This window comes from Strongylocentrotus purpuratus, unplaced genomic scaffold, assembly GCF_000002235.5.
Source record: "Strongylocentrotus purpuratus isolate Spur 01 unplaced genomic scaffold, Spur_5.0 spur5_scaffold_5, whole genome shotgun sequence".
NCBI lineage: Eukaryota > Metazoa > Echinodermata > Echinoidea > Camarodonta > Strongylocentrotidae > Strongylocentrotus > Strongylocentrotus purpuratus.
This window is the reverse complement of record NW_022145611.1, coordinates 33,425,355-33,536,231: the sequence shown is the minus strand read 5'-3', so window position 1 is coordinate 33,536,231 and position 110,877 is coordinate 33,425,355. Positions and strand designations below refer to the sequence as shown.

At 34.2% G+C, this 110,877-nt stretch overlaps 3 protein-coding genes across 7 annotated transcripts; 1 reads left to right on the top strand and 2 right to left on the bottom strand.

Moving 5' to 3' along the window:
- The first annotated feature begins 966 nt into the window (after positions 1 to 966).
- LOC576985 (AP-4 complex subunit mu-1) lies at positions 967 to 10,667 on the top strand. Its single transcript, XM_777245.5, has 13 exons — positions 967 to 1,092; positions 2,624 to 2,712; positions 3,238 to 3,344; positions 4,167 to 4,263; positions 4,831 to 4,950; positions 5,441 to 5,512; positions 6,052 to 6,123; positions 6,494 to 6,560; positions 6,929 to 7,089; positions 7,906 to 7,997; positions 8,413 to 8,511; positions 9,051 to 9,168; positions 9,549 to 10,667. Exons 1-13 carry the CDS (start codon positions 1,035 to 1,037, stop codon positions 9,744 to 9,746), a joined length of 1,350 nt encoding a protein of 449 aa, XP_782338.2. The 5' UTR covers positions 967 to 1,034; the 3' UTR covers positions 9,747 to 10,667.
- A 1,211-nt stretch (positions 10,668 to 11,878) lies between these two features.
- Positions 11,879 to 75,534, bottom strand: LOC576914 (regulator of G-protein signaling 7). Of its 4 annotated transcripts, XM_011674058.2 has the most exons (17): positions 74,509 to 75,534; positions 64,674 to 64,770; positions 63,044 to 63,091; positions 62,337 to 62,495; positions 52,786 to 52,850; positions 52,058 to 52,134; positions 47,562 to 47,718; positions 45,871 to 45,948; positions 43,268 to 43,333; positions 40,739 to 40,800; positions 34,110 to 34,223; positions 30,704 to 30,835; positions 29,626 to 29,700; positions 29,099 to 29,300; positions 24,996 to 25,016; positions 21,686 to 21,786; positions 11,879 to 18,166 (listed from the first exon to the last, which is right to left on the bottom strand). In XM_011674058.2, exons 1-16 carry the CDS (start codon positions 74,590 to 74,592, stop codon positions 21,724 to 21,726), a joined length of 1,500 nt encoding a protein of 499 aa, XP_011672360.1. In that variant the 5' UTR covers positions 74,593 to 75,534; the 3' UTR covers positions 11,879 to 18,166; positions 21,686 to 21,723. The 4 variants fall into 4 exon arrangements, with proteins under 4 accessions (XP_011672360.1, XP_011672361.1, XP_011672363.1 ...); XM_011674059.2 differs by lacking the exon at positions 24,996 to 25,016 and having other exon boundaries at positions 74,509 to 75,533; XM_011674061.2 differs by lacking the exon at positions 43,268 to 43,333 and having other exon boundaries at positions 74,509 to 75,533.
- Positions 75,535 to 80,783: 5,249 nt separating this feature from the next.
- Positions 80,784 to 109,467, bottom strand: LOC576855 (UTP--glucose-1-phosphate uridylyltransferase). Of its 2 annotated transcripts, none has more exons than XM_030998828.1 (15): positions 100,108 to 100,659; positions 99,303 to 99,428; positions 97,938 to 98,051; positions 96,431 to 96,613; positions 94,991 to 95,124; positions 93,492 to 93,566; positions 93,070 to 93,203; positions 92,185 to 92,264; positions 90,730 to 90,798; positions 89,561 to 89,592; positions 89,002 to 89,098; positions 88,024 to 88,102; positions 87,324 to 87,487; positions 86,421 to 86,525; positions 80,784 to 84,329 (listed from the first exon to the last, which is right to left on the bottom strand). In XM_030998828.1, the coding sequence occupies exons 1-15, from the start codon at positions 100,156 to 100,158 to the stop codon at positions 84,222 to 84,224; spliced, it is 1,551 nt and encodes a 516-aa protein (XP_030854688.1). In that variant the 5' UTR covers positions 100,159 to 100,659; the 3' UTR covers positions 80,784 to 84,221. The 2 variants fall into 2 exon arrangements, with proteins under 2 accessions (XP_030854688.1, XP_030854689.1); XM_030998829.1 differs by lacking the exon at positions 100,108 to 100,659 and adding an exon at positions 109,337 to 109,467 and having other exon boundaries at positions 84,216 to 84,329.
- Between the last annotated feature and the right edge of the window lie 1,410 nt (positions 109,468 to 110,877).

Here is a 110,877-nt window from a genome sequence, read left to right as displayed (position 1 = left end):
GGGGACCCGTCTTCAAATAAAGGTAAAATTAACGTGTTTTAGCTGGGGTTATTTCCAAGGGGAGGGGTCCCGGTCCCCCTGGATCCGCCACTGATACAAGTAACGCCAAGTGGAAGCTTGAATCCACTAGATTTAAATTTGTCTTTGTCGCGATCGATGACCCCTTCCCATAAAAAGATTATGCGCATTACTTTTGGCAAAATATTTAGAAAATAAACTCTCTAGATGCAGACCTGTCCGATTCAGGCTCATCATGGAGGAGGGGGGGGGGGGTGAATACTGGCAATATGCCTTTTGTTGCATAAAAGAGGATTTTGAATTGTATTGTATTGTATTGATCAAGTTTCCTGAGAAATATATTCTACATCGAAGCTACAAGTTGATGCACCTTGAATTTACAGATGAAAAAATTAATATACATGCTGAGAGGAATATCAAAATTCTGTTAGAAAAAACATATTAACTAGGTGATATTTCGATGCAAGAACGTTAGCATATCGAAATCAATCACTTAGATACACAACAATACATACTATTAACAATAATGATACAAAATGATAATAATGTCTGTCAAAGTTCCATCACAGGGTTTTAAAAAAAATGCACAATTCAGCAAATGGCTGCAAAGTCATCTTGTATCTACAGATCATTATTGAGTTTAATCAAACAGAACTGAAGAAACTAGAAATGTTATTTGAATTGTAAAGTGTAAACTACCTAAAGCCCATCTAAATTGATAGAAATAAGTAAGACCTAGATCTATACTTATATCCCAGATATGTATATGACATCTTTAATCTTAAATATCTTTATTTTGTGCCATAGAGTTTGTTAAATTTCTGTGTTATTTAATTATTTGTTCATATCTTTTATATTTCTTGTTTTAAATGTATGAATCTAAACTATCCATTGAAAGATAATAGACAGAAATATTAGCTCAAAGTCCACCACCGTCTAATTATTTTTTTCCTTTTCTATTTGTCTTATAGAATTCATATGTGTGAAAGAGAAACTGTGAATGGCCAAAATAAAGGATGTTTTATCAGATTCTGGTGCAATCATCAAGAGGCAGCGATCTTCTAATGAAAGAATGTATCCTTAGAAATAAATTGCTTTGTATGATTTTTTTACTTATGAACTCGTAGTCCTGTATCGCAGAGAAGGTTTTGATACGGATGTAATACAACACTGTCCCATCCGTTGAAATGTGTGTAGGTGAACTCCATAGAGGTCTAATAATAAACTTCAATGTGCACTGAGTTGAATTGATTTCGGGTAAACTTCGATTTCTGAAGTGTTTGAGTAATTGAGTCCTCTTTTTTTTGTAACAAACTTTGATGAAAATATCAGAAGGCTATGTAGTTTCTTACGAAAAATGAATTGAAGATTTAAATTGGTTTATGAATTAGAGTAGATGATATGTGTGGATGTTTTGATTGATAATTTATGTCAACATCATGTGTAAATGTAATGTTTACAAACTCAAATGACGTTCATTTAAAACAAAACAAGATGCATGTTGTGTGTGAATATGTGAGAAGGAATTATATAAACATAACCTTGTACACATAACACATGTATCTAAAACCTTGCAACTGCAAACATACCAAATGTGCAACTTCCAGACACACAAACATGTTCTTTTCCTTCTTCAGGGTTGAGATTCCTGATCCGCCAATTTCGAGATTTCAAGACGGGGGGGGGGGGGGGGGGGGGAGATTTTTTTATATGCTCTCATCTGAACAATTACTTATAGAGTCCCTTCAAAGAAAACGTGTCCTTTTACATAAATATATTCTTAAGTTTTCTGCGGAATGGCCCCCTTTTACCCCCTAAGGGGCATTGCCCTCAAATCCCCATTTAATCTTCCTCCTTTAGGGAATTTCCTCTGGTTCATTCCTGCTTCTTCCATTTAGCTATTTCATATCTTTATGCAGAGTACCGAGTTCAGTTACAATGAAGAATATAAGGTTAATACAATCTAAAATGAAAAATATGAATTGGAATATCGGAAATACATTAAAAAAGATTCATGCATTTTTTTATATGGTCTTTCAAAAGATTCTGCATTAATAAACAAATAAACAATATTCACAAACTTTCAACCCAGTGACTGAAAGTGGGGAAATAAAACCCCCGGCCCCCCCACTCAGTGTTATTTAGGGTACGCATATGCGTGTTCTAACGGACCCCCCCCCCCCCCTTTTCAGCAAAAGTCCGGTGTGTAAAGTCAATACGGGTCGACCTTTTTCTTTTGTTACGAAAAGGACATTTTGGCAACACGCATGGGGTCCGTCCGTTCTCGGAGTGGGGGGGGGGGGCGGGATAAAACCAATGTCAAGTCACAGAATCAGGAATTTATCAGCAATGAAACCAATTTTTCATATGATTTTTAATTTTATGTAAAAGGTTTATTGGTAAGAAATCATTCGTGGCCAGGTGCCAGATGGCAGAATTGTAGATTCTTTTACTTTCAAGTTACGAATGTGCATGTATGTATCTATTGAAAAATGTAATTATTGAGAAAAAAATACCTCATTTTAATTTCAACATATGAGATGATATCCAATATAGTCATTACTCTAATCCTACTGTTATTTTCTTGATGGTGTTAATTGCTCAGATCGTGAAGATGGGATTCCAAAAGTTGGAGAAGTTTTCAGGTCCTTGCTGAAAAAGAACCATGAAGAGAATGACTTGCTTCCAGTTATGGTAAAAATGAATAACTTTTTTTTTTTTTCACCAGCAATTCAAAATATTCTAGGTATAGAATCAATGAAAATGTAATTCGTTGATGTAAACCATAATCATCACTGTGTTAGTAAGTTTTGTATTTACCTATGTAGACATGTGTCTCAAAAACTTGTATTCAGGAAAAGTATCCTGGATGCTATATTCACAATTAACCTTAAATTCAATATAATCTATCTTTCCAATAAAATAAGTTCTAAATACTAAATTCTAGCCAGTATATCTTGATATTCTCAAATGATTAATTATTTTAGATTTATTTCATTATCATACTAGCTGTTCAATGATTATTTTAGAGCATTATATTTTTCCCTGTGAAAGACTATTTTTTAATTATTTAGTCAATTTGAATGAAACTAGATTAGAACACAATTTAGTTATTTCAGAATACAGCTTCTAAAATCGGTCTGCATATTGTCATGCTATATAATTTATTTTGATTACTAATTTCAATTTCAATCTATCTGTTTTTGTCCCATTTTATAGGAAGTGGGAGGCAAATACATCATTCACATAAAATGCAATGGCTTGTATTTTATATGTTCTGCATCACAAGATGAACCCCCCTTTGCAGCTTTGGAGTTATTAGAAAGGTAAAGTAATGTGGACTTTGAATTCTTTGTGGTTTGAGTAAACATGAATTAATTTGATCACCTAAGCTTGATGAATCATATTTTAGGAAAAACATCTTACCAGAAATATTATCTTGTAGTCTAGTATTCACAGAAATAATAACAAACAAAGATCCATCACAATTTTTACTATATTTCAAACAACTATTTTCTATTTTTTTGTATTGATATCTTGGGAGGTTCTGTAAAAATCATCAAAGTAAAAAAGCATTGATTCTCTGATGTTCCATAAAAATTCTACATGCATTTTCATTGATTTTTTGCAATGACATTATTTCTTTGCTAAAAATGTATCCTTGGTTTATGAGAACGTTTCACGACTTAGATATTTACTGGCTGGAACATTCAAGATTTTGTCTGAATTATCCATGAATGTAAATTTACTGGTATTCGTCACTGAAAATCATTTCCTTCTAAATAAGTTTAACTTCCTGATTCATGAATAAATTTTGCATTATTTTCAACCATGTGCTTGGAATTCATGCGATATGTTGTGTCGGCTAATCAGAATATATCCTTCATAATGCTTGGCATTGTCCACACTATGCAGTCTCCAATCTATGTTATTTATTTATAATTTTATTACATATACATTATTTTTTTACATATACATTTCTCTTTATTTTTGAGGGATGCTGAATCGCTCCCCAGCAATCGGCTGGTCGTCAATTTTTGATTTGCATACGGATATAATGGATTTCTAAATGAAACCTGCTGGAAATTTATCAAATTGAACTTTATCATCATTGTTTTTTCTTTCTTTTTTGTTGTTGTCTTCAATAGATTGAGTGGTCTTGTGAAAGACTTTTGTGGTATAATATCTGAAGAAGCCATTGTTCAGAACACTGCATTGGTCTATGAACTATTAGATGAAATCATGGTAAGCGGCTCATCTCAGTAGACTCAGTTCCATGCTTATTAGATGTAAATATTGAAAATCATTTAGATCTACAAAGTCCATATCTTGTGTAATATTCACTTGTTTTAAATGTGAAATACATATATATATATATATATATATATATCTAAAATGTGAAGCTATTATTCTCTAAATTAAAGAAGTAAAATCATGTCAAGAAATCGTGAGCATAGTAGGCAACAATTTTATTTTTATTTTTTATAATGTTTTGCTTTTGATATAGATCTGTGTAGCCAAATACCGATGGTTGACTATTTTTAATGGAATAGTTCTTTAAAAAATGTATTAAAGCATTAAATCTGTCTCTAATGTTAGTTTGTTTTAGATTATTAAATCACTTGAATTGTTACAAACGATGCTTTGTTAGTGTGAGGAACTTAATTATTAGCTTAGCATTCACAACTATATTGATATATATAACTTTGAAGTGAAATAGGAATTGCCAATGCCCTTGTGCCAATCACATCACAATAATTTCTGTGATACTACAATTGCGTTTAATATATTATGAATGTTATTTTTTGGCAGGATTATGGGATAGTGCTCACAACTTCAACACGTAGTTTGAAGCCTTATATCCAGACTGAACCTGTACCAGTGAAAGCAGATAGACAGATTGAGGGCATCTTAGGCATTGCACCGGGATTGGTATGACATTGCTTTCTATAAATTATTAACAACTGGTACTCATACTGCACTACTTTCTCACTATTCTACAGTATTACTAAACCATGACAACTCGAACCAGCACAGTTGCTTTCATTTGTGTTCATTGATAAATACACAAATAAAAAAATTGTTTGAATAGTTGATACCTGAATATAAGCATTCAATATTTGATGACCATGATGATTATACTATGAAATCCATTTTTTTTTTACCATGACCGTTCCCTCATCTGAATGAAAGTTTTCTAGTATACATATTACTGTCTGAATATAAAATGGGATAACTAAACCCATCTTTTGCATGGGTTCAAACATGAACGAATATGTGTCATCATAGAGATCGCTAATATCATGTGCATGCTGAGAACACTTTTAGATGACACTGCCATAATAAATTGCTCAAGCCATTATTTAATTTATTGTTGTTTTACTTTGATGAACTTTTCAGTACTTTTTTTTTCTTCCATTAGTTTGGTTCCGATTTCCAGATTGCTCCAAGTAATTCTCCTGATAAACCACTGGCTCTCAGTCAACATTCACAGGTAGTTATTGTTATTTAGTGTGTGTGTGCTTGTTTGCTTGTGTGTGTGGGGGGATGTTAACAGTAGGAGTATGAAAGAATATCCTTTTCACTGTCACTTTTATCCCAGCAAACCTCATAAGTCATTAAAAATATATTTCCTGAGACATTTACACATTTAATTGTTCTGAGTCCAAACAACCACAACATAAGATTTGCTTCAGATTTAAATCAAATTATAGGAAATACTTTGAGGAATAAGGGAGCAAGGCCTCCATGATTTATGTTACTTACAAATTATTGTGTTTTTTATAGAAATTACCCAAAGAGAAAGAACACTACCTCTTGAGTTATTGACAGTAGTATATTGCTCCTATGATTACAATGACGAGTAACAGCATTGGAATATATTCACAAGTGTCTCACAAAGAATTGCAATCAAACACACCTTAGGCCTGAAGTCGTGACAGTTGATTGAATATTTGTTACTGATGTTCTGTTGTATACGATATAAGTTTTATCAGTCGTATTTCTTTCGTTTTGTTTTCATTTAATTTTCAGGCACTTGGCAGTCAGAAAAATGAAGTTTATTTGGACATCATTGAAAGAATAACAGTACTAGTATCATCCAATGTGAGTTTCTTATAATGTGATGTGATGTGACAAGATTATATTTATCTTTACCCTACAAAGTTTTGTTAAAAAGTTGATGTACCTAAATTATTAACAGTAAAATACATACCATGGAAGTGAGTGTAAAATTATACAAACCGATTTGCCTCTCTGCAAACAATTCATCGACTTATTCATGGTGATATTCTTAGATAGTGTTCCTTGTAGCAAATAGATCCTAAGAGAGGAAATAATATGTTTGTTTGTTGCCAATGCATGAATTGGTAAGAATGGAGGTGATTTACTGTATAAAAAGCAAGGTTGCTGTCTTTCATGCAAGATCGTTACGTTGGATGTGCGCTAAAGTGGACTCTTTTTTAAATTTTTGCAGGGTTCTGTTATCCAGAGTGAACTGAATGGTACAGTGCATTTGAGAAGCTTCCTTATAGGAAATCCTGGTAAGTGAGATTTTGACCGCTTTAATCAAGACCGATATTAGCTCACAAATACTGTACATCATGTTAGTAATAGACAGAAGTGTATGCAAATACTTCTCCTCCAAGTAATAATAGGAGGAGTTTGTCAATTCCATTTCTTCCAAAAGGCCAATTTCTTCTTTCAAAAACCCATGTTATGCCTCATGAATATCATATCAACATCGTTTTGAATGTAGTTTTTCATATGTCATAAGTGAACAGAACAAAACACATTATAATAAATAAAGAAGGAGGTTACAATTTAGGAAAAAAAGGTATTGATATCATGATAAATACAGATTTTGTTTTGATGGTTTTTCACTTGTATACATATGATTATACAATTACAGAACTTGTGATTGGTTTAAGTGAAGACCTTATGATTGGGAGAGGAAGCCCAGTCAGCTCTGGACCAGGAGTAAGACTAGACCATGTTCAGTTCCATCCTGCCATTAGTCTAGCCGAGTTTGAGCAGCAGAGGGTCCTTAGAACTCAGAGTCAAGAAGGAGAGGTACTGTCAATCATCTTATCTTTCATCTGAAAACAGTTCTGATTCTCTATGCCTTGGCCAAGAAATGGCCTAGTGGTATAGTCACCGCCAGGATAGCATTAGATCCTGCAGGTTCAAATCCCTCCAGGATCAAAGATTTTTCCACTTGTTTTTCAATAATATGCCGATGGTGCTGCTGATGCAAAACAGTGTGAAGTTCAGCAAAACAGTCTCTTTATACCAATTCTGTGTGATTGATCAATGTCATTGGAATATGAACAAAAAAACAAAACAAGTTATTTAAGCTAACAGGGGACCATTATTCTGAATTTCTATCAGAGGATCAGGGTTATTGAGGAGTCATGCCTTACCTAAGGGAATGTACAGCGTAAGGAGCATGCTGTCTTGGTTTCAAACCTGGCTTCTTCTGGTGCAAAGACCAAAACTTAACGCTTGAATATCATACCAGAAAATTTGACTTATATAAATCCAGCATTCTATCAATGATTTGAAATGGAAATAAACAAAAATTTGTACAATATCGATAGTGATTCTTGGATATTAGATTTGGGCACTACCCGTTGAATAGAGTATGCTTGTGGAAGATTATGTTGTGTTCAAAAGGCAATTTAGTGAGGCAACAGTCTTAGTTATTGTGATATTTATTGGAAGAGCAAAACCACGTAGGCTAATGCTTACCAACATTTCAATATAACTTTCCAAGCCACTTGTTAACTCACTTTGTACAATTCATGTGGGGATTTGTAAGAACTGAACATCCAAAGGACATGGTGTGATTTCTGCTAAGTAATTTTCAGTTGTTCTTTGGTTTTACAGACTACCCTAATGAAGTATGGCATATCAAATCATCTATCCAACAATCTTCCATTCCAAGTAGAAGCATCTATGACAGAGATCACAGAAAAACAGTAAGATTTGATGTTATCCTCTCACTTGCATGAAATCTTTATTTGTTTTTACCTTCTCATTTATCTAATATTGATTTAATGATCCGGTCACTGAGTGATGTATTCATCTGATTATTGTGTCATCATTAAATCATATTTCCATCAGTTATCCATTCATAGAGCAACTGAGTCATAAACATTCATCTAATCATTCCTTTTTTCTTCTAGTGATTAAGTTACAAATGAATTGTATTATTTATACCAATGTTCTTTTATTATGACAGTAATAGATCGTAATGCATTTTAAGATACAATGTCAATTATGAATTATTTCAATAAAGCATCAATGTCTTTAGAAAAATGGATTGTTCAGTCTACATCTTTTCTACTTAACTATCCTTTATGTAATCTATTTGACCTTATTTTGTTTGTTTAGGATTGTAGAAGTAGAGCTTCATATAACATGTCATATTGATCAAAGGCACCATGCAGTCAACGTCAAGCTCAACTTGCCACTACCTAAAGCTACCACAGAGTAAGTCATCAACACCTTTACATTTCATCCGGAAAGCATGTCAAACATGCAATTAACTCAGACAATGTAATGTGTGAAGAAAGAAGATGTGAATTCGATTTTGTGCAAAAAGTTTGCCTTTGAATGGGTATTGATGTCAGGTATAAATTTCTAGCTTAAACATGATTGAAGAATCAGTCAGAGGATTAAATATCATAGATTCTGAATGTTTGAAAATCATAAAACTTGTGTATCTCCTGCACCAAGCACTACTTTTACTGCATATTTATTCATGTTGCTTGATGACATGTTTTTTTAAAAGACAAGTCTGTTAAGTTTTGTTGTGTGAATAGTTGACGAGATTGTTGAAATGGAGCTAGGTACATGAAATGGGTGTAATACACTATCATTACTTTTCTTATCCTTTATTTGCATGGGTCCATTTTTGCCTTAAAATAACAGTATGTCTTGTTTCCATTTTCTTTTTCTCATAATCCAGCACATTTTTGTTTTTTTTAAATGGAAATAAAAACCCTCGTCTATTTTGTTTTGTTTGACAGTGTCTCCCCCAGCCTACCATCACAGACGCACACCATGGAGTATAAACGAGGAGATAGATCAGCAGTATGGTGTATCAAGAAGATGATGGGTGGTTCTAAACATACAGCTAAACTGAGGGTGAGTCTTCACTGACCTTGTACCTCATCTCAATAGTTGGATCTACAACACATGCTCTGATGATGAGAGTTCTATGGTCAATTTCCTACACTAACCAAATCCCTAACTTCAACTTTGGACCAAATGTAACCTCAACCCTAATAAGTCTTATTCATAGCCCTAAAATCAAACCGAGTAATTATTTGTATTATTACTGAAGAAATGGGGCTGAGTCATTAAGAAAAAAATACATGCCTCGTCCAATGGAACTCAAAAGCATATAGCATAATAGGTAAAAAATAATTGTTTGTCTTTTTTTCACTTTTTTCTCATGTGCAGTATTGGTTTCACATGCGTTAAAAGTGATATTAACTCTGCTTGATTGTTATCTTAAATTTCAGATTCATTTGGACCATCTAAGCAGCAGTACCTTGATAGAGATCGGCCCAGCTAGTTTAGAGTTTGAACTCAAAGACTTCACTTCTTCTAAGCTTCAGATCCGTTTCCTCAAAGTCTTTGACAGGCACAACTCGTACGTACCATTCCGTTGGGTTCGTTATGCAACCCTCAGCGATTCCTACGTCATCAGACTCAGATAACACCCGGACACTCTACATTCAAAGTGAGGACTCCTGTGAATCATTCCTGTGGAGAATTGGAATGCCATGCTGAGCCATTTATTTGATGATCCTGCAATATAACATTGAAGCACCCTGCATGCTGAAGATTCCCAGAAACCATGAGCGAGTTGTGGTGAGAAGTTTTTTTGCAATATGCCTCCATACATCAAGGAAGAAATATTTCATTCCCCTATGCATGATCACTAATCTCTAACAAACTGTTTCCAATCCCTCTTCAGTTGTATTATATAACACCTACATATACTACTACCATATGTTGTGATTTGCATGCAAGAGTTGATGAACTAATATTGACATTTCCTGATCACAATGACTTATTGAAGAGCAAATATCTACTTCTCTATTATTTAGAGAGAATAAACAAATTTTGATAGGATTATGCCCTGTTCAAACTATATCACTAACAGGAGTGAATATAGTTTCAGATCAATATCAATTGATTATGTTGCAATGCTTTGGTAAAGGCTTATACAGTGGAATCTTTCTGTTATAGCATTGCAATATTGCTGGTCTCATTTCTACGTATTCCATGTTTTTTTATAGCCCTGACGAACGAGGTTTCAATGTAGCAATTGTATATTGGTCCCAAGGAGTTAAAAAAAAAATATAGGGTTCCACTGATGATCGAACTATCATGCAAAACTTTTGCAGTCACTGCTTAGTGCTACCTTTTCTGGATTATTACCTTTGGGATAGGTGATGGTCATACAAGATATTTACAGGAGTGGTGAATATATGTTTTGCTAATTGACTTGTTACATTAAAATGGTCTTTTAAAACAATCTCTTTAAGCCCCACTGCACTACTTATAGCTACTTGTGCCCCCTATAAAGCTAACAATGCCTAATCGGTGACCATTAATTTGTCCCCCATGATCCTCTTTTTCTTATGTTAATTGAGAGCCGAGTTGACGAGTTAACCACCTGTCAGTGACCATGCAGGGAGGTCTAATCCCTCCTGGCCAAACTAGTGTTGTGGGACTTTAAATCTTTTTTTTTTCTATTGGTGTAGGTATTCTTTTTATATCATTTTTTAAATTGTCATGGAAGTATTGGAAATGCTGTTTAATCATCAGTAAAATCTTTGTGCTCAGAAAAACATATTATTTAGCATATTAGCCTTACCACAGTAAAGCATTTAATGAGTTTTGAAAAGTCAACACTTCTAATATTTATCTTCATCTTCAAGAATGCTGACTTTCCAAAGTACGCTTATGAAGTTATGATTTCTTCATATTTTTGTATCCCAAATCAAGAAATTGATATTGGAATTCTACCTTTTTAGACACTGTGCATACCCTTAAAAGTGGAATTAGATGATGAAAGGCGATAGAAAAACACACAAGAGGATAACTACTTGGCTTCTTTCCTTTAGATATCTAGCAAACAATGCATTTTATGCATGACTGCCATCAGCAGTTTTCATCCTAAGATCTTAATACTACCCTCATATTTTACACCTCACCTACCTGCAACATTGTCTTCTTTCTTATCTTACAGAACACATACTTACTTTTAAGGGCTGTAGGCTAAATTTAAGCAAGCTGAAGGGCAAATAGGCTCAAAATACTTATATTACTTCCACACATGTTTAGGTAATGATAACCTATTACCTTGCAGAGTATGGTAATTTGTAGACAAGCACTGAACCCTCTCTAATCAACTCACATGCTTTCCTTTAGTATGAATGAGAATCTCAAACTATATTTAATTATGTGCTACCCCTTTAGTTAAAAGTAAGATCCTATGCAAGAAAACCATGTTATTTTGTCTGTGAATGATTTGCTTACAAGTACATGATGATTTGTATGAGCATATTTGTTTTGTCGAGGAGTCTTTCCATTTTGTGCAATTCATTATTTTTGTTATGCTAATAAAAGAACATGTATGTTTACATGCCATCTACAAGTTCATAGATGTTTTGTTTAATCTTGGAAGTGAATTTGAAATTCTGCGACTTATGAATGCTTCATTCGTATATAATAATCTTAATACTCAGCCACACACTCACACCCACACACACACCTCAGACTGCATAACTCCAATAGACCAAGATAGTGTAATAAATGGGCAAATCAGTAGTTCCAGAGGTAGGAAATAAAGCCGTTTTATTGCACAAGTGCAAACTAAATCTCCTAGGGCAGATAATAGAAAATTAGTCTGAGATGATTATGTACATTATGTCAAGAAACCTGTAAATGTGCGGATACCATACGGGTGCATCACATCCATTTCTTATAGTCCGTACTTTGTATTTTCCTGTAAATCTACAAAAGACACACGGATGTACACTCCATCCTTTGCATGTCTTTATAAAAGAAAAGATAAAATAAAAAGAAAGAATAAAATGACCTGATTTTTTGAAAACCAGAGCATTTCAGCATCTTGTATTCTGATCTTTAAAACAACCTTAGAAGTACGATTACATAGATTTCCAACAATGCACAGCATTTTTGTTTCATATTATACTAAAAAGCATCTTGCTGTGTGCAAATTTTGGTTGGAACACATAACCTAATATATACAGTGTAAATAACAATGCTTTTTGAATATTTATTTCATACAAACCATTCAATATTTTTCTCATTAAATCCTCTCAATTTTATGTAGATATATAAACAAATGTCTAACCAATCCATGTGTCCCTATATTAAAATCCCCAACCTATCTCAATAGTATTTCTTTGCAATATAAATCACAAGTATTTTCTTGTATGCATTATAATCATGTATAGCTATAAATGTAAATGATGAACAAGATCTCCATAGCTTTGGTTAGAATGCAATTGTAAAATTCAAATATGAAAGAAATCTACACCTTGCTATCAATATGCTCACAATTTTTTTTTAAATGAAGAAATCAATCAGGCGCTACACAGTACAAGATACCTTAATTTCCCCGTTACTATCGTCGTCAACAAAATGAAGCCACACTAGATGACACTCGTACTACAAGGCGTATAAAGACAATGACGGAATGGAGATAACATATTTCTAGAAAGGAATTCAAAGTTTAGAGGTATACCAGATATTTGACTTATAAATATTAATGGCGGTTTTAAGAGTGTCATGATATACTTCATATGGATATTTGTATCTTTTATTGAGCAAAGTATCTTTGTATGAGCCAGATGTATTTAAGTAATCTTTTATATTCAATATCACAATGTTGTTGGGGTTTCAAGTATTTTTTATCTCACAACATCTCTTGGGTGAGCTTTTGGCAGAAATAACTATTCAATTCAAGATGAGATTATCATGCAATAAATAAAAGCAGTATAAATAATATCTTTTGAGTTAGTCATTCTTTTCTAGACCAAGGTTTTGAAGTTCATTGCTTGATTTTCATGACAATATTAAACCCAAAATAGACTTTTTAAAAGGTGATGCAAATATGGTTTCAAAATCAAGGCTTAGGAATGGATTTTAAGACATTAATTGAATGAGAGTGTTGCAAGAACCAGTCAAATGTATCTAGTAGCACTGGTGATTTCATTAATATTCAAGATGTAAAATGAATTTAAAACTTCTATATATCACTGCACAGAATATCATTGCTAAGGGGTCAAACACTCATCAATTAAAGTAATCTTCCCATAAGAGCTCTCACAACACATACATTCTGAAGAAAAATAAATAAACAAGACATATCTAAACTCTCAGTTATGCCATTATGAGAGAAGGAACATACCAACACCCTGTTAGGTCCTAATGCTTCTTCTTTATGTGTGTGTTAATATCAACCTTAGTATAAACTTTTCCACTGTGTAGCACACATTTTTAATAAATAAGCAAGTTTTTATGATACATTTCCTTTTCATGATATTTATATTTAGGCACCACTAACTTTGTCAAATCAATGAAAAAAATGAAAAGAAATTTCTGCATTTTGAATCTTATCTTGAGTCCTGGTAATGTCAGAAATTAAAATTTCAAATATGCAATACAAATTTAAACTATATATCTGTGATTGCTCATAAATGTTAACTGCTAAATGATTATGGGAGCTGATTCGTAAGCTCAGAAAGATAAGATAGTTAAGCTCGATGTCCCAACTGCATGTAGAGTACTAGGCCCTGTAGTTTTAGTCAATTTGATTTCCAGGAAACTTTTGTTAATTTGGTTTGTTTTGCTGATCTAAACAACTGATCTACCGCAAGATGAACAGTTCCAGAATTACCTCAACCATTACCAGAATACAAGATAAGCTTCCAATACAAAAACTTTTTTTGAGATAAATAAAACAAGAATGATCTTACATAAAATGTGCAATATAATGCAACTTTGTGGTGCAATTCATTTCTGTTTTATACCCTGTTTGTGTACAGAGTGCCTAACAACATTTGGGAATTTAGTTCTCTAAAGCTGTGTAGGACAGCCATGGATTTTTTCTTCTTCAAATTTGATACCTTTAAAAATTCTATTACTACAGCTGAAGAACTCACTATGGACTGCTTTAATACATACAGCAACAAAAAATGTTAAAGCAGTGACTGTTCAAAAATATATATGAAAAAGGAAAGTGAATTTTTCTCTTATAACGTTGTGGAAATAACCCCATTAGCAGCTCATTTAAGCCCTCTTCACACATGGCATCTAAACTACCTAAACATGGCCAAAGTAAAATGGACTGATATTTAAACATTGCACTTTACAGTAATGTATCTTGTAACAGCACACTGATAAGTGAGTACACCAAGGGGCTTTTGTGTCATCCAGCTACTTTGTTTTCATTTTGAATTTTTATTCATTTACACATAAAATGATTAATATTTAAAAATTTTGTTGAAACAATTTTTTTTTCTGAAGGCATTTTACAGAGTCGTGTGTGAACAAGGCTTGAGAAAGCTGTATCAGAACAATGTCATCTTTTGTACAATAAATCCCTGTATAAAGAGAGCAATCCCCCATTATAGAAAAATTATCCAATCATCATTTCCATGGGAATTGTATTTGATCCTAAAAGGTATTGTGATATGGGTGTTGATTGACAAGTTGGTATTATTATTTAAAGGATTAAAAAATATAATTTCATGGCAACATAGTTTCCACTGATCCCTAAAAGAGAAAATATTTCTTTCAATAAGTTAATGTTAATAAAAATGATTATGAAATTATAGCTTAACATAATCACAATAGAGTTATGAATAAAAATATGATATAACTTTCAAATGCACACAATTGTTATTGTTTTCTTCAATCATTTTTCACCCATATGAACAACAACAACAAATTAGCTTTCAAAATTCACCTTGAACAGCTTTGCAGTACCATTTAGCTTTTTATGTTCTGCCATTGTTGATATTTTGGAAAAAGTACAGATTGGATATTTCAAGAAAGTGATTATCATTTATGGATTAAAAGAGAATTTTGGTTCATCTGTATTCTTCATTCATTTTTAAAATTTATATCATCAACGAAACTAAGAATAACATTCTTTGGGATGTATTTCGATTTCTTGTTTGAAACGTTTTGGACTGAACTTTCATTTTGTATTTTTTCAATAGTTAAATAGTACCTTGAAGAACCATATGCAAAGAGCTGTATTCATGTTTGTAAAGCCAATACCATAGAATGATAGATTGTACCTATTATCACACCAAATTAAATGAGGTATTCAATCCCATAGGATATATTTCTGCAGCCTTCATATTTATACACTTGTAAGTACAAACCTTAACCTTTGGTAGTCTAGTAGACTAATTGCACATCTGTTTACTGTTTCAATGTAATGGCAAGAAACTTAAAGAGGAAAGGAGTAGATTTCAAAAGACTTTTTGGACCTCAATGAAACCAACGAAATCATAATCTTGTTTGATTTCACATTCAAAACATGGAAGGTGTTTTTGTAAAAGTCAGTTATGACTTTTATTCAATATTTAATCAGACAAATTTAAATCTGATCAGTGGGATATTGGTTACTTTACATATCTGGTCAATAATAACAGTTAGATGGAAAACTGCTGCTTAATACGTCCAATAGTAATAACACCAATAATAAAATCATTGTTTACTTGAACTAACCAGCAGTTCTTAAAACTTGTATACCCAATATTGCAATAAACATGATTTTTTTTAATAATATATAAAAATGGGGTATACTCTTCTCGTAACACTTAAAAATCATAATAAAATGTTTTATTACAGCAGTTTTATTACTAAAAACCCACTGGAATGAAATAAAAGGAATACAAAGAACTACATGAACAACAATCTTAAACTTCACTAGGCTGAATTCATTGGGTAATAACCCAAATAACAATATACGTAACATTTTTTGACTAGATTGTCATTCAGCATGTTTCTACAGGATTTCAAAATATCATTAATTTCCTGACTTTTCCATGTACCTGCTTCAGCAGACGCTTACCAAATAGCTTACCCATCTGGGTTCGTTTGCCTTCTCAGTTCTGTTGAAACTTTAGAGTTAAGGTATTTGTGGTAATGCCACTAACGTGACACAATGCATTACTGTGCGCAATATCCACCTTCTTGACACCCTCTTAAGTCTGCTAAAGTCTACTCAATTCCTTTAAATATGCTTCTGCAGAGACCGATTGTTTACATTCCCATGGGGGTAACTTTACTGGTCTATCCTGGGTATACAATGCCATAACTTTCTGGATATCCTGTAGCAACATGCTGATTGATATGTACGCATCCATTTGCGATTAAAAAGCTGACCCTTGACAGTTATCTTGTTTGAAGCACAAAATGATAGATATCTTGTTTTAAATGAAGATTCCTTGATTATAATTGTAATTTCACCTATGAATCTTATTTGAACCATATTCATCTCGAGTTTGGTCATTTAGGGTATGACTAATGAGCTAACAAACATGTTATAATCCATGACCATCCATTCAAGAAAACAGAGACAAATAAACTGTGATGCTGGCTGGCAGGTTAACTATGTACTCTAATAATTTGTGCAAAATACTACTTTGTAAATCATGTACATGTGTATCTTTACTTTACTGGAGGATCAAGCATACAGTTGAAGACCACTCAAAATGTGATATACTATTCTGTGGGCACAATGCATTTCATTGATAACTCAATATTGGAGTAGTTATTGGAACACAATTTAGTTCAAACTTTTATCTCAAACCTACAATTTAAGCGTAAAAGTGTTTTTTTCAGTTCCAGACTTGTAATTGCATGCTATTTCTGTTGAAGACATCAGACGTGCCTGGGAGTTGAGAAGGGATCCTTGGTATTGATACATACATAGCATGTGCAGGTCGATCGAGCTATGATTCCATCACAGAGAAATATTCCTGCCTTCATAGACTAGTCTTACATTTCTTCACACACAAAGACTTCTCTGTTGACGCATACTACAGCTATCACGTCTTGCTATAAAAACGTACCACTCACGATGGCTGCCCGCATCAAACCTTTGGTGTTCCAAGTTAAAAAACAACACTTTAGGGTATGGCTTCCTGGCTAACGCTTGGTGACGCGTTGTGTGCCTACATGACACAATGATCACAAGGTTTGAACTTTGCGTGCAGGGCTCATTGTTTCCTCGTTTGAAGCCATCGGTGCCCTCGTATTAAGGTGGGAGCGAACAAGCAGCGCTGCTCGTTGCCATCGCGAGTTAACACCCATCTATTCAAATGAGCGTATCCAAAGAGGAGAGAAGCAAGAAGAAAGATTAAATAGGCAAGGGTTATGAGAGAATAATCTCAGCTTCTGATTGGCAAAAGGGAAAGAAACAATTCATACTCTACTTCAATCTCATATAAAAGTCTTTAAAAAAAATTGAAGGACCAGAGAATATGCAAAAATCTGTGCAAGAGTATCTTTGTCTCTTCTCCTTTGTAGAAGATGGTCCGTTGAAGAACACACACATTAATGAAACAGAGAGACACAATTACACGTCTCTGAAGTCTCTTGCGAGCTGTTAATTTGTCATTATTAATGCCTAGCATGTCATTGCACGCCTTTACATGTCAGGTTTAGAAGTAGTTTTGTTTCTCAAGAAGCAGTGCTAGTAAAAAGCCACTCGGCCGGGTAGGTCCTGGAGTAGGTCAGGCTGGTGTAGGTCGGGTAGTCGATGCTTAGTTGCAAGGTGTTTTCATGTTAGGTGACTTAGCATGTCAGACCACCATTCTAAGGGTGGGTGTATGTGATTGTTGGATGGGAGCTAGGGTCCTCTCATTAAGATTTTGATGGTATTTTGATTGTCATCATCATCATCCACAATGCCACATGCAGTAGTCACAATGCTCTATAAGAGCCAGGATCCATAGAAAATAGCCTTATCCAGCCGGCATAGGCTTGGTTAGACTACGTGTAGGTTCATTAGATGCTCAGACAGGCTTGGTTAGACTATGTGTAGATTCGTAAGATGCTGCATTAACTTGTTAGGGTGCTGAAAACAAGAGCAGATAAAAAAAAAACACAATCAAGAACAAACAAGCATGGATGAAATGAAAGGTGATATTCATAGAAGCATGGTAAAGGATGTAAGGTAAGGTGCAATTTGATCTTTTCAACTTTTTCATCATGTTCACGATTTATGACCAAAATGCACAGCAATGAAATGGCAGAAGTATAGTTTCAAAGAAAAACAAATTTCTTTAAGATTCAAATTTTCCAAAAAACAATTTCATCCAATCTTTGGAAGATTTTATTATTCCTTTGAGGTACCCTGATTATTAATAGGTGCAGAAAAACTTATCAAATATTGTTCATGTTAGCTTTTGGGAAAAGCATCTTTATATTAGGCATTTTTTGCATATCTGAAGAATTTGAAATGTCAAAGCAAAGTTATTTGTAAGCTTTATTGGTCGCCAAAACTGTTTATTTTACTGAACCATTTTGCAAGAGTATGCCTGATATGGCAGGATGAAATCTAATAAAAATAAAGTTGTCACTTTTACTTTTTAAAGTGATGTACGTAACTAGTTTAAATAATTTTACAAAAAGTTGCCTGCATCTAACCCTTTCAGGCAATTGACTATTTATTCTATATTACGAGGGGCTATTAAAATACATTTTACCAGCTAATCAATTCTTATATATTGTAACATTCAAATGGCACAAAATATCATGAATTACTCATAACATGATTTTTTTTTCATGGGATGAATAGTCATGCCAGTCACAAAGAAACAACAAAAATATGAAATATTCATGTCACTTTCGCACTATAACTAACAACTTTTTACAAGGCATATGTATTTGGATCACACCACTGAGATGCATAATACTATACAAGTACATACAGCATATCAAAGGAAAGGGAAGGGGTTGAATGTGGATGTGGAGGGATATAACAAATGATATAGTCCTGTCTGTTGTCCATGAGACAAGTCTTTCTCAGGCCTTACTAAGATTGACTGACAGTAGTAGCTAAAAAAGCTTTGTTATATCAGATACCTACTCATTCAGTACTACATGGTATAGTATATACCACAGTAAATGGACTCTTGATACATCTAAATGATCAGCACAGGGACTTCTTGGGTGTGGGCAGGTATTGGAGTATGCCCATTTTGGACACTGCTATAGAGCAAAATATTACCCTCAAATCTTATTAATTTCAATTAAGTGGGCCTCTACTCCAAACAGAAAGCAAGCAAATCAGTCATATCATATGCTTCTCTCATGAGTCCTTCAAAGGACAATACAAAATTTACAATTGATTACAAAGTTTTAATTTTGCTTTTCCTGTATTTGGTATAAGTTTGTAAAATGGATTTAGTACTGAATTGTGAGCATATTTTGGAATTATCCTTTCCACTTTCTGGAAATGGTATAAAATAGAAATTTAAAAAAATCCTTAAGCCAGACTGCCATTTTAAGATTTTTTAATAGGAATAAAGAAAATCATGCTGGTGATACTTAGTAGAATTGATGCATCTGACACATTGTAAGTACTTTGGACAACTGCACTTTCAAATCATTTTTCTGGGTTTCTGAGTTTATCTCAATCAGAAGCAAGCTTACAAAGTTGTATACCAACATGAAGAAAGCCAACTCAACATTTTGTCTATAAATATTTCTTTGAAGAGCTGGGGAAACAACGGATGACCCAGGAATTCACATTTCTAACAGTCATACAAAATCTCTTCAGAGAATAACTATGGTACTAAATAGTTCATTTTGTTTTCTGGTATGCATACAATCCTGTACTTTTTGAATAAATCATTGATTTATTGGAAGACAAAACATGAACATTTTATTTTTACTGTCATTTTCTCCTCCATTAAGGAGAAAATGTTTATAAAAATAGAGATAACTTCATTTTATCATGATTTGAGTACCGGTATATATTCAATGCTCTGATACTGAACAAGTAGGATCTCAGACTATACTATTCTTGTCTTAATTTTACAATATAATAATATATCCACATAACATGATACCATTAAAACAAGACATAAAATAAACGATAAAATAAAAAATAAAAACAAAGGGGATCAGGGGGTGGTACAGGGATGACAAGATCTTAAGGAACACATATCATACTTATAGTTTGTGCACCTTCAATAAAAGTTAGAAATGGGTTTGCCTCCGTGTAGTGAGCACTTTCCATTAAACTTCTAGTTTAAATTTGGTGAGATGGATTTGAATATAACATAATTTAACAATTCTGTAGAATACATAGTGTAGTGCTGGTCTTACCCATTACATCATACAAACAGGTTTATACTAGTCTAAACCGGTTGAAGCCAGTATTTGGCAGTATAAACTAACATAGGAGCAGTGGAAGAGGGATGCGCAATCGGGTCAGGTCAGCAACACATGCAGCTCACATACAGATATATTAGTGCACATGCATGCATGTATAGGATTTAGGGTAAGATAGTGGTGACATAGAGTTACATAGTGTTACGCAAACAAGGGCTACTTTACTATTCACAATACTTCACATACAAAACATATACACAAGATACAACAAATAACAATCATAGATGAGAAAGTTAGAAAGTGCAGACCGTTTTCTGTAAATGTCAAGTATAGATAAGACAGGAAATACTAATATGTCTCGTCTCATGCTCTATGTGAAAGTCACAGAAATGTTGGGAATTTCACTAAGCAATTTTTTTTCCAGTAGCTCAAAGGAGAGTCCTGATTAACATTGAATGTATTTGGCTCTTATTTTAACAGTTTGCAAAAATCTAACCAGGTTGGACCACTGGCAGATTTGTACAACTGCTGATATCCTTTCAGAGACAACAAAATATTTTAATGTGAAAATGATCTGCACTTAAAACATTGACAAACAAAGTAATAAAATACTCCATTACATAAATATCTGAAGATCATGAGATGATTATTCCTAATCCATTTTGTTTGTCCATCTTTTTTACTGAATCAATATAAAACTACACTTTTAGGCCTTTGCACATGAAAATGGTGAATTTGGGTTTACCTATTGTTAATAATATGAACTGTCTACCGGTAATTTGTAAACTTTTGGACATTCCAACACTAAAAATGACAGTTAAATATTCAAATTGGTGTTTACAATAACAGAATCAGCAAAAATAATTGAAATATATTTCATATTATTTTTGTACATAATGTGCAAATCTTTGTATACATTTCTAAAAGAATATTCATCATGCAAATGTTTGCTAGGATAATTTGTCTAGGCAGAATATGCAGAAGATTATCAGGTTTTAAGGTGAAAGGTAAAAAATATCATGGTTAGTAGACTGATCTGCCATGAGACATTAGCACGTAAAGCAAAAACATTGGCTTAGATTAAAAAGATAATTCACGCCTGACAAAGTGAAACTTTTCCCCATGCACATTTCAGTAGTTGATTTGTTCATTTTTTTAAATTTGATGTGTAAAGGCCTTGTAGTAGAGGAATGGATGCTACATGAATGAGGATCTTTCTTTCATTTTTCCTTTTAGAAAAAGAAAGTTTTAGTACCATGATTAGTGTTGAGGTGAAGCGTCTGCAAAGCGGCATCATTTATCCAAGACTTCGGCCTTGGTTGCCAGACTGGGCAATTTAGGGATCAGAGACTTGGTCTGAGATGAGTAAAAACAAATGCATAAAAAAATGAAGGAAAAAAAAGAACATATAAATGAAACAGATGAAGATTACATAGTACTCAACAACGTATAAAATGAAAGATTTACACAAAAAGTGAAAGAAATTGAAAATTCTAGAGATGCTATGTATGATAGGATGTTCGATGACCCAGTATATCTTTTGATGCCACACTCGCTGACTAAACTATCACACTGTTAATAGTGAATGGTGTCTATTTATTGATAGAAAGATGGTATGATAGTTTGAGAACACATTGCCTCTATATGGCATCCCAATTTATAGTCAAGAACTGGAGGGCTATTTGTGCATTGTTTTATATAATATCTCTTAATAATAAATGAGTGCAAACATAAGAAAATTAAGACAAAGAGAGGATAAGGAAAATAGAGCTTTACTATGAAATATGAAAAATTAAATTTTGATTAGATATACCCAAGATTATAGGAAATAAATATAAATGTCAACAAAAAGTCAGAGAGCAAAAAAATTCTAGCTTTAACAGAAATCATAAATGAACTAATTGCTAAAAAGAACTGATTGATAATGAAACATTAAGATAAAAATGAAAATGTGAAAATAAACATAACCTCATATTCTAAGAACAGTTTAAAGATCTACATTTTCAATCTCTGTTATAATTTATTTTCAACCTTAATTCTCTCCTAATTTCAATATCATATCTTAATATTCATGGTAAATGAATGGCTTGCATTTCTTCATGGATTTCCAAACCAAGTGATGAATCATAAGGTTTGATACCACTCTTTGTTTTAAGATGTTCAATGAAAAGTTGGACCATGATTATTAAAAAATTATCTCACGATATATCATTTATGATTTGTAAACTTGGTTGTAAAATCAAATGTCTTGTTCATTTTCAATTTTCTCTTCACTTGATAAATATAGAGGAATACAATAGTACCACTTGTTATTCAACCCATCCCCCTGGAAAAATTGTGACTCAAAGAAAACGTTGATGTTAACCACTAAGATGATTGAAACAAATTTACTAACATGAATATCAGGTTATCAACTATCTGAACCAAGAAAATCTTTCTCCCCCCCCCCCCCCCTAAAAAAAAAAGAATTCCCAAACTTTTTGTAGTATATCTTCTGAATTTTTGGTCCCCATAGTTTTATTCCTTATCTATTTAAATGAACTGGTTACAAATGCTATGATTATAATAAGGTGAGTCTGTGCTTTTTAGCTCTGAGAGTTAATTCCTCTCTGCTTATAGGGGTTCTCACTGAACAGACAACACTTCTAAACCATGAATTGGGGGGGGGGGGGAATTACCCAAATCTATAATAAATTAATTTTTGTTAAAAGGAAAAAAAGACCTGTAGACATTTATTGTCTTTTAAAAGTAACATGTTATTGTTAGTGCATTAGTTTACTAAGAGGGAAAATGAGTTAAGTGTTATACCTACAACATGAACACATTGTGTTAATCAACAATACACTTAGGTTAACAAAATCTGATTAAAGATCTAATGTATGTAATATTCTAAGATCTGTGACAGATGACTACTACCCAATAGACTTGGCTACTGTCTGTGTAAGTAAGTGACTGCTCCCAAACAACGACACAAGAACACATGGAACAAGAACACAAGCTAAATAGATGATGAGATGGTTAGTAGATGCATAGATGATATACACATAATGAATGGAAAAAAAGAATACAAAAGAAAGAAGTTTTCTGAGTGGTACAGCATGCCATGGCTCTTGTTTATTGCTTCTTTATGTTTTCATGGCTGAGGATAAAGAGGAAGCAAGGAATTGCATCGGATTGTCTTGTCCTTATAGAAACACAGGGAAAGCAAATTGAATTACAGGAATATTCAGGCTATACAATACAATCAAGTTTTGAAATAAACCTATCTTTGAGATATTTATACTAACATTTCATATGGTTTCATTACCATGGATATTTTACGAGACCAAACGGAGAGTGTATTTTTATGTTTTTTTTTAACAAAGTGTAAAGTCAACTATTCCAAAATATCAATAAATGCTCAACACTTACAACAATGTAATTCTATAATGAATTAGTAAACATTATAGTGTGGCCTGTCTTTAAAAGAAATAATCCTGAAGCACTGTTTCATTTAAGCTCTACATCTGTAAGTTTGATCTAAACTACATGTAAACACCAAATATTAAATCGGCTCTGTTGTAGAATAGAAAATGAGCACCTAGTAGGATGGGACATGCTTCAAGGTAACATCTAATGCCACAATATTTCAAGGATATAGAATGCTAAAATGAAACATGTTAGGCATGAGAAGATGGTGTTATACTACAACTTGAGATGTTCGACATCATTGAACAAATGACTGTGATTGCAAAGCTGTATAGATGCTACAATACTGCTAAAAAGAGAATGGTGTTAGCTATTGATAGTGATGTGCAAGATATATAGAATGCAGGCAAGCATCTCTCCATTTATAACACTGGCAGGCATAATTTTCATTTTCCATATTCTTCACTGACCCCTTTTTTGGTATAAAGTCAATTGCATACATTTGTCAATCTATGCATATTTGGATGAATTTGCATCAATAAATCATGTCATTGAATAGTCACATCAATTTTCCAAGGGCGTCTGGTTCTTCTTTGTAAGAATTTCTTAAAAAGCAATTATTATCCAAGATGTGATGTTCTGAGATGACATTTGCTTTGTAATACCATATCTTAATCATATTCAAAGCTATTAAACAATCAATGCAAGGGGATATATATATGGGTGGCTGCACTAATATTTTCTGAAGTGATATTGTGTCTGAACAGGTACCAAAATAGCCAAGATAGCTGATAATTTAGAATAGAATTTCCGGGAAGTCACTAGAAAGTAAGATAAGATGAATCCTGAACACAAATAAGATTGTGATAACTCAGCCGAAACCCAGCTGATGAAGATTGGAATAAATGTGTGATAAATGAGAGATGAATACCACTCTGTATTGCAGCATACCAGTACTAGATGAATATAGCACAGAACAAGATGAAGCCAAGTAAGGTAGATGTGAGAAACATTGAATTATAGTGAAATATGAATGAAATGAAGACAAAGTGAACAGCTAGGTGAAAAGATTAAAAAAATTATCATCAAAATAAGAAAAAAAAAGCAACTGTCTCTTGAAAGTGTTAAAAGGGGGACTCCGAAAATAGATGAATTACCTTCTCCCAGTTGCTGAGGCACTGTGCCGGAAACACACACCGCAAAAGATGGTAAAAAGTGGGTGGGTGTTTGAGGCAGAAGTGGTTGTGGTTGTGGTAGTGGCAGTGGCAGTGGTAGTGGTGGTGGTTTTAGTGGTAATAGAGGTGATTGAAGTGATGTGTTTTTAGACAACGTTGATAAAGCAATGTGATTGCAGAGAGTGGTATTACATGTTGCATATTTAGAAGGGGAATTACAGTGATTTATTAACAACAGTAGAATTGTAAATAGTATGTAAAGAAACAGAGCCAGGGCAAATTTTGAGTGGATTTTATGTGTATCAGAAGTGGGTAGGAGATTAAAAGTGGGATGGTCACAACGTAATTGCAGTCATGAAAGAGAGAAAGGAAGTGAGAGATAGGGGAGGGGTTGGAGGGGGGAGGGGGGGGGGTCATAGCAGGTAAAACATGCAAAAGAGGTCGAATGATAGGACAAGAAGCATTATCCATATGATGGCATACAAGCATATAGGCAAGAATAAACCATGAGACAGAAGTGTTTTGAGAAGAACAAAGAAGATTGGGATTAAGAGAGTGGAAGAGGATGGTAATAAGATTAAAGTTATTCATTTTCGTGTCACAAGATGCAAGATGAGATGGTATGCACAGTTGAGTGATTGCGTGTTGAGTATACAGTTAGAGAGAGAAAGCGAAGTATGGTATCAGCCATGTGAAAGAAATGATGTCAAGATTCATCATAAAATGATGATAGCATATGATCAAGCATTGTGAGATGAATGGTATCAAGGATAACAAGAAAGACAAGTTTAGAGAAGAGCATAAAGGAAGAATATCATGAAAAAAATACAAGTTGAACAATACAGATTTGCAAGAAAGACAGAGAAAGCAAAGAATCACACAACGTAAACAGAATTGAGAAAGACACAAACAAAAGAATGAAGAGATGTCAAGTAGAGAATTGACAATATGCCAATTGGTTTTAAAAACATATAAGAAACACAAAAGATTATCAATAAAGATGGGAAATGAGTGAGTATTCCAATAGTAGTTCAAGAAATATTCAAGAAGAAGAAAAAACATCAAGAAAAGAATAAGATACATGCAATGGATATATGCAAGTGGAAGGGAGATTGATGTTTTATGTTAGTAATGCATTGATGGACATTCCATATAAATGACGCCCACATTCATCATAATGGATGTATGATTAATTGCAGCATGTTCATTCCCAGATTAACATTCACGATACATTCCAAAGATGGTACATGCAGAAGCAGAATTTTGTTTAAATGTTGTAGTCAGTAATCATGAATCAGATTGTAGGTATGTATGTGTGTAGAAGGAAGGAGTCATTAAAGGGTGGGTAAATTAGAAAGGAAAGAGAACAAGTAAAAAGTGACATGAGTGAGAACAACATGAAGAATGAAAAGAAGATGGACATTGCCTGTTTTTAAAAATAACTTTCCACTCTCCTTTCCAAAGTAAAGCTGTTACAGGCAGTATTTCAGAATGGTGAAAATTACATATCATTATTGATAATTCAGATGATTGACATATTTCCCCTTTTTTATGAATGTTCCCTATAAATTCTTATCTGAACAATTTGTCTAAACAGAACCCAACTAGCAGAAAAGTTCTTGAAGAATTTTTTAATATATAATATTTACTTTATACTCCTTCAATCCAATTTTATGACTCCTTACAAAAAGAGAACCATGTATCTACATAAATCTATGATATACATTTCTTTATGCAAAATTTCTTTATGATGAATCTGCAGGAAAGTACCTCATAAAAACTTTTCTATGTAAATCCATTCTGTGTTTATTAAAGTCACATTCATTTTGGAACAGTAATATCACTCAGTTATGCAGGACACTCTAAAGCATCTTTGAAACTATCAGAATTCATTTATTCAGAATCCTTAAATTGATTAGTCAAACTGCTAAACTAAATCTGTATTTAGTCCTTTGATAGTTTATATTACCTATATATTTAAAAATGCCCACTATAATACCAATTTACCATTTTCTATACTGCCCATATCAACTCTATGGATGGGAAAAGTTTTCCAAAAATATAATAAATGTGTCATAATCTTTCATATTCTTTTCCTACAGTACAAAATGAATATAGACAATTAATCATTAGAATATATATAAGGGTAAAAGAAAGAAACAATTTTAATCAAGTGTAATATTCTAGTTTACAAGAAACAAGAATATTATAGATATATACATACATACATGTACATAAGAGATATGTAACCTTACAGGATAGTGTACAACATGATAGTGAAAAGAGATTCTGAAAACAAAATGATTATAAGATGGAAATAAAGCAAACACTTGGAAATGGTGTGTTTGAAAAACTTCAAAGACAGCTGAAAGTGAAATGATAATTGCATTCGTGAGTGAGAAACACACGCGTGAATAATCATCATAAGTCTATGAATGAAATCAGTGCAGAGAAAGAAACACAGCAAACCAGTGGCAATCTTTTCTTTTCATTCAAATTATAGAGATGGCCAAACAATGTAGAGTGCAAACAACATAAAAACTTTGAGAAAACTAGTCCTTGCTTTCACTCTAAATAAACCACAAAAAACTGTATTGCTTCTTTATCTATTTCCAGTTTAGTCTTAAGTCATGTTATATTGTTCATCTCTATCTCATTCCTATTAATGTGGAGGGTTTGCTTGCTTTTGAAAGTAGTTTTTTCTCAAAATATGTAAATTTTCATGAAATGAGCCAAATATAAGACAATAGGTAGTATTTCAGAGTACAGGGAGAAAGAGGGTTGTAGTTATGAATGTTTGAAGCTAAACTGCTTATATTTTCAGAGGGTATGTGATTTATAACTAACTCTTTAACTCCAACACCCATATTTCTTATTCCTTTGAGCCTTAAGTGAAAGCAAGGATAGTTGTTAGTATCAATACACACAAAACAATACACTTTTAAAAGGTGTGCTCCCACATGTAAACTGTCCCAAATGTAATGTTTCTATAGAAAATTGCACTACAAAACCATATTCAACTTTATCCATTTAGTAATCAAATTTTCTTAAAGATTATATTATTGCTCCCCCTAAGAATGATGGAAGACAAAATCCTGAATATTTTAAACTTCTTGTGTTCTAATGTATTATCATAGAAGATATAGTGGGAATTTTTGTATATGAACTATTCTTCATATTACAACCTGTTGAAGTTCATTACAGAAATCATAATTTTTGTATCCTCCTCTTTCTACCTGAAAAAATTACAGACTAAAAATTGGTGACTGTTGTTGTACTCTCAGCTAGATTTGAAACTAAAATTGAAATTGAAATTAATTAGTATTGAAAGTGAAACTGATTTGTATTTATTATCCATTTGGAAGTTGGTTAAGTTTGCTTCTTTGAAAACAAATTATTATCCAAACTATCATTTCCATGCATTACTGTACAACTCACCATTTTCAGATTATGATTGAGTGTACTTTCCTCCCTTAACATTTTGAACAGTCATAGCAAAAGGAACTTAACTTCTTCACTCAGAGAAATACATTTGGAAATACGTATATATATATGTATACATTATCTAAATTAGAGTATGGAATGAAAATGGAGATTCTTCTGTTAAAACTATCTTTTGCATGAAAAGTGTGACAAGATTTAAGACATTTTCAAATTTAAAAAAGTGCTTTTTGCAAATATATACTATAACAATAGATCTATAAGTGCTTAATTTTTGTCCTTCTATTTGACAGAAATAATAAATCATCTAACAGTGAAAAACTAAAATTAAAAACATATTTGCAAAGCCAGCGCAAAAATTGTTAAAATTTTAAGTGAGATATTTTGCCTAGCACTTCCTAAAATAATCTAATGCAAATCAATTAAGGCGTAAATTTGGAGTATGTGTATTACATGAAAAGAAAAGCTGAGCAAACTAATTTGAGTCAATATCATGATTGAGAACTTGCTAATAACTGTGGAATGGCAGCCAGTCTACACTTTAAAGAGACATAATAAATCTTCTGATGAATTCTAGAAGCATAATGATGTCCAATCTGTATAATGCTATCTTCAAGTCATGTTTTGGTTGCCATGGTACCCACCTTTTTCTTTGGGTTAAGCAGCTCCTTGTACTGTTCCGACCTGAGAAAACGGGGGTAACTATCGCTGCGCATTAGCGTGTATATATGTTCCTGGGCGGCATCAAAGGTGTAGCGGTTGGGGTTCTTCATGTTTTTGCGTGTAGTGTCCAGGATCTTTGAATCCACGTTGATGGGACTGTGTGAACTGTCTGACAAGAATTCACTGTGCACAAAAAGAGAAGATAATGTTACCAACCATAATAAAGAAATGGGTTTCAAATGTGGGTGGGAGGCAGCTATTCTAATCAAGCTATTAATTACCCTGTATAAATAATGATATTCATTTATCTCTAGGGCCAAATAGAAACCACAGTTCAATATCGTGATTGAAACTGGTGAATGAATTTATTTATCGCTAGTTAATGTAATTAAACTATGAAAAACAGCTAACAATTATTGTGAAGATCCATAAGTTATGTTACTGTCGATGTTTCTCAGAAAACTCTCAAACTTAACTCTGAAGTGTTATTGTACTATGGTGTACATACCTGTATATTTGCTGCACTTTTGCTGGTACTTGACTGAAAGTCATCTTTTTGAGGTCTTGACATGCAATCCAAAACCTGTAAAAGTCAGAGATATAAACATTTTCTGCATTACTTTTACCAGGGAGCAAAGAGTTAAAGAGAACAATTAGATAGCATTTGACAGTATTTGTGGGGAAAAATGCATTGAAATTTCCTTTCAAAAGGTCATACCCAATTCAAGAAATAACAGATTAAGATGGTGAAGTTGTATATGAAAGGAAAACAAATAATTAGATAGGACATAATGATGTTATTTCTGGAAGAATTTTTTTTGAACAACTGAAATATTGTAGGGGTTCACAAAATCCAAAAGAAAAGTTACTCCATGTAAAATGCATCAAACGAAACACTGATGAGGGAAACTTCTTTAACTTCTTAAAGAAGTTAGTAATTCATGCAGCCTTTTCACACACAGGTAAAATTCATTGTATCGAAAGCTGTTAAGTTGAAGCTCTTTAACTAAACAGCTTTAAAGTCAATTTTCCTTGTGTGAACGTCGTTTATACGAGGTTCGGACAGATATGAAGTCGCAGTCTATAAGCCGGTCAGAGCAGGCTGCAGATACGAAGTCCGTATCTAGAGAGCAGGACATTTTGTGTGTGAACGAATATATGTCCTTAACTGGGCGGAGCTAAGACCGGGCACTGCTCTTTAAACACTCAGTAGGGCCATTGCACATTTACGAGCAGTGAGTCACTGCTCGTATGGCCCTACTGAGCGTTTAAAGAGCAGTGAACCAAAATTTTCTGTGTGTGAATGGTGTTTCATCTAAAGCTGATAAGTCTAAAGCTCTTTAAACTAATCAGCTTAAAGAATTTTACCCCTGTGTGAAAAGGCTGTAAGATTATTTAAGTCAAATAGGTAACAAATCAAATCGAGGTTTTCTTTGTTAGAAACCACTGAGTAAGTGGGACATTATAGCATCTTGAGATATATCTGTCTGGAGACAGAATGATGATAACATATCAATTTCAACTCTGGGCTTTATTTGGAATATTATTATTGGTATTCCATTATTCCTTGTTAGTTGCTGGGTTACCTCAGGTTTTCATCACTGAACTCCTTAGCCAGGAACTTTGAGAGCTGATCTCTCCCTAGGGAGTCCTTCAGGAGATCATCGAAGGAGAAACCCCATTTTTTGACCCTGTACACTGGTACCTCCTTCAAACTCCTGAGGAAATGAAATGAAAGGTAGTGATGTCACTTTATATCTCTGTTCCTAATAAAGTTGATACCGGTACATGATAGTGGTTATATTGTAGAAAAATTGAAAGAAATATGTAACAGAAAATATATTTTAATAATAATAATAATGAACATTTGTATAGCGCTTTTCTACAAGTAGATACAAAGCGCCAACATTAACTAAAAATAACTATACATCATTATAATTTTAATTAACAAATATCAATATATCACAAATTCTTTTAAAGAATTATGTCATTAAATCAACAAAGTGTGGTTTACCACATTATTTTAGAACAAGTATTCTCTTTAAATGTTCTCTCTTTTTGTACACAATAGTCTACAGGACAGTATGATACTCCATAAGAATTTTGAGTATATTTAATAATCATAATATAAGCTAATAATAATAATAATAATAATAATAATAATAATCTTTAATGGACCACTCCAAGTCTTATTAAACCGAAACGGAAATTTATTTTGCCCAATTGATCGTGAGCCCGGCAGCCACTGAGCAGCGCCAGATCGACGTTGCTCTATCCCTTATTGTTGGAACGCCAAACAAGGTAGCAACAACTCCCATCTTTTAACGTCTTTTGGTATGACGGGGCCGGGGTTCGAACCCACGGCCTCCTGGCTGTGAGGCGGACGCTCTACTGACTGAGCCAACACTCCGGTATATTTCATCAAGTATAAAGTAAATAAAGTGAAAACATCTTCCTATGAAGCCAGGAATAATATTATGTTGTGAATCACTGAAATGCTTGGATTAGTCATAAAAGAATGGCCCCAAGGAACACTGTTTAATTTGTTCATGAATACATCTCAACTTTAACTTGAAAAACAACAGAATCAACTAAAAGAGATAAAAATAATAAAAAATTACAAACCTTTCCATTTCATCTGGTCTATACACCATCACAAATATACTCTTTGCCTCTGTCAATTCACTTTACTAATAATGTTCACCTGTTATGCATTAAATGGTCTATGTCCGGTTTTGCATCGATTACATCGAATTATCTTTGATATTAATATACATGATGTCATAGAGTTGGTATCATACGTTAAGTCTTTCACAATGATTCCTGAACTAAACCTGCTTTTAGAACTCTATTGCAGGTGCTGCATCCTGGTAATGTTTACTACAAAGAGTTGATATCAAGTATATATCCGTCTCATTCTGTTTCAAAACAGTAGGAATTATGTGGCTGCTGTAGAGAAACTCAAGCTCATACTAAACACTACAGGATATATCGCATGTTCAGAAGGAAGAAAAACAAGCCTCTACACAAATCCATTTGAGACTAACACATATGTCCTTGGACAAAACACCTTGCAGATCATGAGTAATCGTTATAAAGTAGTATTCACAACTTTGAACCATGAAAAATGAGTCTTTTCACAAATAGCAGGAATTTGTCAAACAGACTGACATGTTATAATCTCAGGTTTGATGGTCCATGCATAAAACATCAAAGCAGATCAGCTGTAGATTATAACCTTATCTTCTATGAAAAGTAATCAGAGTAGCAGCTGATCACTGTCCTACTTCTGTTAATTGGGCTAATGCCAACATAGCTTCAAAAACTGATAGATATCCAACTAAATTCCAAGTAGATCCAGTGAATGACATGAAGCATGTGTGAAGGGGTAGATTGTAAGGACAATGATGACCCCTACAGAGAGGCCAGTCTGAATACAGCCCTGCTTAACCAATCATCACCACTAATTTTAGGTGACACATCATTTCCCTTTTACTCATCATGTAATCAGCCAATTGTCTGGCCCAAAGGGGCAATGAAGTATGGCTTTATTCTTGGTCTTGGCACCTTAACGAGGTAATACACCAGACATGTATTTAACCAAATTATGCAAACGAGCAACTTTGGAGGGTTTATTTTTTATAGCTCGATTTTAACTCAATTTTTCAGTAATTCTGTTCTCATAGTTGTAAATAAAGGTGCAAACATTTTGATTTCTGTCATCATACCGGTAAACTCAAAAGTTTGTGAATTTGATAATAGCTCCAGTTGGCAGTCCTTTTTGTCTTATATTATATGTTCAGCAAAGTGCCCCATTCAACCCTACTGGCCCCAAAGGAACATAAAACAGATTCAAATAATATTAAAGTCAACCTTCTAGAGGCTTTATAGATGTTTGTTTGAACCTATTGAAGTCAGTCCAAAGCTCAGCTGACCATAACAGAGGGAGTTACAAACTAAACAGGACATGGTGATGAGAGACAGAGTGATGATAGCTACTAGCTAGAATGAAATTTGTACCTGTCGTCATAGAATCTATTCCTATAATTTATTCTCTAGTCTGGACTAAATAGACATCAATGCACAGGTAAAATACATTTCAATATGAGATGTAATATTTGCTTGTTATTACACAAGTATTTATCAAGATGCTGATAAATTTGTGATTTTGCACATATATCCCCCTGTCCGCACACAACATTTTCCGTGATTAGGCGTGATTAGCTATACCGTTTCGCAATAGTGATACCGTTTCGCGATAGTTTTATGATGAAATTGTCTGTGGGGACGCTCACTAACGATACGTCGTATAACGAAACTAGTCTAACGAAACGCAGGTTTGGGCATCATTTCGATCACGGAAAATGTTGTGTGTGGACAGGGGGAGTGTAACTAGTGTAACTAACTGGGCGGGGCTTAACGTGACCTCGAGCGAAAGGAGACCATACCTCTCATTTTCGCTTCCATTTCATGACTGCAGTAGCAAACTGCGCACCTATACGACATTTCGCTGTAGAGTTTCAGGATTACTTTCTTCTGTGTGTGGACATCCTGGAATTCATACAATGATTATTTATACGACGTTTCTTTTGTGTGGACACTCTGAAATTTATACGATGATTCTTTATACAACGTTTCGTTATAGAGTTTCGGGATAAATTGTTTTGTGTGTGGACACGCTGTATTATTCCTAGTGATATTATTCTAACTTTATCTCTTCCTGAAAAAAAGAAAAAAAAATTATTCTTGTATTATTCATTTTAATCACATCGCATCCTGTTTAGTTGCAACAAATTTTATACATCCTTGAAAGTATGAAATGAAAGTAAAAAGGGCATCGACCAATTCACCTTTACATATCGTCTCTTGAGAGCCAGAAGGGGGTAACTCTGTGTAAAAGTTTATAAGTTACCGCCCTTCTGGCTCCAAACAGACAGTATAATTAATGCCTTTCTTTTCAGATAAAATAATGTATTAATATCGAACACTCACATAGTTGAGGCAGCTTCCCACAATGCTGTGTCGTCCGTTATCCAAGGATTTGGACCCAGCTCCGTCGAGAGAAACGAGTCGTAGTCTCGATACTGCTGACAGTATGCTATTAATCTGTGAACATATGCAAATTTGTGAGAGGAAATATGAAAAAGAGAATGTTGATTTAACAAACAGAATCACAAAATATGTTGACTTTAACTTCCAAACACTGCAAATAAATGAAAATTTAATGGAAGACATTTTTTTTTAGCTCCGCCAGACAACAACTTATTCCTGAAATTTACAACAAAAAACACTTCACAGACATGTTAATGAATAGCACAAGAAGAAAACATACCATCTCATTTCATGATAAATCCTCATACAATACTGTAGAACAAAGAAGTTTCAAACGTCAATTGTCCAAAAGATGATAACTTCAGCCTACAATGATGCTGTACCATTGAAACTATATTCTTACCACTGGTTAATCACATATCTAGTTCAAATACCATTACAAGTATATTCACAGATGCATATGATGAAGATCGACTATAATCTTATCCCGTCTACTTCAACGTGTTCTGTGTGTTCGTATGTCCCACAAACAACAAATTGATGACATGCTGGTCACAGTAACGGGAAAGTTGAACAAAAGTTGCTGGTATGTGTTCTGTACTTCTGCTGAACTTGATCACACATACAGAATGCCCTAGCTCATTAGCGCTATAGATAATATGCACCAAAATGGCTACTGAAGAAGTTAATACACTGAGAAGTCATAGAAATCAGACGAAACTGAAACCTTTTTCCTCATACAAACAGGATTTTTATTATGATAATAGGAAGTATTATCCATTAGTATTAGGTTGTTGGCAATTAAGAGAAGACCAAGGATTTGTGAAGTAACAATGGTATCATTACCTCTTCCTCTTTTCCCAAATATCCATTTTGTATGTTACCAAATGAAAGAATAAAAGATATAGTCCTCCTATTTGATTATGTAGATGAAAAATATTTAGATAATAATATTCAGATACTCAACCATTCAAGCATTTTATATCTATTTGAGTATTATTGGAAGGAAATCAAACTAGTTTCGAAATGGAGACAAAAAATGATGAACTGAAACTGGCTGAATAACCTTTTGATGAGTTCTGTTTAGCATGTTCTTTTCCTTTGCAAAGAGAGGTACATTATCTCAAACTTCAGTGACATTCTAGTTTTGTAATTCCTATGAAGCCATGAATAATATTATTTTGTGAATCACTGATATGCTTGGATTAGTCATGAAAGAATGGCCCCAAGGGACATTGTTTAATTTTTCATGAGTACATGCCAATCTATATGTTTCTAGTTGAGGACATTATGATTCATTTTTGAGGAAATGTTTTCCTTTCTCTCTAGCTGTCTGCACACTATCATTTAGATACCAGATGTACAAACATATTGTAAGTTTAGTTTTGGGATGCATGTTTTCATAGTTAAGCTGATCATGCATCTCTCTCTCTTTTCCCCTCTTCCTCTTTTCTTTTCTTTATCCCTTCTATTCTCTTTGTCTTTCTTTCTTTCTCTCTCTCCCTCCCACTTTCTTTTTCTTTTTCTCTCTTTTCCTCTTGATCTTTCTCTCATGATTCTTTTTATGTGTATTTTCCTCTATATATTTCATATCACTTCTCCATATCATTATTTTTCTTAAGTACTCTTAAGTACATCCTCTCAACCTGTGAACATATCCATGCATTAAAGTCACTGGTATATTTGGGTACCGTTAAGTAGGACAGACCATAGATACTATAAACTACAATGTGTTCAAAACACATTTCAATATTTATAGTAACCCCTTTTTGCATCAATGCTCTTTCTTTCTAATTTCTATTAAAGTAGTATAAATAAAAAGCATGTTATACTTCAGTGGATATATAGCTTCAGAAATCACCCTGCAATCTCTGTAGATATTATTATATCAATTGAATTCAGACTCTATACAGTGATGAGAATAGGAAAAGGTACATTCATGAACTACAGCCATACAGCTTGTTTGATACTACAAAAGATTGAATAACAACTTTTCTTTACTCCAGATAAAAGGTGTCCTTTATAATATAGAATAAAAAGACAACTTTTACATTTAACATAAATCTCAGCCTGGTCATTGATTAATTACAAATCTTACCATAATTCAGTCAGCATTGGTTATGATATTATCAATCCCGGGCACCAACTGCATCATCATTTGTACGTGACAAGTAATATCTGGTCCACAGACACATGTATGTAGATTTCCTCGTGAGACTTCCAGACTCTCAGCACACTCCTTTCATTTTACAATCCACAGAAAATATCTAAATAAGCACTATTTGGATATACACAGCTAGGCCATGGATCCCACGTACATGCAAGCTCTTGTCTCGCTTCAGATCTGTTTTATCGATTGGATTGAGACGAGTTCACCAACTATAGTCTCCAAGTCAAGGTTGATCTTTAATCCATTAGGAACCACCCCTCGATCATCGCAACACTCGGCAATAGTAATATCTTGCTTCATCTGAACATGATCTTTAATTTATTTGATTTCCTTCCATGCATGCTGTCCAAATAACATTTTCCAACAGTAGTTTCTGTTCCTCAACGAATCAAAACATCACATGGGCTTGGCAAAAATGCATCTCTTACAACACGAATCAAAGCAAGCTAGGTCTTCCAACCATTACCAGAGACGCTACCAGTACCATGCAGTCATATCTTCCTAGAATACTTGTGAAACCAAGATATATATGTACTGTATGTGAACCAAGCTGACATGAAAGTGAGAACTAGCTCTGTAAAGTGAGGACAGCTGCTTGTACAGAAACCAAATCCAACCAGTGATCAAACAAAGAGTTAACCGCAGGAAGTTTGATGGAATCAGGACTGGTTCAATTGCCATGTGTGCGTGGCTTAGATTATTGGGGTTAAATCAGACAGAGAGAGGGAGGGAGGGAGGGAGGGAGTGAGAGAGGGAGGGAATCATTGTGAACTATTTCCTGCTTCCTCTTTCCACTTATAACACCATTCTACCTTCAGTATGTGAACGAATGTGATCATGGGGATACACAGGTACACGTGTTTGTGTGTACTACGTGTGTGCAGAATTGCTGGATAAATAAATGCAATCATCAGGACAGTAGCGTGACTAATAGTTTTGGTCACCGCAAAACATATAGTAGCTACTCCGTCAAGGATATTTCCTCACCCTTTCCCTCTCTGTTATTCAAGTTACGTATGCACCTCTTTTTATCAGAAGGGGGATTTTCATCTTTCTGTGAATGAAATCCGTAGAATGAATAGATATTGTATATGAGTCATTACCCATTAACAATTGTTTTTAGTATTATGGCTGCTTTATAGACCCTCGAGTGGGTTTCTTCTGAGTGTTGTGAAAGGCTGTATGCAAGTCAAATCAAGCTATCATTTACCTTTGTTCATTTTTTCCAGATTTTGTATGGTATTCCCACAGCATGATATACAAATAGGGGAATTTTCTCAAACATTTTGACTGAATATACTTCATCAATAATGCTGGCTTGTGTTTTTTTTTCTTCCCATTTCATTATTAGTTCAGATTTTGTTATTCTTCAGATTACCTAATTTCTGTGATTTCATACAGATATATAAAATGAGTTGCACCTTTGATGAAATGTGTATTTTTGTATCATATGGCATGTTCATTCTATATGTCTCTATTAAAGGTAATACAAAGTTTTGGGAAATTTTGAAAATTGGGTGGATAGCGATTCTTTACAATTTTGAGATATTTGGATGCCCCTGTGGATGTTTTATAAGCACTAGAAAATTTAGCCCCTAAAATACTTCTGCTTTCGAGAAAAATTGAATATAAAAATTTACCGGTGCTCCTGGTAAATTTTGATAAATTTCAAATAGTGCCTATGGCCAAACAATAGTAGCTGTGGCCATGAAAATTTCAGAATATGTAGTTGTGATATATAATTTACAAACGGGAATAGCTAATCGGTCAATTTTAGTCAAGAACCATTGTTTTATAGCTTAATTAATATCTTGACCCTGAGAGGGAGCTATACAACAAAGAGTTTATCAATTACAATTTCATAATTTTAGACTCCATTTCAACCGCGACAACGATCACTGAATATTGTAGGATCGCATATGCTTCCAATATTTTCATTTGAACCAAATTCATGACCCCATACCCAAACTTTGTATTACCTTTAAAATAAGATATCTTTCACAGAATTGCTTCTAAAAAGTATACCTCAACTGAACAAAAATATATGTCTGGTGCTAGGCCTAATATAACAGCTGTCTGCTGATTTACCAGACACCAAAAATACCACAAAGCAGGAAATGTAAGTACAGGCCAATAAAGCAAATATTAGACAAGTTTAACAGATGAATCCTTTACTGTAATTAAATCAATGGGTAACGATTACAAGAGTGATATTAATCTAGTTTAGTTGCATAAAACCATACCGGTATTTACCATTTCCTTGTTTTGGCAATGCACTCTTCTATTTCTGCTATTTATTATGATATGGTACATTTCTTTCCACATGCTGTCAATATCTCCCCGTGTCGAGTTTCTACTTATCACATACTTCCTGGGTAATTAGTGAAAGTTAATTACCACTCCCTTCTCAACTTCAACAAAAGTCATGAAAACCATAGGTTGTTATTCTCTGTACTTAAGACATCAATCAACTGCATTAATTATATCTAGGTAGGGTTGCATGTATCAAGGAGTTCCTGCCATTCCCATTCAGAACCAGCTGATAATTATCCTTGCCCAGACACAATTTTCTCTCGGTCCCAAGTACCATTTCCACAATTCAATATGAATGCCCTTCAACTTCCGACATATGGTGTATCATTTAATAGCTGTTTATAAGATTCTTCTCAGGAATCGTGTTCTGACCTTCTCTTGAAATTTGACAATGTACTATTTATTTAAAATCCTGCAAATGGATTTTAGTGAATGAACTTTAAGCAAGACAGCATAAATATAAGTTATGAAAATTGTTTCTATTTTTTTTGTATTACCATATGTCTGGGCAGAGGGTCTGTACAAGTTTGAAAAACTTAATAACCTAATTTATTTGAACTTGCAGCCCCTTTATGGTATTGTTATATAGAGGTTCTTTTCTGCAGCTGTGTTCCTTTGGCAGGAGTCAATTTATACTTTATTTCATTTACCTTAAATGACCAATTATTGCAAAACACAAAGCTATCCAATTATTTTATTGTGTACTATAGCTATGCAATGTTTTCATACCTTCATATTTATTGTCTCAGTGCTTTAAGATAACATTCATAAAGGGGAAAACAAGACACAGAAGACACCCCTTGCTATAGTGGTATTCAATAATGAATCTTAGGAAATACAAGTAGTTTCTGATAGAAGTATGAAGTGGGTTACCAGCACAGTGGGTTGGATAAACATGAAAGCAATCAATCACAGAGTTAGGAATTGACATGCAAAATGGCAGACATCGTATATCATTAAAGTCATTCATGAAAGATCAGTGCCTACTTTCATGTGTAAATAAATAGTCCAGTTAAAGCAAGTAAATCATTTCAAGATAAAAGAGAGAAGATAAAACATAGATGATAAGAGAGAATACCGATATCAAGCCAGATATACATATGTATGTATCCAAAAATGTAAAGCTATCATGAATTCTTTCTTCATCAGAGAACAGGTAAAATATTATGTCAAGTCATACATCCATGCTGCCCTCTGGAGGGAGATTTGTTACATGTTCATCAAGTAAAGGGTATATAGATACAAGCTAGGTGATATAATACCTGTATATCTCTAACATGCTGGTATATGAAGGACCATATGATTCCCCATTGAACCTTTCATTATATTACAAAGGAAGGGTTTCATTACAAAGTTTTACTGCCTTGATAAACTTAATCTAATTCATAATGTCAAACCACAGAGAGAGAGAGAGAGCTTTTATATGAAATGAGCGTGAAGTACATGGTTTTACAATCATTTCAGGGAAACAACTCAAACAAGTGTATATGTCTAGAAGGAGAAAGTACTATTATTAATGACATATCCAATTTGCGCTATAATCATTCTAAGATATGATTGTATTTTATTTGTAACTTTCTTTTAATTTCCAGGAAAATGACATCAAATAAAAAACATTTGAAATGAGTATATATACATTAATGGTGATAATAATAAAAGATAACTTACAACCTGCTTGAATGTTTCATGCAGTTGAATACACATTTCTAGAATGATTTATGCAGGGAAAACTTCACTATCTGACATTTCTCTCATTCTGGCTTCAATCATTTTAACCTATTTATACAAACACATATCAACAGGAGCTTTAATGAGCAGAACTTTAGTAAGTCCATGACTTGTTTTACACAGTATTCAGATCATTTCATTCATGAAGATAAGACAGAAGAGAGGTACACTGCAAAACAGATATGCAATAGTGTCTGTTGAGGGTATTAACTTTGTGTAAAAGTATATCAGTTTGTACCCTCCTAGCTCAGAGCAGAAATTGTTCAGTTTTGAACATATCTTTCATATGATAAGCAACCATTATCTCTTGCCTATATTAACAATACCATTATAATGATGCAAAGTAATATATACTTACAGTTCTGCCACCTTAGACGTCTTGTACTGCCTCTTTTCTAATCTTGCTTTCAGCATCTCCACCTAAAGTAGGCAATCGGTCATAATTTATATTAGTACAAAATTTAATAAGCAAAATTCTTAAAAATATAGAAATGGTTTTCGTTTTAATGTCTTCATAGTAATACTGGATATTAGAATTGAATCATTACCATGTTTATTGATATAATTTTTTTTGGGGTATAAGATGTTTATTTCATGTTATGTAAATTGCTTAGAAATGATAATTATTATTATTTCTATTCATCTTCTTCTTATTATTATTAATAAAGGTGTTATGAAAGTTAAATTCACCAGCAAACTATTTAACTCCTTCTATCCTTGGGACAATTTTGATAAGAAATATAGGTTGAAAAAGCTTCTATTTTCCATTTACTTATAACACTTACAAAGAGGTTTGTTTTGATTTAATTTTTCAAAGAATAAAATTCTAATACATATAATTAAGCCTAATATTATTAACAATATTTGATTTGTTTTTGAATAAAAGTAGACAAATATGCAATAATAGTATCGTTTGCGTTATTTTGAACCTACAAATCTGTCGTATATTTTACTGAACGGATTGATCGGTTAAAAATAGTGCCAACGATATGTATAATGGACACAAATCAAAAGCAGAAATCAAATATTTATGATGAATTACAAGTCCTGATCTCTATGCTGAAAAGAAAGAAATAATGTCTAAGTCTAAATCACTGCAAGAATTTGGTGAAAGTATTCAATTGAATGCATTAAATGGTCAGAGAAAACTAATGCTATGATCATCTACAAAGCCATTTCATTAGTATTATGCTTTCTACATGGAAGCTTGTTTCATATGACAGCACATACAAAATTAGATGAAAATGGGGAGGAATGATTTTGTAAAAACAGCTTGTGTGTTTGGAAGGGGTAAGGTCCATTGAATGGAGCAGACATTGAAACTCCCTAAAAAATATTGATTCAGGTTACTCTCAAAGGTTGAAGCATTTGGATGAAGCAACGTATTTAAGATGTTGATTATGTAGTACACTGTGAGGGTTATGAAATTATCAAAACAATAAGAAATTGATTCAGTCTAGCTAATAGTGATAGCTACTGCACACAGAAACATGTACCTAGGACTAAACATTTGTTGCAGGAAATATGGTCTAAGCTTTTCATTTTTTCTCTTTTTATTATTTTGTTCTCGAAAATGAGGTAGTTGAAGAGAAATCTTTTTTAGGGGACATTATCCTTCTGAGCTGACATAAAAAGGTATGACAAAATTCATAATTATTTGTCATTTTTCAGAGAACTCAAACTTCTCTTCATGTTGAAATGTAAGAGCAAGTAAAATGATAATACTATTGTGTTATTAATTGAAATGAAAAGCATATGATACTGTTGAGTAGGTTAAAGGGCAAACTGTTCATGGCACAAATACTGAATGAATATACCACTATTACTATATTACTATTTAGCATATATATTAAGTAGTGACTTCAAATCAAGAAATACGGGTTGTTGACTTCTTGAACTGAAAGAGAAAATAAGGTTTGTGATTTACATAAGCATACATAATGATTCCTACTTATATATTTTTCTCACATCTATACTGGCAAATTTTAAAGCAAAAGAAGCAATAAGCTACTATTCAATTAAAACTAATTAATTTAGTACTCTATCAGATATTTGAAACTACAATTCACTACAATACACACCACAGCAATATCACTGCAAATTGACAATTATTGTTACCTCATGCTTTCCTTAATTCATAAAATTGAATGTAATTTGTGAGTGATACATGCAAACAGTCATGAACATATTCAGAAAATATCCAATCATCTGATATACATGGCCTGGTGAAATATGCAAATGTTATGATAGACTTTTAAAGGTAAAGACCAGTTCTGGTCATGCGATTGCATTGCGAAGGAACGTTGTGGAATCGATCAGAAAAGGTTGATCATCTAGCATATAAGTATTGTTGTGTACTGCAAGGTTTTGGAATCATCAAAATGATAAGAAATTTGGCCCAGTCTTGGTAAAGTTACAAGCACCATACACAGGAAGATGTATTTGGGACTACGTGACACATGCACGTTATCTATCTGCTCCGAATAGATATTATAATTTACCAAATATATCAATTAGTAGGCGGTTTCCCTTCAAAATTTGTATCATCACGTATTAGTCAAAACATATTCTTTCACAGGATTGGTAATAAGAGCTTCCATTTCATTTTTTGAGAGGGGGCGTTTCCAAAACTGGTCTATTGAATATGGTAGGCAACTAAATAACCATAACTGATGATTTTTGTATTGCAATTGCACATAAATGGATTTTTTTTTCTTCAATGTTTGTGACTGTGTTTGAAGTAACATGAAATTGTTGAAATGAGTGTAGAATCCCAATGAATGAGGATGATATGAACCCACCATCATCCAGTCTAGTGGTACCATGCACTGCCCTGAGCTAGGTGCAGCAGCATGCATGCCACTGATGATGACTCAGTTATACATACCTTACGAGTGAGGAAGAGAATTGGTGAACAACATGCAAAGTGCAGATGATGATGATGAGAAGACTCCTGTTGGAGACCAATGGCAGGATGGAATAGATGATGAAAGGGATGGACAGAACAAGAGAGAGAGGGAAAAATGACAAAGAGAGACAGAGACAGTGGTAGACAGTCAGAGAGAAAGCGAGGGAGAGTCAATGAGATTGGGGATGACGAAAATGACAGAGTTAAAACAAAGGAATGGCGGGAGAGAGAGAGATATATAAAATCACAGAGGACGAAAGAAGGATATCAGGGATTGACAGAATGAGATAGAGAGAGAGAGAGAGAGAGAACCAGAGACAGTCAGAGAGAGAGAGAGAGATAGGGGGAGAGGGAGAGATAAAGAGAGAGAGAGAGAGATAGAGAGAGGAGATTGAAAGAATAAGAAAGGAAAACAAATTATAACGGAGAGTAATGGGTTAGAATGATAGAATGATAAGGAAATAGATGAGGTGCAGATTAAAAAAAGGAGAAGAATAACAAGGAAAAGGGAAATTCAAGAAAGGAGAGAGGAACAGAGATAGAGAGAAGGTGTAAAAATGTGTTACAATATGGAAGAGTGATTTACACAACATATAACACAGAACCATAAAGAAACATGTCCATAAACAGAGAGACATAGACAAAAACATGGATCATTTCCAGAAATTGAAGGATGTTCGAACAAAAAGATGTGAATAATTCATGAAGTATTTCCAAGAAACCAAAGTGAGAGAAACAGGAACAGATTATGGATGAAGGTTGTATCACATTGAGAAAGAGTAGAGTAGATAAAGTAGGGTAAAGGTACGATGAAGAATAGAGAAGGATAAGAGTAGCAACAAAGGACAAGGATTACCCAATGGTGAACAAAGCAGAATTAGAGAAAAGGGAAGAAAAGGTGAAATAGAGAGAAAAAACAGAGATCAATGCACCGGAAATAAAGTAACCATTCATTCAAACCACATAGTTTATGAAGAATTATGTTTATTCCATGATTATCTTATGAAGATGTAAACCTTTAAAAATATAGATTATCATAAACAATGTAATAAAAATTGTGAGAACAAAACTTGACAGAAGTAGCATAAATTAAGTATTTAAGATTATTAGGTCTTACCCATCCAAATTTTGATTGACTTTTAAAATTTCTTTTTTAAACATCCCATTGATACGAAAATAAAGGATATGGTTTTTCTGATTTCATGAAAGAAGCATTTCATTTGCATTTTAAACTCAGTCATTCACAAATGGAATGATTTAAAGGAAAGAAGCTCAAAGTCTCTAGAACAATTTAAACAATTTTGGAATTTAATCCTGTAGTATAGAATTACTTCATGGAAAATCAGAGGGATGACATTTCTTTTTTGTTGTTGCCAATAATGATATTCCAACTTTTATTTTATGTGACATATTGAACAAAAACAAATGTTGCAACCATCACCAATATCACAATGAACACTGCCCAAGCATGCTTATCAAGCATATCCAGCCCTTTAATTGCTTTTTTCCTGCTTTTACCCCCTCACATGTAATCCATATCTTTTGAGGTATGGCTATCAAGCACAAGTGCATTTATCATTTTATTTGCTGGGCATTTAAAAAAATAGCAATTTTAAAAACATATAGTAGCGCAGTTGCATATTTTAAAGCTGTAGCCATACATAATCTGGATGCAAAGATTTGATTTTCTTCTCTTTTAATATTCACCACCTTATGTATTGAAAGTCATGTCAAGATTGATAATGCATCATGTAGGATAGAATCTTAGTAAAATCCTTCAATCACTAGTCAGGTGTAAGTAACCATAGTAACCGAACATATCAAGCTTTAATGGATTTCATTACTCCTCTGAGCCATGGACAAAGTCACATGAAATCACAAAGATGAAGATATTTATCATAATCTGAAACCTCTCATAACCTGAAACCTCTCAGAAGAGTTTTCTTTTAAACAAAGCACAACGTGTGATGCCAATTTGAGCTCTATATCATCACTTCCTGTTCTGTGGTATTTCATATTAATTTTCTACCATAGTTATGTAGGAAAATATGGTCAAAAGTAAGAATAACTTTACTGCAAACGTATCATTGTAAATAAGTGTAAAGATCCCTGTGTGCAAATAACGAACATCATCTTCAAAGCAGATTATTGGAATGTATGCAAATTTTGATCGATGTACAATTGAAATTTATTTGCAATCAATGTTATGTTATGAATGGTTGAGTCAATACAGAATAGTGAAAGGTTCAGTAATATAATAATGAAAGAAAGAAGTTCCTGATGACAAGATGGCAACCAATGATTGATGATGATTGATCTTGTCCTTATTTTGATAGTTCTTTAGTTCAGGAGTTAGTATTTATACGTGTGATTTTGTCATTTTATTATTGTAAAGCGCATTTGCATTTTTATTTTCTCTGAAGATGAAATGCGCTATGGAAGCCTAGTTTATTATTATTATTAACCAAATAAAGAAAATAAAGAGTTGTAACAGAAATTTGAAATGGTTATAAAATGAGTAAAGAAAATATTGATCTGTTTTGATGAATGATAGGAAAAATAGAAAATGTAGAAGATTTTACCTGTCTCTTGCTTTCTTCTGAAGCTGATTGTATGTCTGAATCTGACGGACATCTATCACCATCTTCAGGTGAGTTGATCTGAAAAGTTGATTTCAATGAATAGACAAAAGAAGAAGGATGAATGAATCATTAACCTGGGTTTTGGTTAAGCCTTTAATTCATATAGCTGAGAAAACAAATGCAGCCTCCAGCCATTTCTTGACATGGTAGTCAACAAGAATTTAAGTAGAGTATTTTTAGGGCTGTCACAATTTGTTTGTACTAATAATTCAAGGTTTCTCTATACCATTATTGAATGCACAGATTACATGTATTGTATTTATGACAAACACCATTATAAAGCTAAATACAACAATATGTTATTGACATACAAATTCATTGTCATTTTCATCATGTGAGAAATGACCACTGATACATATTATTACAAATCAGAAAATAACGCAAGCATGCTTGAGATTTATGTTAATATGTAAATTACTGATTGCAGGCAAATATCTATAAAAAGAGATGAAATATTACCGACATACCTATGGTATGCAAAGAAAGCAGACATGGTAATATCAATATCAGCAGCAGTAGCAGTAGCATATGTAGTGGAAGTAGAAGTGGTAGTAGTAGTAGTAGTAGTAGTAATAGTTGTAGTAGTAATAGTTGTAGTAGTAACAGTAGTAGAAGTAGAAGTAGTAGCAGTAGTAGTAGTAGTAGTAGTTGTAGTAGTAGTAGAAGTAGTTGTTGTAGAAGTAGTAACAGTAGTAGTAGAAGCAGTAGAAGTAGTAGTAGCAGCAGCAGCATCAGCATACTAGTAATAATAATGATAATGGCTTCTTATATAAAAGTGCTTATTATCACCACACTGTGACACCCTTGTCACTTTAACACTAACAGCAGCTATAGCCAAGCCATCTTACTAACTAGCTTAAGCATATCAGATCCTGTACCCATACACACCTGGGTAAAATGTTTATCAATGAATTGTGATTGAAAGTCAGATCAATGATCCATGGGCAATTGCAGTCATAGTTTTAGTTATTTTGCTAAATTGAATGTGATATTACTGTTTCATCGTTCATGTTTCACTGCAGAGGTACCCTTCAATTGAATCAGTAGTATAATACATTGAAGTATGTAAGGCTTTGTAGCCATAGGAAATGTATGACTTGATTTGACATAATTTTGATCAGTATGTTCACAATTAACCAGAGGTATCTCACATAATCATAACCTCAATATTTCTTTTCAGATTAATCTCCTCTGTAAAAAAACATTAAACCTCTGAAAAACATTAAACCTCTGAAACTCAAGACAAAGCTCATTTGTTAGCCCAGAAGAGAATGAGCAATGCGTTGAAAGATGTGATTAAATGTCACTTTGGCCATAGAATAGTCAGAATATTCTTTCAAAATATTTAAGGAAACTTAGTAGATTATAAATTTCCAGGGGTACAATTCATAATTGTGTGGTTTCAAGAACCCATCTTTCAAAGTCTATTCATCAAATTATCAAGGTAATTCACTCATCACTTAATCATACATTCTGTTTTCTTTGACTGATTTTTTTTTATAAAGTAGGCAATAGATAGCATGTTAAAGTTTCACAATGAATAACTGTATCTGCCATTCTGGCTCTCAGCAGACAAAAGTTTTCAAACAGGTAAACAAATGAACGGAGCATTTTCTTTTCTTTGCACTCACCTTTTTCTTCTTGAATGTTCTGTTGATTCTGCTGAGTTTCTTGATGTCCATTTCAGTAGTGTTGACGCAGCCTGGTACAGGCCGATGGACGTCCCAGAACGCTCTTTCTTGACTATCCAACACTTTCCTCTCCATCTTATCTCTCTTCTTATCCACCCTGGAAAGGAGTACCACAACACGGTCATGTGATAAGTCATGTGATAAGTCATGTGATAAGTGTACAAAACAAAAATTAGAAATATAAATATGAATCTAATGTTTAACACCAGGCTTGCTGGAAAACGGAATTGACTTTCTGGAAAGAACAGCGTCCATAATAACAGTGAGTCATACTTTTTTAAACTGTGTGAATTGTCTCATTGTAATACAAATCATCTCATCAGCCACACTTTCTTGTACACACACTGTGTTATATCTAAGACCATATCTTTTCACAATTGTTTACACAGGGTGAATACAGTTTCATTGTGTTCCAACTAATCTTTCTGATCACACTGAGATGTGGAAGCATTGTTCTCCTTGCCACAGTGTGGTCATAGTGTGCCACACACTGTGATCACAGTCTTGTGTTTCAACATTGTACTTATGGTCACACTGAAAATATGCAATACTCTCCCTTTGGCCAGAGTGTGTCACTCCATCTTAACAAAATATTGGTGTGTCAAAAATATAATTCATCTCTATTGTCACACTGTGATGCCTGTGTATACCCTGGTTCTTTTTACTGGTCCCATGCCACAGTGTGTAACATTAAGTCACAGTGTAAAGAAAGTCTCATTGTGGTCAAAAAATTCTATCAATGGTCACACATTGTTGCATACATAATGTGTCAAACTTTTTCATGCCGTGTAGACTCAGTTTCATTTGCTAAAAGAAAATTATCTGTGATCACACAATGATGTATAATTTCTGGTTGTATGTCACAGTGTGTACACTTTTGTGGCAGCATGAATGTAGTCTCATTGTGTTCCAAATAGTCTTTTTGGTCACACGTTTTTCTGTACACACTCTCATGTTTAAAAAAAAAACCCTCACTGGTCACCCTGTGTTATGTGTTCTACATGTACAACTAAACTGTGTCACACAGAATGAATACAGAATCATTGTGTTCCAAACAGTCACACTGTCGTATTGAAACTCTGTGCTCTTTCTATGACATTACTTTGTCTTGTCACAAAAGTAAAGAAAATTGTTTCTTTGGTGATACTGTAATTTCCCAATAGGGTTTGGTCACTGCAGTTATGATATGATGTGGCAGTGTTGTCTTAGAAAATAAACATTTTTTTTCTGAATGATATTCACATCTTCTTTAGATCCCCAAAATCACGTAATTGAAATAATTGTAATGATATTTCTTTATTCATAATAATAATAATAATGATGATAATACACAAAATGTAATCATAATAAAAGAAATAATACTAATGATGATATTAATAATAATTATGATGGTGTGCCATACTTATAATTGCTTTATCTGTCTTGCGTAAATTTTTACTTTCACTAATATTCCTTATCACTGTCAAGATTAACCTACCATTCTAAATCTAAATTTGTGTGAACTCATCTCTATATAAATAGTGACAATGTCTGAATTAGAAAACAAGAGTTCTAATTTTAATCCTCATGTTTTTATGCAATTGCTATAAATAAATCTATTTCCATTTCTCCATATCAATCATTCTTATTCATATTCTTTCTTCATTCTATCCTTTATATTTCCTTGTTTGTTTTCCTTTTTTCTTTTCATGTTGATGTTATTATACAACATATTTCTATTTATATATTATTGTGTTTTATTGAATCAAGTTTCAATGTATTCTACTTGCATGGATTTTTTTCTGTTTACAATTGTAAATTCAGCTTGTTTCAGCCTTATGGCTGATATTTTGAATGTTTTTGATAACAAACCATATCAAATTAAATCAAATCATTGAACAAGATATTGCTATTGTTTCTAAAATTATTGATATGAAATGTAAATACATGAACATGAACATTTTTTACAAAACTTTCATCAATATCTACATGATTCCTGAAAAAATAGAAGTTATTATTGCCTTGCAAGGCATCCAATGATTCCTGTATTTTAAATGTGATGTTACTGGTAATGGAAATATGGTTCCTTGCAGAATAATAAATATATTTGTGGGATTGACTATAACCGTAATGGCCTACTCATGAAAAAGGATAATACACATATCACACAAATATTAATTTATCCTATCTTCTGGTCATACATGTAGTACAAAGCACCATATGATATCACTCTATGCAACTATCATACTAATGAGGTCATTTCGTAACATATTTATTACAACCATAACATATTACTACTGCTTGGTCTGGAAGGGCAAATTTTGTTATCTTCCTTTTTGATTTGGTTGTACAGTTGACAATTTAGTTAACCCCAGGCACCTGGGTACATGTTTCAGAGAATTGGAATAAATAGATTGCATGGTTTTATACTTATAATAGTCCGAATGCGATTGTAGAAAATACATATCGTAGTGTGAGATCACAAAGTGAAATGCAATTTACCATTACCTTTTTACTGCAGGATGCAGCGATGAACTCATGATATTTTCTTATAAAAACAATATTTTGGAGAACTTGCACATATATCTCAAAGACTACATTTTCAGGATCTTTATTATCTCTTACTATTTGGAGGTTATACTTCATCCATATCACAGCATGAAAGTATTACAAAAGAAATGTCATGAAATTCATGGGAAAATCTTATGACATTTGAGTCAAATGATTGGGCTGAACAAAAGTTGTTTCTTTTCTTGTATTTGAGCTCATTTTTCTTTTTAATTCCTGCATACATTATCTTCTTTCATATTGAACAAATTAAAAAGAAAATGATGTGTCTGTAAAGGAAAACAGCTTGCATGAGTCAGGTCTGTGTCTGACTTTACGTGGAAGTTTTTTATATCATTACTACATTGTTTTCATGAGAAAAACAGCTTCAAGCTGACAGTTGATGATGATTGGCAAGTCTTTACTAAGACATATTTTCATGAATTTAATGAGACCTTACCTAATCAGTGATGTTCACAATCAAGGTCAAGAAAGAATGAGCTACAATAGATTCCAGTTAGTATTATATCTCCATGCATAGATGCAAATTTCTTATGTCTTGAAGAGATCTCCATTTAGCCGTAACTCTTCTTTTTGTTCTGTAATTTGTAGTTATATACATTTGCATATATGTTATCAGACATATACCATTAGACATGTAAGGTTCGATCTTAAATTGCGCAAGGGTGTATGGAAAAGGAGGGAAGGTTGTGTTGGTTAGTGAGTACAGCTTGCCATGGCATTCAGTAGCATGTGTCTCACGCATTTAAAATTACATTCAGGGTCTCCTTGCGGCCGGCAAAGCAAGCTACGGTAGACTGTATGTATGTCTGTGTATTGAACTACAGTATGCCTACATCATCAGCCAGGTCTGGTCGGCTTAGAGTGTGTGTGTGTGTGTGGGAGAGAGAGAGAGTGTGAGTGTGTGTTAGCATTAGCATGCAAGTGGGAATGAGTAAGTGTATAAATGCGAGTGTCTCATACATTGCGTGTGTGTGTGTGTGTGCTGTAGTCTACATGTATGCGTGTGATGCCCTCAAGCTCTTGCCTAGCATTTCCATTATGAAGACGAGAAGCCGCAGCAATGGCGTAGGGTCATGTGACGTAGTTGTCTTGTATGAAGATAAGAGATGGTCTTGCTACTGATGTTGAATCTCATAGTTCATTACCATGGCATCTATTTAGCGACATTCTCCAAACATCCTCATTCATATATTAACCAATTGTTTGTTCCAATTTGTAAAGCAGATTTGGATTGTTTGTAAAAAAAACTGTAGATGCTTCAGGAGCCATTATGACGACAGTACTCTTTACTAACTAAGATTTTACCTCACTCTTCAAGGCTTCTTGAAGAATGGATAGCTAACCTAAATATAGTACCCAACTCCTCTAAAACAGGAAAATTGAACAAACAGAAACCTGGTAATGAACCCAAAAAAGAATTCTCTTCAATACAGGAGACTACGTTGATTGCTCGGAAATGTCCTTGAGTGTACTTTCTTGTTTATCTTTAGGGGCTTGTTTACCCTCAAACAGTAACTATCCCTAATGTCTGCAAGTCTAAAAGTAGATTCATGGCAAGATTTGCAAATAAACAGTTCTGTCATTCAAAATAACTGTTCAATCTATTAATGTAATGTTGTCAGTGCTCAAGTGGAAAAAACTCCTAGAAAATTGGTTAGTCTAATTTGATGGTTATCTATCACCTGTTTGCAGAACAAGTTTAGAGAAGACAACCGAAATATACAAGAAACTTAAGGGTTTGATACACCATGTTTTTTCAATATCACTTTTGTGTAAAAGAAGAAAAATACATATGTCTATGTGACTTGTTATAAAAATAACGTACAGGAAATGAAGTATTAAAAATAAGCTTGAAATCAATAATATTTGTAACGTGTAACACTTACTTTGCTTGTGCCTCTGCTTGCATGAAGATGAACTCCCATTTTCGAGAAAACATCCGCTGCAGTTTGGCCAGATTTTCCTTGAGGAAGAGAGAAAAGAAAAGCTTTTTAAAAATTAATTCCAAAATAAGACAGGATTCAAAATCCAAGAAAAAAAATACAAATCAAGGGAAAGAGTAAGTACTGTGCATTTTCGTTTACATGTTCATTCATCAAAATGTGGAACACTATGAATATCAAAATTAAATAACCAATGAGAATCATGGAAACAACATATTTTAAGTAAAATTCATCATTATCCAATCATTTGATATCTTAATACAAAGGGTCGATTTCATTAAAATTTCCTCATGGTCCGTTACTTGGATGTGCTTGTGATAACACATCTAAATAGTTCATGTAAATATGACTATGCAATGATTTTTTTTTACAATGCTAGTTTCATACTTTTTGACAGATGTTAAAATCCTATAATATGTTTATTTTATCTCTGCAACTTAATCTCACATAAAATGTTTGTGATCTTGAGTAGCATATACACAAACTGCAACAGTATTTTGGACAGCTTTTCATTTGGTAATACATGGATGTACAGTATGTTAGAACCTTTTATTTAAGTTATCATCTTCAATCCAAAACTATTTGATATTATCACTGCGTGCTCACTCGTATCATTTAAAAAGCACATAGGTTAAACAGAAAACTTGATAATGAACTACGTGCATACTTACTGCTTCATAATCTGCCAGTTCTAGCCTTGATTTGTTTTGCATAGTTCGTTTGCACAAGTATACCGCTGTAATGTAATTAAATATATCAAAAGGAGAAGATAAAAAATAGCTTTTAAACAATGCTCTTGAAATGACCTTACATCAACAAAGCTTTGAGTAATGAACAAAATATTTTTTTAGTCAGAAAATGTACTCACAAAAACAACTACACCATTAAAAATATCATTTTATTTAATCCACAGAGAGACATATACCTAATGGATTCTTATGTCAAAATAATGGTTAGCATTGAGACCTAAGTATTAGAGGCCAACAAGATTACATGTCTTTATATAAAGACAACTTTAGAGATACAAACAAAAGAACTCTATATGAGTGAACATTAGTGACTTACAACATCTAGGCCAAAGGATACAACTTTACTTACAAAATAATAAATTTATTGAATACATAGATGCACACAATAAAAAATACTTCACTATTTCATGACGAAAATGTATTTTTGGAATTAAAAGCCAAGGATGATATGTCCATAATATATGTATCATTGTGTAAAAAGTACTGATTTTTTTCATCACTTCTAAATCAGTTTTCTTTTTTATATCAACATTCTCAATAATTACCAACCCTCCACTATTACCCTACTTGAAACAATGATTCTATTTTGTTAATATAAACCTAATATATCATTATACACATGATGACACCAACAATTTTTCTAGGCACTTTTAGTGAAAAATATGAATGGAATTGTCAGAATACTTCAATTATGCTTAGAAATGCAGGATATATGATCAAGATATTAAAATGATCTTCTGGAAATGGTGATAGCTTTACAGCACTATTTGCTTCTTTTTTAAGAATGATTTTGAAATGAACAAGCAAATGATGAATATTCACAGTTATTATGTTGTTGTTTTTATCATTCTTAAACATCATGGAATGTTCTTGCTGGAATACTGCTTGAAGTAGTAATATTAAAGGTTTAAAGGTTGACCTCTATTTCTTTTTAAAAGACTGAGATGTTTTGATAATGTTATGAAGTAAATTATTCTTTTCAATTTTGGAACTGCTATTAATTAACACTATTTACTGCTACTTCTACTACTGCAACTACTACTGCTACTTCTACCAACACTTCTACTACTACTACTATTAATACTACTACTTCTACTACAACTACTTCTTTTACTACTACTGCTGCTGCTATTATTACTACTGCTACTCCTCCTCCTCCTCCTACTACTCATACTACTTCTGTCTGTTCGAATACAATCCATACATGCACAGCATTTCCGTATATCAAGAACCCTTGTTACTCTGGTCTTGACGCCCACCATGCTGGTAAAACCTTACTTATTCAAACACAATATACACTAGCTTATTCTGAGAGAACCATTAGGTGGGTGTCTTTTTTAAAGGTGAACGTGGATATACCCTGGTTAGAATGAACCTACAGACTGACATACATGAGGATCAAACTGAGTAAAGATGCTATATAGGCTAAGGATTTATTAATCTAGCCTAAGATGATGTGCTCGGCTTGAAATTAATTAAGATACAGCACTGTGGTACCTTTTGGGGAGGGGGGAAGGTGGCAGAAAATTAATTTGCCGGTTTACTTTGCCCAGAGGGGGCCATTGACACCGGCACAGGTTTTTTGTGCTCTCCTTTCAATGTTGTAATCACAAGCTATGACTAGGATAACATTGCCACAGGTTATTTGAAAATTAATGATCTGTATCTATTGAAGCCTTCACAGACCAGTGAGAATGGGAACCACAGTGATTACATTTTAGCAAACGTTGATAATTCACTTCTACACTTATACATTTTCTTTAATTTGTGTGTGTGTATTGTAGAATTTCTAAATTTGGTAATGACACTTTGTATTCAATGGTTATCCATCTGTTAAAGGAGCATTACACAAAATTATGTTATGGAAAATATAGGAAATAGTCTTATGTTCCTGGATAATTAATCTTAGATCTTCATACCCCGCTTTATTATTGTAAAGACTAGAGTCCATAGAGTAATGGGACATTGAGAGTAATATCATATTTTCACTATTCCGCTGCACATTTTCATAACATCAGATTTTTGGGGATTCATTCATGTTTTGAGCATTCAATAATTCACATGCCCAAAAAGACACGTAAGAAATCAACTGAAGGGTTGAAATCATGTTTGTACCATAGTAATGTTTGCACATTTCAGAAGGTGACATACAAGGTCAAAGGAATCGGCTAAGTTTGTCTTGTCTAAAATAGTTGCAATCATGTTAACTTTTCTTCCTTGATTTTCCAGCACATCTAAATGTCCGTATTTTTAACATCTCTGTACTACTTTGATTCAAACTGCAATACCTAGCTTCCTTGCAATATCTCTTTTTCCTGTTCAATGCTTTTTAATCTATTATTTGAAATAATTCTGTAAATATTTACTCCTCTCTCTCTCTCTCTCTCTCTCTCCTTTTCTCCCTCTCCTCAATCCACACAAATATACTCACATATCTACACGCATACACCTCCCCCTCTCTCTTTTTGTCTACCTCCTTCACACTCTCATCTATTACTCTTTCTAATTATATATCACTTTCTCCTCCATTACTGCTATAAAAAGAGAGAATGAGACCGACGCATGGTGTAAAATACAACTTCATAATGAGAAATAATCAATTTCTCAGCTTTTTAGAGCACAGCAGCTTTGAAGGATGTTTTTCAGCAGTTGTTTTGTTCATCTTCAAAATTTTAACAACATGTTTTGTTTTCTTCAACGTCATTGACACCATAACATCTTCTGATTTTCTCCTCACCTATTGTTTGTTATAGTTTCTGTTTGCCTCGTACTAACCTGACTCAAGCTCTTTATTTCTCTATTGCTCCCTCTCTGTTGACCTTCCTTCCTCTGCCTCTTTCACATAATAATATACTCTCAACATCTCTCTCTCTCTCTCTCTCTCTCTACTTGTGTAACTTTCATTAACCCAAATACTCTTTCTCAACTCTCAGTCTCTACCTTTACAACACACACACACACATGCACCCACCCACACTCCTCCCTCATTTTCCCTTCATTCCTTGTCTCGTTTAAAAACTTCCTCATCCTCTAATTCTCTGTCCTCCTTTCTCTTTATAGTTCTGACTCTCTCAGATACATATCTAAATGAATAATGAGACTTCATTGTTCACTGTTTTTTTTATGATACAAATATTGGGCTTGGACAGCAAAATAAATTGATGTGGGTAGCAAAATCAGCACCACAAACATGAGTGAAGTAAACGTTTCTCCCCCTCAAAACCTGACATTTCTGACCATTTTTTCTCTCTGTTTAATGTTATTACTTTTATTAATCAAACAAATATCATATTGTCAAATGTCAAATACAACTTGACACACAATGCTTTGGCAGAAGCTCAATTGCATTGTAACAACCAGTTTACCTATGAATTTGATATGATGATTATGACTTAGGCCTATCCATACTTGTAAACAGGGGGTGGAAAATGATGAGCTATTTGCCCACCCCCACACTTGTTGCTTCATTTCTGCTCTATTCTGTTCACTAGCTTCATCGCTTGATTCAAATTGCTGCATATTTCGAGCAGTCTGCCTGTTTATAGAGCATATTTTATACAGATTGGTCACAGCTTTTACCAGGCAGTAAACAGAGAGATACATTGTAGGTCAGTTTGGGTGCTGGTTTTGTTGGGATGGTTGGTCACGTAGAGACCCACATGTACACAGGGTTACTAATAGCTTTCATAGGGTGAGGGGCTCAGTATCCCATCGCCTAGCTAGTATGGAAGGTGTATATCATAGGAGGAGATGAAGGAGTGGGTGAGATAGATGCTTCTTAAGTAGGAACTGTGTGCTAGCCTCATCTTAACTCTGTATAGCCTAATCAGCATGCATGCATTACTCGTCATCCTAAAATTGCCTGCAGGTTTCTTGGCTTGGCTAGCTGGCTGGCTGGCTGCATGCATGCATGGATTCAGCCATGTTAAGCAGATGTCTCAGGTTTTGACTGATGCTAAGCTAAGCTTCAGGTCGGACATAGAGATTCTTGGTATCATTATCTCAAGATATAAGGGAGAGATTCCCACTCCAATTAATTCAATATGAAATACTCTCCTATATACAGAGAGATCTTTAGAGTATAATGTAATGAAGCTAAATCCAAAATGAAATATTTTTTCCAATTAATACAATGCTATCAAACAAACTCTTTAGACTAAAGCAATACAATATATAATGTATTTTTTTGAATGAATTCCCACTAATATTCTGAAGACTTTGCTGGATTACTATGAAGCACTTGGAACCAAGCGAACAGACATTCTTTAATGAATTCCAAAAGGGAATGTATTACAATGAATATCATTTTTAATGCTATAGTTATAGCATAAATCTTTCAAAGGGGGTTTAGAAGCAAACATTCATTAATTAGCAATAGATGATAATGAAGATGATTTTGACGATAGTTGACTTCATAAGATTCTTATTTCTTAGGAAAAAAGTGGTGGAAACAAATATTACCCTTACATTAGCCAAGGATTTAATTAAATTCTTTCCAGGGTTGCATTTACCTCACCTTGGTCAAGAGTGGCAAATATAGATCACATTTAATGAGCAAATAATATAAGATCATATCTAATGAACCAAGGACAACTTTGTCACATTCCTTCAAAATCTAAACATCATTTTGCTGTTCAAATTGTGAAGTGACTTAGTGCGATTTCTTGCAAATTAATATCGGATTGCATGTTTTGGTTTTCGTGGTACACAGAAATTTATGTGAAAAATATTATTCATAATTTTGACCTGTATACTCAATTATGAAAGTATATGGAATGCTAAATTTTGTAATGTGTTGAGAAATTATAATTAATGGCAGTTGATGTAACTTCATACTATAAATGTTTTTCAAAGGAATTAGAATAAAGCACACCTATAATAACTGAATGATACAAAAAAAATCAATAAGTTAAAATATAAAGAAGAGGTATATAATGGCTGCGTCTCGGAGGGGAGGCATTTGGGGTACATACTCCAACAAAGTAAATCTGACATAACAGAAGTGAAAAGTAAATAACAAATGTGCTTAACATTGTATTTTGGACCAAAACAGCACCTGAATGATGCGATAACCAATCTTCTGGAGGGAGAATTCGCTTGCCAGAGATATTTGGACTAAATATGCACTTAAAGGTGTAATATGTGATAGCTAGCTGCTGTTAATGAAGCAAAATAAGAAAGCAAGGGAATCCAGGAACTAGCTTTGAATACGAGAAGTTTTCCATTTTAATTAGTAATTCATGGAATGGCTTGATAGCAATATTATGACTGGTATATTCAGAGAGCAGGTGGAAGCTGAAATAAACAGTAGATTTAATTGCTCTGTTCCACGAGGCATTACACCTGAAAACTCTATCCTACATGTGCAATTAAATTCATAAATTGTGATAAACATGTCAATGTTATGAGAGCAATATACCATCTCATGTCGTTATCCTAGTTTTAGTAGTGTTTCACAACACTTAAACCTGTACTCAACGAACATTTTAAGCAAGTTAGTCTGAGTTCTGATTGGGGGGGGGGGGGGGGGAGGGGGGATTAAAACTTGACTTTAGAGTCTAGACCCTTTGTTGGGTTACAGTATTAAGAGTACATTGTAAAGAGGTTAATGCCTGTACTAAGCACAAAAATTAAGCAAACTGATGTTGTTTCACCTCAATTATAGCAGCTTCATATTAAGTCAATACTATGATATCATTTTGGATGTACATGTATGTGTGGGTTTTTGGATGTGGGTGTGTATTATCTGTATTTCCTTAGACATACAGAAATACCTAACAAACAAAATGTCTTATTTCTGGTTGCAATCTGCCTCCCCACTTATGAATATTTGAATACACAATCAGGAAACCTGTTACAAATATTCATTTTGTATATTAGAATAGATGTAGAATTTTGTACTATCATACATATTCTTATTCACTTCTGAATTCAATCTTGATATTTTTTAAATTAAATGAACTCTGGTTATGAGAATCATATGACCTCATGTAATAAATTACCCTAGTATTTCTTCATTCCATGCTATATATAATTAGCGAATTTGAGATTTCTTGTGTAATTGATTTTTTTTTGTATGAGGCTGCAAAATATCAGGTTTTTGCTCAGTGAGTGTAAACCCGGAGGATTTTTTACTGCAAAAAAGGTAGTCATTACCACTTCATGAGAGACTTAGCTAGCAAAATGGTGTGGTTTTATATGAATCATCAATTACCTAGTCCTAAAGATAGGACTTACAATAGTAAAGTCCTTGATCTAACCTTGTTTTTCAGCAGCCTGGTTTCATATTCTTGGTTTTAAAAAGTTTATCAGTAATCAAGATTATTTTGATTTATGAAGCTCTTAAGCCAGAACCCTTTGTTTTTCTTTGATATGACTTCAGCTAACTTCTTTTATTTAATGGTTTTCACTGTAGTTGTAACTTATCTGACCAATCCCCAGAAACAGCAATGAAATAAATTCAAAGAGAATTCAAACCATACCTGATACTGTAGGCTAAATCTGCTCGCATTCAATAAGATGCCCTTTGATCTATGAAACCTTTTGAATTTAGATATAAAAGGGAGGAAGTTTGGAGTTGCCATAGCAACATGAATCGTACCTAGATCAATGATGATCCTAATCAATAATGACTTCTATTCATTTTACTCTCTGCTAATCTTGAAGGAGTAAGGCTCACTGCTGAAATGGAACAAAAGCTTTTCCTGTTTTTTAGATATAAAAATGGATGTTTTTCTTCAATATTCACGCTGAATGACCTGGTCAAAGATAGCGCCTACTAAAATTAATTATCTTTCATTTCAGGTACAAGAGCGGCTCAATCCTTCCTGAGCAACCTCTACCAGCTTGGTGTCTCCATTGTATTGACTACCAGTAGCACGCTATCGACCCGCAATTACCAGTCCAGACACAGCAACTTTAGCTTTGTTCACACTTGCCAGAAAAACATCTAAAAAGAATTGCCAGGTCAAAACAAATTAAAATATGTGTATGTGTGCCAAAAATGTTTATTATAACACACAGATCATAAGTTATGCATTGGGGCTTTGGATTAGTTGCTTTTATTCATATATTCCATGCAAAATTAAAAAATCATTATACATTTGACAAAACATTAACATTTTCTTTAAGTAATATAGTGGTAAATGATCCTGAATCATATAGTCATTAATGACATGAAAGAATGTTCTTTAAATCATTAAACACGGAAATGCGAGCAGCTATTCTTTATTTGCAATTCATTTATACGTAACAAGATTATTTATTTCAGTGGCAGGATTTCTAACAGCTTTCAATGGACTGTGTTAACGTGGCATATATACACCTGTTATGATGAAATATACTTCACACAATAAAGAAACCACAGGGATGTTGGTAGCCTGGCTGAAATACATTGCATTCCGAGCATGCTTCCATACATTATTTCATTAACCCCACCTCCTGAGATGCTTTATGATTTAATGGCCATGTAATGACGTAGAAAGACCTTGTAGTATATGTCGGTTAATGGCATTGAGATACATGTGCAACTTCCACAAGGCAAATATCAGGGACAATGTGAATCGTTCATGAAATAGTGTGGTGGATTTGCTTTGACATATATGTCATTCAAATTGTACTAAAACACTAATGTATAAAGTAGTGTTATATTTGTGAATTACTCATTACTCACTATCTGCATGGTATATTTAAAGATAGATGCCTTGTTTATTAAGGTCATAAGAGCTGATTATTTGATGCAAAAGTAATGTTTCTTGTTATTCTGAATACTCAATAGTATACTAACAATATCATCTTTTTAAATTATACTGCAGACTAGACAATTGAAGCAGATTATTTTTAATCTAATCAATATATTTTGACAGAAATAAGCTAGAAAGGTCCTTAAGTGTCTGCAAAATTAGGTCTAAACTACCTTTAAGACTCCTTGAAAACTTTATTGTACATAGAAGTCAGCATTAGCTACAAAAAAGGGAACTATAAAACCAGCTATTATTAGCTAGCTGTTAGCATATTATACAGTATCATGAAGAATGGATGAAGCCTATTGATGCATTATTAATGATGTGCAATCATCCTGATAACGATCATAAGATAATTACAAATATCCATTCCCAATGCAGCAACCTACCTATTGATACTGATAACCCATCTATAATAGGTCTTTCATCTGATAATAGATCACTCATCATCACAGGCAGGCATATCAGGCTAATCAGCATTTAGAGGTTCAGGGTATCAACAAACACATCATGAAGATGAGCAGATAGAGGCACGATTGTGAGTCAGGGACCAGAGAGAGGTTCCTACCCCCCCCCCCCCCATCCCCACCCTCAATTCTGTCAGTGACTGGGCAAAAGGCTGCATACCATTTAATCTTTCTAATCAAACAAAGTAATCAGCTTGACTGACAGTATTAGCTACACATGGTATCTGTAAGGTTGTATTATGATATAGGCAAGGTTATCTTTAATTTATTAAAGCATGGAGAGCAGGTAGTTTGGCAGTGCTATTTGGATGTATATGTAGCATACCAGCACAAAGAACATGTGGAGATGAAATAATTGGAAGTTTGACATTACAATATGAAAAACATTATGACCTTGTTATTAAAGAAAAGAATGCATCCTGACTTCCCCAAATAAAGTTGATCCGTTCACTCAATCATAATTTACAAAGCATATATATATATATATATATATATGTATTATAATATGTTGTATGTAATGATTGTTATTAAATTATATTTAATCTCAGCAACCACAATGACAATTGTGACTTATTTGCTTTATTAAATTGTGTGAAGAACTATTCTAATGCTATGTATGTTATTTTGAAATATTGAATGATTTTAATGGTTGACTGCTGATTCAATGGCTTATTTTATATATCAGTAATTGAAGTAGTTATAAACATACGCTGTTATAAAGGGGGTAATACTGATTCACTTGTATTAATTTAGAACATGCATACATGTTTATTGTTCAACTATTTGAATATTACATTTTTTGGGGATGCAGCAGTGTAATTGACTTATTAGGCCAAATCACACCATCATGAATGCATCCTTCTAAATTAAATGAGCTCCAAAATTTGCAAATATAATGAGGATTGAGGAATCCCTCTTGAATGTCTCTGAAATGATTATTGATGATTTATGTTAAGGTACCATAAAAATGTTAAGTGTGTCATGATTTTCCACCTCCCAACAATTTCAAGGTAAGAATTTAGGTGTTTTCAAATAGATAATCAAAATTAATATAATCATATTTTGGTCACACAGTAATATTGGAGTATATTTCTTTCATTTGGAGCTATAACAGAAGAGCTATTTTATATTCTGTTTCTTGTAGCTCCCAATAAAAAGATGGCAAGGAGTTAGTTTTCATGATGTTAATCAATAGATGCTCAAACAGTGATGAGCATAATCTCATTTCATTACAATTTGTATACAAAAATGAACTGTGACTTACCATAATCTGTGTTTTCCGGTTCCCAACAATTTGAGGGCCAGAAGTAAGGTGTTTGAAACCTATAGAATGTGTTGTCATCCTTCAGTGTTAGTACGTGATCCGTTATGGGGAAGAAATAGCCATGTGCTGCTAGCAATGACCCTAAATGTATTGAATTCGCTGAAGAGAATAAATACAAAAACAAGATATTAGACCATATGATTCATCTTTCTTTTACAACAAACAATTCAAAAGAAAAATGTAAACATATCTTTACATGCAAAGCAGCATGTAGCATTATGTTACATATTAATTTGATTTAAAATGACAGAGTTGGTGCAAATGATCAACTTAAAAAAAATTGAGGTCAGAAACTTACACTCATTAACATGACAAATTTTGTATCTGAAAGCTGGATTAAAAACAAAAATAGTTCCAATGACATTGCAATTTGGTAAATGGAAAGTACGGCCAGCTTTGAAACCTTAAAAAAATTAAGTGGTGCTCCAATTCCCTATCAATCTCCTTACCACATTAGTTTTTTTCATTAACAACCACACTCTATTTAGGTATATAAATTCCTTACAGTTAAATCTTCTAATATGCTTATGTAATAAGTGCATTTTGCCTTATTGGTTTACAACATTTCGCCATGAGGAAACATGTAGCTTGTATCACCCAGTCCATGTAAAACAAAAAGAGATTACCTGACGATCTAGTGTCATTACCTTGATCAATATCTAATGTCTTCATCAACCATTGAACCAGATCAGCTCCTGTACAAGAGAGAGAGAGAGAGAGAGAGAGAGAGAGAGGGGGAAAGGAAGAGAGCGGGTGTGTTGGATGAGAGAGAGGGAAAGACGAAGACAGAGAGGAGAAAGAGAGGGAATAAGAGATAAAAAAGAGTTGGTGAGTAATAGTGGGAGAGAGTGAGGGTGTGTGTGCGTAAGACAAAAGAGAGAGAGAGAAAGTGGGGAGAAGGGAGAGGAAGAGGTAGGGGTGGTGGAGGAAAGAGGGGTAGAGGAGAGGTGGAAATATGTAGGAAATGGTAAGGATGGGGAAGCGATAGAAGAAGAGGTTGGATAGTAAAAAGTAGTCGGAAGGAAATGAATAAAACAGCAATTAATTACATATCAAATATATACAAATTAAGGGGGAAAATCCTTTGGAGCTTATTTCTTTTTGTATGTTCAAAATATTAAACATTCTCAAATAAATCAACTGGAAATGGTACCCACATCTTTTAATGGATGTGGATATATTATATTCAAGCCTACTGTATAATATTCTTATCATTATTAATGATTAAACAAACTTGAGCAATACACTACTTCTGCTGTGAAAGTCTTGATGTCAGATTGTGAGATTATGAAAACAGTAGTATAATACACCTTAGACTTATACTTACCATTGTCAGCTTGACATTTTTATAACAGAATGATTTCATTGATTACTGTGAAGGTCATTTTCTATCAGCTTAAGTAACAAGTTTCAGACTACTGAAATATACAAGAAACCACTAAATAAACAACTTGACCCAGAAATATATGTGTAGTTAACAACTAAATTACTCATACCCTTACCAAGTTCTGTAATTTTGTATGTATGTGAGAAATTGACTTTGTCCCATTTTTTTGTTTCTTGAGAATGTGACATTTTAAAGCTTGCATCAAAAAGTATTCAACAAATGCCCTAATTCAACCATTCCACCTTTTATTCTGGAGTTACCCCCAAAACAAAAAAACATCACATTTTCAGGAGGTATGAATGATTTAGTTGTTAACTACATATATAAGTGTGAATTAATAGCTGTCAGCATTAGAGTTTCCACTTGCAGCCTATTACGTCATTGTTTGGAAATAAATGCAACACTTATTACTTCAGATGACCAACTTAATTGAAAATTGAAAGTCTGTAGGCCTATCCCAGATCAATACCAAATATTTTGTTTTCAGCATTGTCAGCTTGATATTCTACGATAGAATAATTTCATTGATTACTATGAGGATTATCTTCTGTCTTTAGAAATCAATGAATTATTAAAAAGCTTTAAGACTACTTATATGTATGAGAAACCATCCAATAGAATTAATAGCTGTCCGAATTAGAGTTTACACTTGCAGCTTATTATGTCATTGATGGGGAGGGGTAATCTAACGCTAATTACATTAGATTACCAAATTTGAAATTACACAATTCAACTCTGTGGGCCTTTGTCAGATAATAATAATAATAATAATAATAATAATAGTTGGTTCTTGTATAGCGCTCATGTCAGTCAGATTTGACCCTCCAGTCAACAGTACTACAGGCACTCATGACATGATATTAAATGTTGTAAATTAGAGGGTATCTTACCTGTAAAAACACTAGGAACTTTTGACATGAAACTTTTGACAGTCCGGACAGGTACACCGTTCCTTTCATCTTGCATTCGCTGAATCAATCTTTCGATCTGCAAGAGTGAAAATAAGAAAGTATTAAATCATTTTACCATACTGAATGTATCTTGTATCAGAATAATCCACATTGGAAGGAAATGTGTCATAAAATATGGAAAACTGTGAATGTATTGTTTACATTTTGCAATACTATAAATCAAAACTTTGGAATCATACAGCAATGTACGCACTGTGGTCATCTATAACTATGTTTCAAATACAAGTATGGGATATCTTCTATGTGCAGAGTATTTACTCTGTATCATTGTTTAAAAACAACATTGTTTAAAAACGATGGAACACTTTTCTGATAAATTCGTTCCAAATCAGCTATGTGATCACATAAACAATGCTTATTCACCTTGTAGTCACATTGGTCACAAAGTGTGAAAGCTGTGAAAAAAATAATAGTTCTAATTGTCAATATCTTTCAAATACACTTTATGTACTTTTGATCTTTTATACTTTTACAGTGTAAAAAAGTGTGAATATGCATTGTTTTACAGAGATAGCACTAAGAATTTGTCTGCAATTATTTCTGATAAACCATTCTTAATGCTTCATTTTCTCAAGCACAAATATTCTGTATATAGGTATACAACCTTGTACCACAACTAAATTATCATATTTTCAAGGTTTATAGATATTGTGAACTAGAATAAACATTTTATATACATAAAAATGCACATATACACAAGTAAGGCAACCCACACAATTGCATCAAATGCTATTTTTGAAATTCCCCTCACAGGGCTAAATTGCACATAAAATGACATTTCAACAGTACCCACACAATTGCATCAATTGCTATTTTTGAAATTCTTCACAAGGCTGGATTACACATAAAATAAAATTGTATCTTGTATGGTATTGATGTCAAAAAATATATATAGGACAAGTTTGGCAGGTTATTTTAGACAATGACAAAATATATGTGACAACATACTTAAAAAGCTTGCTGAACCAGCATGAAAATAATCAAATATAATACATCAAACACAACTGAGTAAACAATATTTAGTCTCATCTGTTGTATATTTACTCTCTCTTCACTTGATGAAGTAATATACCAGAAAGCATTAATTTTCTTTGCTATTTGCAAAATTCTGATGAGCATAATGAAATTGTTTTAAATCTTTTACATACTCTTACATATACACTATAAATAACGATATAATTCCTTTATATGTGATAAATATACCATCATACTGAAAGTATTCATATAAGGCAGTTTTAGTCAAAGCACTGGAGCATTAAACTACAACACCAATTACAGATAACATTCCTCTATTAATGAGTCTATATCTTCATGAGATAGTAAAAACCATGATACTTGGTCAAAACTGAACCCAATGTTTAAGATATCTACAAAATGAAATAAGAATATACAAACAAATCTGAATAAAAGTGATTACTAAGCGTAAGGATGTTCAATAATATCATGTCTGGGAGCCAAGATATCAAGTTAAAAAGATAACAGTCTTTACACTTTACATGAAAGGGAAGACAGGAAATATTTCATAATATACCATTTTATTGAGACTAGAATTACACTGCGGCAATTAGGTGTTGTTCAAAACTGGTAAAATAAGGAGATTAATTATTTTGAGACACACATGGAATATTATATGGTTTCTGCATGCCTGAAAATGGTAACACTACTGCTTCTTCAATAACACACAGAGTGATACTTCCACTAACATGCATACATACAATTACAGTAACAAACGCACACCCCATACGCTATAATGACAATACACATATGCACAAGACGCTACCCTTAGCTCCATAGCACCAAACGACACACACAAACACACACCCTCTTCCACCACCACTACCACCGGCCGCAGTAGCAGCAGCAAAACCACCCACTCCCACACACACTTACACACACACACACACACACCTTGTACAGCACTGTGTCTGAGCTGCTGAAATACGAGTACAGTCTGTACGCACATACCCAGCATTCAGACTAAATACATCATTTGCTTGTCACTGCATACAGTGTACCAGGCTTCTTCTCTTGGCAGCGCTGTGGCTTTGTGATACAAATTTGCCTATGTGCGTCACTGCATTGATTACACTGCCATTTTCGGCTCTTACATTGCATTTTTTCCTTTTGCCCCTTCTTTTCTTTCTCTTTTATCACTCACTCTCTCTCCCTCTCCCTCTCCCTCTCTCTCTCTCTCAAAGTCTCCACCTTTTCATGTCTATGTCCTCCCTGGTTGTAAACATGTTTCTTTTCATGCATTCAAGTGCTCCTGTCTAGGAACAAAGCTATTCTCCAGTATCTTGATATATCTCACATTAATCTTCATCTATTTTCACTATCATTTTAAATCTGGCAGTTTTGGAACTTTCTACATTATTTCTATCACTTTTATTCCACTAAATAAATTAATATACCAATAAGGAAGTGTAAACATCATATTTAATTAAATGTTTTTGTTCAATGCTTACAAATTGACTTTGAAATGTCTTCTTACAGTTTCATCTTTTATCTATGCATGTGCCTATACTACATCTGCATTTGTCTGTAAAAAATACACAAGGAGGTGTAATTATGGGCATAAAGGTTTTAAAATTTGAAAAGGGGTAAACATAAATTTCATGATTTCCTCAATTTTTGTATACCAATAAATTAAGGTGATTTAGTTGATTTGTTAATCCACTGATTCATAAAATATAAAGATAATAAAAGTGGGGGGAAAATTAAAAGAACTTCTAGTTTAGGTGAAAGGGGGTTTATCATTGGTCCCAGTCTAGCACAGTTATTACAGGTACAATAAAATTACTAGCTCAGACACTACACTTACACAAACTTGTGGATTCTGGACAGAAAACATTGAACCTTCTATCAGTTTCAACTTCCAGGAAATATATAAACACAACAAATATCATGTAGATGTAGAATTCTTGGTATATTCCAATTCCGACTCCTTCATACACTGTTCATGTGAACAGGGAGATTTCAAGTGAGGCATTTTGGTATTAATTGATTTGACATATTCAGGCAAAGTCAATTTTGATAATAATGTGATAATAATTGCAATATCATCTACTCAGATTCATGTACATTGGATGATCAACATATAAATTCAAAGCAAAGAATATTTCAAGCCTTACACTACAATAGGCAAACCCTTCGAAATAAAAACGGAGAACTCAGCACTGCTTATAAACTTAAAATTATATGAAAAAAGATAAAGTTTATGAAGAGAGATGATACTCATTGCCGTATCAACATTATAGTTTCAAGTAGTAAATTACTTCAATATTACTGCAATAACAAAGCAACGTCTAGTTGACTATAGAGACAGAATGTGATATAATGCATCACTATAATGATACGTTCACATCTAAATAAGATGAATGAAGAAGGTAGAACCGACATGGTTATCATTAAGAGTCCCTAAAATAATTGCCACAATGTGTAATAAACGTAGGGACTTTACAATAAAATAAAATGTTTAGGCCACTGGAAGTGCAAGTCTGGTATCTAATTATCACATTCTACCTGATACAAACGGTGCCAACTGGACAAGGGATAGAGGTGGCACCATGTGTACACCAGATAGACTATGTACGTCATGATGTAGGAAAACAACAACCATTCTACAAAGCTCTATCAGCACAAAGCACCACAGGATAGATATGTCATGCTTGCAATATAGTCTTTAGAACTTGTGTCTGGTTTCAGCTCTACAACTGCTCCATAACCCATGTAACTTACATGAATTTCCATATACTTGTTTTAGGTTTCTCTGTTTTATCTAAATTCTAAGAGGAATCATGAATACTGGATGCATTTTATATTTCATCTGATATTTTTTTTCAGGAGGGCAGCTGTCTGAATCTGTGACACAACTGTAGCACCCCAATCAAAGCAATCTTCATTGGGAATTAGATGAGTACATTTGATTTGATAAATATATCACCATTCAAATCAAGTATTCAACGATAGATCATTTAAGTTAGTGAACCTTAATTAAATCATGATGATCAAAATATGTTCTTTTCATGTGATTCACTGATATCATTTGTTATGTATTGAAGCTTTGAGCCTCTTGACTGTAGTGTGCAGTTGTTAACATATAAATCTAATTACATTAAAACTAAGTTAAAATCCTCCCCCAAAATTAGCATTAAGATACATGGAATATGGCAAATTCTCCCCCTGAAATAATCATTTTGACCTTTAAAAATAATTATCTACCCCCTGGATAGCAAATTTAGTGTACAGATAGTCAATGTTATCACTTCAATATAGCAAAAAGATGATCAAAGTATAATTTATTTTTGACTCAACCACGATTATGAAAACAATTTCAGACATATTCATGTGAATAAATGTGCAAGCTTGGCTTTGATTTCATTGGATTTGATATGTCTCATCGATTCAAAATATCTTCGCAGTCACAAAAACTAAATTGTGATTGTTTTTTTAATGATTGTGTACCAAATCATATAAAGCAACATCTACTCAAATCATAAAACATTATCCTTAAACTGTTTCATCTACTAACACATCTCAAATAATTGTCCCTTTAATTTCCTTTACTAAGCATATTCATCTCTGGATATCCCAAGTGATTTTACACTTTCAAAATGCATTTTCAAAATGCATTTTAACCAGAGTTCTGTTTCTATATGTTACTGTTCAATTTACCGTCAATCATGGAGTTTACACAAGATACAAACATTGGCATCCAAATAATGTAGAACTCCTAAATCACACGAGTGTTTTAGTTCCCTTTGTCTATAATGAAGCGTACAAGTGCCACTAACATTTGTTCAACCTTCTACTCTCTTTGTCGAATTCTCAGCTTGTCTAATCGTTATGTCATGAAAACCAATTACTCCATCATTTTTACAGGTTGTTTATACAAAATCAAATCAATAGATTATACTTGAACAGCTGTGCTTCACACATTGGTCAGTTTGTACAAATACACATTATGATTTACACCTTTCACGCATCAGCTGAAGTAATTGAAAAACCCATTCCGCCCTAAACCTCAGTTTGTAAAAAAAGAAAAAAAAAAAAAATTGCTTCTAAAAGTATTGAGCATAAAATTGTCTAACCATTTATATACATGTTTATAGTATTGTCAATGAGGACGTGAAATGGCAACTCGGCAATATAAAAACATCAACCCTGATATAATTCAATGCTACCTTGCCTGCTAATTTAATTGTCCTTAACATTTGGATTATTAAACTGCTTGATTGGATGTGCTGATATCATTTTTGAACAATATTCAAATGTGATAACTCTGATGTCACCTTTTTAAAATATTGATTTTGATTATTAGAGGGCCTTGAAAAACTACACAAAATAGAATATAATGCTACTTTATCCTTCATTATCATGTTAAATATATATTGATATGTGTACCATATGTTAACTCTTTGAATTCAGTGCCTGAAATAATTTTTGCTGGAATCAATAGAGAATACGAAATTAAACTATAGTTCATGGCTAAATTTTTTGTTGTAAGGTAAATTGTAGGAATAATTCCAAACCCAAAGTGACATTTGAATCAATTAATATTCACATTCTCTAATTTTGAGTTATTAGTCAGTATCATTCTGCACATGAAATCCTATTGCATGTCCTTCCTATCAATCACTTCACCACACTGATTTAACCTTCAATGATCAGCGCTACTTTGTTTGAAGTCAACATTGAAGGTGATTTTGAAAAACAATGACCTTTCCATTCAGTCAGTGCTCTTTACTTGATGAGTTGTCCCATTACTTCAGCAATTAACTTTGTGTCTAGCTCAGATTCAATACAAATTTCTAATCGACTTCATCATATCAACAATCCTGAATGTGTGTTTTATGTCTAGCCTTGAATATGGCCCATGTTTGGAACTGTTCAGGATCACATTGAATTCTTTAATCATAATATTGTGAAGGTTGGCTCAGACCACGCGGCCCAGTAGCCCTTTATTGTTAGCTTTTGTAGGGTTAGGCAAAGATTAACACTAACAGGCACCCATGACACAGGGGCACCCAACATTTAAGTCCAGACCCCCCCCCCCTCCCCCCTCCCCCCCCCCCCACACACACACACATTTTTCAAAATACAATTTTTACATATGGCTCCTGCATGCAGACTGTACAAAAATTTAATCTGGACCTTGGAGCCCTGGGTTAGGATTGCACTTTCAGTTAATACGTTAGGGTTGGGAATAATTTTTGGTCCAGGGTTAAGATTAGTAATTCAGTTAGTGTAGAAAATTAGGCACTGAGCTATTGTCACAAGAGCATGGGCTGCACAATCAACTAAATTCAACTTTTGTTTGCAGGGCAGGAAAGGGTGGAGACAACGAAAGCTTTTGCAGAATTCCCAGGCTGGTAATGCTGAAGTCAATCATCGGTTATGGAGGTTTGCCAGGTTAGCAATACTGAAAACAATCAACTGTTATGAAGATTTGCAAGGATGGAAATACTGAAGACATCCAATGGTTATGGAGGTTTGCCAGGTTAGTAATTTGGAAGACAACCAATAGTTATGATGGTTTGTCATGTTGTAATGTTACAATGCTACAAGAAATCAATCATTAAGAATATTTCACAATGGTATCACAAGTGAGTAATGCTTTGAGACACCCAAGTTTATACAGACTAGTAATGCTAAAGACAATTGATGGTAAATATTGACATGACTCAGAGCCCTCATGACAACAATTACCGCAGTGTAAACAAGATCTTCAAATAGCAAACAGGTGACAGATTCCATGCATCCTAGTTAGAGTGATGATCTACAGATATACACTGGAGAATAAACACATTTGATAGGCTGCCTTTCAACACTAATAACTCCTCTCTTCTCAGTTTACACTCATTACTAAATTCCAGGTATTATGTTTATTGTGTTTCTGTAGTATAGCTTGCTCAAATTATTTGCTTAGCTCTGACCTGTAACTACTTTCAGTGATGTAAAGAACATTGAAAAATAAAATTATATTCATTCTGAATTACTTTTTATATAATCTCTTACCAAGTACAGGAGCAAGTCTGATTTTTCTTTTAAGTTTCATACAAATTGAAGAACATATTATCATGAGGAAAAGTATGTACCTGCAGAATATCTAGGACACTATCAGTCAGGCCGTTACAGATACAGATTCTGCCATTGTTTATATTCTACTACTCATATACATGCCAAATACAAGGCAGTAATTTGTATAGGTTTATATTGGAATCAAAGCTACATGTTATTTGATATCCATATGAAAATGAAATCCAAAATATGATATGTGATTGAAAGTGCATGACATAGAGAATCCTTTGTGAGTGAGTCAAATACAGTGTATCAAATGCATGCATGTAAAAATACAATAAATCTCCAATACTGGTATTACAATACATGTAGTTTGACTTGTTGAACTGCATGTCATATACATTACATTTGAAGTGGATATAGGAAAACATGTCAAAACCGTCTGTAAATTAATTGCAATCATTGATTTTACTAGGAATATGCTCCAAGGTTGAAGTGCAAACAGCTGTGGATATTTGCACACATGGTTCTACAACATTTCAATAGAAAGAAAAAGCTCCTTTTTTGCATGTAGCTACTGCAGAGGTCACATTTAACTAAATAATAAATTGCAGTAAGTGCATTAAGTCAAATTTGTAACCTGAAATTGGTCCCTACCTGACTAATGAAATTCTCACAGATTTTCACAGAACAATTGATAATAGAAATGTATGAACGTTGAGTATAATCAATCTGAATGTATCAGGATTACAATACTATGTCCCAGGGACTTTATGGTAGATTAGCCCTCTGCTAAACAAGTTTTATCTGATAAAGTGTACAACATGAACACCAACAACTACTACTACTGACAATACTGCTACTACTACTACTTCTGTTACTACTACTACTACTACTACTACTACTACTACTATACTACTACTACTACTACTAGTACTACTACCTCCTACTTATACAGTTGTGTTCTCCATAATGTTTGAGGATTACAAGATCAAACTTTGACAGGGAGGGTTCTCTCTGTATTTTAAAATCAGAAATAAAGATTACCAGCCTGTAAAATTCTTATATCAAGCCTAAAAGTCTAAAGTAAATTATAAGGGCATTTTTGTTCTTATCACCAGCATGTTATCACCCGGTCACCATGCACAGCCCATCAGTAATAAATGTGCTGGTATTGAGATTAAAAGGGTGTAACAGGGCATGGATATTGCTCACAAGAAGGCTGTATTCTTCAGTCCGTAATGCACTATCATCATTATTCTGTTATTTTATTATTATTATTATTTTTTTAAATTATATACTGTTCATTTCTATTCTGCCCTATCTCTATTTCCTTCTTCCCTATTAAAGCACATAGGGACTTCCTTTGTGTGAGTGATATGCGCTATACAAGTAATGTTCATTATTATTATCATACTTTTCATTACAATGATATTAAACTTCCTTGTACAACATGATTGTACATGCAGAGCTACAAAATAAATATTTCCTTGTAATCAACTCAGGATATTCTTTTGTCTTTATGCATTAAAATGTGCATGTTACTATGTTCATGCTGATTGATAATATATTTGAATTTGCAGAATGAATAAAAATATTTATAATGGAGAAAGTTCTGACAGTAAATATATTTATAGTGCAGTAAAGTCGCTGAGAAAGCCATTATGAAAGTGTTTACTAAAACACATATTGCATAACCATTTAGGCAGAACAAAACTTCCCAGCAATACATTGATGCCTGCTAATCTTTTATGAATAAAACATTAGAATATAAAAATGGAGAGCATAACAGTTTATGATGAAACTCCTACATCATGATTTCTCAAAACTGTCTGGGTAGATGGGCCAATATATACCATAATATAATATGTCAGGACAATCTGGATCTTCCACCTTAGCGATTGCTTTTCTTTAATTTGACAAAAACCGAAGATAAAAAGAAATAAGGTTTAGGAAAGAAAAATATCATATTCATTGACAGATTCATGATTCTCTTGCAGATTTTGAGAAACACAAGACCCAAAATTCTTTACAAGCAAAATTAAAATAATCTTGATCAGGGTAATTATTTAAAACAGCAAGGTGTGTCAGTTAGTTAATCAAGGTGGAAGACATTTTAATTCTATAATTAACGGCAAAGTATTATTAAAGATATGAATAAGATTTCATTTTTTCAGGAACTTGATATGTAATTTCTGATATGTTACCAATATTATGCCACAGTAAACAATACCTTTATTATACTAAGGGAGAAAAGAACACTTACATCCTGTTATCGAGAATTGTGTCATGATGAGCCGGATAACAGCATTTCCTACGGGCCATTCTGTTTTGCAATGCTGCAGCCTACTTCCTATGCATTTTAATCACATTTCATTTTTACACTGGTCCCTATGAATTTAAATAAGATCACATGTTTTAATCATAATCTACACTAGAACACATGCACTATATCATGCTACGACCTCAATCATCAATTTAGTCAAACTACTTTCAAGCAGAGTGATCGGCCAATTTTTACCATAAATGGTACATCTAATTCTAGGGACATATATAATTAGGGATATATACATTTTGTATTAAAACAGTAATCAATCCAAAAAAAATTGCAATTACTAATAATTATTACTCTATGCGTTTGAAGTAAAATGTTGATATTAACTAAATGATAAACCAACCACCACCACCACTGTACCCTATTCCATTCCCTAGTTTTAGATCCCACATCAATTACCTTTCGATAGACGATAAGATTCGGGTGTGAGCATTCCTCATCACCAGCACCGTTGACCCGCCGCCAGTGTGCCATTTTCTGCATAATTTACACCTGTCCCTCTCTTTGCTACCGAGTCCACACGGCCGTAGCTGCTGCAACCCCCGGATTGTCACTACGTCAACAAACTCTTTCCACTCTTGCATACACCTTAACTCCAAGAGTACAATCACAGGGATAATGTATCCAATGTTTCCAATTAAACTGCGCTAACACAAATTACGTCAAGTTCGACATATTTCTCATCTTGAAACCACTTCACAATCGATAGAATCATTTCCATGAGAAAGAGGCTCTCTGGATATACCAGGTTCATTCCGTGGAAGCGCGAAGAATGAGCCGTGTCTCCTTATAAAAACATGTCTTCCTCTAACTTCAAGAGAATTACATTATAGTGTCCTTATATATAGATATATATTCATAAATATATATGCATAATATATTCCATGTATGAAGTCTCGAACTACGCTTCGCAACAATTTATGTTTTAATACTTTTACCTCTAAGGCAAAAACAATATAATCGCGAAACCAGCGATCGCTGGCGCTACGTTACTATCGTACGTAGAAAGCGTAAGCGTTTATGCACCGTTTGCACGGGCGGTCTCTCCGTTTCTCCATGCACTATGTGTAGAAATACTGTGAACGTGAATCCAAGCCGATAAACTGGTACGACAATACGCGAACTTCAATATGACAGCTGGTCGACAAGCCGGGATTGAACCACAAATCAACTCGTTAACAGGCACTAAAATACATCTAAAAACATAATCCCGGTCCGTTCAGGGTCCACTTGTGCTTCCAATGCATCATGACAAGTCATTGTACCTTGTACATGGAATTAATTCCACTCCCTTTCCAACCGTGCACAGTGAATTCCGTACTTTTCACGGCCATACCTATAAACACGTATCGTCTATGATAGAGAACGGAGCGAGAGGCAGCAAAGCCGAGGGTTCGGTACACCGAGTGTACCAAGATATTGCAGCCTGTCAATATATACGCCCGTTTCGCGCGGCATTATCTCGTGCAAAAGATGGAGGGCTTTACCCTCTTCCTCTTTACATGTTGAATATAATCATAATGATATGCTCTGTCTTTACCATTGCGCTGTCTGCGATCTTGAGTTCATCAACCCACAGTCCATCAGAACTCGATCCATTTAATATTTATTTTTATTATTCTACTTTCCAAATTTAAAAAAATCGCCTGATTTTCTTTCAGTGTCATAGAGGGAAGATACAAAGCAGTGATTAGTCTAGCCTATATGCCCTATACGTAATAAAAGAGGTGTCCGAACTTCACCTTGGCCGGTAGATAAGGGGGCTGTTTATCACCAACGGATTATGGAGATATAGGCCTAACCTTCCCCTGTCCTTTATGTTTCTACCAATGCTGTGTCCCTCAAGCACACACACAAATAGAAACTTGTGCTCCCCATTTCAAATTTCGGGTTGAATAAAAGTAACCTAGATATCTGATGCGATGACAGTGGTCATCATATTTCATTCGGAATTGTGCCCCAGCTCTTTTTTTAAATACAAAAACCTGGGGTCGCCCTTGGCGCTCTGGGTGTTTGAGGGCAAGTAATTACATGCCCCTTTTAAATGTTATTTGAATGTTAGCAGGAGTGTATTTAAATATTGCCAGAAAGGATGCAAAACAACACAGAATCGATGTAATATAGGCTTTGGTCGTCGCGTTTTATCATGACTGAATATCAGGGTTGAATATTTTGAGGCATACATGCATATTAATTATATACACCGACAACACATTACTCCAGTAACCAATGTAATGGGCCCTCAGAGAGAACATGTTTAATAGGGCCTACTGATGAGGCTATCCTGGGTGAAGAAGACATACTTTTATGATATTTATTATTATTATATTCTAATCAGATCCTATCCGACTCATTCCTTCCCTTTAGATCTTTCTCTCTCTCTCTCTCTCTCTCGTTCTCTCTCTCTCTCTCTCTCTTTCTCTCTTTCTCTCTCTCTCTCTCTCTATCTCTCTATCTCTCTCTCTCTCTTAATAATGATAACAATAATAAAAAATAATAATAACAATAATTTTAAAAATGATATATATAAATATTCAAATAATGATAATAATAAGTTGTTTTTAATAATCATAAGAACCATGACAATCATAATAATATTTATAATGAAAATGATAATGATAATATAATGATAATAGTATTAAAGGGAAAGTCCACCCCCAAAATAAGTTTGTTTCGATAGAGGCAGAATAATAAGAAAATCAGGTGAGTGAAAGTTTGAGCAAATTCTGAATGAAAATAAGAAAGTTATGAATTATTGAAGTTGTGATCAATCAAATACAAATTGGCAACTCTGTGACTTATTATACGAGCTCTCCTTCATTTGCTTTGTGCATAATATTCCATAAAATCATGTTTTCTTCGTTATTGATGACGGAATATATAATTGTTCCTTGCAGGGGGAGTATAGAAACATATTTGCAATTATTATATTTAGGGTGCATGTATGGTTGAAATTTTTCTTGAGGGAAAATGAAAATTTTAGATTTTTTTAGTACTGAGCAAAATGGAAGTTGAGCTCGCATGATACGTCATAGAGTTGCCAATTTGTGTTTGATTGATCACAACTTCAATAATTCATAACTTTCTTATTTTCATTCAGAATTTGCTCAAACTTTCACTCACCTGATTTTCTTATTATTCTGCCTCTATCGAAACAAACTTATTTTGGGGGTGGACTTTCCCTTTAATGAATATTATGCGCCATAAGCCTTACGTTAAAAGCTAAAAGCACTGATTTCTCCCCCTCCCATTTCCTCCCCCCCCCCCTTTTCTCTCTCTCTCTCTCTCTCTATCCCTCTTCCTCTCCCTCTCCCTCTCTCGAATGCTTTTCGTCCAAACACGGGCACGATCACACCTTGCTTCCCCAAAAAAACTATACACTTTTGAAATGGCTGCCATTTCAAAAGTGTATATTTTTTTTTGGGAGATGCACGGTATACATATTCATGGCCTAATCGACGTCCATTGTTTTCCACACTTAGGCTTATAACAAACTTTGTATTTCACCCTTCTCCCACATAATAGTCCATCAGTCATTATATTTGTGAATTTTAACCGAACAGATTATTAATAGACCTATATATATCCACATATTTTTTTAAGCTGACCCTTTGAAACGTATAGTTCTGATCTACTCTCATGTGGAATACCGTCATACTTTTCAGAACTATTATTATACACTATTCAAAGCTGTTTTCTCATGATCTACAAACTTTCCAAAGCTCGGTCAGTCTTTCTTGCTTCTTCCTGGTTGCTTTTGTTCATATTGTTACCACATAGTGTCTTTCTATATATCAAACCCTTTTACAACTAATCTTGCTGGTAGTGTACTAGAAATCGATATGATCTGCGTGTAAAGCTTCTTCTAGGCTACCAGCCTGTTATAAAATTCAATTAGCAAGAAATACACAGTAGATTAACATTGCTACGTGATTTAGAAGGTAAACCTGCCCTAATGCAAGGACGTGTAATTAGTGTTCCTAAAATCGAACTCCTCACTTGTATGCATGTGTCGGAACTTTATTTAGAATATATATATATATATATATATATATATATAAGATCAAAGAAAAGAAACACAGCAAGGGATTATTTCTAAGAAAATGAAATTTATAGACAATTATTTTCGATCACATGTCATAGGTGATAGTTCATATTTAAATTTAGCAGTATTAGATTGGCAAACAGAAGAGGGAGGTTTGTTTTAATATAAGCTTTTTTTGCGGCTTTACACTGTCTTTTCCATTTAAAAAAAATGTCTTTTATCATTAATTTACAAACAAAGCAAACTCTTCGATTTCGTTTAAGATATAAAGAATGTTAGGTCAATTTTATTTTTGTAACAGTATTTAGTGTGCAAATATACTTTGAATGCGTATCCAGACATTGTCTTGGCTGGATGGTATGCCCTATCGAGTTATTGGTGATACATGTATTGCAGCAGGCCCCGATGATGTAGAACGTGGAAGGTGTCGCTAAAGGGGATTATAGGAGACATTCGGCCCCTTTCAAATTTTCTGTCAGCACAATTTATAATTTATGTAGAAATTGTTGGTACAACTGTACATATATTCGAAAATGTAATGATGTAGTCTCCCTTTAATGTTCATTTTAGTGTGTGCAGCAGGGCTCCATTGTAAAGCACACCCTCCGTGGCCCTTGAATAAGACTACCCTGCTTTAGAAAAAAAAATGATTAAATAGATAATAAATAATAATCATTCATATTGTCCGAAAATTATTTGGAGATTCATTTATACTTAAAATCAATGTACTGGTTATATTGTTATATTGCCTTTACAAACATTTGTTACTTCGAAGGTTGAATAATCTGAACATTTTTTTTCCTTCTTTTTCCGAATAACAGTTTTCATTCCGAAAAGTAGATGAGAACACTATTCCACTTATGGAATTAAGAACCTTCAGAACACAAGTGCCCCGATTTTATACATCTAGTTGACAATCGAAGGAAAGACGCCGGCTAGATTAAATTTGTAAGATGAGTTTTACGCTTATTTTGTGCCATATTAACTTATATGATTTTGAATCGACTGGATTTAATTTGATATAGGTGGGTTTCGTGTCATGTCTTATTAAAAACATTTAAAATCATTAATTATTTGTACGTGATACAATGCATATTTCAGATGAAGAATCCGCAAAATATGATATCTTACCTGAGTGTGTCCACAAAAAATGGCATTTAATATGACAATGTTAACTGCCCCCCCCCCCCCCCCAACTCAGTGTTATTTAGGGTACGCATATACATGTTCCCTCCTTTTGAAAACACCCCATAAGTCCGGTGTGTAAAACGGGCTTTTTAGTACTACGAGCCGGACTATGGTGCGTGAAAAGTACCCCTTTACCGGACATTTTGCTAGCACGCATGGTATCCCTCCGATCACAGAGTGTGGGGGGGGGGGGGGGGGGGGGGGGGGGGGGTTAACCGTCACTTTTAAGATAAAGAAATAGATTAATACTGGAGGTGAGGAATATTGGCCAATTATTTTACTTCATGTATTTATATGGAATTTATCTCATTATTTCTTTTCATCCATAAGTGAAAATTGGTTTTAAAAAAAAGGATATTGTATTCTAATTATAAATTTCGTGGTTTCTGCTCGCATCAAGCCGTGTATCATTAGAATTATTTACGAATCAAATGTTATTTGACATCTTGGAAGTTGCTAACTCTTTTGACTGAAAATGAATACAAAGTAACTATAACATGATCGGTTTGACCTTGCTTTATTCATCTTAAAAGTCAGTATAACTTTCTAGGCAAATTATTATGTCAATTGGGCCGACCCTCTCCAATTTAAGAAACTACATACAAAAAGACACCTATATGAGCAAATCATGCCTGTTAGTGCTTTTCCAATGTACATAATTTCCTGCAAGTGATACCCCCCCCCCCTTTGTTTTCTCTTTTTCCTTCACTATTTTGCAAATCAAAACGATATAACAACAAAAAATGAGAATGACGACTTGTATTATTTAATTAAAATTGACATTGTGCTCTAATAGAACATAATGCTATATAACATTTACTCACAGGGTTTTACCTTGGTAATCAAAGGGAAAAGGCAATAAACAATGTTAACAAAAAATACACACACATTAAATTAACATCGCTTTTTATCATAAATGCTATTTTATTAGTCAATTGATGAAGTAAAATGATTAAATGAAACTCTGTATATTGTTTCACTCCACTAATGATGAATTTATGTGGTTTGAACCTTATTTATTCTATTGAGGGACAGTAAAATAGATGGAGCAATGTTATTCATGTAACTAAATTATGTTAATGTTAGATTCTCTCATCCTGAAAAACTTGTTAGAAACTTCTCTCGGAGTAAAAATGCTGATATCAAGAAGCATCACTTCTTTAAAAAAGCGATGTTTCATAGCAAATGAGCGTAATTTCTACTTTCATGGTCCATCTGTCAAAATTACATTCTCTACCTTGTCATATAAATTTATCATGCAGGAAACTTGTTTCATTTTTAATTCATCTAAAAGCATAATAGAGACTGTGTTCAACTGGATTTTATCAAGTAAGAGTTGTAATATGATTGGACATTGGTAAAAGAATGTATGGATGGGTGTTGGGATGATATTTTGGTAGTTTCAGATACATCTAGAAAATAGACAACTTCACTTGGTATATGTAGAGCTTTAGTATAATTTGTTTATTAATTCAAAGAGTAACTTTATCAATGGCCATTTCAAATCAACAGCCATCTAAAGCATTAATAACAAATCAAAATATCTTAATTCCAACTTTAGGAATATAAGATGATTTTTTATAATGATTATGAATAAAGTTAATATATCTTTTTAAAACATGAAGTTTCATAACAGGTGGTAAAGATGGGATTATAACAATAACATGACATTTTTATTTAAATACCTTTCATAACTTCTAAAAAGGTGAACTTAACTTGTGTTTGTATACCACACTTTCAGGAACATTTAATGACTCACATAGTTAATTCAAAGGTTAATATATCTTGTCTAAGTCAAAGGGCAGTTCTGAAACGGTTATTTGTTAATATTACTCTTATAGTTGTGTTATATCCAAGTCCTTCAAAAGGGAAACACGATCTTCTAGCATACAAAAATACTCTTTGATATAGGGATATAATAAAATAAGTAATATAAAAACTCCTGTAAATCAAAACAGGAAAATCCTTAAATATCATAGTCCCCAAGATAACTCATTACATTTTCATGTAAGCGAATGTTGTCAGGAGTAGATAGAACAACAATGATATATCTTTGGACAGGAAAGTGAAAATGTTCTCATAATTAAGCAATGTCTCACTTAAAGCTTATCTGAACATTAGCATAGGAACAGTGATAACAGGCTTACATTTACTGACAGGTATCGAACATGATAACGATAACATAACATGACATGTACAACAAATCTCTATTTATAGAGGATCTTCCCACTGCACTATTACTTTAAATTTAACCCCATCAGCATTGACAAATCATAAATCCCTTTTACAGGTCAATTAAAAAAATTGATTCTTATTGCTTAAAGCCCGTCTGCACTAGTTTTGCCAAGAGGGATTAGACCTCCCTGCACGGTCACCGACAGGTGGTTATCTCATCAAATCGGCTCTCAACTAAAATAAGAAAAGGGGATCATGGGGGACCCATGGTCACCAATTAGGCATTGTTTGCTATATGAGGGTGCTAGTACTGCAGTGGGGCTTTAATTGGTTGTATGCCATCTTTTAAATGCTACCCTAATTAAAGGTATATATTACATGCAAATATATGTCATGTAAGTAAAATTGTTCTAAAATGCCCTCAATAATGATGCTTTCTTTTTCTTTTAAAATATAGTCCATCTGAATAGCCTATGCCTAGTACACTCTATGCTGCAGCATTGTTTATACAGATATTTGCACCTAGGACACGTGAATACATTTGATATACAATGGGTCTATATACACAAACTTCTTATGACATACAAGATGGTACAATGGTATTAATGAATGAACGAAAATGAGAATAGGGAGTAAACTACTATTAATTAATGCGCACCCATATACTAATTCAGAATTATTTTGTGTACAAGTCTTATATTGATATAATATTCTCTTTATGCTCTTTAGTCATTAACCATTTGAATATTCTATCTTTTCTAAGAATAAACAGATTATATAATATTTGGTCATTTGTCCTATAAAATAGAATACTGAATTAAATCTCTCTGTACATTTTTGTCATAAGCTAGATGTATACCGAGTCTACATGTATACACAAATATTGTCACACATACAAGAAAATAGATGAGAATTTTATATTAGTATTCAGTAATTAATTTCTGACACTTTAGTACAGTTATTTTTAAAACAAAACAAATATAATCACACATGTAAGGAAGACTAATGTATACAGACCATATCACGTTTAGACAACTCTGCTCCTTGATTTATCTTCTTCAGCCCACTACGTATAAGCATTGACAACAAAATGTGATAATAGCTCCCACAAAGTGATCTTTCAGAAAGTTTGACACATGCACTTAATTACTTGATGAGGTAGCCACATCCATGCAAGTAGCCCTATGAATGTATTGTTCATGATCAAGCATAGCAGTAACAGCAACAGTGTTTGAAAATCACTTGTCAATCATTTCATGCAGAGGTTGTATTTCTATTTCACACAGAACTCAAACATAAAGTAGCACTAATTCTATTTGCAAAAATATGCTTTAGACAGGAGCTTTTGTGAGGCTTATTATGGCACAGGAGCAGCTCTGCTCTAATATTTCATGTCACTTTAATTCAACACCTCCTACACCCTAGCATATCAAGTTTATCAACGGCACATTTTTACAATCATAAATCACTGCACTTTGTAAATGTACTTTTCAAGCAAATAACCACCTACCTCTTCAATTGTTTTTCTGCAAAAATACCAGAAAATATCAATTAAAAAATCTCCAATATTATACATTATCAATATATATTTTGACAAAGTAAATTGTCAAGCTATTAAATCTGTTCTCCTCAAACTTTCTTTCAGGAAAATTTCACAACTTAAGAGGCAATCCAACCTATGCATCTAGTTAATTTGTGAGAAAGTAGAAAAATAAGAGATACAGAATGTCAAGAATTTGAAATAAACCAGGCAAGTATTATGAGAAAAATATGAGATCAATCTTTGCTTATTTCTATTTGCAAAATGATCAGTGGACTGTGACAAATTCACAGACAACTCTCTCATTTGTTAACTACTAAAATATCATCAATTCCCATTTTCTACCAATCACCTTCTCCCTTCAGGTACTAACCCACATAGATAGCACATTATTACACGTCCTCCAAAAAGAAAAGAGCCTCCTGAATGATACATTTGAAAAAATTGATGTTTTAGTCAGTTTGTGTTGAAATATTGAAGAGAGTTGTCCGGCACATTCTCACAGTGACATTAACAATTCAGCCAATTTGAAATTCCTGTATGTATAGTGATTACAACATTAAAAAATTAATTACTTTCTTGTTGACTGTTGATAAAACTTTCAGCAATCTGCTTCTCTGATTGTTCTGCTTTCTTCAACAGCAATTTGCTTTAAAAGTTGGATCTCCCTTTGCAAATTTATAACGGATTAAGATCTTTAACTGATCAACGGTATTATACTGCATGATGCATGCATGACCTGTGACACAGTTTAGGCATTTGAGATGTTTACTGAAACAGCATTTGTTCATGTTTACATTCCAAGAAATGGGGCACAAACAGCTGTACGTTTAAACTGTGTAATGTGATCTGCAAACTGCAGGCTTGTCTGGGTTTGTGGTGACATGTCTTAAATTACCTGTCTATAAGAATATTTAATGCTGTATTCCAGGATATTTCTCTGACAGGCTATTTAGAATGATTAGACAATCACATGTTTAAGCAGACAAGCAGATAATCCAAATACCTACAAGACAATCTTTTGTTTATGAAACATAATATATATTTCTCTATATCTATCTGTTAAATTGACTTTGCAATTCTCTCTTATGCTATGATATCAATGGAGTACAATGAAGAGTATGATTTCAGAATACACATAATCTCCAATGGAGTTCCTTTCCATCAATGATCTAAGATTCTTAGATTTCCAGAGACTATCTTGTTTTCCAGTATGGCTCCTGGTGGGATATCAATTCTCTCTCCATGATTGGCGATGATTATCACTGTCCCCTGTTTGAAGACAACAACAGAAAATGAGCAATGTTTTACACATAATTATGTAACCACAAAAACACTAAGGAGAGGTTTGGCCCATTGGTTGGAGCGGTGGTCTTGGATAGAAATGGGGTAAATTAATTCAGAGATCACTGTGTTGAAATGTTTTGTCCTCAATTCTGTCCATTCAGATGATATTACAGGAAGATCTTTCCTAGCACAAAACATCATTATGCTTTTTGATTTACAAAAATCTATTAATTCATGAATGTTCTATATTCTAGACATTGGCAGAATAAATAGGTTACAATGAAACTTAGTTATTAGAAAAGTTTAAGCTTCCTGTATGGTTTCATTACATTAATTGAGCAAGAATTTAGAGCTTCAGCTCATTTTTTGATACTTCACTTCATGACATGCTGATTAAGTAATAATTAGTGTTCAGAATGACTATACGTAGGGCAAGATCGGTCATATGAATCCTTGGTATTTCAAACAACGACCATCACTGAATTGGTGACATTTCGCATAACCATGACAACACAATTTTCTCCAGGTTTGCAAGGATTGAAATCAAACAATCTCTAAACAGAAATAAGACATGATTAATTCCATTTATAGTAATACTTCAAAGGTCAAGATCTACATCACATGGTAGAAAAGAAGTAAACATGTTTGTCCACATTATTGCAAGAGTAACATTTTTTTCTTCTTCATGGAACCTAGGAATTGAAATCGACAGATAAAGGTAAATGGGCTGAGGTATTAAAGACAGAATGAACGAAAAAGGGGCCTTGTAATAGAGACTTGGGATACTGAAGGTTGAAATGTAATGAGGTTAAAGAGAAGGTTGAGTACTGGTAAAAAAAAGAAAATTATTTCTCACAGAATCAAACGAAACTTACACTGAATGTTCAAGATTACAAATAAATGACATGTGCCAAACAATTTTGGAAGAAAATGTATACTGGCTGAGTAATGAGCATAGAAAGACAAGGAATCAAGGTAGTACCAACCCCGACACCATTCGTGTTGTCCCATACATAGCTTTCTGTGTATGTGCTTGTTACGTTACCAAGACTCGGTCAAATTTATTATGATTTTGATGACTCCAGAACCTTGCAGTGCACACCAATACTTACATGCTACATGATCAACTGTTTCTGATCCTTTCCACACCTTTTCTTTCACAATGCAATCGCATTACCAGTACTAAAGTTTATCTTTAATAGTGTAACTTCTGTTACTCCCACATAAAGTCTGCTCAATGCAAGAAAGGTATTGACTTCTATCATTCAACACACAGATAAAGCCAGTGTGGCTCGGAGTCTGAGTCCTTCACATGAAACTGGATAGACAGAACTCAAGAGCTGGGGTGCAGGCAATGCTTAGCTTAACTTAATTTAATACTTTAAAAGGTTTGTTTCTCCTGCTTGGGGATTGATGTGTAAGTGTACTTCATTTCCAAATGTCATCTACTATCTTTTAGTGTGATTTTAAATTCACATTAAAGATAAAGTTGAGTTCCGGTGATGCGATTGCATTGTGAAAGAAAAGGTGTGGAATGGATCAGGAAAAGTTGATCATGTGGCATGTAAGTATTGGTGTGTAATACAAGGTTCTGGAGTCATCAAAATCATAATAAATTTGGCCCAGTCTTGGTAAAGTAACAAGCACTGTACACAGAAACATGTATATGGGATTACACAAATGGTGTCAGGCCTACTTAACTTGATTTCCTTATCTTTCTATGCTCATTACTCAGTCAGTATACATTTTCTACCAAAATTGTTTGGCAAATGACATTTATTTGTAATCTTAAACATTCAGTGTAAGTTTCGTTTGATTCTGTGGAAATTCATTTTCTTTTTTACCAGAACTCAAGTTTATCTTTGATTTGTGGGAAGTACACAATACCTTTATAATTAGAATAATACAAATAATAAAAGTGAAGAAAGTGATGAAGATGATGATCACGAGAACCAAAATCACAACAACATAAAAACTAATTATAATAACAAAAGAAGAAGAAGAAGAAGAAGAAGAAGAAGAAGAAGAAGAAGAAGAAAGCAAGAAAGAATTAAAAGAAAGAAAATCTGTACTTACTTTGAGCACAACACCTTTACCAAAGGTGACATCTCCTGATACAGTCAGGTGATCCAACTCTAAGAGGTTGGGAATACTTGCAAATCTCTTCAAGAAATCTCGTACCTGTATCCAGTGAGCATAAAAATTGATTCTTATCTCCTCCACAGTTTGAATTTCATAAAATAAGCTTTATTTACAGGTTATCCATTACAAAGAAGTAAGAGTATAACACAGGAATTCAGCATACATGTAGGACATTTAACATGAAATACTTCAAATGATAGCATGGGCAAAACTGATCACAAGGATATCTGTAGATGCTGAAGGGAATATTTGTACTATTCATGTTTCAAATATTACAAGTTTTTCATTATTTCATGTTTCGCATTATTCAGGGGTGATTGTGATAGTTTAAAAAAAAAGGTTTTAGAGAAAGTTTAAAAAAGAAATAGGTTTTAGAAATCCAAGCATTGGCGTGAGGCGTTTAAGCCATGAAGTCATGAAAAAACGGCACCTCACCCCCTAATTTAAAACTGGATTTACATCGATATCTGGGAATATCCATTTTTGGAGAGAAAAAATCATGATAAAATATATACATAAAAACTTGGGGGAAAAATCAGGAGAAAAAAAATCGGGAAAAAATAATAATCGGGAAGCCAATTTAAATCGGGAGATTTTCAGACCTGATTACTTTAAAAGTTTAATGGTCATGTATCAAATAGTCATAACAACACAAAATAAACACAAGCCAAAATTTGATTCTGCATGCTAGGTGCTGATAGGGTTTTTGCAAGAAATATTGTACTGTAGGAAGCAGCTTATAGAATGATTATCTGGACCCTTACTTTTGCGGTTAAACACCAATGGCATTAAGAAGGAGGAGCTTTGAGGGCATGGGTACACACTACCGGTACAAACCTTGTCAAAATGGGTGCCTAGTTTGATGATGGGTGTGCTAGGGAACTGTCTCAAGGGACTCATCCCCAGGGTACCAGACTTGAGAAGGTAGAGGTTAGACATGATCAGCAAAAGATCCTGAGTCTTCTTGACTGGCAGGAAACGACTCCTGGGAACATTGACACCTGTCAAAGAAAGACATACCATCTCTTAATTAATTCTCAAATTCATCCAAGCAGAGGATCTCTGTATATAGTGGGCCAGTTCATAAATGTATTTGTGTGTTTCTAGACCACTGAAAATGGAATTGTGCAAGAAAATGGTTCATCCCAGTTTATTTGGATAACATCATACACGAATGTTATATAAAAAATAGAGCTCCAAACAACTCTAGGATGATTAACTTTATTCTGGAGGTCTCATTTGTAATTTGGGGAGACGATGCATGGATAACGGGGCCTAGGGCCTGTTTCATTCAAATTATCATCAATAATAAGTGTAATGTTTCTATACAAAATATGCTCACAGCCAATCAAATGCATTGATTTATTAGCTTATATTAAACAGGTCTGTAATTTATTACTGAAAACATGCATTATGAAACAGGGCCCTGGTCTGTGTAAATGAGACACCTACATAACGCACCATCTTCATGGGTGAATCTTATTAAAGGTAGATCAACACTGCCAATATGTAATATTGGAGAGAAAAAAGAACTTACCAAGTGGATTATCAAAGTTTTGCATGGCAGCTCCGACAGCTCTCTCTAGCTGGATTACATTCAAGCCATTATCGAGGGTCTGTAAAAAAGAAAAAAAGAGGAAAGGCTGGATGTGGTGAACTGACCTAGGAGATTGCCCACTATTAATTTAAAGTCAATAGGTGTTCAAAATCAAACATAATGATGTTGATCTTGCTAAAACCATACAATGTTAATCCTTCAAGTCTAGTTGATTAACCTTTGATCTCAAATAAATGAGATCGCTGACCATGCAGAACAACATTAATCATTCTCAATTAATGGAATATCTCTTTATCATCAACTAAAATGAGACATAAACCCCTCTAATATCAGTTCTTTTAAACTTAGAAACGTTTTAATATCAAAAACAACAATGATACTGAGCCTGATAAAGCCATATAAGTTCAGTTGTTTTAGCAGTTGTTACAATGACTTTATGCCAAGCACACGATGTTGCTGACCTTGCAAGGACATCGAACATCAATAATTTTACCTTAACCCTTTGACAACTTTGCTGAGGATGCCAAAGCCCTCTAATGTTAATTCCTTTTCTTTCCATTGATGCCAACAGTCAAAGGAAATGATTATTATGGCACATATAAAAGCCCTCTAACATAAATCTGTTTATCTTTACACGTTTTCTCCTATTTTTTTTCTTTTCTTCTTTTTTAAATGTCTTTTATGTTCATGCATTCTTCATGCATGCATGTTTCATGCTTTATTTGATGTAAATAGTAAAACTTAATTTGTATCATTTAGATGTGAATGTAAAATCATATTCTATATAATAATATTAACATGCAGACTATTTTATGTATTGATTTTGTTATTTTTGTTATTGTTTGTGAAAAGCAATGGAGAAAATAAAATATCATTGAAAAAAAAAATTACCAAACAAACCCTGTTGCTGTTGATATAAAGCCCTTTAAAAAAAAATACTATTGTGGGGACACAAACCTTATTATTGACGATGATCTCCATTGAAAGGGATTTATTTTCAACAACACGTTTAATGGCATCCAGCTTGATCCATAGATTGTTGGTATTGAAGATCCTACAAATCAAAGAGGAATGAAGAAATCAAACATGTTCAAACTTGAAGACCATAGTAAATAATTTTTAGAATAAAGGTAAAATAGTAAAATTGCATTCCCTACAATATGTTGAACTAAATTCACCAAAGCACCTAATTTACCCTATATTTCAGCTTATGCCCAGTAATAATCTAACAGGCTTTCAATTATTGTATTTTCCTTCTCCACCACATCACTATACAATCAATTTTTCTTTGAATTCAACTTAAAAGGTCAAGTATAAGGTAATACAATGGAAAAAAAGAAAAGCTAAAAAGGGGTTGAAAACCCTCTAAATTTTACCTCCTCAACTGCGTAAAATTGAATCATGGATACAAAAGAAGGGAAAGGAAGGTATAATCTAGATGGAGACTAGGTAACTAAATAAATGAATCAAAATTAAATATTCAAAATAATTAACAGATTCAAGAACTTGCACTCACTTGAATTTGGAGACGGATTTAAAATCGTCAACCTGTGGATAAGAATAAATATTGTGTTATTATAAACATACGTCTTGACATAATTGCTCTAAAATACATTTAAAACAATAATTTGTATTTAAAAAAGCGGTATGGAAATTCTTCATAATATGGAAACCACAAAGGGTGTATACTTACATGTACTACGGTATGTGGTTTAGTATTTTACCATCCTATAACAGTGTGTATCTTAATAAAGAAAATCAAATTTTTCCTAATATAGACTATAACAAAAAACAATATAGTCCTGATAAACTTATGTTATGTGAAATATCGATTATAAAGCATCGTCCACAAACTACCACTCATGTAATGACAAGTACTGTGAAATTTGGTGCTCAGAAGAACAGAATGATATACAAAGGACCCCTCATGCCTAATCGAGATGCATTCAGTGAATTGTTCATAATGACTCAAGAAGCCTCTCCCTTCATCAAAGTTATCTTAGCTTAATAGCCACACAAGTTCATGTCAGCAGCTCTTTTTGCATGGATATCTTTTGAGATCTTCTCCAGACTATAGAAAACTTGATGATATCCCAATATGATTCTCCTTACTGATGAAAGCCAAAAGATTCAATGAATGACAGGCCATCCATTGTGTTGACCAACACATCTTCCTCTTATGTCCAAATAAATTATTTATTTACAAAAATATCTACTGGAAATAAAATAGTTTAATGATCCAAAGTCATATCTTTAGGAATATGGTGTCATGTGAAAGAGGAAGAAGTTTTCCTTTTAGTAACATGTTAAAAAAGATCTAGGTATGGCTATACAAATATATTTTGCACGGTAAATCGGGTTTCCCTTTTTCTTTTCTTTTAAAAAAATACTCTACATTTTTTTAGGAAAGATTGAATTTGCTAATGAAAAAAACTTATTAGAACACTTTAAAGATTTACAATATAATGTGCTATTCTAAAATCTAAAATCATCTCAGAATGTCTTAAATTCTAATTATTAATCATAGTATATTTGTAAAGCGGTTAGAGACATTTGTATTAAGCGCTATATAAAAATTAAATATTATTATTATTATTAAGCACAACTATTGTTTTATAACAAATGCAGATATACTATCTTTAATATGTAACATTAATTTGATTGGGAGAAATCATTGATACTTACATGCCATTTTGGTACTTGGGCTATCTCAAGCAATCTCAATTTGTCGTGATACTGGATCAAGGTACCTCCCTGTCATAAGGTGATGAATAAGAATTATATTACATTAAACTGTAAATAATTATGGGAAAGACATATATGGGAAGAGGGACGGAGAGGGAGAGAGAGGAAGGGATGGGGAGGGAGAGAGAGAGAGAGGGAAATAGATACATAAAATGAAAACTTTCTGTTTAAAAGGTTACCTGTTTGCAGACATTTATGTTACTAGTACTTGGTTAAAAATGATTCACATATCAAACTACAACTGATTTCTAATCAGTCTTACTAATATTCAGAACATCAAATGCAGATTAACTCATTTCCCTACCTGTGTATATCATATATAGATACATAATTATATAATATCTCATAAAACAAAATTCCTCAAGAATGTCAAAGGGGTTTAGCTCAATGACTACTCTCATAAAAAAATGAAACTACATTATGCGATGGGGAGAGAAAGCAGATACACCTGTATCAGGGAGGTAGTTGTCCTAGAATGACCATGATCCATTATCAAAATTAAGCTCATATTTGACATCAAATCAGTAGACTTGGCTGACAGTTTTATGTTCTAAAGCCCTTCGGGGCAGTAGGAGTCTTCGGGGTGATAGTGAGCACTAAAAAAAAAAGGAAGAGGATTGTGGGGGGGGGGGGAATGGCATCTAACAAAATTCCCCCCTCCCCTCCCTTTTGAGTAAGAAAATTGGGGACAAATTGGGGAAAAGTCAGGAAGAATAGAGAAAATAAGGGACAAATTGGGAAAATTGGGATTAAATCGTAAGAAAGAAGAAAAAAATTCGGAAAAAATACAAAAATCAGGAACCGATTTAAATCAGGTAAATATCAGGCATGAGTCTTGTAGTAGTTAATACTTCAATAATATTGATTTGACATTGAAGCCTAACTACACTAGTTTATAGGAGGGATTAGACCTCCCTGCATGGTCACTGACAGGTGGTTATCTCATCAAATCAGCTCTCAATTAACATAAGAAAAGGGGACCAGGGGGAACCAATGGGTACCGCTTAGGCATTGTTGGCTATATAGAGGGGGCAAATTGCTACAAGTAGTGCAGTCCCGCTTTAAAGGTTACTAATCCCCTTTAAAAAACTAGCAGCAAGAAATATAATAATGATAAATACTCTAGTCACACGTGGGTTCCGTACGGGCCCTTTCCCACATAAGCATGAATGGATGCGTCAACTTGACTACTGTTGATTTTACATAATTTCTTCAATCTTGCAAAATCTCATTATAGAAGTATTATTATTTGAATATGTTAAATTGACACAGCAGAGCAAAATATTTGTGGTGGTTGGTGCACTTTAATCTATTTTAGATGCAGTATGTTATGCTATTACATTTCACTGAGATGATTAAGAATGTTTAAAAGAAGAATAGGATAGGATGATTTACCTTGACATCAGCCCTCGTCTTGTCAGTTACTTCCATCACCATTTCTCTGTTCTTCTCATTCATCAATAATGTTAGGATGCCTTTGAGAGAGGGAGGGTTAAGGATCACATGGTGGGACACATTGGCACATGATATGTCGTTATATTAGTTAAAGCCTTAATTACATAACATTTTAAGTTCGCTTTTATTTAACCAATTAAAGCCAACATTGGGTTCTTGTCACCTAATTCAATATTGAGATAAACTGACTTTAATTAATTCTGAATTGTTTATCATGCAGCAGATGGACTGTTTGGACCAGCTTATTATAAACCAATTAAAGGTAATACAAAGTTTTGGGAAATCATGAAAATTGGGTGGATAGTGATTCTTTACATTCTTTTGGATGCCCCTGTGGATGTTTTATAAGCACTAGAAAATTTAGCCCCTAAAACACTTCTGCTTTTGAGAAAAATTGAATTTCAAATAGCTCCTACGGCCGTACAATGGTAGCTGTGACCATGATAGTCTCAGAATGTGTAGTTGTGATATATAATTTCCAAACGGGAATAGCTAATCGGTCGAATTAAGTCAAGAAACGTTGTTTTATAGCTTAATTAATATCTTGACCTTGAGAGGGAGCTATACAACAGACAGAGTTTATTATTAACAATTTCATAACTTTAGACTCGATTTCAACCAAGACAACGATCACTGAATATTGTAGGATCGCATGCTTCCAATATGTTCATTTGAACCAAATTCATGACTTCATACCAAAACTTTGTATTACCTTTAACAAAGACTTGCTGGCAATCACATTTATTATTACAACTATGCACCATGCTACAAATTTGAATGCAACATATTCCTTTTCACAATGTTTTTTTCATATAAAAAGGATACGAAGGTCAACGGTTGCTCCCTGGTTGTCAATGTTAGCAAGGAAAAGGTACTCCTTTCCCTGTTTGATAAAGGTGTCCAGCAAGCCAGAGTTAGAGAAGGACTCGTAGATATCCCCATGACCAGGAGGGTACCAACTGAATCAAAGAAGAAATAGATTGTCATGTTATCAAGTTTGTTTCTGTTAGATAAGGTGTCCAACAAGCCTGACTTTTAGAAGCACTCATAAATGCCACTGTAACCATCAGGGTACCAACTGAATCAAAGAAGAGACAGATAGTGTCATGTTTAATTTAAAGGCAATTCTGTTGGATGAAAGTTATGACACTTTAAATGACGTTTCACTGTTGTGTTAATTAAGTCGGAGAGAAAAAAGAAACATCATGAAAATATCCCCACACAAAAGACATTGTCTGTATACTTACTTTTCAATATTGTCTCCATTGACCACAGCAGTTTTGGCGATGGGTAGAAGTGATTCTTTGTTGATTCTTGGATACCTTGATAAAGCAAAAGAGAGCAGATTTCTTATTACCAACAGACATGTTGTTTTAAGATTTCAAGTGGAACAATGGTAGACGAACAAACCGAACGCATAATGCCCCCGGCACCACCTTCAGTGGCGGAGACATAAAGAAATAGTTTTCAAGAAAATGCAAACTGCTATCAAAAGTTTGTTTTCTTCTCCTAAATAATTGTTTCAAATAAATACACTTAGCTTTGAGGGAGAATTTGAAAAATGTTCAACATTGGACTCATGATGTTTGCTGCATATTTTATTTGCTTTCCGGTTAAAGAGTGGAAAAGCTCATTTGATTGTATGCAAATACTGCTGATGTAAACTAAGAGTCAATATTTATTCATATATGTAAGTCAGGTTGACAAACTATGGGATACAAAGTCACCTTGTTGATCAACTGTAGAGCAAATAAATAGTTTCCTTGAACAAATGCTCTTTGGCAAGACATCAATCCACATGAAATGAATGGCTAACTGTTTTTTCATGACAGCTCAACTGAAGTATGGTTAAAGTAGTCACCCGAAGAGTCAAGTGTTTTGAATTGATGTGAAATTCATATCATTGCAAAGGGGAAGCCTTAAAGATCAAATACAACAACTTCCCTCTTCAAAATATGTTTGGAGCCCGCAGTAACTATCTCTTAAAAAGGTTAATTTTGAGATGCAGATTTTCTGCCTTCAGCGGTCCTCCGTAGAGCGTCAAGATTTGTGACGTCACATGCGAGACAAAGCAAGCCAAAAAATTGTATTTTATGCCTTTCCATGATATCTATATGATTTTTCAGCAAATAATACTTTAACATAATCACTACATCTAACAAATTTTGGTGCAATACAAGTCCATATCTCATGAGATTATTCTTGAATAGATTGGACATTTATAAATCATTGAAACTGCCTTTAAGTCTTCTTATCTACCATGGATCCTTGAAATAACCGTATTGTATTTTATGACTATTTTAAGAATGTGTTATCAACAGCAAATGATATGAAGTGGTATCTGTGATATCAGTGTTGCATAATAATTTGATTTCCTTTTCAAGAAATCAACACTAAGGTAACTTCAAAATCTCATTGTATTTCCTAAGAAATTAGGGAGTGTGTAAGAGGTTATTGTAAAGGTCACAAATTACAATAGATGATGCACTAGGCTACTAATATTGACCAACATGTTGATTTGTTTGAAAAATCTTTGTTAACCATGTTTGATGCTATTAGAAGCTCTTCTTCTTGGGTCACAAAACGAACCCAATCAAGTGCAGGATGCAGGTTCTGGCAGTGTACAGGGTTCTGGTAGGAGGAGGAGGGGGGGGGGGGGGGGACTAAAAGGATGTTGCATCCTCCCTATAGTCATAAACAGGTTATTTCTTAAACTATATAGAAAAGCTAAAGTAAAGATGCCTACCTGCTTTGTTGGAAGGTATGGATTTTGATGTTGATGTTGCCGTACTTGCGCAAGACCTTACTTGTGTCCTCATCTGTGTTGAAGGAGTTCATCAATACTAATGGTACGTCGCAGCCATATGTTTTATTCAGGTGCTGTATAGTTCAATGCAAAGTTGAATTGAATTACTTTCAAGGTTGAAAAATGTAACTAAACTGGAGAAGATGATGGTAGGATGACCGTGATGGTAGTGATAACAATGAAGATGATGATAATGATAGTGATGCTGGAGATAAAGAAGATCATTACATAATAAGGAGAAAGATATGGTTATGAATCACAATTTTGATACCACACATGACATCTAGAGGACACAGCCAAAAATTTCAATTCTATATTCTCATGTCTTAAAAAAACACATAAGATTTTATCTTATCCCAAGGAAGACGTGCTTACATGATTGGATCATCAGCTTGGAGCCAGAAGGGTGTTAACTCATATAATTTTACACAGAGTTAACACCCTTTCTGGCTTTAAACAGACAATATGTAGTGTAACTGGTATACCGTGTGAGTCAAACAAAAATTTACACCTAGAAAATTGCTAATTATTTTTAAAATCATCTATGAACAGTAAATTATTATACATCTTATGAAAGAGTGTTTTATCCCAAATCATTTGGTACCATTTTTGTGTGGTATGTGTTCACGCTTGGATGAACAGGTGGCATTGTTTGCGAGAGTGCAAAAATCGACTTGCGCCAAAGTGATGCCTTCAGTATGTATTATGTTGGGGTTAACGGAGTGAGAGAATGGATTGAATGTATCAAATGAAATGCATTGCATATTTTTATTTTTTTTGCAAAGGGCAAAGTCACACACACCCACACACACACGCACAAATGTGTAGCATGATTAATTTTGTTAGGGGTGTTATTTGGATCTGCAAAGACCGAATTAATACCCAAATTCCAATTGTTTTATTCAAACATCACATAGGCAACTTTGGCGCAATTTGATTTTTGCACTCTCGCAAAAAATGTCTCCTCTTCATCCAAGGGTGAACACATACTACACAAAAATAGTACCAAATGAGTAGGGATAAAACACTCTTTCATAAGACAGTTTAAAGTTCATCAATGAGTTTTTAAATAATTAGCAATTTTCTAGGTGTAAACCTTTTTTTGACTCACACTGTATTGCAATGCTCTAAACCTATGGGGAAAATAGAGATTTAGAATGGTTCTAGGACAACTACCTCCTGGTAGAAAAAAATATAAAACAAGCAGAATATGAGCCATATCAAAAGATATGTATCTGTTATCTAGTACCCTCAGCTATCATAATCTTCTACAATTTAGAATGAACCAAGACTTAAACTTGGTCATTTCAGCTCTCATGCTTCTCACACCTCCCAGCAGTATATACTTTGAATGTTTGAGTAAACAGAAGTTGTCTATACCTCAATTTGGCGGACGGTTAAGTCCAGGAAGGTAAGTTCATTTCTGACACTGATGACACTCTTTGGACCTTGGCATCCCATACTGGTACCCAGACCACCATTCAGCTTGATCACTACCAGTTTGTCCAAGTATTCACGGGCCAGAGCAGGGTCATAGTTAGGAAGCTGATTGTACGGGATCACCTGAATATCAGCAAAATCAATACAATACACATTACCTTAATACATTTATATGTGTGTCTTTTTTTTAATGATTTGTCTGTCTTAATAGTATAATAGTATACACATGACATATTCAACTGACAACTTGATCTCAATATCTGCAAAGATTAGACAGTGCTAAATCTTTTTTTCTTCTTCAATTTGTTTTATAATTACTGTAACTCACACTAACTAATGCAGATCAACTTTAATTATAGGCATACTATTAGAACACATTCAAATAATAAACTTAGATATTTCATGGTATAGATTTCTCATAGATGCTGATAAATTCAGTATGGAATACCCTAACGTACATGCCCAGTTCACCACAGTGATTTAGTTTTTTTTTTAAATCATGGTCTAAAACCTCAACTTTATATGGCTGGTAAAAATGGTAGAAATAACAATAACAAAAATAAACATGCACACACAAAACAAACAACAAATATCTTGGTTCACATTGCATAATTGATAAGGAAATTTCTTTGACATCTCTGTCCTTTGGCCTCCTTTTTTTTAAAGCTCATCACAGTAAAATCAGGGGATGGTTCAGCATCTTGGTGAATATGGGACAAAGTGTAGAAATGTTTTGGGGTGACTGGTACCAGTATAAGTATGAAGACCATAATAAATGGTTTATTACAGGTATAGACCAGTTTTGGAAATGCCCATGTCTCAAAAAATGAAATGGAAGCTCTTATCACCAACCATGTGTAAGAATATGCTTTGACTAATACGTGATGGTACAAATTTTGCTGGGAAACTGCCTACTAATTGATATTTATGGTAAATTATCATATCGATCCGGACTCTATAGATATCGCGTAGTCCCAGATACATCTTTCTGTGTACAGTGCTTGTAACTTTACCAAGAGTGGGCTAAATTTCTCATCATTTTAATGATTCCAGAACCTTGCAGTACACACCAATACTTATATGCTAGATGATCAACCTTTTCTGATCGATTCCACAACGTTTCTTTCACAATGCAATCCCATAACCAGAACTGGTCTATACCCAATAAATTAGACAGAACCTGTACAATCAAGAGCATTAAACTGTATTTGAACTGACAGTAAAACTTTTAGATGCATTATACTGTTTCATGGATTACAGGGACATTTTCTTGAGTTCTTGTTTGCCATATAATAAACAGGACTACTTAGAATCTATAAACATTTATTGATGAACTGTGAACTCCTTCTAGCAGGCCATTACAATTCGCACCCCTGAAAAAATTCACAATGTTTGTGTGAAAATCAATCCCTGGCAAAAGCAATGGCTTTCTATTTGACCTACTTACAGCATCTGCTGGTGGTGGTAGAATGTCATCCCAATCAACGGCTGCTGCTGTACCAGCCTCCTCAAGAAACTGAGCAAACAATTGTTTGTATCCCTCAAACTGTTTCCCTATCGCCTAGATTATCATAAAGAAAAGGGGAAAGGGAGATGAAGAGAGGGAGAAAGAGAGAGGGAGAAAGAGAGAGGGAGAAAGAGAGAGGGAGAAAGAGAGAGGGAGAAAGAGAGAGGGAGAAAGAGAAAGGGAGGGAGAAAGAGAGAAAGAGAGAGAGAGAGAGAGAGGAGTGAGGAGGGAGGGATAAAGGGGGAGGGAGAAAGAGAGGGAGAAAGAGAGAGGGAGAAAGAGAGAGGGAGAAAGAGAGAGGGAGAAAGAGAAAGGGAGGGAGAAAGAGAGAGAGAGGGAGAGAGAGAGAGAGAATTTCAGAGACACAATTTTATTGATAGCATTCATCATCATCTATTATACTCAAACTTGCTGTACAGTAAGACCACATTATTTTGTTTCCCTCAAATGATGATTTACATTTCAACATGATAAAGCAACCTGTAAAGGAATATCACTAGGCTAAAAGACCACTTTTTTATAACTGAGGAGCAGTCTTTAAATACAGATTTCACTGATATTTACAACACCCATTATTAGAGCAATTTAGAGTGGCATTGAACAACTCTCTTTTTTTTTTTATCCCAAAGATTCCATCTATCGTGTATTGGTCAATATCTGTCTAGGTTCAAGGTTCAAGTACAGTATTGTTGTACATCATTGGAAATTATAAACCCAGACAGTTTTTTTTTTTTTTTTTTTTTTTTACTACTACAGTGTATTTGTCTTTGCTAAAAATAACTTTTCAACAGTCAAGCCTTGGCTAAGTACTTTGATATGAACCTCTCAAATGTTGATAGGCATACAAATATTTATCTTAATAACCTTTGACAAGAACCTTCTACGGGTATTCAAACCGCAGACCTGCACCTCTTAATTGTACATTTATTCAGCCAGAAGGCAACATACCTTAATAGTCACGTGATAAAGGCCGGCTCACATAGTAGCGGCAAAGACCCCGCAAAAGGCGACGGACGTTTTGCCGGCACAAAATTATCAACACGCTGTAAATTTGCCGACAGACGGGACTGATAACTTTGACCGTCTGTGGTCGCTAGTGGAGGTTGAAGGCAACACACGATGATTGGCGGGAAATTCAATATTGCAATTCGCAGCTTAACGTAGCTCATAGTGTGAGCCGGCCTTAAAGGTGGTATTAAAATCAAGACCTACAGAGAGACAGCACACCATTTTTAATTTCTGTAGGAAACAAATTATTTCATATCGAACATTCGTACCAAAAATTTCTGGCATAGGTCTACTTACGGGTCTACTTTCTTCAGGACAGGTATCTAATAACTTGTCCATCTCCAGGGCTAAGTGACGTTCTGCATCTCTCCTTGCCTGGGACTGGAACTCTTTCTGACTTGGACTACGCTTCAGTCCACTTCCCTAGAAAATACAAGAATAGAAATGTTCAAACTACAATAACTACATTGTTTGTGTGGTTAATCATCAAAGCACCATACTGTGTATGTGTACTTTCAACCTACTCAATGAATTAAAAGGCAATCCTGCACAATCCACACTAACTGGGGATCATTCATGCATGGCAGTCGCCATTTTACAGTAGTCAGATCCTGTCACGACCATGTATCCAAAAAAAAAAATGCTACCTTTATTCCACAGATAATATATTTGAATGATTGGGGAAGGGGAGAGGAGGGTTCGAGGGGAAGGGGAGAGGAGGGTTCGAGGGGAAGGGAGGGGAGAATTTGAGGGAAGGGGGGGGCGGAAGGGAGGGGGGGGGAGGGAGGGGATGATGAAAGAAAGGCTTTCTCCTGAAAGATCCTATTAGCACATTAGACACTCCAACTGCTACATTAGAGTAGTAGTTCCTCAGGAAACTGTGTACACTTTTAAAATGTATTAATCCCTTTGAATCAATTTATGTTAAGTACGATGGCAGCAGGTGATAAACCAACAAAGATGACAGACAACATTAAATACAAATACTATGAAATTACACAAGTAAAAGTGTTTTCAATGCAAATAGCTGTCCATATAGCAATCCTTCAAGCTAATTTAAGTTAACACTGATGATTCCTTTACATATTTGTTACAGACTTGCCTGGTTCATAAGCAATGATGCATAGGCATCTCCGTCCTGTCCAAATGGCATAATGGCTATGATCTGATACTCCAAATATTACAACTGTTTATGATAATGCACCAATGAAAACAGCATCGGCTGGTCTTCCTTTCCTTTGTAATGATCACACGATACCTTTAGCTATCACAGTTCAAGGCAAACAAAGTATGAAAAACAGCAAGTATCCATACCACTTAAACTGGCAAATTATTGAGCCTGCAATCAATAGTTTAAAAGTAGAATATGCAAACCACTGGATACACCTGTTGCCAACTCATAATATGACATTTACAATGAAATGTGCACCATTCACACTGCATGCCTCATTTCACAATGAGCACACATGAACTGTGAAAAGAAAACTTAAACAAGCAGGCAAATTCAGATCATGAACGACTGTTACCAACTTCCCATAGACCAGTATGTGATTTAAGCTATATCTACGTGTCAAGGTATAAAGTGTCAAGGTATAGGCGAGTGGCCACTTCAATTTGTGCCATGTGTGCTTGTGTCTAGAGTATTATACGCTTTCCTAGATCAAACATTGCAGGGCATTTGTCCAAACAGTTTGTCGAATCTATTTACAATTAAGTCACATGGACACTACAGATCTAATACAGTCTCACACACCACACACACACAGATTTAACAAATATTGAACCCCACAGAATCTCTCCAAACCAAATCTTCACCCTCATTATGTTCATACAGCCCTATCATAATCTGTTAGACTTTGATAAGAAGTTTTCTTTCATTGATACTATAAAGGTCTCCATGGCTGGAGTCCTGAACTCTAAGATAGCAAATATAGTCAACAGCATCAAAGTCTAAAGTTCTAAAGTAAATATGATCTCTCTATCACGTGATTGTTATTAGGTAAATCTGCAGTAAGAGCTTGTGATTAGAAAATTTTATTTTATTGTGTCATTTTAGATGCACACCAATTCAAGAAAGACTTCTTTAATGTGAATATTCTCATTTACATATTTAAGTCCAAAATATAAAGCATAAAGCATTTTGAACATGGCCTGGCCTGTCCTACCTACATGTTTACATTGGTAAGTTAAATGGTATCCTTTGAAGCACAATTTTCTTTTACTTTGTTATGTTTTGAGGTTTTCAAGACTTAGTTGACCCATTATGAATCCATCTCTAAGTGTTTTATGTAAAAACCCTTTACCCTTGAAGATGACTAGAACAGTTGATACTATTTCATGTGTTGGTATGCCCATGTGCCATCTCTCAATTGGCCTAATATTCTGTATTATACTTGTATGTTTGTGCACAAAGAAACAGATTGAAAGGGGTTAAAATTAGTATCAAACTTTAAAACAAACTTACAACTTGGGCTGGATACCATTTCATTATTCTTTGCAAGTTTGGTGGTTGCTTGAGTGTAATAAACCCCCTCCCCTCCCCCCACAAAGATCTTAGGAATTATAATACAAATGCATGCTTCCTCTCTTCTCCAAAGCAACAAAGGTTTTTTAACCACAAGATGAACATAAATTGTCTGCTGAGAGCCAGAATGATGATGATATTTAACTCATACAATTTAACAGAGTTAACACCCATCTAGTTCTCAGTAGAAGAAATTAAAAGCAAGAGGTGTGTTCTTTTCTGTTTTTCACAACATCAGCTAACAGTTTATCCTTAAAGGGAAATCTAACCCAAATAGACAACTACTCTAAAAGAAAGCAGAAAATCAGAGAAGCAAACTGATGAAAGTTTCAATCACTATACATATGGGCACTTTAAATTGGCTGAAGCGGCAATGTCAATGTGATGTAGTGCCGGACTACTTTCCCAGTGCCGGACTACTTTCCCATCTATCCCAACATATAAAATGACTAAAATGCAAAGTCATCCACTATGGATGTAGTAATCCCTAGTATGACTACATTTGTACGATGTGACCAAGCCATTACCTGCAGTTCAACATGAAAAAGATCTGGGAGAAATATTTGATAATAAAATGTCCTATTCAAATCACATTGACACTGCTTGCAATGCTGCAAACCAGAAATTAGGAATCATCAAGCGTACTTGTTCAACTATGGACAACAAGGGACTCACACAGGTACATGTATATAAACAATTGTGAGACCCAATGTGGCATCCTTAAAGAAGAAACATATCCTCAAAGTGGTAAAAGTTCAACGTCATGCTACTAAACTCCTTCAACCTCTCAGAAGTCTTCAGTACAAGATACGGCTAGCGCAACTACGTCTGCCTTTATTATCATACATACGTCATAGAAGCGACATGCTACAGGTCTATAAGATAATGCATGGAATCGACGACCTCCAGTCAACTAATTTCATTCATCATACCACTGTCACAGTAACAAGAGCAGGTCACTCGTTCAAACTACAAAATAAACATGTAACTCTAAATTGAGGCAGAGCTCTTTTTCACAGAAAGTAGTAAACGAATGGAAAGGTCTCCCATCGTAAGTACAAGAAAGTCCATCACTCAATTCTTTCAAATCAAATCTTGATATGAACTGATCACTGAAGAAAGACAAGTTTAATCTTGATGAATTTTTCAACTGTCCATGTTCATCCGTAATTCATCCATAAGCCAAATTCAAGAGTAACCCACTAGCAGACACCGAGGGGCAAATAAGTTTTGTAGAACTTTATGCCTACTTCCAAGGTATGACAAAACTAAAATGCCGTTTAATTTTGCAGACCATAAAAATCTATTGTGCTTATTCTATGACGAAAATATCTAATACTATTATGCGATTGCCATGTAACGCTACATCGAATAGCACCTCACTGTTGTAAAGAAATTATTAAACTTGCATCCAGTAGACTATGATCATGTGATCGATCTTGTTACTGAAAACAAGTCGGACAAAAACATTGAAACCAGCAGAGTCTATTGGATACAATCAAAAATTCTTCAAATTTCTTTCAAATACAAATAATAATACAATGTTGTTAAGCATGAGACCATTCTCTTCTATCTCTCCTGCCAAACAATCTGAAAACAAAAGAATCAATCGAGGGGAATCAACCGAGGGGAATCAACTGTTAAATGAATTTGTCATGAGTCCTTGAAAAAATTGATTACTACTGCTTGTCATCATAGTATTAAAGAGTAGCAATGGCGAACGATTTTCACTATAATTTAGAAATTGTTGTTTGGATTGCTTTTCCCTAAAAATTACCATGAGATATCAAGCAACATACATGTACAGAACTACTCTATGATCAACAAACATGATATTGTTTTGAAAACAGAAAACATTGGAACTAGAATGATTAAGAGATAATGCGATCATGTAAACAAGTGCAATTTGTCCATGTTAAAGGTAATACAAAGTTTTGGGAAAATTTGAAAATTGGGTGGATAGTGATTATTTACAATTTTGATATATTTGGAGGCCCCTGTGGATGTATTATAAGCACTAGAAAATTTAGCCCCTAAAACACTTCTGCTTTCGAGAAATATTGAATATAAAAATTTACCGGTGCTCCCGGTAAATCTTGATGAATTTCAAATAGCGCCTACGGCCGCACAATAGTAGCTGCGACCATAAAAATCTCAGAATGTGTAGTTGTGATATATATTTTCCAAATGGGAAAAGTTAGTTGGTCGATTTTAGTCAAGAAACATTGTTTTGTAGCTTTATTAATATCTTGACCTTGAGAGGGAGCTATACAACATAAATAGTTTATTATTTACAATTTCATAACTTTAGACCCAATTTCAATCGCAACAACGATCACTGATGGTGGTTGAAATCGCATATGCTTCCAATATGTTCCTTGGAACCAAATTCATGACCCCATACCGAAACTTTGTATTACCATCATCCAGTACCAAATACCCAAGCAACACTCGAGCCAGATGCAAACAAAGGTAAACTTAAAGACATTAATATTGTCTTTTGTCATGACTGTATTTCTACTTGTTTCTTTTTCCTATTTTGGTAAATTTGAAATATTACAACTGTTTATGATAATGCACCAATGAAAACAGCATCGGCTTTTCTCCTTTAAATACCTAAGCAACGAATTGAGAGTTTTGGTAGACATCTTATAGATGTACAGAACATGTAGTTTAGACATTAATCATGGGCACACAACGTATAGCAAAAGATAATCAGGATAATAAGGATCAGAATGATACCACTCCTACTAGGCCTATTGTTACATGTACTATACTACACTTGATGATTACCTGGTACCCTCATACAAAAGAAACATGGTAACCATGGTTTTTTGTCCAAATTACCATCTACCATGGAGTACAGTTCTTTTTTATAAGGGTATGCTGATGATGCTGATGATAACAATGATATGATAATAATATTCATCATCATCATATATCATTATGTTCGTATTCATAATGATGATAATAATACTGATAATAACTAGAAATGCAATCGTGTCACAAGGATATGCATGCAATGATGCCCGTCTTTCTACATGTCAAACGAAAGAGCTTCTCTCAGACTTTCCAGAGCAATTTGTACCTGTACTTAAAGTCTGTACCTCTGTGATAGTGGAGAAAGCTAGGGCGAAAGAAAGGCCTCGAAAATCGGCCCGAAAACGGACGAAATGGCGTCTAGACGGTCAAGCATTAGTGATTCCAAAGAACGAAGATCTCACTGACCTTGATGGGATGCTAGAGACTATGCCTTCAAAGTTTGAAATGAATGCCGGTAGAGTAAGAGGAAAGGACCTAGATAGGAATAACAAGCACTATGTGCAAAACGAATGTGATTTCCGGATGAAAACAAGAGGAGACGAAGAATATTAATAGGGAAGAATGTGAACGTAAATAATGCAAAGACGAAGATCGAAGACCGGGGACCATCTCTTCCTCTCTCTCCTCCCCCGGGTGCTCTACATAGTACTGCACGCCAATAGTCATGATAGTATAAGGGTCACCTGACTTCGGTCTTCATTTTCCAAAACACCCTGGGGTATTTCGGAAGATAATGACCAGGGACCGTCTCTTCCTCTCTCTCCTCGATCTGGCCGGGCGCACATGCGATTATTAATGGTGAAAATACAGTCATCCCTGTCTTAGCAGCCATCTCCCTTTAGTAGACACCTTCCTATCAGTGGCCACTAAAAATCGGCTCCCATGGATATAAATTATGTTTTTAAGAACCTGTATGCAGCAGCCACCTGCTGTAAAGGCCATTTTTTGAGTTCCCCTGGGTAGCCATTAAGAATAAGAAAAGGAAGCCATTATAGACACTTTTTCCCTGTAGTTGGTTTTCCTTTGCATAAGTTGTTAAGCTTATTATCAATGTTATTTTTGTTAACATTACTATTATTATCATTATCATAATTTTTATTAATATAATTATTACCATCATTATTGTTATTATTATCATAACCATTATTATCATTATCATTTTTGTCATTATTAGGTAGTCTGTCGTCTTTGACAGATCACCTATTGATTTCGTCAGAATTTTCTTTCTTATTATTCTTTCTTTTTATTTATTTCCACCCAATTTTTGTGTATAGGAATTAGGATAACACGAAATTAGTGAATTGTGTCATTTCAATTTTGGCAGTCATACATGTAGTGCATTGTCATAGTCGGTCTTGCAACATTTTCAAGTTCATCAGGTCTTCATGACGTCATCCAGGCGCCATTTTGTGAAATTTTCTGAAAATCAAATTATGAAAATCAACTTCAATGCTCAGAATCGTCTCAAATTCATTTTCCATACGTTTCAGGCCATTTTGAGATTTTCAAATTGTTTATATTACACTCTATCAGTCAATATCTGAAATATTGGATGCCTCTGATTACAGTTTGTTGTATGAAATTTAGGATAATTGCAATATCATGCCTTTGTTTTTTATTGGAGCGCGCCCTGCTTTCTGTGTCAAATGCACGCAGCTGACAAAATGCAAAAAATGGGTATGCGCTTGGGCGAACAGGGCTGCTTGGGTATATACTCATTTGACAAAATGGTCAATCAAAAAAAGGAGAGGGAGTGAAATATGCTAATTACGGTCCTCGCAATCGATACCAATTGATGAGCTGTGGACCAATCACACCTTTGAATCTGTAAGAGCTGTCTACTATAGCATGACTAATTTTGTAAAACAGCATCACTGTCAATATTTATTATTCAGAGAGGTCTGTAGTTGGATATCTTTTGTTTCTCAACTTTGTGTGTAACTTTGTGCGAGGGCGGATACCATACAGTGTTTGTGCGATTTAGTCGCTACATTTGAGGTCTTTTAATTGCTGAGATCCACACTGGTTAACGTGTTTAAATTTCATTTTGTGCGAGTATAAATACAAAATACAGTGCGGTGGGTGTGTGTGTGTGATTCCTGTCATTTTTACTGTACAATGGATTTGTACAATCTTGAATTTCTCAATCCCTAGGGCTAGGGGCTGGTGTTGGTGAATGGTAAAATTACACATAAATCGTACACACCAACCGCGATACTTGATTAAGCAGACCACATTCAACACCAGCCCTTGAAGGACAAGTCCACTCGAAAAATAACTTACCTTCAATAAAAGCAGAAAAATCAGACAAACCAATCAAAAAAAGTTTGAGCAAAATCGGATAACTAATAAGAAAGTTATGAATTTTTGAAAAGGTATGTAAAACTATGGAACAATGAGAATCACAACATAAATTGCCAAGATGGTTTTCAGTTTGTGACGTCATGTCCTCACTATTTATCAATTAATCCCATTAATTTCCCTTTTTATTCCCCAAAACTTGATTTCCCCATGCCTTTGCCCCGGTTATATGATTTGTATCATATTGCATGCTTGAAATTTCACAAAATCTGTTATGAACTTTGAAGAATTTATACTATTTTCTGAATATTGTATATTCATTTCTTTTGATTTTTATATACATGTAAATAGTTTATCAAAATTCACATTTTTCATGATTTAACTGGAAAAAGTTATATATTAGTGCATCCACACAAAAACATATTACTATTAATCTAACTTGGATGCTGGTGTGAAGAAATAAGATTCTTAAGGAGAAAATAGGAAATTTATATCATCAATATAAAGAAAATAATTAGTGGACAGTGAGGACATGACGTCACAGACTTATGAGTGAGTTGCCAATTTGTCTAGTGATTTTCAAAGTTTTTAATGGCATTAAAAATTCAAAACTTTCTTATTAGTTATCCAATTTTGCTCAGACTTTTTTTTCAAGTCTGAGAAAAATCTTTTGATAGTTGGTCTTAGTTTTCTCACAATTACGAATTAAAAAAACTGTGTCAGTGTGTTCGACCAATTCAAGACTAGCCGCTGACGAGCAACTTTATTTTCACACAGAATTTAAAAGTCATTTTGGACTTTGTCCCGGCAATGACACACCCATTCCCTCGGGCCTGTCTAATTCTGAACATAACCATTGACCATGCAATTTAAGTGTTTCAAGGCTCTTATGGACAGATTAGGGTAGAAGGAATCCTCAACTTTGGAGCTAAATACCTCCTATTTTATGACACTTCTGGAGTCGGGAGATGGTTGAGTTGTCTTATGATAATTACTTTCTTTTGAAACTGTTCTAGGACACTTACCCCCTGGACATCCACCCCCCGGATAACCACCCCCAGTCAACTACTCCCTAGGACAAATACCCGCTAGGGCAACTACCCTCTAGGACAACTACCACCAGGGACGACTACCCCCTGACAACTACCCCCTAGGACAACTACCCCCTAAGGCAACTACCCCGGACAACTACCCCCTAGAACACCTACCCCCAGGACAACTATCCTAGGTGGTAGTTGTCCCGGGGGGCAGTCGTCCTAGAGGGTGGTTGCCCTAGGGGGTCAAAATCTGCAAGATCGTCAACAAATGGTGAAAGACTGTTACGGATCCATGATTATAGGTATGTTTTGGGGTGTTTAATATGTTTGTAAATATATTATTACATAAATAATTTAATTTTGTAATTATTTACTTTGTTTAGATCTAGTAAAAACCCGACTTGGGCGACGAGCGCACAAATCGTAGGCGTAGCACGTAGAACTTTAGCTCACATTTAACGCATGCGCCAAACGTTCATCCGATCTTGACAAATCGAACCCTCATTTTACTAAATTGGCGCCAACGAGGGCCCTTCTTATTAGCTATCGCTGTCTTCCATTCACTCAATGTTATAAGATATTTGTATTTTGTGCTAGGAGCTAGCTTACGATTTTCTGTTTGTTTTGATACCCAAATTATGATATTTCAGTCATACTCTATATTTGTTTCGATTTTTTCAGCATCCTTAAAAGTTAAGTATTTCACTTAAGTTTAAGTCTTACATAACTACTATTTGAGTTCAAACAATTCTCATTTTCGTTATATTTAAGGTACAAACTAGAAATTTATTCTGAAATGTTTGTTGATTTTTCTATTTTATGTGTGTGCAATTTCATGTGTGCGTCAGTTATGTGTGAAGTGCGTCACCTGTTTAAAATTAAAGCATGACATGTCATAATCTCTGTGGTGTGATGTAATATTTACGTATTGACTTTGCCATTGGTTGCGCTCCAGTTAAGTAGACCCTCTCTCACTTAAATTAGAAGCCACTCGAGCAGATCGGCCAATCAGAGCGCATAAACTCACTGTACAACGCCCAAATTTCTTTGTGCGTAGTAGCCTTACCCCAGGGTATTGGCCTCCGTAAATAGCATTGTCCTCGAACTTAGATCTAAGTTGCGCTTAAGCCTCAAGTTAATTAGGCCCACTCTCACTGAAATTCAAAGCCACTCGAGCAGATCGGCCAATGGGTGCGTAAACTCATTGTACAATGCTCAATGCGCAAAGTTGCTATGTGGCGAGTCTACCAACGTTAATACATTATTGTGCATTGGGTGCCTAATATTACTTTGTGTGCGATTGTCATTGTGTGCAATTGCTGCCTCTCAGTCTCACTAAGTCTCAGCACGGTATATAGGTATGCAGCACTAGTGGTCTATATGCATTAGCATTGACTCTATGCTTTGCTGGAGTGCCCCCTGCCCCTGGTCGCAATTTGCATAGACCCCTCTCTATATTAAATTATTATTACATTCGACAGTTTGGATCTCAACACAATTTCTTACGCGTGGGACTTGATAATGAAATGGAGATTCATATGCTACCGGCTACAGTACAAACAAAAACGGGTATGGAGAACGTCACAGACGTAAACAAAGATAGGAGATTATATTTAAGATCTGCTCTTCAACTGAGCTTACCATACCTTTTCGAGGGGACTTTGGCCCAAAGCTGCCATCGCACTTTCAGTCTTGTTTGTGTGGCTTGTGAAGAATCCTCTTGTGAACACACGTGAACTTTGATCTCTTGCTATGGGCCTACGCTACATTATACAGTGTACCGAGAATCGGCGTTAGCGTAGTCCGATAAGGCGAGCGAGGGGGCCGAGGAAATATTTAGCTGCAACTTAGCCGACCAGCCGAATAAGCGGGAAGTGGGAGGGGGGGGGGGGGGGGGGGTATGGGAGGTTTTTTTTTTAACTCAACACCTCCCCCCCCCCCCCCCCTTGACCACCAACAACAACAACAAAAAAAATCTTTTTTTTTTGCCAGGGGAAGGGGGCCTTTAGGCGCTGGGAGAGGGGGGGGGGGGATACTCAGATTTGGTTTGGACGGGGTGTGCCGCTCAAGCCTCGAAACCCTTACCCGTTAGAAGGGGTCATTTAAGGGCATTTTCCCCGAAAAAGACCCATTTTTTACAACTTTTGGGTCAGTTATTTTGGTACAAATTTTGGAAATTTTGAAAAAACGGACCCATGCATTCTTAATGGTATTTTTGTTAAAAGTGGGACCCATTGTTGGAGAGTTTTTTGTGAGAAAGTGAGCCATAAGAGCGTCACACCCCCGTACGTCCTAAAATGTGAGTACCCGCCCCACCAAGAGGGCATATACTTTTTTTTGCTGTCCCGAAATTTGAAAATTTGACCGATCGACATTCCGTTCCGTTGGGGGGGGGGGGGGTAAGGTCATCGTTTTAAGGTCATCCATTAGGCTAATGGGGGGGGGGGGGTCCCAAAAAAATACACATAAAAAAAACTCAAAGGGGGGGGGGAGGGGAGTTGACCCCCCCCCCCCCCCCCCCCTGCGTACGCGCCTGCACCAAACTAGTTCTCTCTAATTTCCGGAACCGGCCTAGAAATATTGTAAAAAAGTCGTATAAACTGTTGTACGGATAGTGGCACGCCATATATGCCGCCATATTAACATGACCTTTACCCTAGGGTAATTTTTCTCCGTCTGAACGTAGCTAAAAAAAAAAATCAGCGCCGACTCAGCAGGCCGGTGAATAAGCGGGGGGGGGGGGGGGGGTAAGAGCACATTTTTTTTATTAAGGGGGGCCCAATACGGTGGAAAATATTTAGCAGCGATTCATGCAGCCGGTGAATACGCAAGAGGGGGGAAGGGGGGCGGGGTGATGGAAATGAGAAGCACTATTTTTTTAATTTTTGTTATTGTGGTAATGGTTGACCCAAAAAGCTGACCTTACCCCCCCCCCCCCCCACCCCTCCCCAACGAAACAAAATATCGATAGGCCAAATCGTCAATTTTTGAGACACACACACACAAAAAAAAATGTCCCCCCCCCCCGCTTATTCAGCAGCTGGCTGAGTCGTTGCGAAATTTTTGGGACAAAGAAAAAAAATTCCTCTTACCCCCCCCCCCCCCCCCCCCCCCCCCCCCCCCGCTTATTCAGCGGCCGGCTGAGTCGTTGCGAAATTTTCGGCGTGATCTTCAAATTTTAACCCCT

Bases quoted from the DNA above. Each gene is read 5' to 3' on its own strand.
- LOC576855 (XM_030998828.1), bottom strand. From the start codon at position 100,158: ATGCCATTTGGACAGGACGGAGATGCCTATGCATCATTGCTTATGAAC. The intron at 93,567-94,990 runs GTAGGCATCTTT...TGCTTTATCAAG, and splicing joins CATACCTTCCAACAAAGCAG to GTATCCAAGAATCAACAAAG. The intron at 86,526-87,323 runs GTTTGTACCGGT...CACTGGATACAG, and splicing joins TAGGCACCCATTTTGACAAG to GTACGAGATTTCTTGAAGAG.
- LOC576914 (XM_011674058.2), bottom strand. From the start codon at position 74,592: ATGCAGAAAATGGCACACTGGCGGCGGGTCAACGGTGCTGGTGATGAG. The intron at 52,135-52,785 runs GTAAGTATGCAC...CTCTTCCTCAAG, and splicing joins AACTGGCAGATTATGAAGCA to GAAAATCTGGCCAAACTGCA. The intron at 45,949-47,561 runs GTGAGTGCAAAG...TCAACTTTTCAG, and splicing joins GAACATTCAAGAAGAAAAAG to ATCAACTCACCTGAAGATGG.
- LOC576985 (XM_777245.5), top strand. From the start codon at position 1,035: ATGTTTTATCAGATTCTGGTGCAATCATCAAGAGGCAGCGATCTTCTA. The intron at 3,345-4,166 runs GTAAAGTAATGT...TGTCTTCAATAG, and splicing joins GCTTTGGAGTTATTAGAAAG to ATTGAGTGGTCTTGTGAAAG. The intron at 9,169-9,548 runs GTGAGTCTTCAC...CTTAAATTTCAG, and splicing joins AACATACAGCTAAACTGAGG to ATTCATTTGGACCATCTAAG.